Source organism: Cynocephalus volans, chromosome 5, assembly GCF_027409185.1.
Source record: "Cynocephalus volans isolate mCynVol1 chromosome 5, mCynVol1.pri, whole genome shotgun sequence".
NCBI classification, from domain to species: Eukaryota; Metazoa; Chordata; class Mammalia; order Dermoptera; family Cynocephalidae; genus Cynocephalus; species Cynocephalus volans.
In genome coordinates, this window is record NC_084464.1 from 138808560 (window position 1) to 138930455 (window position 121896).

At 38.3% G+C, this 121896-nt stretch overlaps 2 protein-coding genes and 1 pseudogene across 4 annotated transcripts; 2 read left to right on the top strand and 1 right to left on the bottom strand.

Annotated features, from left to right (window-relative positions):
- Positions 1 to 18153: 18153 nt before the first annotated feature.
- On the top strand, positions 18154 to 35343 carry CCDC28A (coiled-coil domain containing 28A). Of its 3 annotated transcripts, XM_063097212.1 has the most exons (6): positions 18157 to 18395; positions 20110 to 20309; positions 23864 to 24027; positions 29028 to 29182; positions 31403 to 31425; positions 34824 to 35343. In XM_063097212.1, the coding sequence occupies exons 1-6, from the start codon at positions 18165 to 18167 to the stop codon at positions 34876 to 34878; spliced, it is 828 nt and encodes a 275-aa protein (XP_062953282.1). In that variant the 5' UTR covers positions 18157 to 18164; the 3' UTR covers positions 34879 to 35343. The 3 variants fall into 3 exon arrangements, with proteins under 3 accessions (XP_062953283.1, XP_062953284.1, XP_062953282.1); XM_063097213.1 differs by lacking the exon at positions 29028 to 29182 and having other exon boundaries at positions 18154 to 18395; XM_063097214.1 differs by lacking the exons at positions 29028 to 29182; positions 31403 to 31425; positions 34824 to 35343 and adding an exon at positions 24568 to 24603 and having other exon boundaries at positions 18154 to 18395.
- Positions 35344 to 54017: 18674 nt separating this feature from the next.
- ECT2L (epithelial cell transforming 2 like) lies at positions 54018 to 121620 on the top strand. The gene is made up of 20 exons (XM_063097215.1): positions 54018 to 54089; positions 55233 to 55345; positions 76454 to 76616; positions 79985 to 80237; positions 81216 to 81384; positions 85222 to 85360; positions 87234 to 87402; positions 90118 to 90246; positions 97093 to 97185; positions 98772 to 98951; positions 100629 to 100732; positions 107060 to 107146; positions 111114 to 111328; positions 112434 to 112581; positions 114307 to 114380; positions 114476 to 114632; positions 115327 to 115392; positions 116747 to 116835; positions 119901 to 120073; positions 121493 to 121620. Exons 1-20 carry the CDS (start codon positions 54024 to 54026, stop codon positions 121618 to 121620), a joined length of 2715 nt encoding a protein of 904 aa, XP_062953285.1. The 5' UTR covers positions 54018 to 54023.
- LOC134378182 (small ubiquitin-related modifier 3-like) lies at positions 109477 to 109736 on the bottom strand (annotated as a pseudogene).
- Positions 121621 to 121896: the final 276 nt, after the last annotated feature.

Below are 121896 nucleotides of genomic sequence, written 5' to 3' on the forward strand. Positions count from 1 at the left end.
AGTGACATCATAAACGTGTGGCAGAAGAGGAATACATCACCACCACCATCAAATCAAAAGAAATTGTGAACTGAAAGAATTTCATCAATTTTGAAGCTCATGCCCAGATAACAGAGTATCCAAGATTCCATAGGAGGGGCTTAAAAGGAGGAGAATACAGAAGAGCTATCTTAACGCTTTTTTTTAATAGGGAAAGTGCTTGGGGGGCCTTCTTGAAAGGGCCTAAGTCTTAATTTGCCTTTTTTTTTGAGACTCAAGAGAAAGTTCAACTTGTGAACTTGCGTTATGAAATTGCCTAAACTCTTCACCAAGAAAATTTGCTGAGACCTGTACACCCTGCTGTGCTAGTGTTGGACAGATGGAAAGGTTAAGGAGGCTGGGGACAGGAGGTACTGTCCCACCTCATCTCCCCCAGATTCCAGGGGAGAAAGGTACCCAAATTCTAGATGACAACATTGGATGAGGCCCATAGGTGACCCAAGGTATAACCTGAGAGGTGGAAAAGACACGTGGCACTAGGTGGGACAGTCCTGAGAGAATAAATGCAAGAGGCAGCCCACCTAGTGACTAAGAGAGTCTGCTGCAGAGTCAGTCACCACAATTTACTGATCTGGAGTAACCCTCTCTGTGACTCAGTTTCCTCATCTATGAAATGGGGCTAACCTAGTGCCTCCTGAAGAAGACTAGGAGCATTAAATGACAAAATATGTGTAAAATGCTTAGAATGGTGCCTGGCATATTGTGAGTGCTCAATAAATGTTTGCCCCTGGACTAGAGCAGTCGTCTTCAAAGTGGACTCAGGCCTACCCAGCCCCAGGCACCTGACCCCTTGCTGCTTCTCGAACATGCCAGGAACCATCCTGCCTCAAGGTCTTTGCTAATGTAGCTCTCCATGCTTCCAATGCTCTTCTCCAGTTATCTGCATGACTGGCTCCCTTGCCATGCCAAGTCATGCTTGGATGTCCCTTTCTCAGGGGGATCTTTCCTCACCTCCCTGCCATCCTCATTCTCTGCTTGATTTTTCTTCATGTCACATGTCACTATCTCTTATACAACACATTTTCTTTAATTTTTAAAAAATTGTCTATTTCTTCTGCCCATCCCTCACTCCCCCACTTGCCCCCCTCATTCATGTAAGCTCTGTGAAGGTACTGATATACAAGTGTACATTGAAAAGTTCATAGAAAGATTTGTATTATCTTCCAACTCTATTTTTCCATGAACTTTCTGAAGTACTTTCATATCTCCAATACCCAGAACAACACTGGCATATGGCAGGTGCTCAATAAATATTTGTGGAATCCATTAATCACTTTTTCATAATATATTCATTCTCCTATTTAGGCACATTTAGACATGTATGGTGTTTTCAACTTTCGTTGTTACAAACAATGGCACAATGAACATTTTTGTATCTATCTCCTTATGCACCTGTGGGTTCATCTAGAACTACTGGGTCACAAGTTAAGCACATCTTTAATTTACTAGATATTACCAATCAAATCTCCTAAGTGGTATTTATTTGTATTCCCACCTGCAAGTTATAAGAATCCTGTTTCACCTTCTTGACAGTAGTTGGTAGTCAGATTTTTAGTTTTCTGCCAATTTGAGTAAGACATGGTATTTCATTTTACTTTTAATGTACATTCACCCAGTTCCTAGTGAATTTGAACATCTTTTCATGTGTTCACTAATCATTTTGACTTTCTCCTCTGTGCATTACCTGTTCATATGTTTTGCCCACATCTTTTGTGTATTCTGGATACCAATCTTTTATGTGGAGCATTTATCTTCTCCAGTCTCTATTGTCTTATAACCTTTTAAAAGTGATTTTTTTTTTTTTTTTTTTGTCCATGTGGTCTTTCCTTTTTTTTTTTTTTTTTTATTTTGTCGATATACATTGTGGCTGATTATTGCTCCCCATCACCAAAACCTCCCTCCCTTCTCCCTCCCCCCCTAAAAGTGATTTTTTGATGCACAGATGTTGGTACTTCATTTCTTAAAGGCAAATCATACCATGTTAATTATTTCTTAAAAGTGTTTAGAATTTTTCTTACATATGTAAATTTGAAAATACATTTTAGAAAAAATACACAGGCATTTATTTTTCAGCAAGACCTATTACTATAGAACACCAGTCTTCTATGCACAAATTTAGGGAAATTCTTCTCTAAGAAACAGGGAAGGACAGGAGGCTTTTAAGCAAAGTAGAGACATTATGGAAATAGGGTATAAGAACAAAGAATACTTACTATTGTTCTCTTATTGTTTAACGTGGGAAATTTTGCCTTTGCCATCTTGAGTTTATATAGTTATTCAAAAACTCTTGACTGATTTATACAATGGCTGAATTTATCATTCAATTTGAAGGCCTTGTTTTATTTTGAGAAGGCTGAAATCATTCTGTATGCTACTCCACCAAGGAGCTTAATAGGACCTGGGAAACCCCTATTCTGAGATAAGTTATTGGGAACTCTGTATTCCTAATTTCATGTATGAAAGGTTTAATACAGCTGTAATATTCTGGTTATTCTAAAAGATTTACCATTCTGGAATGAAGTAGAGGGACCCAGTCAGATATGTTCATTTTAGTTTACCTAAATGCCTATCAATTGATTATTATATGCCTAAACTCTAGTGTGACAGAGGTGGCTGTGAGCCCAAAGTTCCTTTCCTCTGATTGTTAAGGAAACACTCTAGATTCCTTATCTTATTGATCCTTTAAAGATAGGAAAAATAAGAGGCTGCTACTTGAAACTCAGTTCCTATCCTCTTTCTTCCTTCTCAGTTACAGTCTCAGGTGGACAATGTTGATAATTTAAATGATGTTTAATTTCCTCATTGATTCTTACCTCCTATTTCTTTTGACCTCTATTCATCTTAACACAATTCTAGATCCTAGATTACTGGAGTTAATATCAAGATTGTCTAGGCATTGTTAGCTGAATAATAAATATAACTTAGAGCAACCAAAAAATGTGCAATGAGAACCTAAGCTAATCTAACTTCAATAGACACTATTACCTTTCAGGTATCAAAATTATTATTGATAATGTTTTAATGAAAGGAATTACTGAATAATTTCTAAGTAATTAAACTAAGATGATATGAGAAATTACTAAAGACAGGAGAAGAAACTAAAGGCATAATTTTCAAGCATTCAGTTTAAACACCTACAGCTCCAGATGTGTATAAAGGAAAAATAAATTTATGATACATTAGTTGATGAAGAATCAGGAGCACTGATTTGTTTCACTAAAAATACTTGTTGTAATATTTTATCACCATCCTGTAAACCCTCTCTTTTATGCAATAAAATAGCATCAATTATTTCCCTCTACTGATAAATCTGGCTATTAAGAGATTCATTACAGATCATAAAAAGATCCAAATTATAAAATTAATTTTCATACCGCATCACTTTTTACTCCAGAAACATGTCTGGCTCCTTGAATTTCTTTTCATCATGTCCTCGTGTATGTTATTATCTCTCTCTCTCTCTCTCTCTCTGTCTCTCTCTTTGGGGGCAGCTGGCCAGTACGGGGATCTGAACCTTTGACCTTGGTATTATCAGTACCAGACTTTATCCAAGTGAGCTAACTAGCAGCCCCTCTTTTTTTTTTTTTTTTTTAATCATATTGCCAACTTGTGAAAAAGGTTGTTTTACTTAGCAGAAAACAAATCCTATCTCCCAACTTGGGGCCTAGTTTTTGTCAGGCTATTCGAGAATAGTAAGGGCACTCCCACACTCCAGGGAGAGGTTAAATGATCACTGGCAGTGATGTGGAATCTCCGTGAAGCACATATGGAAATTCTTAGATGCAAGCATCACCTCTAAAAGATCTCCCACTGAAAATTGAGAAATTTAACAAATTTGGAAGTCTACTAAATTACCATCCAAGAACATTTTTCTTTTTTCAGATCCTACTAAGTGAGTCAACCTTGCAAAGCTCAAAAACAAAACTAAAAAATGTGATATGACAACACACATTACTTTTCTGTAGTGTTCTCTTCCAGCAATAATGTATTAGTCCATTTTTGTTGCTTATAACAAAATACATGGGACTGGATGATTTATAAAGAAAAACAAAATTTATTGCTTACAGTTTCTGAGGCTAAGTCCAAAGTCCATCTGGTGGTGGTGACAGTGACCCAGGGGTCTCACATTGCAGGACAGTGGAAGCAGAGAGAGCAGAGAGGGAGAGAGACAGATTCTCCTTTTAAAGCCCTCAGAACCACGTCCCTTGACCACCATTTTTAATCCATTCACTACTGCATGGTCCTACAATCCAATCACCTATTTAAGGTCCACCTTTCTATTACAATAATAGGATTTCCCACCCTCTTAAAAGTCACAGTGGGGGCTAAGATTCTAATACATAAAACCTGGGGGACACAATCCAAGCCTCAGGGAGTTTTGGGGGGATATAATTCAATATACTACAACATTGAAACAGTAACATTTATTATTGTGATTGTATGACACATTTATGAGTGACACCAAGATTTAGGAAGAGCAAAGTATGGGGAAGGGGAGAAAGCCAAGGTTTTATAAGAAAGGATGTAAAATAGCAAAGAAGTGTGCAGAAAAAAGAACAATCCAATTTTTGGCAGCTATGACTGATGATAAGCAAGGTCACAAATGTAAGATAGTTTGACTGAAAAAAAGATGTGAAAATCACAAACATTCCTAATTGTTTTTAAAAGCTGTGACTTGGGAATATATGAAGATGAATGGCATTAGAACTTTAAGGAAATATAAGGTGATCCTCCCTGTCGGAGTTGGTAAAATAAATCCCCAGCGATTGCTCTTGTTATTTGAGGAAAACAGCATGAACCTGTTTACCTTCTTTCATCTAGTGTAGATTTCTCTCCTACCCAGTTTGAAGCTCACACTAGTAGAGCCACACCTTCAGATTACATAATACATATGGGGCATTGGCCCAGAAGGATAGGATTGCACCCAGTGATGAGGAAAGCCACCTTCTCCTTAGCATGGATTATCTTGTCACCTCGCACAATCACTTTTGGATTCAGGCCCTCCCCTCACCCTCTCTCTGTTCTGCTGAGTGCCTGTTTCTTTCAGGCAGTAACTTAGACTCTGGGTTTCTGAAAATGAACAGGATACAGTCTTTTTCCTCTAGGAGCTCACTGCCCGGCAGAAGATACCGATAGGGAAACAAATACAATGCAATGTGACACATTTTTCTACTACAATTGGCAAAGGTTGTAAAGAAAGATAATATCCAGTATTAGCTACGACGTGAGGAAGCAGCATTGAAACACTATTGCTAGAAGCTCAAATTGGTAACAATTTCTCTGGAGGGCAATTTGGTATTAAGTACCAAAATTCCTTAAAAAAAAAAAAAAAAAAAAGCGAATGCAGTTTGCTTCAGCCACTCTATAGCTCAGGATTATCTAATAAAATAATGAGACAAATTTGCAAAGATGTTTGCACATACATATGTAGTAGCATTTGTTTTAATAGTGAAAACACTGCAGTGAATCCCCGTGTCCAATAATAAGTGATTGATTAAGCTAATTTTGTTACATCTATACAACGGAACATTACTATCACCATTAAGAAGGCTATAGATTTATATGCTTGGACTGGAAAATATGCTTTTGACACATTTTTGAGTTAAAAAGCAGATCACAAAATATGTAATGAAAATTGCACTTTACTTATGTGGTCTTCTTCCCCAAATCCTATTACCCCCATCTAACCATGAGAAAAACGCCAGACAAATTCCAATAGTGGGGCATCACCTGACCAGTCCTGCTCACAACTGTCAAGGTCATCAAAACAAAAAAGTCTGAGAAACTGTCACAACCAAGAGGAGACTGAGGAGATATGACAACTAAAACTAATGTGGTAATCTGGATGGAATTCTAGAACAAAGGATAAAAACTAAGGAATCTAAATAATCTATGGATTTTAGTTAAGAATGCATCCATATTGGCTCATTATTTGTGACGAATGTATCATACTAATGTAAGATGTTAATAATGCGAGGGGATAAACATGGGATATTTGAACAGTCTTTGTAATTTTTCTGTAAATCTAGGAATGCTCTAAAAATAAAGCATATTAGTAAAAAACAATATAGTATAAACTATTTTGGAAAACATATATTTCCTATATATGCATAGGAAAAAGAGTGGAAAGATACAAAGCAAAGTGTAATTTAATTTAATTAATTTTTAAGAGATATTTATTGAGGTATAATTTATATAGAGTAAAATGTATTATTTTTAGTATACAGTTCTATGAGTTTTGATAAATACATGCAAGAGTACTTCAAAAAGCTCATGGAAAAATAGAATTAAAAGATAATATGAATCTTTCCACAAACCTTCTGCAGAACCCTTGTACAGTCGTGTAACTACCACCACAATCAAGGTATAGGACATTTCCATTAGACCTCATGTCCTTTGTAGGCCAGCCCCTGGCAACCACAGTTTCTTTCCTTATATTTTTGCTTTTTCCAGAATATCATAGAGGATATACCTTACTGATTAAAAATGTTTTTCCATAGAAAGTGAGATTGTGGATAGTAATTTTCTTATTCTTGTTATCTTGATTACCTATATTAGTAATTTTCTATAATAAGCATTACTTTTGCAATTTAGAAAAAGCCAAAAGGAATTGTGATGGGTATCACAACAAATGGAGATAAAACTAGTAGAATACATACCAGAAAATTTTTTATTTAGGATATATAAGTTGCAGAATTACTTCACTTAGGAGTTAATTTTGAGAGACACCAGAAGTTAAGAAGCGGGCTCTAGGATTAGCCAAAGCTAGGTAAAAATCTGAGCTGTGCTAGTGACCAGGTGCGTGACTTTGGGAAGGCTATTTAGTATTGTTTACCCTCAATAACCTCGTCTTCAAAATAGGGTTAAAAACAGTACCTGTCTCCTGAGGTTGTTAAAAGGCTTAGATGAGACTGTGCCCGTAAACCACTGGTATTTAGTAAGTCTAAGCTGCTAAAACTATTTGCATTGTTTATTTGGCTATTCTCATTCTCCTGATGATATCACTGTTACTTCTGAGTTCTTGAAGAGGTGTTCAAATGTGGATGGCATTCTGGGTTAGGAAACAGAGTCATAGAAGTGCCTCCAAGGACAGAGAATGGCGAGTTGGATCAGAGGAAAGGGGTGTGGAAATCACAGAGCCCAGGCATGAAGGACCTGGTCACCCAGTTTGGACCTCATCCCTATGCTGGTGGACAGAAACTGTTTTGTTTGGACAAATATATATACCTTTTCAATTATCTTTCTTTCAGCTTCCCCTTTTATGCCAATGTAGTCTCCCTTTCCCTGCCTTCCCCCGCCCAGTGCTACCAAAGCATTTTATTCCTAACTGTTACAGCACTTAACACATGGCTTGTAGTCACTTGTTTACAAACCTGTTTCTCCCATTAGACCATGAGTTCCTATAGACTATGTCCCCTACCTCACAGCAAGCCTCTGAGTAAGGTCTTGTTATGACTCCCACTTCATAGGAAAGAAATGAAGCACTGAGAGGTCAAGTTATGTGCCCAAAATTACACAGCTAGAGCTAGGCTTTGAGCCCAGGCAGCCCATCTCTGAACCTGAGCTCCTGGTTAATACTAACTAACATATTATAGTACACAAAGTAGATGGTAAGTAAACATCTAGGTCCTTTGTTTGGTCAAGAATCACTGGTGGTGAATTAGAGAGACCTGTGTCATGGCCATAGATGAGTATCGGTCACAGGATGAAGGATCACCCCTGCCTCCCCAGCCGTGCTTTGCATCCAGTGTTCCTGAATATAGCTTAATCCTTACAACAGTATCAAGAAGGGAATAAAATCATCCCGTTTTTACAGTTTAGGAAACAAAAGCTCAGAGACTTTAACCTAAAGGAATAGGGGCCTTTGGGAAATTCAATGCTGCTATGCAGTGCACGAGCCACCTCGGGTTACCACAAATCTAGGCTAGTTAGAATTAACAATGGTATGGGGCATGTCCCGCCCACTTCCCCTTTCCTTTTCATGTAGGTAATTATACAAAGTCCAATTTCTTCTCCCTTTTATTTTTCTTTTCAGCGCAGTTATTTCCACCCCAGAAATCTCTTTCTCATACCCCTGTAAGATGTACTCTTTAATCCTCTCCCACCATTTATTAACCATTATCCAGTTACCTTAAGTAAATCTTTCTTCCTCTGACATCCTTTGTTCCACTTATAAACTCCAAAACAGCTCCATTCTGGTTGACAATCAAAATAGAAGTATTCATAATTCACCTAAATTAGGGAAAAGAAAAGCTATTCACTTTGAACAGTTCTAGGCTTAGAGAATAATACCATGTACTACCCTAGATGGTGAATACATGTCCTCCTTCAGAATCTTCTCAGATGGTTTACTAACTTCTTTAAGCTAATGAAGCTGTGGAGTATAGTGGTTAATGTAGTTGTGGGCTAGTTCAAATCCCAGTTCCAGGTGGCGGGGTGGGGGAAGAAGACACAACAATCACAACAATTCCTTGAACTTTTAAAGACAAGTGAACAGATATGATGTAGCGGGGGAGGGGAGAGATGAAGAAGGGAAGAGAAACAGATAAATGGTCATGAAAATCGACTACAATATATATTGAGAAGTTAAAATAAATAAATAAATAAAACAAACCAAATCCCAGTTTGTTACAACAGCTGCCCAAATCCCAAAGCTAATAAGTAAAACTACTTATTAGCTTTGTGACTTTGGGCAGCTGTTTAACCTTTGCCCCATTTCCTCATCTGTAAAGGGGGATCATAATGAAAATTTCCTCCTAGAGTTCTTAGAGAGATTAAAAGAGTGAATTCATATAAAACTTAGAATGGCTTCTGCCACAGGGCAAGAGCAAAATAAACATGGGTTAATATTTCCTCAAATATGAATATGCAATATTCAAAAACTTTTAACTTCTTACTCTTTAAAATACTATTATTATAAGCTTTTTTAAAAAAATTAATAAAAAACACCGGGCTGGGCCGTGGCTCACTTGGGAGAGAGTGGTGCTAATAACACCAAGGCCACGGGTTCGGATCCCTATATAGGGATGGTAGGTTAGCTCACTTGGGAGAGCGTGGTGCTGACAACACCAAGTCAAGGGTCAAGATCCCCTTACTGGTCATCTTTTAAAAATAAAAAACACCCTATTTTTAACTGCAAATACAGTGTTTCAGCCACATAATCAATTAAATATATACTCTTACTAGGTAACCAGAAGATCTGACCACCAATCATACTATTGTTTTTATGGAAAATTTATTTTGAATTCAGAAATTTATTTACAAATAAAAATTTGAAGCACAGTTTACCTGGAAGTTAGGATTTATATTAAAAATGCAAACATATATGAATCTATCCTATTTCATTTAATTTACCAGAAAATTCTTAATTTTTTTGAAATAGAATTTATTTCATAAGCAATTCAACTATTTCTGTTGTCAAAGCTGCTATGGATCAGGTACTCCTTAAAAGTATAAATCAGAGGTGAAGGGGTCTAGGATCTCCATGATTATTCACAGGGTTTGGTTTTTCCACACAGACTCACAAATGCAATAAAACACTATGTTTATGTAATACAACTACTTTAGGTGTTACCATCTGCACTTGCTAGAGGGCTCAGTTTCCTGAAGATCAGTTACTTAGCTGAGGACCTCTAGTCTGCATGAATAGAGTACAAAGAGCAATAAAGTCAGACTTAGAACAAGGAAGTTGACACTGCCATTTACTTCCCTTTCATCTCTCCAAGTAAGGAAGCACCATTTTGCCTTGCTGACTTGGTGAAGTTCTCTTTATTTTGAAATTAACAACAATAAAATACTTGCAGATAAGATGGCAAGATTTAGCAAAGAAAAATACAAGTCTCCCAGGTAAATCTGAATTTCAGATAAATAAGGAACACTTTTTTAGTATAAGTATGTCCCATGTATTGTATGGGACATACTTATATGAATAAAGTGTTCTTTGTTTATCTGAAATTCAATTTTAGCTAGCCATTCTGTATTTAATCTGGTCACCATATTTGCTGGGAGATGATTTCTAGACATATTACTGTCTTCTCTCTTTCTCTCTCACACACACATGCAGAGATTTTCATACTTTGTTTTCTTTGGCGGCTGGCCAGTTCAGGAATCAAACCCTGGACCCTGGTGTTATCAGGACCATGCTCAAACCAACTGAAAATACCGGCCAGCCCAGACTTTCATGCTTTGAAGGAATACATGTGCTTTGTAAATGAAGTACAACAATTTGTATTTACCTTCAAGGTTTTGGAAGCTGCTTGAATTCAAGAACTGCCAGTAATTCTCATTTGTGCTGAAATTCAGAAAGAAATACATAATAGCATGTCATTATTTTTATATCTTATTTGGCTCTGTACAATTACATTAATAAGCTACAGAATTGACTTTTAAAATTTTAATTTATTTTAATTGTACATATTTGTAGGATACAGTGTGTTGTTTCGATACATGCATATATTGTACAATGATTCACTTGGGGTAAATAGCATATTAATCACCTAAATACTTACGAATTTTTATTTTAATGCATTTATGTTCTCTTTTCTCAAAAGATAAATAGAATCTGCTGTCTCAGAACAATTTAATATGAGAAAATACTGCCACCTGGAGATCAGAGGCAGTTATAACTAAGATCAGTCTGATTTCTAATTCGGGAATAAGAAATCTGAGTTATGCAGGTACTTGATTTAATAATGCCATTCTGCCACTTGCCATCCTATGAGTCTAATTTTTCCTCATTAATTCATTTAATGAACATTTGCTAAGTTTCTATCATATGCCAGACACTATGCTAGACTTTGAGAATACAAAGATATGTAAGACCTCGTTCCCGCCTCTAAGTAGCTAACAGAGTAGTGGGAAAGATGTCATCCCAGGTACCTTTACTCTTAAAGATTAAAATACAATTAAATCTAACCCCACCTTTATATGGTGGAAAACCTATTATCTCTCCCTCTTTCTTTAAAAAAAAATTTTTTTTCGGGCAGCCCCTAGAACCAGAGTAGGTTCAGAGCAACTCCTCTCCCTTTCTAAGATTGTAGAGTAGAAGCTGACTTGTAATTTTCCCATTCACCTTGAACTCCAAGCTCCTGCTTCATCTGACAGTGTATGGACTACCTTGTCGTTACACACATTTTATCCTGTTCTCCACCAAATCTCCCAAAGACGTGGAACACAACCCTTTCCCTTTGATTTCCATACTGATTCATTCATGTTAAGCTTTGAGCTTAAAGAGGATTTATCCTGATGTTTGGAAGCATGGAGGATGTGTGTGTGTGTGCGTGTGTGCATGCATTTATAGCAACAATAACAATTACAAATAGAATAATAGACTTCATTGCTCTTTTTAAAGTCTTTGTCCTTCCCACTATTCTGGCTGACCTTTTTCCCTCTGCCACCTCCCCCTTTTTTGGGCTGTACTTGGTGATAATCGCCACCCCGACAAGCTGCTCCAGTGAACAATTCTTCCCACTTTATTATACAGAGCAATTCAACTTTCTCAACCTCATATTCTCAAAGTCAGCCTCCTGCCCACCTGTGCATATCCAACTGTTTACTATGACAACACAATGGGTCATCTGCCTATAGCCTCATCCCTTTTCTTGCTCCTAGTTATGAGGGTACTTCAAAAAGTACATGGAAAGATTCAGATTACCTTTTAATTCTATTTTCCATGAACTTTTTGAAGTACCCTCATATTTATTTCCCCATTCACAGAAAATGTCACTCCTTAAAAGACAGAGTGAGGGCAGTTTGCATTTTAAATAACATTTTATTTATTTATTTGGTTGCTTGCCAGTACAGGGATCCAAACTCTTGACTCTGGTGTTATCAGCACCACGTTCTAACCAAGGGAGCAAACCAGCCAGCCTGTCTTAGTCCATTTCTGTGCTGCTAGAACAGAATACCTGAGATGGTAATTTATAAAGAATGGAGGTTTATTTGGCTTACGATTCTGGGACAGCTGCACCTGGCACAGACCTCAGGCTGCTTCTACTCATGGCAGAGAGTGGCAGGCAGCAGGCAGGTACAAGCAGATCACATGGCGAGAGGAAGCAAGAAAGAGGGAGGGGAGGTGCCGGGGTCTTTTAAACAATCAGCTCTCGCAGGAACTAATTACAGAATTCACTCACTACCTACCCCACCCAGGGAGAGCATTAATCCATTCTTGCGGGATCTGCCCCCATGACCCAAACGGCTCCCAACACTGCCACACTGGGGATCAGATTTCCACATGAGTTTTGGGGGACAATAACATTCAAACTCTATCAAAGCCCTTAAATAAAATTTTTAAATTTTCTTGTTACATAAATACACAAAGTGTTATAGGAGCCTTCCTTTGCTTCCCTTCCTCCTTCCTCTTCCTTCTTTCCTTGTCTCTTTCTACTTTCTCTGCCACACTGTAAGTCATCCCTGTAGGTATTTCTTAGCAGTCTTGTGGTACTCCACGGTAATACTGCTAACTCGGTCTATTCAAGAAAAGGAGAGAAAACTGAAAAAAGAGTTGTAGTATGGCCAACCTGCATGATATGCTTTGTTTTCTGTGATATATAATATAGAGGCCTATAATACAAGCCTTCTTCTAAAGCTGGAGTGTTCCTATGGTAAGAACCGGGAGAAAGGACATTCAAAGAATGAATCATCCTCACATGTTGCTGAAAACCATTCCCTAATCATGTTAGCTACAATTGACCTTAAAAAAGAAGTGTGAATGCAAAATTGTATTAAAACATGAATTTTGTAGAATCATAAACTGAAACTACCCTAAATACTAAGTTTTTAAAGAATCTGTCAGTCAACAATTTCCCTAATGTTTAGAATTAGTTCCTTCATCAGGCTCCTTGGCAGAAAGGCTGGTGTAGCAAAACACGAATTGCTCTGCTAAGACAGCACTTGCCTGGTCATTAGTGATGCCATCTCATTGTCATTATGACTGGGCTGACAAATTCAGACTTTTGGGTTTAAAGAGAGATTGCTTGAATCACTTTACTTTCAGAAATAAAATCAGGGAATTTTGTTCATAACATACATTTATTGAGCATCTACTTTATACCATGTTCTATGTAATGTGCTTAAGATACAAAATCAAATAAAACATATTTGCTCTCAAGAAACTTGTAGCCTAATGATGAAAGTGAGTTTATCAAAGACCCTGTATGTTAGAATGTTGTAAATGTCTAAGTCTTTATAACTTTTCAATCTGTTATTTATCCCTTGTTTGATTTCCCAAAGCAATTAGTAAATGAAATACTTAAAAAGATAAGGGCCTCTGTGTTCATCTTTGAACCCTTCCCTAATGCTTAAGATGTACATCTTAGGGTAGACAAGAAATAGGGTCTGGTGTTCTTTCCACGACACTATACCATGCTCTTTTAGAAATGATGGCTCATGGCTGCTTCACCCAGTGGTCCCTTCTTTCAATATTAGCAGTTCATAAGAGTTTTCAAAAGTCTCACCTCTTTAACAATGGTAGAGCTCTCTGGAGGTCCTCAGTGCTGGACATTTCAGGTTTAATCTCTCAGCACGATTTTTAGAGGGTGCCTCAAAGAAGGGATCTTACTAAGCTTTATAATGGCAGCCATAGTACAACATGGCTTTTGAAATAACTTACTCTTTCAAGTCTTGGCTGTGAAGCAAGCCTATATGACACCACACTGGGGCCTATTCCTCCTAAGTGAAATCCCTGTTTCCATTCTTCTACAGAATAATCTTTTAAAAGTGTATCTCTGACCATGTCATACCTTAAAACCCTCCAATGCTTACTGTTGCATTTAGAAAAAAATACAAATTTCTCGCCTTAATTTAAAAAGCCGTTCCTGATCTGATCCCCTGCTGACCTTGGGGACTTCATCTCATACAACCTTTCCTTGCTGCCTGCACCCCAGATCACTACGCTAGCATTCTTTCGGTTCCATGAACATGTCAAGCTCATTTCTGCTTTAGGGCTTTTTAAACTAGCTATTTCCTGAGCCAGGCATGCAAAGAAGAATTGAGCAGTGACTGATCTTGGCCTAGGCATTCTGGTATAGGAGGAAAAGGAGGTGGAGGCACACTTAGCAAATGATGAACAGGCTTCCAAGTAAAAACTAATATACAAACAAAAACAAAACACCAACCCACAAACAAAAAACTCTCCTCCCTGTAAGAATCACAAGGGACAAGAAAGGGATGACTGTTTTTCAGGGACCAAGGAACAGTATCCATTTGCTTTGGGTTAAGATACCTGCCTTCCCCTTTAAAACATAACCTTCTCAAGGGGAAGGACAATGCATGTTTGTAGTTCAACAAACGAAGATGTACGATATTGGCTTCCAAACCCATTTATCTCCTGAGGACCTGAGAAAACTTCCTGATTCAAATAAAATGTGAAAAAAGTCATGACATTTATGATGCTAATGGAAACTTAAACACTGACTAGGTATTTAATGATATTAAGCAATTATTGCTGTTTCAGGAATAATAAAGGTGTTGTGATGAAGTTTTAAAAGTTTTTATCTTTAAGAGATCCATACTGAAATATTATGGATCAAATGATGTCTGGGATCTGCTTCAGTATAATAGTGGAGAGGGGAAAATGTCAAAGGAGGGGTTTACAGGTTTCATCTGAATACATATTAGACAAATATGAGAGGTTACCACATCATCTAACTACATACGCACTGCAAGACTAGAAATGAGTTTTCTGACCATTTTATAATATGAAATGATCGCATCGTACATATGATATACAGGATGATTATGGTTTCTGTGGGAAACACTTCAGGCTGAACTCATGGGTGCGTTTATCTGTGTATGTGTGAATCACCTGCAATCATAAAATAAAAAATTATATAAAGTATGAACTTGGTTGAAATTTTCTTCTGAAATCCCCAGTTATTTTCATTATTTCCATAGCATCCTAAAAATACACAGGTGGCAGGACTAGTACACTGAAGTTATATGTTACATGTAGGTAAAATAAAAAACAAAAATTTTTTTCCACACAGGGTCAGAGTCAATATCATTGACATCAAGTGTAACTGACATCATTGGCCATGAGTCAATAGCTGGATGAGAGCACATGGGGGTTCACTATACTCTCTGTCTTCTTTGGTATATGTTTGAAATTTTCCACAAGAAAAATACTTTTAAAAAATTGAGACTCCTGGGTCCCAAGAAGATTTTGGCTCAGTGGGCATAGAGCCTGTGAATCTGTATGTTTGCGTCACCGACACTACTAGGAGATTCGCCAACAGTCCCTGCCTACCTGTTATAGAATATATTAGTGCTTGGAGGTGGGGGGAGGGTCTTGTTAGCAAAAGCTTCCATCCTTTAAATATCATCCTTAGGAAGAAAGTATCTGATTAGAGTAATTCACACAAGGTGTGCATTTAACAGTTAATCCAATAGAGGGATGTTTGCAGTTTAAAGGAAACATCTAGAAAATATGACAGGACAAAATTTCTTTCAGGGAGGAACTCTAGATTTCAGATTAAAGAAATCACACTTGAAATTGTACCTCTGCAACCGTATCTCACATCACTCTGTCCCTAGGTCAGTACAATCCAGTCTTGCTTCCTCAAACATGCAAAACTTATTTGCACCTAAAGACCTGCATTTTGGCAGTATGTTTCGTTCAAGGATGCTCTGCTCCCAGATCATTCCATAGCTGGCTCATGCACTTCATTCATATCTCAACCTCAAACTTGCCTTTTCAGGAGGGCTTTCCGTGACATTCCTCCTTCAGTACTCGCTCCCCTTACAGTAACTCCCTATGACCTTAAGCTGTTATTTCAGTCTCCTTTATCAAGAATTTAAGATCTCTGACTATAGGGTTCTTGTCCATTTTGTTCATGGAATCGTCTTGACCTCCTACCACAGTATCTGGCCAAAATAGGGACTCAAAACAGGTATTCAAAACTCTGAATGCCTGAAATATGTACATTTAGAAGGCTACTTTCCTGTCTTATTAAGTTATATTGCAGGTTGCAAACTCAAATGCCACAGGGCTTAGATGGGTACTAAAGGCAAAGACAAAATAAAAAAACCCTAGATGGTATCACTTGAACTGAATTAAACAAGGTAGCAGCACTTCAGCTTGAACCATTGTTCCCAGGCTACAAATCAGACCTAATGTAGTCAGATCTTCCCATTTATTTATGGGATGCCAAAGATTCGTTTTTTTCTTATTTCAATTTTAACTGTTAGCAACCAATCTGAAAAAAGAAATTAAAATAGCATGTGAAAAAAGAAATTAAAAGAGCTTGTTAACACAAGTTTGCAAGCTCTGCTCATACAAATAAGACAATTAGACATTAGTTAAGAGGAGACACTGAGAAAAAGTATTAAGATTGTACCGTATAGCAGTGTTTGTAATGGTGAAAAATGGGAAACAACAAATATCCATCACTATGGGAATTCCCAAATAATTTATGACAAATTTATTTCACAGAATATTATATAATTAAACGAAGTCTAGCCATATGTATCAATGTGGATAGATTTCAACAAACAGAACTGGGTGAAAAAAATCAAGTTGCAGATCAATACACAAGACATAATAGCATTCATGTAAAACTTCAAAAGCCCATAGCCATTCTATATACTGTTTATAAGTACATAGTGATAGTTTAAATACAGAAACCTAGACTAGCAAGATACATTTCAAATTCTTGATCGTGATTCCCTCTTTTAAGGGAATACAGTGGGACTGGCAATAGGGAGCATCCGCCTTATCTGCAATGTTCTACTTCTTTTTTACAAAATACGAAACGACAAAACGTAACATCTGTTCATTATGGACAGTGGGTACATGAGTGTTTGCTCTGGGCTTTTCTTTTTCTTTTTGGGCGGCTGGCAGGTACGGGGACCCGAATGCTTGACCCTGGCGTTGTAACACCGCGCTCTATCCAGCCGAGCTAACCACCAGCTTCTTTCTGTTCCTTTCTTTCTAAAACTTTTCAGAATTTTTTTTTTTAAAGATGACCAGTAAGGGGACCTTAACCCTTGACGTGGTGTTGTCCGCACCACGCTCTCCCAAGTGGGCTAACAGGTCATCCCTATATAGGGATCCGAACCCGTGGCCTTGGTGTCAGCACCACGATAGGTGGTAGAATAACGTGTCGTATTAGAAGCCAGGACACTTGGGTTCGCCTGCTCTGCCTCTGTGGCGTTGACATAACCTCTAGACACGGTTTCGTCGTTAGCAAATGCGGAAGAAGCAGGTGGTGTTCCTCCAGAGTCCCTTCAGTCTAACATCCCATGTACGGAAATCCTTCCCACCCACTCCCAACCCCCACACCGGGAAGGCTACCCAGACCAGGGAATGGAACGTGGATTTCTTTCCTCCTTTAGGATAGATCCATCTCCCTCAACCCGCAATTCCTTCTCCAGACTGTAAGTTCAGTGGAAGGAGAAAGGTCTTTGGCGACACACACACCTGGACTGATTAGCCGCTCTGAGTCTCAAGATTCCTCATTTCTAAAACGAGGATCATGGGCCGGCCAGTGGCTCACTCGGGAGAGTGCGGTGCTGAGAACACCAAGGCCTCGGGTTCGGATCCCATATACGGATGGCCGGTTCGCTCACTGGCTGAGCGTGGTGCTCACAACACCAAGTCAAGGGTTAAGATCCCCTTACCGGTCATCTTTTAAAAAAAAAAAAAAAAAAACGAGGATTATAACACCTCCCAGAATTTTACTGAGCTTTAGAGATAACGGATGTCTAGTGCCTCGACAGTGTAGCTGCTAATAGCAGCAGTAATAGAATCTCGTTTAGGGGCTCTGCGTCAGGGTCGCTGAACCCGAGTGGCTCAATCTCGCTTTTCACTCTGCCTTTCAAGCCGAAGTCGGTTTAGCCTTGAGATGCCGGCGCAACGAATCGGAAACAATCGAGGAACAGTTGCTATGGCGACACCCTGGTTCCGCCTCCGGGTTTGCGCGAATAGCATGCTGAGAATTGCAGTCCTGAGCACTGAGGCGCGGCGGGGCAGCTTCCGGAAGGGGGGCTACGTTTCACGTCCCGACTTCCTCCACCACCCCTTATTCCTCTCTGATCCTGAGTCATAGAGCCTAAAACGAAACGTCCAGCCATGAGTCCTCCTTTTTGCGCCCGCCGGAGTTACAGCTGAAGGCAGAACAGGGGAGGCAATGCGGTGCCGAGGGCGGAGGCTGGAGCGACGCTGGTGGAGCAGGAAGAGGCAGGGCTCCAGCCCGGGGCACGGAGGCTCCGCCTCCTCACATCACTTCCGTAAACAAAGAGAGCTGCGGAGGCGCGGCACCCAGGATGTGACCCCGGCTGTAGCTGCAGCGGCGGAGGGTTGGGAGGCTCCCGGCTATTTGCGGGCTGAGGAAGGGGCCCTCGATCGCTTTCTTCCTCAGGTAAGTAGTGGAAGCGAGGGAGCCCCCGTAACCTCTTCCTTCCGGCACTTCCCACCACCCACACTGGTCACAGCTGGTTTCTGGGCGGTGAAACGTCATTGCTTCGGCAGACTGGGTGGGGGCAATAGGGTGAGGTCAACAGGCACCCCCAGTGTTCCTGTTTGGAGGCAGGACCTGGCACTCTAAACCAATACGTGAGTAAATATGATCAGTTTGCTTACGCCTTCTCTGAAAAGGATACCGATGCTCTTGTGACAGATGTTACCGTCCCCAGATGGATAAATCTAGAGCCGTGCTCCTCAGATCATCTTAGTTTAGACACCCACTGGTTTATTTACATTGTCTTACTTCCTAAATTTTTTTTTCTTGTATCACCAAATGTGTATTAGCATCTATAAATTCGAAGACCAGTGTTTATGTGTATCATGCATTTATACAGATCCTTTCCTTTTTGGAGAGCTGATATCCCATCGTCTATTCAGTCGTCTTTCAAAGTCCCCAAGTGACTGTTTTGTTACTAAACATGCTTCTTAAAGAAAAAAATTGTTAGACAAGGTTAACATTGATTTACAGTTGGTATCTAGGGTTAGAGACTGGGTATTAGAGCCTTTCCTGGAAAGCCTTTTCCAGTTATTGTCTAGAGTCATTCCGGACCAATGTGAGCTCAGTGGGTTAAATTCCAGTGCTAGTGGCACTGAGTCCAGACAATAGCAAAAAAATCTATTTTCATTAAAATTCTCAAATAATTATTTTAGGAGCGACATCAGTAGGTTTGAGTCTTTTTGAATGGTCATAGCATGATTAAATTTAACACAATATGCAAAACAAGGCTTAACGTTCCTTCGGCAATTTACAATCTGATGATATATATACATATAAATTTCTCATTTTCAATGACATGAAACAATGGAATTAAGAAAAATATAACACTATGCACAAAGAAGAAATGTAGAAGGATATTTTAGATAGATGGGTGTTAGAAAATAAAGCCGATTAATATTCCCATGGAATATGTTGCTTCATATGTTAGGTTTTTTTTATATGGGCAAAACCCAAACATGTATCATAAGGATTCATGTTTTCTTAAAAATAGGTAAAGAAAGTATATTCAAAATAGACAAGGAACAAGTTTAATTTTATAGAACGTCACTCGATCATAGAACTAGAATCAGTGTTAGTCCTAGGCAGAAACTGAGTTTTTGCTTAATAGTTGAAATAAGACTTCTAGTTGCTATTTAGAATGCTGAGGCCCTTGACAGTTGTACATCTATTTGAATTTAGTTGGTTATTCCTAAAAATATATTTTGGAAAGGAGACGTAAAGGCCACTTAAAGCTTGAGTCAGGCTGGGAATATTCTATTAATGATTTGTTTATTGTTAATATATTGTTTGCCGTGTATGATTAGGCTTCTTGAGAACAGGGATTTGGTCTTGTTCAGTGCTGACTGTCTTCTGGCTTGTGGAAGACAGTCAGTAAATATTTGTAGGATGAGTGAGTAAAGAAAATGTGGACAAAAATTGCCTACCAGACAGTTTTGCTAAGGGCTTCTGTGTACATAGTAAAGTAGATTAAATTTAAGGGATACTTATTCTGACTTTCTCTAATGACCTCTGAAATTATTGCTCCTCTTTCAGCCTGTGAAATGGGTCTTTGAATCTCTTCAGTTTTGCATATTATAGCATACATGTGTAATTGCTATATTTCCTTATTTAGATCTTAAGAAGCTGGCCTTGGTGCAGTAAGAAACTTAAAGCAATGGAAGAGCGAAAAGTGAAGAGGAGGAGTCCTAAGTCTTATAGTGCCCACTGTACTCAGGTTGTTAATGCCAAAAAAAATGCCATTCCAGTTAGTAAAAGCACAGGGTTTTCAAATCCTGCATCACAGTCAACTTCACAGCGACCAAAGTTAAAAAGGTGAATTCTTTTCTTCACATCTTCACAGTAAAATGCTATTAAAGTAAATACTGAATCAGTTATTTCATATAACGTTTTTTTCTCTTAGCTTGACTTTTAAAACAGTTGAGGCACATATTATATGTGATTTGGAAAAAAATTTATGAAAGTTACAGTGTATAGAGATTAGAAAATGCAAAATGAATTATTGGCTTGAAGGCCCTTACTTTGTCACATATTAAGATATACAGAGTGAGGAAATTTGTAGACAAAGTTGATGAGCTAGCCAGAAATGGGAAAAATATATAAAGTCAGAGAGGTTTTTTTTAGTGAAGATGTTTTTGCATAGAGCAATGTCATTGTTTTTCTAGAAATGGTTTGTATTTGTGGGAAAAATTCAAACAGGAAAAGTTCAAAGAAATTCAAAACGCTAAAATCCCAACCACCTAGAAATAATTATTATTAATATTTGGTGAACATCATCTGTCTCCAGGATATTTAAAGGAAACAGGAGCAACAAATTTAAATGTGTTACGTATTACAAATTTAGAATTAGAGACTAATATTTTTTAGTATCAGGTGTTTGGAAGGCAACATTACAATACATTTAATATTTTTTAGTATTAGATATTTGGAAGGCAATGTTACAATTCTAGAGAAAAAGTATTGTATAATCTCGGATGTATTGTATAGTCTTCTTTCTAATCATTGAATAAACTTACTCTCCCATGCAAGCTAACTGAGGAGAGTCAGTTAAGGAAATACTTGTAGTTTTCTGTAGCCATTGGGTTTACACAAAAGAAAAGACTGATGATAATCTCTCCGTGCGGAAACGGAAGAGCCATAGCCAAAGACATGAGAACACTTGGAAAAAGTATCCAGTAAGTACCAAATGATAAACAACAAGAGTTGTGAGGATTTCCCTTGAATAAATTATCAGCATAAAAAGGGGTTTTCCTCTAGAGGAGTTTAATTTAGAGTCAGATTTTGAATAAATTTATGTTTGGTGGGAAAGAAATCCAAGAGATTTTAGAGGTAATCACTTCTTTCTCTAAATTCTTAATGACATTTTTTCTGTATCATAGTCATTTTTTACCTGGTAATTTTATTTCTATACCCTCCTCTAGAATGTAGGCTTCCTGAGGGCTGGGACTGTATTGATCATCATTTTGTGTCTGACAGTACTTACAGTGGGGCTTTGCACATAGTATAATTTCATCGTATGATTTTTTTGTTGAATTATTTTAACAAAGTGAGATGATGTGACATAGTCAAAAACATTGAAGTAGAAATAAACCATTTTTGCTTTATCTTTTGTACTTTTTTTTCTTTTTTGAGAAAATGATGAAATGTTATGAAACCCTTCCTTGGATAAAACTTCCAAATTTGAAAGGAAGAAAAAATTTTGGCTGTACTGAAACCTTACAATCTATAGTAGCTTATCTTAGATTTTAATGTGAATATGGATCTCTTGGGGGTCTTTTTAAAATGCAGATTTTGAATCAATTAGTAAATTCAAAATCAATGTAGATTTTGAATCAATCGGGGTGGACCTTTGGATGAGCTCACAGGTGAGGTTGTGGACAGCACTTTGAGTAGCAAGGTACTAGATCCTGTGATTTACTAGGCCACCTACATGAAATGCAGACCTTGCTTTGAGAAGAAGTTAGTGAGTGTCAACAGCATATGTGTTCTAAATTTCTTTCTTGTTAAAAGTATTAGTTTCCTTCTTGTGTTCCCCCTTCCCCGTGCGTGCGTGCGTGCGTGTGTGTGTGTGTGTGTGTGTGTGTGTGTGTGTGTATCTCCTATCCTTATTGTCGTGAGTACAGTTGTGGGGAAGATGTCTTCATTCGACATGTAAAAATTAATTGAGTACTGAATATATGCGAATGTCAGGATCTGTAGTATGCCCTGGGTTATAAAGATAGTATACAACCCCTCCCTTTTTGACTGTTTAACCCCTGCTTCACATATCACCTTTAAGCCTTCACTCACATATCACCTTTAGGAAGCCTCTTCTGGCTGGCCACAGGCCGAGTGAACTGCTCGTTCTCTCTATTCCTATATCATAGTGTGCTTAGCACCAGCACTCTGAGAACCTGGTATATGCCAGACGTTTAATAAAAACTAATTTAGTCTAGGGATTCCAAAAAGACCTTCCTGAGGAAATAGCATTTAAATTGAGGCTTGAAGGATGTGTGGGAAGTAGCCTGGCAAAGATGACAGTAAATGTAAGTATGCTAATGTAGGCAGAGCATTAGCATGTAAGAAGATAAGAGAATGAATTTCTAGGAAGTTAGAGATTCAGAATGGCTAGAGCAAGGGAGAACAAGGGAGAACAGGGTTTTGTAAGTATATTGGACTTTATCCAGCAGGCAGTGCATGTTAGGTTCAGTGAGATGGAGAAAAGGGAGGGAGAGAGAGAGACTCGAGCCAGGCGCTTTTTCAGCCAATAGCTTTTATTCCACTAACGTGGAGGGGAGACTGAGCGAGATCAGTTCCCCCAAACTAAAGAAAGAAAGGGGTTTATAATAGACTTTTAGGGAGGGTTCAGAGTAACGGGCAATTTTGAAATCAGTGGTATGCAAGGTGACGCAGTCCTAGTGGTTCGATAACATCTGGTCGGTTAAGTCACAGGCTCCAGATTAGCCACTATCTCAGTACAAAGCATTCTGGCCCAAAGCCTGCTAGACACAACCCACGAGACGTTCCCATAATGATAACAATAATGTTTATCCCTTCCCAGGAGAGAAATCTCAGTTCCCAGAGAAGAAAGGAAAATGGGCAGGGGGGAAGGCTCAACATGGCTGGGCTGAAGCTAAACCAGCCATGAGACCCAATAGTGCAAAGCTGCTGAAAGGTTTGAATTAAGTAAATGATATGATCTGATTTTACTTTTTAGAAATGGACTTGGCTGCCCTGTGAGGAGGGAAGGCAGATCAGAGACCACACAAAGAGGCAGGAAAACCAGTTGGGAAGCTGTTGGAATTGTTTGGTCAAGAGATAAGATAGTGGCAATGAAGAAGGAGAGAACTAGACAGATTAGATATTTCATGGGTATAATCAATAGATTTCATAACTGCCTGTTGGGGGCCTTGGGAAGTTGGAAGCAAGGATGATAATAGGTTTTTAACACCACATTGTATGGTGTCTTCCTTTCTCCTTAGACTGGGCACTCCTGGCATAATGTCAGCTGCAGAGTAGGGACCCCATAACCACTTGTTCAGCTCCTGATAGTTCAAGGAGCACATAGGATAAAGTTTAGAAGGGAAAGGCGTAATGTGTTTTACTGAGAAATGAAATATGAAACATAGCATAGTAAAATGACTTGTCAATTCTCTTCAGTTTTTTGCAGTCCAAAGAATTAGTGTATTGTATAAATGTATTTCTGTTCTTTTTTTTTTTTTTCTTTTGGTTTCTGGCTTGAAGTTATTGGTTTTATTTAGTATTGACTTTATTCTGATTTCTTATTTTTTTAAGGCAAATTTCATTTAACTTACTAAAAGATTAAGCAAAAGCTTAATCTAAAATGGCCTGAAAAGATATAATTAAAGTTAATTGCATCATCTTCACAGAGTAATGAAAGAAAAGACCAGACCTCAGGGTGGAGAAGGAAAAGGTGCTCAGTCTACTCCGATTCAGCATTCCTTCCTCACTGATGTCTCTGATGTTCAGGAGATGGAAAGAGGACTGCTAAGTCTTTTGAATGATTTCCACTCTGGAAAACTTCAAGCATTTGGTAAGCAATAGATGTTTCTCTACTGTATTTTTTTCTTTAAGGTGTTTGCTTCCTATTTTTTGTGTGTATTTTGTATTTATTAAGAAAAAAACAAACAAACAAAGAGCCCATAGGAAAAAAATGCAATCATCCTAGAACTTCTGGGGAAAAGTTTTTTGAAAAGGGAGGGTTAGTTGAAATGGTCACGTAGATTGCTGTTATAGAATATGTGTCTTGAAAGTTTAACAAGTAAAAGAGTCAGTCTTCTAAAATATTTTAGACTTAGTGTCTTAGTTTTGAAAATCCTCAAGATCATTTCCCTTTACCCTTTTGAGCTTAAACTTGTTTTTTGGCTAGGATTCTTGCTTTCTGATGTTAAAAGAATCTGGTTTCCTTGTTCCTTCATGAAGATATAGGAATAGTTAAGCGATTACCTCCATAAAAACTCTGAGTAGGTGTTTTCGTTATTCACAGAGTTCACAGACTATATGGTCGGATTTTTCATGTGCAATTTGTAACTTAACTTAATAAGCTTTTTCTTTTCTTTTTTTTTTTTTAAAGATGACTGGTAAGGGGATCTCGACCCTTGACTTGGTGTTGTCAGCACCACGCTCTCCCAAGTGAGCTAACTGGCCATCCCCATATAGAGATCCGAACCCGAGGCCTTGGTGTTATCAGCACCACACTCTCCCAAGTGAGCCACAGGCCGGCCCTTATAAGCTTTTTCTAATGATGAAATTATTTTCCAGTATTTTTTCAAGCCATTTTGAAATTATTGAATATACACATACAGAATCTTATACAAATGCGTAAATGTCAGCATGCATGTTGATTTTTGTGTGTGCTGTCTTTCCTTTCCCACATCTGTGTTGTTTGATTTCCCTGTTCCCTCCGTTACCTCCTCTGCTGCTTCTGCCTCCCCTAACCCCGGCCAGGTAGCCATGTTAACAGTCAGGTGTATATCTTTTCATGTATTTTCTCCAGGTTATAATATAAATATATGTATAAACAGACACACGGATTTTTGTTTTCATTGTTTTACACAAATGGTATCTTATATATGTTTTTCTGTATCTTGCTTTCCTCCACCAAACAATATCTGAGGGAGACATCTCCAAGTCACCTAGTATAGCTGTAATTTATTCTTTTTTAATGGCTACATAATATTCCAAGTTGTGAATATTCTCTAGTTTATTCAGCCATTTCCCTTTTGAAGGGCGTTACTTCATTTCTAGTTTTGAGCCATTAAACACAATGGTATAGTGAACATCTTTTTATATATATATCCTTATGCTGGTGCTTTTATTTTTGGGGGATGGATTCCCATGAGTGAGATTGGTGGGTCAAAGCATATGTGTAATTTTAATTTTAATAGAAATATTCAGATTTCTTTCAAAAAAAAAAAAAAAACTACTGCACTTCTAGTTTCCATCAGAAATTTCTGAAAGAAAACTTTTCCCTGAATTCCCACCAGCAGTAGGTATTATCAGTCTTTTAATTTTTGCCAGTCTGTTGGTATAAACTGAGGTTTCTTTTTATCACTATTGAGTTTGAATATCCATGTGTGATTGGTAAGCAGTTGGGATTGCCCTTTTCAGGATCTTTATCCAGTTTTCTATTTGGTTATTTATCCTTTTGTTGTTGTTATCAATTGCTAAGAGCTTTTTGTGTTTTAGATACTAACTCTCTGACTTCTGTTATTTGTTTGTTTGTTTGTTTTTACCAAATTTATTGGATCTGTGGACTTTGCTTATGGTGTATTTAACCTTGTAAAAGTTTTTAATTTTTTGATTGCTCATATAATGTCTTCATTTTATCATTTCTGGGTTTCCAGTCTCGGTTATACTACGATTTGAAAAGAAGACATTAAAAGCACATTATTTATTTCACAAAAATGTTTTGTTATACCTCTGCCTCCTTGCTTTATCCCTTCTTGGTAAAGTAGTATTTCAGAATACTTTCGCTTCTCCTCTCTTTTCTTCTCTCCCACCCTTGAGATGTAATCCTTGGACCACTTTTACTTCTTCACTATCTCCCAGCACCCCTCCTGCCCCTACTCTTAAGTAACTTTGTATTTTCAGATTGAAGTCCTTTCTTGTCTGTGTCACTGATTGCTATCTGTAAGTGTTGCAGATGAGAATTTCATTGCCAGTTGGATTCTTTCTTACTAGGTAATTTATTTTTTTCTGTCTTGGTGCTTAAAAGGTTTTTTCTTTATCTTCCAAGTTTAGGCACTTATCAGGATATGCTTAGGACTGTCTCTTTTCTCATCACTTCCTCCTGGGAATCAGTGAGCCCTTCTTATCTGCTGACACATCTTTCATCTTGTAGAACATTTTTTCTGTTGTTTATTATTTCTCCTCCATCTATTTCTTTTTATCCTTCTTGAGCTTCTATTGTTCTCAAGTTAGGTTACCTAGATCCATCCTCTGACTCTCTTACCTTTTCCTTTGTGATTTCTGCCTCTTTATTAATCTGTTTCTATTGCTTATAACAAAATACTTGGAACTGGGTAATTTGGAAGGAAAACAAAGTTTATTGCTTACAGTTCCTGAGGCTGGGAAGTCCAAAGTCCAGGGAAAACATCTGAAGGCCTTCCCTGGTGGTGGCTTCAGTGACACAGGGTATCATGTTGCAAGATGGTGGAAGCAGAAAGAGAGAGAACGACTCTCATTCTCCTTTTCAAGCCCTCAGAGTCGTGCCCATGACCACCATTATTAATCCATCCACTACAGCATGGTCCTACAGTCCAATCAGCTCTTCAAGGCCCTACCTTTTAATTACCATAATAAGATTTCCCACCCTCTATGCTGTAATAATGGGGACCAAGTTTCCAATACCTGTAACTTTGGAAGTCACAATTTAAGCTTCAATGAATTTGGGGGGGGACATTCAATCCACAGCATTCTACCCTGGCCTCCCAAAACTCATGTCCTTTTCCCATACAAATTCATTCATTTCATCTCCAACATCTTAACTTGTTTCAACTCAAAAGTCCAAAGTCTCAAGGTTCCATCTGTGAAATAAAAACAAGTTATCTACTACCAATATACATTGGTGGGACAAACATAGGGCACATATTCCTGTTCATAGGCCAAAAGAAAAGTGTAACAGGTCCCAAACAAGTCCAGCAGGGTAGGCATTAAATCTCAAAGCTGGTGAATCATGTACCTTGACTACATGTTTGACATCCTCTGCACACTGGTGTGGGGGTTGGGTCCCCAAGTCCTCAGGCAGCTCCGCTCTGATGACTTTCCTGGTCTTAGGCCAGACCTCAGCCCTTGCAGGCTGGCATTGCATGCTGGCAGCTCCACAATTCCTGGGTGTCCATGGTGGTCCCATTCTTGGGGCTCTACTAGGCATGGCGCTGTTGGGGTTTCTCTGCTGCAACTCCGACTCCATGTTTCCGCTTGACATTGCTCTAGCGAAAGTTCTGTGCTGTGACTCTGCCCATGACAGATCTCTTCCTGGGTCCCCAGGCTTTTCTGTAAATCCTTTGAAGTTGGGGTGGAGGCATCTCCTTATATTTTTATTGTATATATGTCTTTCTCTCTCTCCCTCTTCCACACCCCTCAAGGTATTTCTCCCACTTGACCTTCTGTATTAGTCCATTTTCTGTTACTTGTAACAGAATACCTAAAACTGGGTATTTATAAAGAAATGAAATTTATTTCTTATAGTTTGGGAGGCTGGAATGTCCATGATCCAGGAGCGCATCTGGTGAGGGCCTTGTTCTGGGTGGGAATTGTCTGCAGGGTCCTGTGGTGATTCAGGCAATCACATGGCAGGGATGTCAAGAGCTCTTTAACGAGCTCACTTGCTCTTCCTTATAAAGCCAAAAGTGCCATTCCCATGACAAGCTGCTAAATCGTTAACCCATTACTCCACGAATGGGTTAATTCATTCACAAGGGCATAGTCCTCACAATCCAATCTCCTCTTAAAGGTTGGCCCCACCCTTCAACATCATCTGATTCCCCACCCTCTTAACACTGTTACAATGAGGAATCAAGCTTCAGTGAGTTTCAGTCCACAGCACCTTCCAACTAATTGTTGAAAAACATAATCAAAATAGAAGAAATATGGTATATTTTACTGTGAAGAAAATGATTTTAGGAGAGCTGTGACTAGCTTCAATATAAGTAGTCCTTAACATGATATAGTATAGTTACATTTATGAAGATGTCACAAAGCTGGCTAGAGGAACGTACAGTATAATTTACAATAATTCTTATTGATTCAAGATGTGTGCTTCAACTTTAGCTGAGCTATAGTATACCTTTGTAAAACCTTTAGGAAAACAAAGTATTTTTGGAAAAAAATAATATAGTTTCAAGAGGTTATAGAAGCTGTACTTAAATGTATGAGAAGCATAATGTGTCATATGTATATAAATTAGTTGCACTGGGCAGATAATGTCACTTCAGAGGACTCTAGCCAATAAATAATGTAAGACTATCTTTTAGCAATTAAGTTGTTTTTGTACTACTGTGTATACAATTGAAAATATTACATTATGCTGCTCATGCTTCATAACTTCTTCATGTGTCATAAATATATTTCTCAAAGGAAGAATACATAACTGGTTAGCAAAATGCTTCATGGTTAAAGTTCTTATAGGACTCTTAATTTTACTTAGATTGTTATAAAATGTTGGATCACTCAGTTCGAATGGCAATTGTCAAATTGGACATGACTTGATGATGCTATTGCTTCGATATATGACATTGCTATTGAAGAAAATATATTTTCTCTACTTAAGAGATGATTTGCTTTTTCAAAAAAATCTTTTCTATAATAATATTTTTTTAGTGCCCAAGGTTATTTCTTAGGTTGTCATTGTTTTTCTGTGCAGAAATTTTATTTGTAATAATACACAGAAAATATATAATCATTAACAATCTAATTTTCAATAGAAAGAAAACCAATTTCTTTTGGAGAACCTAGAGTTTAAAAATTTTTCCTCAGGGCTGTTAGTTTGAACTGTCCTGATCTTTATTAATGTTCTGGAATGTTCCCCAGGAAATGAATGTTCCATTGAACAGATGGAACATGTTCGGGGAATGCAGGAGAAATTAGCTCGCTTGAATTTGGAGCTCTATGGGGAGTTAGAGGAACTTCCTGAGGATAAGAGAAAAACAGCTAGTGACTCCAATCTGGATAGGCTCCTGTCCGATGTGAGTATAGTTCTTTCCCTTTGTTCTTTTATTGCAATAAAATTTACATAACAAAACAGGGTTTTTTAACCATTTTAAATTATAAAATTCAGTGGTTTTTAAGTGTATTCACAGTGTTGTGCAAATATCACCACTATATAATTCCAGAACATTTTTTCACACCAAAGAGAAACCCTGTACCTCTCAATTCCTCTCTCTCCTCATCCCCTAAAAACCCCTAGTCTACTTTATGCCTTTAGGTATTTGCCTATTCTGGACACTTCATATAAATGGGATCATACAACATGTGGCCTAAGTGGATTCTTTCAGTTAGTGTGGTGTTTTCAAGTTTCATCCATGTTGAACTTTTTTTTTAAAAGAAATATATTACAAGGAAAGTATCACAATTAAATCTTAATGTTTATCTCAAAATGCCAGCAAATTTAAAAGCAAAATACTTGCTTCTATTACATATATAATATAATCTTAAGATATAGAAAATAGTAGTCAAAAGAACTTTTCCTGGCATAGTTAATAGATTCTGTGTTATTTACTATGGTGGTGGTTACTTATTTTTAAATACAGAACTGCGTTTGATGTTTATGGTAATTTAGTACATTGCCATGTGTAGTAGTTTGCTGGGGCTGCTGTAACAAAGCACCAGACAGGGTAGCTTAAACAACAGAAATTCATTTTCTCACAATTCTGGAAGCTAAAGTTGAAGATCAAGGTGTTGGCAGGGTTGGCTTCTGTGGCCTCTTTCCTTGATTTGTAGGTGGCCGTCTTCGTGTTCACATGGCCTTCTCCCTCTATGGCTGCCTATCCAATTTCTTCTTATAAGGACACCACTCACATTAGATTAGGACCCACCCTAATGACCTCATTTTGACTTAATTACCTCTTTAAAGGACCCGTTTCCAAAAGCATTCACATTCTGAAATACTGGAGGTGAGGACCAAAACATGAATTTTGGTGGGTACACAATTCAGACCATAGTACCATGTACAATTGTTATACTGAGAAGTGTTAATTAAATTTGCCTCTTTAAGTCCTTTTTGGAATAAAAATAAATAAAAATTGAATTCAACACACTTTAGTTTTGGATTCCATTCACGAATGACGAAAAGGGTTAATTTCTGTTGCTTTTCTTGATCTTTTGAGTCAGTAAATGTGAGGGAAATTGTATGCTCATACTTTCAGATTTTCAAGCCTATTCCGTTTGTATTTCAAGTCTATTATGTTTAATCTTACAAGTATTTCCTTTTACTAGTTCATGTCTTATGTTTTATTCTTCTTGACAAATAATAAGCTTAATTTGCTACACATTTAGAGTAACTGTGGTATGGTGAAAAGAAGACTAAATTTGAAATCAAAAAGCCTTTGGCCTTTGTATAGTCTGGGGTTTGCATTTAAGCTACAGCTGTGTAACATTTAGCAATTTAGTTAACATTTCTGTAATTCAGATTTTTCCTTCCGTAAAATGGCGGAGCTTTTGTCTATATGTTTGTACTCCCAGAAATTGTATGTTGAAATTGTAACTCTGAAGGTGATGGTAGTAGGAGATGGGGCCTTTTGGAGGTGATTAAGTCAAGAATGGGATAGTGCATTTATAAAAGAGACCTGAGACCCCTTACCCCTTCCACCATGTGAGGACACAGAGAGAAGGTGCCATCTATGAATCAGAAAGCAGGCCATCACCAGACACTGAATCTGCTGATGTCTTAATCTTGTACTTCCTGGCCTCCAGAACTGTGAGAAATAAATTTCTGTTGTCTGTAAGCCACCAGTTTATGGTAGTTTGCTGTAGCAGCCCAAACAGTTTGACAAGGGGTGATAAATTCTACCTCATACTAAAAACCAAATGACATGTGAAATCCTTTTGTAAACCATAAGGTTTTAAAGATTTTGATCACTTAAATGACAATATTTTTCTTTTAAAAACTGTTGTTAGATATGATTGTAATTATGCACGGTTTTAGGAATACTTACAAAACCCCAGTTTTTATCATCTGGTTTCATTCTCTCATGTTCCTGTTTATACATGCTAATGCTACTTTATCATTAGCTTGCAAAAAGGAATTTCCCAGCCTGGAAATATTTTGAAAGTTTTTTCTTTAATATTTTGCTTTTTCATTTAAAGAAAGCTTAAATGAAAAATTATTTAAAAACATATAGTTAACAATTATCTACTTATATTTATATTGTAAAAATTAAAATTAAATTTGTTTCTTTGTATTACAGTTAGAAGAATTGAATTCATCCATGTATCCTTTGCCTACTATCAATAGTGAAAAGTTTACAACTTATAATTTCTGATTAATAGTCCAAGTCAAGTTTTTAAAAGATGTGTTATTTACATATAGTGAACAAAGACACACAGTATTATTTACTGGGGCCCTCTCTTTTTTTCCCTTTGGTTTCCAAATGGAATTTTTTCATTGTTTCGTATGCTGAAATTTTGTTTGTTTTTGGTTTGTTTTGTTTTGCTTTGTATTGTTTTTGAATTTTTGAAACAAATTTAATTATTTTTTAATCCTGAGAATTGAGGTTTAGGCTAGTTGCTGCATAAATAATTTGAATCTTATATTCTGAGGCTAAGTGGCAGTCAGATATCCAGAGATAATATACTATGCTTAATTTTATATCATTATATAGAATATTTTGGATACATAGAATTAAAAACTAAACATCATTAAAATGCAACCTCCAGAGGATGTTTACGTAACTTGTGAAATGACATTTCCATAACTAAATGTACAGACTGTATTATGGATAGTGGGAAATCACCAAGGCACATGTTGAATATTCAGGTTTTGACATCTTGGTTTAGAACAATTATTTCAGGAACTTTTCAAAATGTATTTTTGAACTTAATGATTGGCACAATGGTCAGATACATAAGAACAATAAGAAATGATCCTGCGTATAAAATTATTTAATTTGAGAGGTATGACATCCCCTTTGAACCAGATAATGAGATGGAAAGGATACGGGTTGTAGAGTCTAGAGATTTGATTTTTGAAATTTGATTCTACATTCTGATAATGTAGACTTGGGCAAATTGTTTGATATTTCAGAGTAGACTCTGTATTATAGGGTAATTGCTACATAAAATGATGTGTATGTGAAAATTTCCAAACTATATATAATATATATATAAATTACTATTATTGTTATAATATTATATACTGATATTAATTGCTGAATTATTGTGCCATAACAATTAAGAAATAGGGAGGTATATACAAATCCAGTAATAGCAGTTGACATCTAATCTTTATGAGTATTTACTGTTTGCCAAGTATTGTATAAAGAGTTACATGCATTGTCTCATTTGGTCCTACCCTTGGAAGTAGGTGGTGTTATTCTCCCCATTCTGCAGAGGAAGAAAATGGGTGTTTTTTTTTTTTTTTTTTTTTAAAGATGACCGGTAAGGGGATCTCAACCCTTGGTTTGGTGTTGTCAGCACCACGCTCAGCCAGTGAGCAAACCGGCCATCCCTATACAGGATCCGAACCCGTGGCCTTGGTGTTATCAGCACCTCACTCTACCGAGTGAGCCACGGGCCGGCCCAAGAAAATGGGGTTTTGAGAAGCCACATAAACTGTGGGGAGAGATTAATGTAAGAGATTTGTGTTAAGAAAGACTTAGAGAAAGGGGTAAGATTTGAGTTAATTAAGGGGCTTTTCTTAGAAGTAGTTCCTGTTTCTTCTTTTCATTAAATTCCTTCTATGCTTTATATTCTTTCTATGCTTATGACACTTAAGTATCTCCTATCCTCTTACCTAAGTTTTTGTTAAACATTTAGGCTTATTTGTTTCATCACTTATCTCAGTTCAACCTGTGGTGGAATTTTTCCACCACAAACAAGGCAACATTGTATAAAGCAAGAGTTTAGGATTTGGAATGCTTGGTTTTAAATCTTAGTAAGCAGCTGTGTAACCTTGAGCCAAATTTGGCAACCCTGGTTTCCTCATCTGTGATAAGTGTTCTCTCTGTTCTTAAACTTTCCCCTCCTAATTTCCCTCTGTCATCATTGCCTTTGTTATTTCAGTCTCCTGGAATATTTTTAAATCTCTTCTATGACTATGGCAGACATTTCTAATTAATCCTGGTGCTTTCTGCCATTGAGACTGGACATGGACATGAAATCTATTTGCCATCTTTTAATTACCATTGTCAGGCATCATCAGTTCTGCTTTCATTCTTCATTCTGTATGTGATCATCCAGGTCCTGACTCCATAACTTTTCAATTTTCTGTGCCAACTCTAGAGCTGCATTGTTCAGTATGGTAGCCACTAGCCACATGGCTGTTGAGCACATGAAATGCGGCTATTCTGAATTGAAATGTGACACCTGATTTCAAAGACTTAGTATGAAAAAAAATGTAAAATATCTTAAGTTTTAGAATGATTACATGTTGAAGTGATTTTTAAAATATATTAGACTAAATATATATATTATTAAAATTAGTTTTATCTCTTTCCTTTTTAATGTGGCCACCTGAAATTTAAAAATTATGTTAGTGGCTTGCATTATATTTCTCTTGGACAGTGTTGCTCTAGACTTTAGACATTGCTACTAAATTAATCTTCCTAAAAATTACTTTCTTCTTGCTATTCCTGTTTCTTACTAATTTTTTTTTTTAACCATGTCAAACCTTTTAAAGTCTCTCAATAATTTGGTTGTGACCAAATTAGGTTTGACATGTTAGATTTTTCATTCCCATACAGCTGGTTTTCAGGATGCTGGAGAGCACATCGTGTTCAGACTTGCTTTAATGCCTTTGATCAGGTTGGACTTCCTACCTGGGGTCGCTCTGGCTCCCCGCTTCTCTTTACCAAATTATACCCAAGCTTACCACTTCCATAAAGCATTTTGTTTGTACCTCAGGCTAGCATTCTGCCTTATTTTATAATCTATTGATTTTTACATGTGTTAGAACTCAGCCTTCCAAATGGACTAGAATGTCTTTGATGGCTTTGCTCATGTCTGTACATTTTTACAATCTCTGCCATACATGTTTTGCTAGCATTTAGTTGCCCTCAATGTATGCATATCATTGTTTGAATTGGATTTTGAAAAATATGTAACAGGTGGATAAATACAGGTGAAAGAAGACAGTGAAAGGCAATGGAAGAGAATAATACATGCAGGAATTCTATACTATTTCTAATCCTCTTGAGGAATAATTAAGAGTATTATAGAAAAGATTTGAAAGCTGTGATAGTTGTGTTTTATCATTGAATTTTTACAAAGTAATTATTTTCCCACACATGATAAAGCAGCTTCTTCTCAAATGATTTTTTTTAATCCAGTAAGTCTTTTCACATCTGCCTCTAGTCAGCTCCTTACCATGAAAATGATTCTTGATGCATTAAAAATAATTCTGTGCTATGTTGGAACCTGGAGTAGTCTTAATTCAATGCTTTAAAAAAAGTCTTCACATTTCTAGACATAGAATAATTCACTACATTTAATACTTGTCTTACCACATCCAAGTGTCTCAATAGCAACACGGGAGCTGTATCCCTTTCAGTATATTTCTTTCTTTCTTTTTTTTTTTTTTTAATACCTCTGTCTCTTAGCTCCTGAGTGTAATTTCCAGAAATTTAAAAGTACTCGTTGTAGAATGAAAATCTTCTTAACTGATGAATTCAGACAAAAACTCCATTTGGCAGATGCACAGGATGTTCCAAATACCTCTACCAGCTAAAATGAAATGCAGTTTGCTTTCTTGTGATTTGAAGAGAAGCAGCGTTCTTTACTTTTCCAGCTGAATCCAGTAGCAGAATCATCTTCCACAATAAGAAATTAAAGCAATTAAAATACAAGTGCAATGATTGTTTTCACATACTTGCTTTTAGTAAATTTCACTCACTGTAATTCACCATAACTGGAGGCCTAGGCCTTGTTGAAGGCTTAATCAGGAAGTGTGATGCAGAGGTTGTGCTGCTATGCTTTATTTATATTGTTGCCTTATGGAGTTATACTTGAAATGTGTTGTGCTAAATGTTCTTGATAGGGCTGAAGGATTTAGCCTTCCTGAGCTCACCAAACTTATTCCAGTGTTGATCATGAGTTGATGATGCACAGGCTTCTTGTGGCAGCCCAGCTTCAGTTTACATTAGACAATCAGTACACACGCTGGTGTGTTTTCCAGTGGCGAGTGACAACAAAATGTTACATAAGTCTTCGTGAGATTTGCTATTTTTAATAAAGTGATTGTTTTAAATTGGTCTCTGTCATCTGTTTTGAAGAAACACATATAGTCTTCAATTGGGGGCTATGAGTACAAGGGTTCAATCCTCAAAAGTAAACTGTATAAAATTTAAGGTTCTGTAACTTTCTTGCAAATTCTGTACCTCGTGCACATTTAAATACTGATGTAATGAAAGAGCATGGGCTTTAAAGTTACCTGGACCATGTTTTGAACCCCCATTCTGCCCCTTAGCTTTGTGTTCTGGTTCGTTTACTCAGGTTGAGTTTAGTTTTTGTTTTTAATCTAGAAAGTAACTAGGTTGTGTGAGGTGTATGTAAGGTGCTTAGCCTAATAGCAGACACCAGTAGCGCTCAGCAAGCTTGAGCTTCATCACTGTTTAAAACCAGCTTTATTGAAAAAATAATGCACGTGTTATAAATTTACCCTTTTAAAGCGTACAATTCAGTGGTTTTTAGTAGATTCGTAGAGTTGTGTAGCCATCAACATGATCTAATTCTAGAACATTTTCTTCACCCCAAAAAGGATCCCATTAGCAGTTACTCCTCATCTCCCAAATCCCCCAGCCCTTGACAACCACTAATCTTTCCTTATCTATGGATTTTCTATTCTAGACATTTTATATAAATGGTGTTATACAATATAGGGTCTTTTGTGACTGGCTTCTTTTACTTAGCATAATGATTTCAAGGTTTCAAGGTTCATCCATGCTGTAGCATGTATTAGCACTTCATTTTATGGCTGAATCCCATTCCACTGTATGAATATACCACATTTTGTTTATCTATACATAGCTCAATTACCTACCTTACAGAAGAAGCCCATGCTTTTGCCTCATTGTTTACAGACCATGGAAATACATAAGCACTTAATTGGGGTTGGGGAGGGTGTGGATCCATTGAATATTATCAAAATAATCTTGATTTTAGTAATTTTTGTCATTCTGAATTCAAAGAATTTTGGTCAGTTTATCTAATTGGCCTTTTTAACTCCCCTTTTAAAAATTAAAAAAGTCACCAGATCATTGTTTACAACATTTGAAACTTTTTGTTTGGATTGAGGGAATAGGGATTTGATGGGGGAAAATAGCGTTCTAGGGTCTGCCAGGGCAAAAAGGAAACTTTGTTCTTGCTGGATTGGTCCTGAGATGGAGTAGAGTAAAAGATGCTTCCTGCGGGTTAGTGACAAGACAGAGCCACAGATTGACCTTATATGTTAACTTGGTTCATTTGCCCTTTGTGTCAAAGGACCCCAGGTGAGTTCCAGGTAACCAAATTTTAGCTTATCTGATTTGTATCCTTTAACACTCCTTAAACATACCAGTACGTTAAAGGCGACAGGAAAAAATAATAAGGTGTCTGGATTAGAATAAAACTTGATTAGAATAAAATGTTTATTTATATAGATGTTGCATATCCATTGTAGAAAATTTTGAATTACAGATAATTCTTTAAAATCCTTCTACTAGAGCAAATCGTTAAAGCTATTTATGTGTGTACTTCCAGACTTCTTAAATATATTTATTTACAAAAAACAAAAAAAAACCCAACATAGTATTCATATGGTTTTCTAAAGCTTTTCCTACCTAGTATATGGTGTCTTTCCATGGCAGCAGTAACTATTAAATACAAAAGAAAAATATCTTTCCATGGCAGTAACTATTACATACTAAAGAAACTAAAAGGCTTCTCAATATATACCTAAAGGTATTTTGACCAGATTTTTGACCAGTTACGGACGGTTTTTGTTTTGTTTTTGTGTTTTGTTTCCGTACTTCCTGTATAACGCTAAACTTGGCAATAATAAGTATTAAAATTTTATGAGGATTTGCTGAAATGACCATGATAGAGAATAGGAAACTCCAGCGTTCCCATCACCTGGCCTTCAAGTCGCTGGCGTTCCTTGAGACCAGGCAAACGTCAGCTTCCGTGTCCCGTGTCCGAGTCTCTCCCTGGGGTCCCGCAGCCTTGCGTCTGGCACCTCTGCCCGCCGGGCGCCTTACGGGGCCTCGGGACGTGCTGTGACCCACCAGGGCCCACGGCAGCCTTCTCCCGCCGCAGGCAGGAACGCCGCAGGGGTCGAGCCTGGCGGGACGCACGCTGCGGCCACGGGGACAGCGGGGGACGCGCGGCGTGGGCGGCCGCCGAGCCCGGCTTCTGGGCGCCGCAGCCGGGGAAGGCCAAGGTCGGCAGCGGGGCGGGCGGCAGGGCCGTGTTGTCCTGTCCCTATGGAGATGGGGCTGTCCCTGCCACACCCCTCGCCCCGGGCTGCGGGCTGGAGAGCTGGCGACAGCTCTTCGCTGCGGTCCCGAGAGGAGACGGCCGCCACCGTGCCGGGCCTCTTGGCCACTTCCCGGAGGTAAAGCGCTTGGCGTCTTGGGCGCGCATCCTTTGCTTGGGGCACCCAGGACACGTCTCCTGGGCCAGCTTAGGTCCCCCGGCAGCCTCGGCAGCCAAGACCCTAAGCAGCGCTGAGGCAGGGCGCTGGGCCCTTCTCCGTGACCTTGGAGTCCCTTAGCAGCCTCGGGGGAGAAACAAAAACGATCCATGCACAGCGTCAGGTTTGAGTTGGGTTGTGGCAAGTAAACGACCTCCTGCAGAGCATTCCTGCGGGATAGAAACGAAGTTCCTGAGCTCTTTGGAAAACTCTGGTTTTCACAGGACTCCAACTGGCTCAAGTCCCCCCTCCTGTCAGTTCTCAGTCTCCTAATGTAGGGTCCAAAAATTTGGGGGAGGGGGGATGGGAGAGAAAGAGAAATACAGAGAATCTACTGTGAATACAGTTCGTGGTTATAACCGTAGCTGTTAAGAGTAAATATGCTAAGATGTGGTGAATAGGACGTGTAATTAAGACAGTGGTGCTTCTAAATATTTATCTTTTTAAAAGTACTGATGCTGTGCTTATTAATAAACCTTGCCATAGTTATCAGAACAGAGTATCCTGACATCATCTGTATTAAAGTTTAGTGCAGCCCATGTGTTGTATTCAAGCCCATAACACTCTGTTCCGCAAGAACTTGACGTTTGTGCTCCTGGAGAACGTCAAAATCATCTAATAAAAACAGTGATTTCAGTGGGAGAAAGTAGGGGTAGGGGACGTGAAAGTTTTACAGCAGCAATAACACTGCTTTTCCTGAATGAATGTAAATAGTGCAGTTGCTTCTTGTTTGTTATAGCTTTAATTTTTTGTTATGGCTTTAATTTTATAGCTTTGAACATAAATCAGTGAGTACGTCCAGCATTTGAAAATACCAGAAGTGTGGTATTTCTGTCACCACCTGTGCTATCAGTAGCATAGATTTCCTCAAAACATGCTATTACTTTCATTATCCATAGCTTATTTGTATATTTAATAAAAATTACATACCAACTTATGTCCAAAATGAATCATGTTTTACATGCCCTGCATGTAGGACATTTAACTTAACTGAAATTGTCTTTCATTTCTGTTTTTTTCACCAATCACCCTTTTATTTTACTCTAGTTCTTTTCTGCAATCTTAGAACCAGACAACCTCTTGGGAGACATATTTAAGGAATTAAATTTTAGATAATAAAATACACAACATGCAAAATTGCAGAATTGCAGAAGTACTTAAATGTAGGTACCTCTGTGTCAAGGAAGAATGTTTTGTTTTTAATTTTCTAAGCCACCTTGTTTACAAGAGCAGAGCAGGACCAGACTAATTCGCTTTCTCCAGCTGTACTGCACATCACCTGTGGGAACATAGTTAAGTGACAACATGCTATTCAATTTTCCCAGTGATAGGGCTGGCCCGTGGCTTACTTGGGAGAACATGGTGCTGACAACACCAAGTCAAGGGTTAAGATCCCCTTACTGATAATCTTAAAAAAAAAAAAAAAAAAAAAAAAATTTCCCAGTGATGATTTAGCTCTCTGTATGGACTGCCAGTTGCCCAGCCATCTCATCACTTTGGTTGTTCCTAGGGAAAAACTGGGGTGGGGTGGGTGTTGGTTTTTTCTCTCTATACAAACTCACTGAACACAACACTTCACTTCTGGTTGCCAAATGTGTGAGAATTTCCCCCAAACAACTACTCCAGTGGTCACCAACTCAGTATCTTATAATTTAACTCATTTCTGATCATTTCTATCAGGAGTTAGTGTCAGATCTCACAGGTTAAGGTCTCAGTCTCACAAGACTGCCCCCTGCTGCCCACTTCAGATGCCAATCTCACCCCTGGCTGTTTTTCCTGTGCTTTTGACTGACTATAAATGCAGTTCCTACAACCCTCTGCATGGGTTTGATTAATTTGCTAGAGTGGCTGACAGAACTCAGAGAAATGCTTCACTTACATTTACCCATTTATTATAAAGGAAATTACAAAGGACACAGATGAATAGCCAGAGGGAAGAGATGCATATGGAAAGTTATGGTGGAAAGGGGCACAGAGCTTCCATGCCCTCTCCAGGTGCACCGCACTCCAGGCATCCTCACATGTTCAGCTATCTGAAAGCCTCCAAACCCTGTGCTTTTGGGTTTTATGGAGGCTTCATTACGAAGGCATGATTGATTACATCATTGGCCACTGGTGATCAACTCAACCTTCATCCCTTCTCCCCTCCCTGGAGGTCAGTTCTGAACCTGAAAGTTCCAACCCTTTAATCACATGGTTGGTTTTCCTGGCAACCAACTCCTATCCTGAGGCTATCCAGGAGTCCACCAAGAGTCACCTCATTGGAACAAAAAATGATCCTATCATCCAGGAAATTCCAAGGGATTTTGGAACTGTGTGTCTGGAACTGGGGTCAGAGACCAAATATTAGAACAAAAGATTTTCATGGCATTCCTATCTACGAGGGTTTTAGGAGCTCTATGTCAGGAAAAGGGGACAGAGACATACATACATATGTATATGTATATATATTTCTTATTATTTCACAATATCACAGGTTGTCACACAATAGCGCCCCTCCCTTTTTTCTTTTCTACGTATAGAAGTGCTAGTGTTAATTGCCAAGTTCCTCATCAGTTGTAAAGAATAGCCACAAAATAGAAATGGTATTTCCAAATAAATCTGCAGCAGTCTTAAATACAACTCAAGTTATGCTCACACTTTTGGAAAAACGCAGTATATATTTATACCTGATAGCCAATTACTACCTATGTGACCTTGGATGATCTTCTTCTCCTCTGTAATCTAACTCCCAGGGTGAATTCGAGGATTCACTGAGCTAGTGTATGGGGAAGAGATTTACCAGCACAGAGCCAGTCAGAGTAGCCACTTAAAAATTAAGATGTTGAATACAGCATTTATTACACATCCCCTCCCCATTTTGATTTTGTCACTTAGTATGTTTGTTGGATCCAGTTACAAATGAGAAGAGCCACTGATGGGGGTCTCCTATTTTATTCCCTTCTTGCAACAAACTTTAGAAATATTTAGAGCTCTTGTTTTACAGAGTAAGATAACCAAGAGGCCTCCAGGCTGCATCATCCACACGGGAATTTCAGTTCAAAGTTGAGAACTGGGTTGTAGGTGTGACAGACAGCTAGGACCTTTACTTTTTTAGTAGTGACATGATAATTTGTAGAAAAACAAGATAATTTCTAAATGATCAAGGAAGAACTTCATAATACAGTATTTTGGCTTTTGGAGAAAGGCCACATAGAAAAGATGAAAAATGGATGAGAATTTGGTTTTATACACTTAGGTTTTCAATCGGTCTTGGTATTAGAAGATATTGGTGACTGTCATATTGTAACCATAATTCCCAGTACGTATTCTTGCCCCACAGTGAATTCTCATCTCAAATGAGTAGCTAAAATACCCTCTTTTTCTAATTTGAGGATATCACGAAAAAATAATCTGTCAGATCTACATAGTAATCCCATTCTAAGCTTATTTTTCCATATAATTTATTTAACAGAATGATGGAAATTACTAATAAGAGGATCACACAAACTGATAAATTGTCACAGTTGTGACACAGTTGTCAAATTTTAATAATCAGTGAAGGATTTGGCTTTTCTTACTAGTAACTTACTTTTCAGCTTTTGAATTTGGAATATTGGTAGATGTGAACAATTATTCATTTACTTATTCAGCAAATACTTACCAAGGGCCTACTCGATGGCAAGCACTATGTGGTGGGCAGCTTCTAAAACGGCTCCCAATGACCCTGGCCTCCTGGTACTCATGCCCTTGTGAATCTGCTCCCCTCAAATATGGGCTGAACTTGCTTCTAATGTGGGGGTTGGCAAACTTTGTAAAGGTCCAGATAGTAAATATTTTTGGCTTTGTGCGCCATATGGTCTTTCTCCCCATTACTCAATTTTGTTGTTGTAGTAAAAAAGCAACCATAGACAATACATAAATAAACGGGATTGGCTGTGTTCCATTAGAACTTAATTTATGAAAACAGGTGGTGGACCAGATGTGGCCTGCTGACCATGTTTGCTGACCCCTGTTCTGACTAATCAAAAAGTGATAATATGTTACCTGGGACAGTATGCTATGCAATGCTTGCTTGCTCCCTTGGTGGAAGTGAACTGCCATGTTAGGACCTATGCTGTGGAGAGGCCCACATGGAAGGGGAACCTCCGACCAACAACAAGCAAGGAACCGAGGCCCTGGTTCCAACAGTCTGGGCGAACTGGACCCTACCAACAACCACATAGGTGAGCTTGGAAGTGAATCCTTCCCCAGTCCAGCACTGGGATGAGTACAGCCCCAGCTGACACTTGGATTGTGAGTGGCCCTGAGCTGGAAGACCCATCTAAGCTGTGCCTAGACTCCTGACTCACAGAAACTGTGAGATAACAAATGTTTGTTATAAACAGTATTAGATAAACACCACGATAACCACATTAGACAACAATACGCACTATGACAGGCTCCTTGTGACAATGAACAAGGGAAGGTGTTGCATGCTGTTTACTCCTCCTGGAGATTCACTGTGAGCACTAACATACTAACACTGCCAAAGCATCCTGCAAAATGGAAATGTGTTTATTTCTGTCAGTCATTTCCCCAATCACATTTAATCACAGGTTCCATTTTCTGGGGAAATACATATTAGTATCCTATGGAACTACTATTTGGAGAAATATAAAATGCTGGAATAAGAGAGAAAGCCATTTCATTAAAGAAGTATAATTTATTGCCAGCCTGCCATTTCTCCCTGGGTTCAATAGCTAGTCAGCAAAATTATCTTTTTTTTTTTTTTGGTGGCTGGTTAGTGAGAGGATCCAAACCCTTGACCTTGGTGTTATCAGCACCATGTTCTACCGAGTGAGCTAACAGGCCAGGCAAAATTATCTTAGATAATGAAAATAATCTAATTTATATATACATGTATATTACTATGTGCACACACATATAATGTACTATGCTCACATATTTAAGTCTGCCAGCAGAGACAGCAATTCTTTTTGTAACGTTGAGCTCATTATGTAACTCAGTAATCCTTTAACACAGAGGAAAATAACAATTTTGAGAACTTGCTAAATAACAATCCTGTATGTTGGCTCTTGGAGGGATTTCACATAACAACAGCTGGGCATCTTATGAAACTAAGGATTTGTTCCGATTTAATGTTGATTCAGAAGGAGGTATTTAACTTCCCACATTGCCATGAGGTTTTTATCTGAACAACACATTATTATACTATAGTTTGCCAAGACACATCACTGCCTTGCTTTCTGCATGAGGAAACTGAGGCTCAGATCCTAAATTCCTTGTAAAGCTTCAATTTTGGGGAGTTAGAGCAGGGATCCAAATCTGGTGCTATGTCATGCTGCCCTTCTGCAACATTTCTAAAATTGTTCCTAGTATGGTACATGCCTCTCCAATATATTCACTTTTAAAATGTGCTTCTATGTCATTAAAGTGTAATAAGAGTATAGAGGCACTGCAAATGTTTGTCTTATTCTGAAATTCTTCTCTTTAATAAAGTTTCTTCAGCTACTCTAAGCCGCATTATACTCTCTCTTCTTGGAATTTATAGCAACAGAGGGTTGCTTAGAAACTCAAATGTTTCTGATGCTTGAATCCCAGCTAGAATATCACTGAGAAGTGGTTGTCCAACTTGAGTTTTACCATCTCAAGTAATGGACATAATCTCCTGAGACAGCTAGAGCTGCTGCAGTAATTTTTTTCCCACTTAAATTGAGCCAAAATCTTCCTCTCTGATGTCATCCATTGTTCTTAATTTTGTCTTCTGGGTATTCACAAACCATGTGTAATTGATTATGTATATATATGAAAAGCCTAGATTGTGTGTGTGTGTGTGTGTGTGTGTGTATAGTGTGAGAAAGTTTTCTCTTTAAAAAAAAATCTGTTTTCCATAAATGGAAAAAATTCATCTTTTCCCCTTTGACTTGTCATCTGACAAGTGCCCATGTACACCTGGGTCTATTTTGGAGTTTCTCTTCTGTTCCACTGGTTTAGTTGTCTGTCCCCAAAGTAATACCACATCTTATTACTACAACTTTATAGTAAGACTTGATGTCTAGAAACATGTCTTCCTCCCATGTTCTTCCAGACTTCTGTGGGTTAAATGTGTCCCACGAAAGTTCATGTATTGGAAACTTGATGCCAAATGGGAAATCTGATTATGGTATTTGAAAGCTGGGGCCTTTAAGAGGTGCTTAGATAGTGAGGACTGGACCATTGTGAATGGATTGACCAGTTTGTTGAGTAACGGGCATGGTTCTGATGGCTTTAAAAGGAGAGCAAGTGAGGAGGTGAGCTCTCTTGCTCAGCCCATTCCTCTCACCATGTGACACCCTGAGTTGTGGTCGACAGCCCCCACCAGGAATAAGGCCTTTGCCAGATGTGTTCCCTGGACCTTGGACTTCCCAGACTCCAAAACTAAGAAATAAATTTCATTTCTTTACAAATTACCCAATTTCAGGTATTCTATTATAAGCAACAGAAATGGACTAATACAGACTGCCTTGATTGTTTTGGGCCCTTTAAACTTTCATAAGTTTTTAGGTTACACACACCCACACTCCACAATATCTTTTGAAATTTTTAATTAAGATTGAAACTGTAGATCAATTTGAGAGAACCCATGAAGAAGACATACCTCTCCATTTATTTGGGTCCTTAAAAATGTTTTTTTTTTTTTGTGACCGGTAAGGGGATCGCAACCCTTGGCTTGGTGTCTCCCGCACTGCACTCAGCCAGTGAGTGCACCGGCCATCCCTATATAGGATCCGAACCCGCAGCGGGAGCGCTGCTGCGCTTCTAGCACCACACTCTCCTGAGTGCGCCACGGGTCCGGCCCTTAAAAATGTTTTTAAATAAAGTTTTATAATTTTTCTCATAAAGTTTGTACTCTTATTTTTTCCTAGGTGCTTAATAGTGTTTGATGTTATCATAAATAAAGGTTTACAAACTTCTTGATCAAAATAGAGGGTATATAAAAATAGACAAATTATGAATGTAGAAGCTCCATTAATTATGAAGTGGACTCACATGGGCTTCCACCTCCAAATCAGTACCAACACTCACAATCACCTCTTGTGGCCCCATCCTCTTTCCTCCTCAAAAGTAACCTCTATCTTGACTCTTATCAGTGTAGAACTTTGTATACATGAAACCATATAAACTGTATTATTTTGTTTCCAGCTTTTTTACTGTGTTTTGTCTGTGATTCATCCATATTGTTGTGTGTAATAATATAATATTAATTTCATGATGTATAGCATTCTAGCATATGAATACCTGACAGTGTATTTATCTCTTCAACTGTTGATGGATCCTTGGGTTGTTTCCAGTTCGAAGCTATGCAATGCAGCTGTGAATGTTCCTGTTGATATATTTTAGTCCACAAGTATATTTTTTTCTGTTGTTTTGAGTGTATGCATATGTTCAACTTCAGGAAATAATGCCAAACAGTTTTTTCAAAATACGTATACCAATTTACACTTTCACCAATTTACACTTTCACCAGCTGTATGTGAGAGCTCTGGATGCTCACAACATGTGGCCTTGTCAGTCTGTTCTGGATAACAAACAATCCCAACAGTTAGCAGCTTGATATAGGAATCATTTATTATTTTTCACAGTTCTATGGCTGGTCTTGGCTGGGCAGTTCTTCTGCTTTGCATGTTGTAGGCTGGGGTGATTCATGTGGTTTTGTTCACTTGGGAGCTTGGTTGGAACTGCCATATACAAGATGACTTCATTCATACATCTGGTGCTTTGGCTGGGGTGGCTGAAACAGCTGGGAACTGGCCCAACCTCTATCTGTCCACATGGTCTCTCAGTTTTCTATCCCAAGCTTATGTACATAGCAGCTGGATCCCAAGAGGGCAAACATAGAAGCCACAAGTCTTATATTCCCAGAAGTCACACATCATTACTTTCACAACATCCTACTGGTTAAAACAAGTCAGTGCTAGTGCAGATTCAAGGGGAGAGAGAATAGACTTCACCTCTTGATGGGAGAACTGGTATACATGTACAGGGATTGGAGCAATTGTTGCTGGCCATACGTACCAACAATATACCACATTCCTCCCTCTGGCCACAGTATTCACATGCCTTTAGCATGCAGTATACATTTACTTCACCCTGAGACTCCCAAAGTCCCATCCAATTATGGTATCAGGCTTGAAGTCCAGTCTCCTGAGTCTACGTCATGTCTAGCTGCAAATGAAGTTCCTTGTTTGTATCTCCTCTTGATCTGGAGACCTGTGAACTTAAAAGGCAAATTGTCTGTCTCTCTAGACACCAAACTACAGTGGTAAAACACGAAAAGAATAACTACTTTTCTGTTCATGAAACAGAAGGCACGTGGCAACTGCTGGTACATAGCAATTCTGAAATTCAACCAGTTCAGTTTCTCTCACTCTGGGGGCAGGAAATAGTCCTCAGTTATTGTCCAGTTCTGTTCCTTGGGAGTGGTCCTCAAATTCATTGTCCTCAGCTTCTCTTGGCTCTGCCCTCCTGACTCTTGGCTCTTTCCTCAGAGTCACCCATCCTTTCCCATAAGAAATGATCAGTGTTTGCAGTTGCCTAACTTTTCCAGTCTGCTGCCTTCCCATAAAAAAATTGGAAGCTCGGTGACTTTTTATTTCAAACTTTCTTGGTCTCTTTTATTTTAATCTGTGTATTAGTCTGTTCTGTGTTATAACAGAAATATCTGAAACTGGGTAATTTGTAAAAAAACAATATTTATTACTTACAGTTTTGGAGGATGGGGAGTCCAAAGTCCAGGGAGTACATTTGGTGAGGGCCTTGGCAGTGGTTCTCCAGTGATGCAGGGCATCACCTGGTGAGAATGACAGAAGCAAGAGAGAGAGACTAACCTCAGTTGCTCTCCTTTTAAAGCTGTCAGAACCAGGCAGATTACTCCACGATTGGATCAATCCATTCACAAGAGTACAGTCCTCACAATTTAATTACTTCTTAAAACCCCCACCTTTCAATTACCATAATAGTATCTCCCACCCTCTTAACACTGACATGGTGGGGATTCGGTTTCCAACGTGAGCTTTGAGGGGACAAACGTATCCAAACTATATCAAGCTGGTCATGCTTTCACCAGAATAACCCTCTTGACAATTTTGTGGGCTTTATATACATATAGAATTGTAATCCATTCCATTAGACAAAAGCTATATCCACAAATCTTTTTGAGATAGTCCCTTCTCTACCTTAGGCTGTAAATCAAGGACAAAGACTTTAAGATTCTTAAAACTCCTCTATTTTCTAAATGAGAGGGTCCATGAAACATCACCTTAAATTTTTCAGTGACCTTGCCAAAAAGCCTTTCAGGCACATCCTTGATTTGATCTTTGCCCTGAGGCCATTCATTGCTTTGAGACTCATTTGCCTGCTGGAGGTACTGTACTAGTATTCTTTATTTTTGCTAATTTTTTCCCCAAACTAAACAGACCTTTCAGGTTAGTTCATGTCTCTATTTCTAGACTTTATCATGTGCCCTAAAGAAGCCAATCAGCACTTTCTGTATCCTGCTTTAGAATCATTTTACTCAGGTCTGTTTATTCATCAGTACATTTTCTGTCATCTGCAGTAATGCAGGCAATGGTGTTACTAAATTTTCTGCTATTGCATAATACAGCACACCTTTCTTCTAGCCTTTCACGGCAACTTAACTACTCTTTTAGACTACACTAAACAGTCTTATCACCACCCTTTCAGTTTCCACTTGCTGCTCAGTCCTGATGTCAATGCCATATATTTTAAGCCATGTTATGGTAATAATCTACTTCCAGGAACCAATTTTTTTGTTACCACTGAATAACAAACCCCCAAATTTAGTGGCTTAAAACAATAGTCATTTGTTATTTCTCAAGATTCTGAGGGTCATCTGGGCTCAAACGGTCAGTTGTTCTACTCCACGTATTGCTGACTGGAGTCATCCTTTTCTCACTGCTCTGCAGGGCCACACTGGTCCTAAATCAAGTGTCCTTATATATGTGGGTCTGTTTTTGGACTCATTGATCTGTTCCATTGGTTTATCAGTCTGTTTTTTGCCAGTATCTCATGCTCTTGTTCACACACTTATACTTTATAATAAGTCCTGATATTAAGTAGTATGAGTCCTATCACTTGGTTCTTTTTGAGGTTGTCTTTGCTATCCGTGACCTTTTGCATTTTTATAGACATTTTATGATTAGTTTGTCAAACACACACACATACACACATACCTGCTGGGTTTTGATTGAAATTGTATTGAGTAATAGATTAATTTGGAACCAACATCTACACTGATGTATACTCTTATTTAGATCTTTTAAAATTTCTCTTGAAAAAATTTTTAGTATTCTGGGTGAAATACTGTCCCTCTTTGATTTAAATTGGATTTTTAAATGGTATTATAAATGATATATTGTTGTTTAATAAATTTTTGTTGTTAGTATGCAGAAATACAATTGATTTTTGTATGTTAACATGTGTGCAGCAAACTTGATAAGCTTATTCATTAAATCTAGCCATTTATCTATAGATTTAAAAATATTTTCTGCATACAATTATGCCATTAATAAATAATGACAATTTTATTTTTTCCTTTTAAATTATTATACATTTTGTTTTATTTCATTGGTTTCTCACAATGGAAAGAACCTCCAGAGCCATGTTAAATAAAGGTGGTAGTAGTGATCACAGGGAAAGTTTCAACATTTCACCATTAAGTTTTATGTTTGCTATAGGTTTCTTGTATATGCCCTTATTTGGATTAGGAAGTTCCCTTTTAGTTCTAGTTTGCAAAGATTTTTTTGTCATGAATTGGTATTGAAGCTTATCAAATGCATTTTTTGTTATCTACTGAAATTGTCATATAATTTTTCTCCTTTGTTTTGTTAATGATGAAAAGTACATTGATTTTGTAATATCAAACTAAATTTACTTTTTAAGAATAAATTCAACTTGGTGGTGATATATTATTTTTTTGTATATTTATTGCTGGGTTTGGTGTTCTAATAGTTTGGTAGAATTTTTGCATCTATATTCATTGTATCAAACCTGTAATATTCCTTTCCTGTAAGGTCCTTGTTGTGTTTTGGTGTCAAGGTTATATTGACTTCATAAAAGGACCTGGGAATCATTTCTACTTTTTCTGTTCTGGGGAAGATTTTATGTAAGTTTAGTGCTATTTCTTCCTTAAACGTTTGGTAGATACAGAAATTAGTTCCAGGAGTAAGATGCTGCTGCAACAACAGCAACACATTCCAAATTATGTGGCATCAGCAAAGAGTCTGGCAGCATGAAATTGTTATTGAAAACCTGAAAAGATGGCAGTCCATGTTATGCAGTGGAAAAACTTCATAAAACTGTAGTCTGGAATAGATTAAAGGGCATATTAATGAGCTCGTATTTTATGCAAAGAGGTAGAAAATGAATGTTATTAGAATGAGTTCATTACTACTGGCTGCAAGGTACTATTACAAGAAATAGAGGAGCCCAGAAAATATTTGGCTGGTTTGCAAGCAGGAATGAAAAAGAATTTAGAAAGAGCCCCCAAACTCAGGGACTTGTAAGATTGGAGGGAGAAACTGATTCACATCTTCAACTTAAAGAAAAAACTGAGAAGTCTTTTGAGCAACAAATGCTGCTTAAGACTCTGGCTAGTGGCAAGGACCATGTCAAATGTGGCTGTCACACCATTGTTAGGATCTCTGAATGGAACAAGGTGGCACCCAACAAATACTTTCATCGGAAAAATGTCTCAGGGAAGGCAGACTTAGGGTTTGACTCTTCCTAAGGAATCCTGATAGGCTCAAAATACTTCTAATTACATTTAGAGAGAGAGAAGAAATATCTCTAACAACTGTGGCATATAGCACTGCTTAGAATCAAATAAATAACTTGAGATATATGTGAGAATGTGGTATTGTCAAAAGAATCACTTGCCTGGTTTAATAGAGAATGTGATTGAGACTGAAAGTAATAATTGGGCCCCAGCCATCTATAGCAGGATTTCAGAATTTCTATGAACCTTTTTATATGTCATCATTATTCTTTAAAAATGGTAATACTGGAGGCAGGGCAAGTTGGTGGACTAGAGGTGGTCAAGGCATGTTCCCCTCACAAAAAAGGACCAGAACAACCAATAGACAGCTAGATATCAATGGGAGCATCTGTGGGAGAGCACAGGAGTGCAACAGGAGACAGTTGAGGTCCCCGTGGAGCATGAAAACCCACGATGACAGCACAGAGAGGAGTGAAAGGCACATGGCCTCAGCCACCATGTCTCTGCTATTGGTTTTGGCACAGGAGAGACTTTTCCTTGCAGGGGGAAAAGGTAGGCAGAGGGGTCACACCAACCCCTGTCCTTACCACAGAGGCCTGCAGTTCCTACTGGAATAGGATTCCACAGCCCTTGCAAGCCCGGAGCCAAGTATGGAGAATTACCTAGAATATATGCATTGCATCCCTCTAGAATAGGAGCACATGCTGGGCACTCCCCACCCCCCATCCTCATGACCCAAGCCAATTCAGTATGGTGCCAACTTGAAACAACAGCCATTGTGGGAGTGTGCCTCACCCCAGGGCCAGTAGCCATGGTGCTTCCCCAGCCTTAAGGATTCCCAGTCATCCCAGCACACTCACAGGAGAGGCTACAGTGCCCTGATCCTGGTGGCTTGCGGCCTGGACCCAGGGGCAGCAGTGACCCCAGCCCTGCCCATCCAGGAAGCCAATCCTAGGCTGCTGAACTGACACATTTCCACATTCCCAGAAATCAGATAGGCAGACTGCCCCTCCCCCCAAAGTGGTCTGAGTCTGTGTGCCCAAGCTCCAAACCTGGAAAAACAGCTCACAGGTCCCTACCCTAATGGACACACCCCAAGGCCAGTGGAAGAAAAGCGCACCCTCAACCTCATGGAGAAGCAGCTTGGAGAAGCAGCCTTATAAGAAATGCTTAGTGGAGTCCTACAACTAGAAGAGAAGGAATGATAACAACCATCATGAAAGCACCCCAAAATATAAAACTTACTGGTAAAACAGACAAATTAGAAAGAGAAAGGAACCAAACCTCATCAATACAGAAAACCACCAAACTGCAAGGATGAACTATAAGAGAGAAAGAAAGGAACAAAGGATACACAAAACAATCAAAAAGTAACAAAAAAAAAAAAAAAAAAGACAGTAGTAAGACCTCATATATCAATAATAACCTTGAATGTAAATGGATTAAATGCCTCAATTAAAAAACATAAACTGGCTGACTGGATAAAAAAATCACAATCATCCATATGCTGCCTACAAGAAACCTACCTTACCTACAAAGACACACACAGCTGAAAGTGAAGGAATGAAAAAGATATTCCACCAAAATGGAAGACAAAAATGAACAGGATGAGCTATGCTTACATCAGATAGAGCAGACTTTAAATCAAAATCTGTACTAAGAGATGAGGAAGGGCATTATATAATGATAAAGGAATCAATACAACAAGAGGATGTAACAATTATAAATATATATGCACCCAACACTAGAGCAACCAAATATTACTGGATTTAAAGGGAGATGCTAACACAATAATAGTTGGGGACTTTAACACTTCCCTCTTAGCATTGGACAGATCATCAAAACAGAAAATCAACAAAGAAATATCAGATTTAAATGGCTCCATAGACCAGATGGACCTAACAGACATTTACAGAACGTTTCATCCAATGGCTACAGAATGCATATTCTTTTCATCAGCATGTGGAACATTCTCCAGGACTGACCATATGCTGAGCCACAAAACTAGTATCAAACAAGTTCAAAAAACTGAAATCATATCAAGGACCTTTTCTGACCATAATAGAATAAAACTAGAAATCAATAACAAGAAGAACTTTCAAAACTATACAAGTACGTGGAAATTAAACAATATGCTCCTGAATGATCAATGAGTCAAAGAAGAGATTTAGAAGGAAAACAAAAATTTATTGAAATGAATGAGGACAGACATACCACACCCCAAAACCTATGGGATACAGCCAAGGCTGTATAAACAGGAAAGTTTATAGCAATAAATATCTACATCAGAAACACAGAAAGATTTCAAATAAACAACCTACCAATGCACCTCAAGGAGCTAAAAAAGCAAGAACAAACCAAACCCAAAATAGGTAGAAGAAAAGAAATAATAAAAATCAGAGTGGAAATAAATGAAATTGAGACTAAAAATGCAATACGAAAGATCAAATGAAAAGTTGTTTTCTTGAAAAGATAAACAAAATCAACAAACGATTAGCCAGACCAACCAAGAAAAAAAATGGAAAAGACCCAAATAAATAAAATTAGAAATGCGAAAGGAGACATTACAACTGATACCACCAAAATACAAAGGATCATCAGCGTTTTTTATGAACAACTATACACCAATAAATATAGAAGAAATGGATAAATTCCTAGACACATATGCCCTTCTGATACCAAACCAAGAAGAAATAAAAATGGCAGTATTTTTGCAGTTATCCCTTCCCTGTTCTACCATTATATATATTGTACATAGACACAAGGACCAGATAACTTATCTTTTTAGTTCAAAGGACTCTGAATCAAGAGGAGCTATATCTGGATCTGTAGAAACAATTGCAGATCATTCATGGCTCCTGGGCTCTCAGCTAAAAATATTGATGAGATGGAACTTCTGGGTTGTCTTCCTTAAAAAGTGGACGAGTGTGTTCTGCATAAGGGAAAGGAAGGGAATTGACCCAAAGGGTGAACTGTGATCCCTTGTAGTACTGCTTATGCTCTTATATAATTCTCCTCCCTTGAGTGTGGGCTGGACCTGGTGACTTGCTTTTAACAACAGAATACAGCAAAAGTGATGGGGCTTCTTCTGGAGTTAGGTTACAGAGACTATGGCTCCCCTCTTGCATGCCCTTTCTTTCCTTCTTGTTTGCTCACTCTGATGATAGCTGGCTGCCATGCGTGCTGCCCCTTGGAGAGGCCCACATGGCAGGGAAGACAAAGGAGGCCTCCAGCCAGACACCTAGTGAGAGCTGTGGCCTTCAGCCCAACAGCTCGTGAGGAACCGAATCCTGTCGACAACCACATGAAGAGCTTCAAAGCCTTCAGCGAGACTGTAGTCCTGGCCAGCCCCTTGGCTGCAGCCTCATAAGAGACTTGATGAAGGGAGGATTACAATGCATCCCCCAACCCCCCACCATTCACATGTTTAAGCCCTAACCCCCAATGTGATTATATTAGCAGACAGGGCCCATAAGGAAGTACTGAAGGTTAAATGAGGTTATAAATGTTGGGACTGAATGCAGTAGAACTGGTGTCTTCATAAGAAGAGAAAGACACTGGAAATCTCTCGCTGCGCATGCACAGAAGAAAGACCATGCAAGGACACAGTGAGAAGGCAGCTGTCAACTAGCCAGGAAGAGAGGCCTTGTCAGAAACCAACTCTGCTGGCACCTTGATCTTGGACTTCCAGCCTTCAGAACTGTGAGGGAAAAAATTATGTTGTTTAAGCCACCTGCTCAGTGACACATTTTATGGCAGCCCTAGTAGACTAATACAGTACGCCACTAAGAGGTCCCTGGGTTCTCAACCCACAGAAACTTTGAGATTATAAGTGTTTATTGTTTTGAGCTGTTAAATTTTGGGGTAGTTCGTTATGCAGTGATTGATAATTAATACATTAGCTTACTTTTTTCTCTATATCCTCTTTGATTTTTGTCCTCAAACAATGAACAAATGGAGTACCTGCTTCAAATTCTTGCTTTCCCAGAAAAGCAGAAGTCAGTCTTACTGGCTGATAAAGAATCATGCCAATTTCTAGTCACTAATAATACTTCCTGAAACATTTTTATTTCCCAGCAGAGTAAAAAACAACTCTTGTTTAGATTCAGATTTGGGTGCAGATAGATAAGGACAGAATAATTGCAGTGATTTGGAGTTCATGGACTCTTGTGTATATTTGTATGGCTCATCATATATACAGTACACACACACACACACACACACACACACACACACACACACATTGTTGTAATTCTTTATATGTCCATATATTATACATATATATTAATGAATTACTGCAATTCTGTAATTCCTTTAAGGACAACATTAACATGTTTCTAGGTGATCTTAATTATACATCCATTGAGATGAACCTGTATTTCCTAGAAGTGGAAGAAAATAATTTGCTGAGATGTCAGCTGGAGATTCTTCCCGGAAAACCCTGGAAATGGAGAGCTTCCACACAAGGTTCAGTGCCTGGACACCTTTTAGCAACAAGTCATTAAATAGGCAGGTGAGTTACATACTCTAGAATAAAACAAGTTTAATTGTAAGGTTAATTTTACTGTGATAGATTCAGTCTTATGTTGCCATGTTGTAAAAGAAAAATCCTCTAAAGAATTTAGTTTTTCTGTCAGTTTAAACAAAAATAAACCTAGCTTTGTCTGTTCCAAAGATAGTCTCTTCTCACCCCAGTCTCTATTTCCAATATTATAGTAGTGACAGATCTGTTTTCCCTTCACTCTGTACCTCCAGGGACAAAAAAAGAGACCTCCAGGACATACACAGATTGCTCTTTGAGGGGAGGAAAGAGAGGAAGGTTCATATATGCTTCTGTGTGTGTTTCTTTAATTCTCTTTTCCCAAGTGTATGGTTTCATGTGTCCTGGGGTTGCCCACTTCCTTTTAAAGCATTGCAGGAAGTAGTCATTGAATGGCTTAGGACAGCTCTGCTGTTCCTTAATGGAGAAGGCAAATTGGGTCCTCAGACCTCTCATGGGTTCAGCCTTGTTCACAAGGGAAGGACAGGGCTGGTACTTGAGTGTTAAAGACAGGGCTAAAGACAGTAAATCTCTATATGTCTATCTGAGCAACACTGGATCTAAACCCAGGTTTTGGAGATGCTGGTCCTTGGTGTGTGTCTTCCCTGGAAACACAACTAACAATGACTATTTAGCAATATTTATTAACTTTCTGTTTGGTGGGTGGTCGTGAAGATCCAGGGCTGTGGGTGAGTAAAATCATACCTACTTCAAATGGTTCTGTTTTCACAATTAAATGAGTGTAACCTATATGTGTTTTCAAGATGAAGTGTATGGAATCTGTGTCCCTCAGCCACATTAGCCTAAGTAGAAACAAGAACCAGGAATCATTACATCTTTGTTTTCCAAAGGCCTTCCTTGGGCTCCTCTGTAATTATATCTCTGCCAGCCTTTCCCACCAGCCCACCCAACAAGCCTAGGCTGGTCTGCATCCCTGGATAAAAACAGTTTAAGCTGAAAGCAGAGACCTTGTACTACATATATGAAAGCACTTTTGTGAATTATAATGTGCTATGCAAATATTAGCTGTGTGGTTGCTGGTAGATTGTCTGAGGATTGCTTAGCAACTAAGAACATATTGAATTGTACAGCAAAATGTCATTTTTCCCCTTATAGCTCTTTCAGGAAAGAGTTGCTCTTATAAGTCATTGGTTTGACCTGTGGACTAACAAGCAACGTCAAGAATTTTTATTCACGATTTTTTCACGATGCACTAAATCACAATTAAGGTAAATGTAGCCTAGTGATATAATTATTATTGGTTCTTAAAGAAAATAAAATATAGTAAAATATCTATATAATCTTTAAGGATTTCTTTTTCTTCCCCCCCCCCCCCGGAAAAAAAGTAAAGTAATTGATATTTTAGAGTTTATAACAGAGTTTGTAAAGCAATTTTAATTTCAGGGTTTTCTAGGCCTGTTTTCTCCTACAGGCTGAAATGGAGTCTTGGGAAGCATTAACACCTTCATACCATTGTGGGACTTTTGTTTTTGCAAAAACTTGTCAATGGCTTCAGCCAGTGAGTTTTTAACATTCTCCTAATATGTTAAATTCTCCTTGGAACTATCAGACAGACAATATATTCCAAATGGATATCTGTTGCAGAGGTAGTCACTCCACAAATAATTGTTAAATGAATAGATGGATCTGAACAATACATGAGAAATGATAACAGTAGCAGGATTTAGGAATTTGGGCAAGACTTGTATAGCAGTGGTCAATGACTGCCAATAGGTCTGTGTTCTTATTTTTCCCTTTCCCTCCTGTTCTGTCTGTAATTTACTTTAAAATACTTCCGCATAGACAGAATGACATTTGTTAGTTGAAATTACACCCAGGGGCAGCTACTGTTCTGATAAGGACCCTAGGGGTGGTCAGCTAGCTCTACATTGCAAAGGTCACAATACCTCAGTTATTATCAGATACTTTGATAGTTAACATAGCAAATATCAGACATTATATATTATCAGAGCAACCAGTGGCTTGTCAGCTAGCTGGGTGAATGTTAGAAACAGACTCTGGTGAAATTAAAGGTATTCAAGATGTGTGGACTGACCAAAATCTTCCAGAGAACCCTCCAGCATGCCTGATTGAAGAATCCAGCCAGGCAGGCAGCAGGTGCCTGTATCGGTGGTTACCCATGCTTCCATCCCAAATTAACGGCCTTGTGTCAGTCAGAGAGATTTCTGGTAGCCTGAGGCCAAAAACAAGTGTAATAATAAACTGCTATTTCTGCAATATTGTCCTATCTCAATTGAATGAACCTCGCACCCAGAGGACAGAGAGCTGGGACTTCATCAGACTTAAAGAGGAAATGGTATTAAGTATTAAGTAGTTTGGACTTATTGACTAATGTTTATTTAGTGAAACTCTAGGTATGGCAGCATTTGGTGTTGGTCACCTTTGCTATGCCCTAGTGGCAAGGTTGTGGGAGAGCCTAACCTTCAGATTTTTTACGTAGCTACCAAAAAGTATCTGAAAGTTGTGTGTGACTAAATTGGCATATGTTAGCTTGCAATAACTGCCTCCCACTCTTGCTTACATTTTTTTCTGCCCATCTCTTTTGTTCAGCCATTTCTTCTCTCCTGCACTGGCCGTTGATTTCTGCTTCCATGGGCCCAAAGCAAATTATTAACTGACTCTGAGGGAGTCACTGGCAGGAGAGAGAGACCTCTTCCTGACTCTATTAAAACAGGCTGCAAAGACAGGCCACAGAAAAATAGGCTCTTCTGTCAATGTTTAAAAATCAGGGGAAAGGGACATTTTATGGCAGTCGTTGGCCATGTTTCCTTACTCCAACTCTGCAGCTTTCACAACAAGAAAACAATAGACCAAATCCCATATCCATAATTGCTCTGTGGTGCAGCATAGTCTCGTCTCCCGTATCATAAACCAAGCAATTTTAGTTGTAACCACTGGAGGTCATTAGAGATCTTGTATATTTTGAAACAGATTAACATTAGGCCTGATACTTTGTCACTGAAAACTGCTTCCTTTGTCTGGTACTTTAATTCTTCTTTCCTTTCTTTTGGTCCGTTTGTTTGTTTGTTTCTTTTTTTGGTGGATAGCTGGTACAGGGATTGAACCCTGGACCTTGGTGTTATGAGCACCAATGCTCTAAACAACTGAGCTAACCAGCCAGCTAATTCTTCTTTCTATTAGACAAGAATGTGGAACTAAACTGTTTAGTGAAACTACTTCACTTTGTTTGATAGCAGCTGCATTTCTGCAGAAAGCAGTATGTATTTCATAGTTCCATGAAGCTGTTATTACATGTTCTGGGCTGCTGATTTCAGGTGACATTCTATGTGAGTTTCTGGTTACGAGAGTTGGTCTCCTGAACCATCTATAGTTTGTAGTGGTAGTTTCTGTTGTTGAACATCATTCATTCCCCAAAGTCTGCATTAAGTCTTTCTCACACTTCTTCCTTCTCAGTTTGAGTTAAGCTCAATTTTCATTAAATCTAAAAGCCCAGCTCATTTTTTAAAAGATTAAAGTTCATGGGCCGGCCCTGTGTCTCACTCAGGAGAGTGCAGTGCTGGTAGCGCTGAGGCTGCAGGTTCAGGTCCTATATGGGGATGGCCAGTGCACTCACTGGCTGAGTGTGGTGCTGACCACACCGTGCTGAGGGTTGTGATCCCCTTACCAAAAAAAAAAAAAGATTAAAGTTCATGCAACCAACTTTCATTTACACATGTTTATTGAGATATAATTCATATACTGTAAATTTCACCCATTTCAGGTACAATTCAATGGGTTTAATACATTCATAGAGTTGTGTGACCATCACTACAGTCTAAGTTTAGAACACTGCCATCACCCCAGAAAGAAACCCCTTACCCATTAGCAGTCACTCCCCATCTCCAGCCCCCCCTAGATCTGGGCAAACAGTCATCTACTTTCTGTCTGAATAAATGTGCCAATTCTGTACTTTTCCTATAAATGGAATCATGCAATAGGTGATCCTTTGAAACTGGCTTCTTTCATATCTTATAATGTTCTCAAGGTTCATTCATTTTATAGCATGGGTCAGTACTTCTTTACTTTTTATTGCAAACAATATTCCATTATATGGCTGTGCCATATTTTATTTATTCATTCATCGGTCAATGGCCATGTGGGCTGTTTCTACATTTTGGCTGTTGTAAATAATACTGCTATAAACATCTGTGTCCAGTTCTTTGTATGTGGATGTTTTCATTTCTCTTAGATATATATCAAGGAGTGGAATTGCTGAGTTTTGAATTATATTTGTTCTTGTAGTCTCTCTTCCCCCATAACTGTGAATAGGCTTGTTAATAAATGAGAGAAATGAGTATTATTTGAATCCCAAAATCTTTATATGTAAGTTAGGCTATATTTGTGTAATACCTTTTTTTTTGTCAAGGCAGAGAGGCCATTGTTTTAGATGTTTTATTTTATAATTTCTGAATAATTTTGTTTTAGTTCAGATAGTTACAGTTATAAACAGGGTAATATTGGTGGGAAATATGTCATCACAATTTTCTTTAAATATTTCTTCTTAATTTCTATGACATATTTCAATATATAGGATTTTTTTCTGTCTTAATAAATATTCCATTTTATTGAGTTTTAAGATGATTTCTTAAATGGAATTTTATGATATTTAAAACATTTTCCAAAGGTTCAGCTTCTTAAACCATCCTTCTGGCAAATTCTCCTCACCTCAACTTGAATGTTACCTCTCCTGAGAAGCCATTACTGCTCCTCTTTCATGCCTAGCAATTTTTACATATGTCTATCATGGCATTACCCCCAATATGTTATTCTTATATGCCAACATGTCTAATGGTTTCCAGTAGTGTTTTCTCACTTGACTAGGTTGACCTTTCCTGTGACTCCTTAAAGGAAACTGGGCTATTTGTGTCTGTCACACTTGGAGAGACCTAGGAGGAGTTTGAATCAGTCTCCCTGCCACACCGGTGGGACCGGTTTTAAACTGCTTCTGCTGAGCTGCTGGGTAATGCCTTGTACAAAGGACTTTCATCTAGGGCTGGAGCTGCTCAAACTTGTGTTTTCCTGGGTGGGTGCAGCAACATTCATGCAACTGCAATCTTAAGAGAAGAATAGATTGTCCGTGGTGTGTGTGTGTGTGTGTGTGTGTGTGTGTGTGCAACTGCGATCTTAAGAGAAGAATAGATTGTCCGTGGTGTGTGTGTGTGTGTGTGTGTGTGTGTGTGTGTGTGTGTGTGTGTGTTGGGGGAGAGGGAGATCATGAAGAGCCCATGAGGGATTAGCTCTTGTTACTTGCCTTCATCAGAGCAGACTAGAAATGGGGTGGGAGGGCAGAAACATGTACCAACCAATGTATATTTAACAGAGAACACCCCCCACTCCCATTTCAGTACACTCACCTACTCTTAAGCAGTCCCTGGGAGGGCTCAGATGAGGACATCTGTCTCAGTTGTGATCTGTGAGGAAATCTGGTGTGTAGTTTTTCAGAGAACATACTTCTAGGTTAATTTTGAATAAAGAACATGTCCATTCAGAAGAAATCATTCAATGATACTAGTTAAAGCATGGTAAGGAAGACTTTACTTAGGACCATCACCATAGGTATAGGGACCACTGCAATGGGATTTGCAGTGGGGGAGAGAAATTGGGCTCACCTCTGAATACTGCATGGGCAAGTGAGAACTGGTAGCCAAGGAGCTGGGTGGGGGTCAGTGATTCCACTGAAAATTACTAAGGAAATATCAGTAGTAAAGGACATTCTAGCAACACCAACCTAAGCAGGATTCTTGCTGGAGATAGGCTGGGGTGATCAGGCCTCACTTGGGGGGTGACAGAGGATGAGGAATCTGATTAGATATCGAGAGTCAGATAGCGAGGGTGGGGTTTCTTGCTAAACTGGCTTAGCAGGTTCTTTGTTAAAACTGGATTTTACAAAGAAGTGCACATATGGGCCTATAAGAAGGTTCTGGAGCCTGACTAAAGTTTGGTGAAGCAGAGAACCTTTGTCAGAGATGAGAAAGGAGTATTCAAAGATAAACTTTATCCTTGTATCTAAAATTACTATTTTCTAAATATCCAAAGCAAATCTGGAAATTTGGGTCATTCTGACTCTTCCTCTCCCTCAGCTCAGCATTCTGGACATGTACTAATCCTTCCAGATGGGCTGATTGGTTATGGGCACCATATTAAATAGTCACATTTGTTTTGGGATGGTGTTTAGGGATGAATGAAGCTAAAAAAGAAAATTCTTAAGTTTAAAATGAAAGGAGAAACCAAAAAACCCAAAGCTGTTTGATTGTATGGGGGGTGGACAGTGACAGAGGAAGGTCACTGGCCTGCATTAGGCAAAGTCCATGCACTTGAAGTTCTCACTTCCCATTTTGTGAGTTAGTGGTGCTCCTACCCCTTTATAATGTTTAACTTCTCTTTATTGCTCTTATCACCACATGACATTATGTTATACGCAGTACCTACAGCATTAGAATGTAAGCTCCACGAGGACGAGGACTTTAATGCCTCTTTCTGTCTCTAGCACTTAGAGAGCAACACCAGGCACAATAGCCACTCAATAAATGCTTGTTGAATGAGTGAAGCTATCTAAAACATTTCCAATTACAACAATAACAAAAGGATAATCAGAAAAGAAAATTTCATTTGGTAGTTCTCTAAGAGGAAGAAATTTTTCAAGCTATTATGAGTTTTAGAATATATGATTGCTAATACTTTCCTTCATTCAAGACTTTTTAATTATTTAATTAATTCAAGGCCTCTGTAAAGCAATTCCAAAATTATGCATAGTAATAATACCCAAGTGTGTCATGTCGCACAACTCCAGGGGGTGCTATTTCACATTGTGACACATGTAAATGGCACCTCTTAAAGTCTTTTATTGCACAATTTCCCAAATGCAGCATCCCTGATAATGCTCCTGCCCATTTACGAAGTATATGATATTAGCTTCCAGATCTACAAGTGTTGTTTTGCTCTTTGAGTAGGAAGTGTCCGATTCACAGATAATTTATTAGAAAATAGAGACAAAGTTTTAAGAGACCATTTGCTTTTATTCTGTATAAAGACTCTCTTTAAGAAATGTCCAGGAGAGTTATAGCAGAATAAGAGTGGAAGTGGTTGCCCATGAGACCCAAGTGGGCTCAGCAAGTCTTAGAAGCAGAAGTAGCACACACTTCGTGCACAATAAGCATTCAATGAATGTGTGTCCTCTTTCTTCCTACCCTCTCTAAGTTTCCTTTCGATGTCATGGTTAGAATGCTTTCAAGTGCAAATAACAGAAATGGAACTCAAACCAGCTTAAGAAGAAATGGGAATTCATTGGCTTAAGATTTGTCTTGCTTCAGGCCAGGCTAGAGCCTTAAATTTAACCAATGTCACCAGGGCTCTGTCTTTCTCTTTTTTCCACTATGCTTCTCTATGAGTGTTGCATAAAACTAAAAAAGATAATTGCAAGACCCATATGAAGAAAATCATAATTTGTTTTAAAGAATAGTAAAGAAAACAACAGCAAACAAAACTGAATAAATAGATATAGATAGACATACCATGTTTAAGGATATGAATTCTCTCCAGATTAATCTTTAAGTACAATTCAGTCCTGGAACAAATCCCCAAATAAGATTTTCTTATGGACCTTGCAAAACTGATTCTAAAGCTAATCTGGAAAAGAAAATGGATGATAATGGCTAAGAAAATGCTAAATATAAAGAAAAAATGAGTACAAGTTTCACTACAAGATATTAAAACCACTTTTATCCATTTAAGAAATACCCCAAGTGGTATCTCAAGTGTAACAGGGAGTAAGGGCTGAGATCAACAAGGGCTCTAAAAGAAAGGGGCAGGGAAAAAGGCCGATAGATCAGAGGCTTAGGAGGCAGGATAGATCTTTCCTTTTGCTTTTTTTCAGTTCCTGCTTGGGGGTTAGACACTGTTGATTACCTGCCCGCCCAAGCCATTCTGTATTATTCTCCTTCCTGGCAGAAGTTCTGTTTTCCCTCCAATGTATTACATGCTTCAGGGGTCACTGGTCACCTCTCCCTCAAGAGATGAGTCAGGGTTGGACTGAATTAATCATGATCACTGCATTCGCTCTGATGGCATCTGGCTTAGGAAAGGGCATGAAGATATTAATTCTGCCCCAAAAGACACAAGAGAGTGGCTGCTGGAAAGCTTTTGGTAGAATTTTCTTCACTCTTAAAGGAACTTAAAAAGGGACTTGAGGAAGGAACATGGCCTCTTCTGGCCTTCTTGTTTGTGGTCTCTGTTATGTGAGAATTGTTGCTTCAAGCAGTTAGTCATTTGGGAGCCATCTCAGGAGACAAGCCTGGGGACCAAAGCAAACTGTTGAGGGTGGCAGAGTCAAACTATGGAATAGCCTTGGCCCTTGATGACATCACTGAGTTCTTGAATTCACTAACCCTGAAGCTGCCCTGATATTTCTTCTTGTTTAAGAAAAGCAAAGGGAAGATAAATGGTTTTTAAATGGTCCACAATAGTCCATTTATCTAGTAGTCACTTCTCAGGTCATCTCAACTCTCCAAAATCTAGCTGAGAACCAGAAAGGAAAAAAAATTGTTTAGCAGTGAAGTAGATGCCCTTTACATATAGGAGAGAGCCCTTCAGACCCTTGTGCATAGTCTAAGTATTTAATTAATTTGGGTCTTCTATAGAGTGATTCAAAAAGGAGCTATACATACCCCTAAGACCGTCATGCATATATTGAGTGCTTTGTACTTGATTTCAGCAGCAGCATCAGGATCTGTTATGCTGTCTCTTCTACCAATGTGAAGTCAAGTTCACAGATGTTGAGAAGGGATGGCCCATCAGAATCACCCGGAGCTTGTAAAACAGATGACGAGCCCCACCCATTGAGATCTTGGCTCAACACAATGGGATGGGTGGAGGAAGCTGTTTCCACCAGGCTCCCCGAGTGATTTGGTATACAGCCCAGTGTAAGAACAGGTGTGAGTGACTTGAAGGCCTCAAGGCTTCTTCCACCTCTTGATTCCACTCCTCCTGGGAGGCAGGAACACAGACTATGTGAGCTGTTGCGTCCCTTCTATTCTCAATGCAGTAAAACAAAATGGGTTTGTTCAGCTTCTGTAGGTGCCTTTTTCATCTTACACTTGTGATGCTACTTAGTGGTTTTAGGAGGTGTTTCATTGTAGGTAGCTGTAAACTTGACACCAGTAATAAAGGAAATAGTTTACTCTCACATAATTGAAAAACCCAGGGGTCAGCCTGGCTGCAGTTGAAGCTTGTTCCAGTGGTTCAGTAATAAAACCAAGGACTTGCTTCTCTCTGTCCCTCTGATCTGCCTTCTGTACTCATGGCTTCATTCTTACTTTTCCTCAGTTTTTGTCCAGAAGAAAAAGGAGTTTTTTTGTTTGGTTTTCTTTCTGATTGAACTAGTTTAGATCCATACCTGCTTCTGACTAATTGCTGTGGCCAGGAGACTGACCCACATGAATTGACTTAGCCTTTTTAGAGTCAGGGATCGAGTTTGCTTCTTTACAACCACGTGGACCACCAAGTAGAAATTCAGGTTATTTTACTTGAAGAAGAGTAAGTAAATGAGGAATGGCAAGAGCTAAAGTTTATTCAGTTATCATTCAACAAATATTGACTGAGCACCTATCACGGGCCAAGCACAGTTCTGGGTGCATGGGATTCCACAGGGAACGGAGTGTAAAAATTCCTGCCCATTGTAGTTTATGTTCCAGTAGGATAAAACTTGTCCTAAAATAGAAAAAGGGGAATGTCCATGCCTTTCACTGGATATGCAACAGTACAAAATAGTGCCATGGTAGATATTTTGGGGTATTTCCCATGTCTCAGAGGTGAGAGCAGTGTGAGAGGCTGAATAATGGCCCCCAAATATGTTCATACTGAAATCCCTGGAACTGGCGAATGTTGCCTTCTGTGGCAAAGGGACTTTGCAGATGTAACTAAGTTAAAGATCTTGAGATAGAGAAATTATCCTAAATTATGTATGTAGGCTCAATGTAATCACAATGGTCCTTATAAGAGAGATGCTGGAGGAGTCTGAGTCAGAAGAAAAGGTGGGGCTGGTCAGTTAGCTCAGTAGGTTAGAGCATGGTGTTGTAACACCAAGGTCAAGGGTTCGGATTCCCATTCCAGCCAGATGGCAAAAAGAGAGAGTTGAGAAGAAAAACTGATGTGATGATGGAAGTGGTGCAGGGAATGGGAAATGTGAAGATTCTCTGCTGCTGGGGGCTTTGAAGATGCACGACCCAAGGAAGGCAGGCAGCCAGTAGAAGCAGGAAAAGGCAAGGGACTGGTCATGCCAACACCTTTACTGCAGTCCAGTGAAACTGACTCAAGACTTCTGACCTCCAGAATTGTAAGAAAATAATTTGTGTTGCTTTAAACTACTGGGTTTGTACTAATTTGTTACAGCAGCAAGAGGAAACTAATACAAGCAGAGATTTTCTTTTCTATTTTTTAATTTTTATCATTTTTCCATTTTTTATTTTAGTTTACACACATTTATTTAGCCCCAGCCAAGCCACAAGTACTATGCCAGCTGCTGGGGACAGAGCCACGAACAAGACAGCGGTGGAGACAGACATTAAATAGTGAAGAAGTCCGAAAAAGGACTGCATTTGATGGTCAACAGGAATGAAAACACAAAAACAGTGCTTAGATTGCACTGTAGTACACATCAAGTGCAAAGGATACAGGTTGCAGCAAAGGATGTGAGATGGCAGGCAGTAAGCAGGAATGAGTGACAGTCCGTGAGTGGCCGTCAGCCTCCCACAGGGGTGTGTTTGGGCGGCAGGAATGGTCAGCCTGTTGCGGGCGGTGGGGATATTCTGTCTGTACCCCAGACATAGCACCCCAAAACTCAACTATCATCACCTTATATAGCTGTCTGTATGGATGCCAAAATAGCCACAGGACCTGGACCTATCAAACTGGTTCCAGCTGTAATTTCTTGCTCCACCCCCAGCACCACATTGTCTCATGGCCAGAGGTTATTATTAAGTATAACACACAGCAGGTGAAACTGCAATTATATAACAATGACAAGTCTGCACGCATGCATTATCCTTTATTTCTCACAATCCAAGGCAGGCCTGGCCAGCCTGATAGATATCAAACAAATAGCTATGATGGTGCTAAGTGACAAAGGAAAAGTAGTGGGGACGTCACCTCGTCCAGAGGATCAGGGAAGCCTTCCCTGAGGATGTGACATTTATGCTAGAGTCTGAGGGATCAGTAGCAGTTAGACAAGTAAAGACTTGGAGGATGACTGCCTCATCTGGAGGGGATGACATTTGTGAAAGCCTTGGGCCTCCTTTGCCTAGACAACAGAAAATGTGGATAAGCAAAAAGAGGAAAATACCAATCACCAATAATCCCACTGCCCATATACAGCCTTCTAATTTATTATGCTTATGTGCATTTGTAGAATGGATCATATTACAAAATTATTTAAAAATCTTTTCTTTTTAATGGCTCAATAACCCTCCTTATTGCTTTACCCACAACCAGATTTGTTTTCTCATTCTCTGAAGACTTTTGCACATGGTTCTTCATTTCCTTTATATCTCAAACCCAGTCATTATTCTATGCAACACGTGGAAAATGCCTCACATCCCAGATGCTCACTTGATCTTCTGACCCATAATGAACTTTTTCTCCACCTGCCTTAGCCAGCGACTCCCACAGTAATTGCGTTTTATCCAAAGTCACTCAGTGAAGCATTTCCTCTCCTTCCAGTTCACCTGTTCAGTTCTCCCCACCTTGACCAGTCTTTGACTCCCTAGTTCTTCCAGTCCACTGGCTCCTCTGCTTTCTATCAATGAGCCCTTTCCTTCATGTTTGTCTGATAACTCCATGTAGGGGCCATGGCCCGCCAGTTCAGTAATTCACATTCTAATTCTCTCAACTTCCTTCCTCAAGCTTTTCAGCATATTCATCTTCCAAAACCTCAGTCTTTGATCAACTCAACTTCTGCTTTTCTCTCCTATGCACACCAGCCACTGAGAGTTACTGGAGAAAGCCACCAGGAGAGTAGATTGTTTACTATGAATTATTTTTTCTTTAACTTTATTTTGGGAAATTTCAAGTTTTTTTTGGTCTTTTTCATGACCGGCACTCAGCCAGTGAGTGCACCGGCCATTCCCATATAGGATCCGAACCCGCGGCGGGAGCGTCCGCGCTCCCAGCGCCACACTCTCCCGAGTGCGCCACGGGCTCGGCCCGGAAAATTTCAAGTTTCATCAAAACTATACAAACAATGAAATGAACCCTGATATATTCAACACCCATTTTTAACAATGATCAGCTCATTGTTCATATTATTTCGTCAATTTTCCCAAAGTTCCACCCCGTTAGATACCCTGGATTATTTTGAAGGAAAATCCAGACATCATGTCATTTCATACATTAATATTCTCGTATATATCTTTTAAAAAGGACTGCTTTAAAAAATCTAATCATAATTCCATTATCAACCTAAAGAAAATAAAAATAATTCCTTACTATCATAAAATATCTAGTCAGTATTTCGTCACTGATCTCATAACTTCTTCCTTTAAAAGTACTCTGTTCAAATCAGGACCCAAATAAGATTCACTCATTGCAATTGGTTAATGTGACTCCTAAATTTCTTTTAATGTGTAGTTTCCCTTCCCTCATTCTAATTTCTTTTTTCTTCTTTTGTCCTATAGAGTTACCCACACAGTGCATTTTGCTGATTGTACCCTTCTGTCTCCTATGTTTCCTGAAAATTGATAGTTTGGGGCCCAATCAGATTCAGGTTTGATTTTTTGATAAGAATATTTCATAGGTGGAGTTGTGCTTTTTCTTCAGAAGCAGCCCATGATTTCTGGTTGTTTCTCTTTGTGCTTTTAGCTGCTGTATTAGTCAGTTTTTGTGTTGCTATAACAGAATACTGAGACTGGGTGATTTTTAAAGAAAAGGGGTTTATTTGGCTGATGATTCTGGTGGCTGGAAAGTCCATGTTTGGGCAACTGCATCTGGCCCAGGCTTCAGGCTGCTTACACTCATGGCAGAGATTGGAAGGGGAGCAGGTGTGTACAAAGAGATCACATGGCAAGAGAGAAGCTAGAGAGAGGGGGGCTTTTTTTTTTTTTTTTAACAACCAGCTCTCTAGGGAACTAATAGAGTGAGAACTCACTCACCCCTGAGGGAGGGTGTCACGGTATTCATGAGGGACCTGCCCCCATGACCCAAACACCTCCCAACACTACCACACTAGGGATCACATTTCAACATGAGTGTTGGAAGGGATAAGCATCCAAACTATAGCAGCTGCCAATGACAGTCTTTGTGTAGGTGCATCATTTCATTAGGAGTTGCAGAATGTTGACATAACATTCTGTCATTGCTTTTTCATCTACTAATTGGAGTACTTCTATAAAGAGAAATTTCTCCTAATTAAATAATTGCTTTCCCTGAGCATATAGGAAAGGCAAATGTTGATTTTTATTTACTAATTTCCTAGACAATAAATTGGTTTTCTATCTTTCTCCAAAATTCATCATTGAGTTCTTTGTAGTATTACGAACTCATGAATTTAAGTATTTTTGATATATTTCAATCCATTTTAGTTATTTTTTCTTATTGATGTTCAAGTCATCCTATCCTTGGCCAGTGGAACCTCTTCAAGATAAGCCTTGGGTCCTTTTGACATATCCTGATAATTTTTAATAGTTGCTTTTCTTTCTGGTGTGACAAGATATTCCAACCTCATCTTCTCCTTTCCCTGACTCAGATTTGGAACCAACATTTCTCCAAAGAGCCCTGGTTTCTTTTGGTGAGAAATGGTATTTGGTATTACATATTGCCATTAGTGTGCTTACATAACTATCTGGGTTGTTTATAGTTTCTAGGAATTTTTAGTAGACAGAACTAGAAAATAACTTTAAAAAAGAGTCACAACGCATCATGAGTTCAGATCCATGCTCTCAATTCAAATTCAAGTCAACAGAGTTTTTCTTGACCTTTTCTATATTGTGTCTATAGCTCCTGTTTCTCACATAGGAAATCTCGGTTTCCAGTGACACCAAAATAATTACTCATTTTCTTTGTTCTGTAGTAATATATGCACAATACTCCTAGAATAACAAAACCATTACTACCACTCACAACAGAACTACTGGAATCAGTTGAAAATATCTTTTACAGTTCTTTTTGTTAAGGTGTATTACATTTAAAAATGTACAGTCAAATTTCTGTATTTTAAAATGAAATTATTCCTATCCGTGTGCTTATGCAAATAACTCAATAACAATTGGGTTTGTTTAATTTTGCTTTTGAATGTTAGAGATTGCTTTTATCAGGTCCAGTTTCGTTTGATAATTATGTGAAAGACAGAAGTCAAGTCTAGAAAACAAGGTATATTGAGAAAAATGTAACTTCTACCCTTGCATTCCCTCCCTCCAAATCGCTCCATGCTAGGGGACAGTAAGTATTTTCTGTAAAGGGCCAGATAGTAAATATCTCTGTTGCAACTACTCAGCTCTACCAATGTGCAAAAGCAGCCACAGGCGATATGTAAGTGAATGGACATGGTTGTGTCCCAATAAAATTTTGCAAAAACAGGAGGCAGAAAAATATGCATGTAGTCCAAGGGCCATACCCCTGCTCTAGAGTCATCTGCACTGATGGTCCCCAGATCCTCAGTTCCAGCTCACTGCTCACACCATCCTAAACTGGTGCCCTCTCTCATTAGCCCATATGGCTGAAACCAAAGTACGTTTTTTGTTTTTAGTTCCTATGTTGCTTCATCTCTCTACAACATCCAGTAATATCAAGTACTTGCTTCTTGAAACATTACCTTCCTTTGGATTCCATGATGTAACATTCATCTGGCTCGCCTCCTACCTCTCGGTCTTCTCCTTTCTGTGTTCTTTGCAATTGAATCCTCCATTTGTCAACTGTTTTAACCCTGCTTCTCTTTTCACTCTATATTCTTTTTCTAGGCCGCTTAATCTATACTCATTATTTTATTTAACATTTCCTTATCAGTCATCAGACAATTTTCATCTCTGGCCCAGACATCTCCTTTGAGCTCCATATCATATATCTAGCTGCTTACTTGATATTTATTTTTGGTTGTCTTGAAGACACCTCAAAACCAACAAGTCTAAATATATACAATTGTTGCAAAACTTGACCATTTTCTCTATTGTATCTTTTTTTTTTTTTTTGTATTTTTTTCTTTTAAACTTATCTTTTATTTGTTTTCATTTTCTCTATTTTAGTAAATGGTACCACCAGGCACCTAGTTTCAAGGTTAGAAACCCAGGAGTCAACTAATCATCACTTATCGAGTTATCACCAATAACTCTCAAATTTGTTCAACTTTCTACCTCTCTATCAATACCGCCTTAGGCCGAGCCACCATTATTTCTGGCCTGGGCTACAGCCACAACAATCTAACTGGTCTCCTTGTCATTCTGGACTCCCTTTTCCATCACTGTGCAGTCAGCGTTGTTTTCTCAGATTGTACTGTGACTATGTCATCATGCCCCTGTTTAACATCTTTAACTGAAAACATTGCAGCCCTTAACATGGCATCCGAGGCCCTGCAGGGATGTGGCCCGAGCCCACCCGTCAGCTTTACCCATTACCACTTCTCCATAGCTCTTGTGCTTCCGCCACATCACCTTCCTCCAGGTCCTCAGGAGTGCAGGCTGCCTTTGCCCTTGAAGTTCCCTCTACCTAGAAGGCTCTCCTACCTCCACAGCCCTCTCCTCCTACTTGCCTCTAACCCACTCACTCAGCTTCTGCAGGGAAGCCTTCCTACACCTCTCTGGGCAGCTGGTTCTCTCAATTATATTTGCTCATAGCATCATAGGCGTCTTCGTAAGATTTACTGTAGTTGTAATTAGACATTTATTTGTTAGATTTTTTTTTTATTGATGCTATCTTCCTAACCAGACTATAGGCTCTGTAAAAGCAGGAATTGTGTCATTTTCTTTTCTTATTTTTTGTCTCATTATAATCTCAGAATATAAAAAGGGATCCAATAAATGTTGGTTTAATGAATGAGTCAATGAACTGTACAACCAGTGCAAACGTGAACATAACAATTTAGTTCCTAAGACATTTGGATCATATGTCTCTTTGAGAAAAGGTATACAAACTGTACTAAAAACTATGAATCTGTGCCCCAGAAAAAACACTCATACACATATGTACAAAATTTGCCTGAAATTTCAGGAAGTTCATATGCTCCGTGAAGCTCACATAATAGACAATAGTGCATGATACCAAGTTAAATGTCTTTAACTTTCATCATCATTTTTTATGACTTTATAATATCCCACAGTCCAGATCTTGCTTAAGATTCTCTACTGTTCTCTTCTGTTTCAAGTCTATTACTGAACTCATCGATTTAGTTTTCTCTTAATTTTATTTATTTATTTATTTTGGCAGCTGGCTGGTACAGGGATCCAAACCCTTGACCTTAGTGTTATAACACCATGCTTTAAGCAAAGTTTTCTCTTAATTTTAAAAACTATGTATTTTTCAGGCCGAGCCCGTGGCGCACTCGGTAGAGTGCCGCGCTGGGAGCGCGGCGACGCTCCCGCCGCGGGTTCGGATCCTATATAGGAATGACCAGTGCACTCACTGGCTGAGTGCCGGTCACGAAAAAACGACAAAAAAAAAAAAAAAAAAAAAACTATGTATTTTTCTACATTGTCTGTTTTTTCTTCTTTTTTCAAATGAACATTTAAAAAAGTTTACTCCTATCATTATCTTTTTTTCCTGAGTGTTTTAAACATGCTTGTGTTAAAGTTTCTTGCGATGTTTTAATACTTCCCATTCTTGAGGGGACGATCTCTTGTTTGCTTCATTTGCTGACCTTCGCTCATGGTGTTGTAGTTTGGGAGTTATTTTCCATGGGGAGGGTCTCTGCCCTGGGCTATGAGAACACACAGAGTGGTTTCTCATTTTCGTCTCTCTCCTGGAACCCGACGGGCTTCTCATTTTCTCACTGGCATTTATGTTTCTACGGTAGCTCGGGGACTGTAACCTGTAGGAAGATTTAATATGGACCTTGTGCCCATGTGGGGTGCAGACCTATTCTGATTTCCCCAGGTCTTCCTTTCTTCTGCAGCCCAGGGGAAGGCATGCTTCCTTGACCCTCCCTGCCCGAGGGTCTGAACTGTTTTGGTAGGAAAGCTCAGCCCGAGTCATTAAGACAGGGTGCAGCTCTTCTGTGAATATCTCAATTTCGTCTCCCACTCACTGCCCTAACTTGGGCTTGTTTTTTTTTAAATTTCTGTAACTAGCTGATTTCCTTTTTCATTACTTTTGAATAGATTATGCACTATAATATTGTTGTATTTCCCAGCTCTTCTAGGTATTTGAAAGTAGTGCATAGATTCCCTTTTCAGCTCAGTCTACTGATTTCTAGGGAGGCTTATTGGAACTATAGCTATATCATAACTTATCTCAGACACTTAGATTGTTTCCCCAGGCTTTTGCTATCATAACCAACGTTTAGATGAACATTCTTTAGCTAAATTCTTAGACATATCTTTAATCATTGTTTTAGGATAAATCCCCAGAAGAGGAGTTGCTGGATCCAAAGGCACGTTGGTACGGCCATTGGTACTTGTCAACTGCCAGCTTGCCCCCCTTTTCCATGCAGCTGAAGAGTTGCACAAATCCCTGTGGCTCCAATTGCACATGCTCCGCTTGTCCTTGTGTCATTTCCTTGAAGCCCCCTTATGACATGCACCAGGGACTGAAACGGAGGCATGAACAGCATTACAGACCCTCACCATGCCTTAAAGTGTGTATAAGAAGCCACCCGGCAAGATTAAGAGGTGCTGCCTCGGCAGCTAGAAAACAGGGACCTCTGCCAAATCCACTTGCCCCTCAACAAGCCTCTTCAAGCTGTTCTTCAGCCATTTTCGTCAGAATTTTGGCAGCTTCTTTCCACTTCTTATCAGAAATTTAAGAGCAGAGAATGAGATTCCAGTCCCGCATTACTGAGCTTTGTTATGTTTGCAAAGTACACGTTGTACATTCAGTAGCATGCTGCAAAGCACAACCATGAATTATTTAAATGAAATTATCCTTGTCACAGTAAATGAGCAAAGTACATTTTGTTCATGTCTCCGTACATGTTGTTATTTCTCTTCACGGATTTCTTACTTTGCAACATTAACTGAAATGGGATGAGCCACAATGTCATCACTGCAAACTACCCTAGTTCTGCTGCTCATGTATTGATGTTTTTTATGTGACTAAAGCATTTTTTTTCTTCTTGCTTAAGATTCATTAGATGTGAATGTGTCCTTATAGCAGTGTAGACTAGGAACAAATATAAAACACGTATAATTGAAGTTTACTTTTAAAAGGAACTCGTATTTAATTCTTCTCTTTCGCTCCACTGGTCTGCAACAGTATATGCTGTGGGGTGGGAAGGGGTGGAGATAAAAATTCTAGAGATACTGAGACCCTTTTTGGAAAAGGAGGCTGGAAACATTTCTATTTTGCTTCTTATTAATTTGTTTTATAATTCCAAAGTAAATGAGAGTAAATTTTATCTCAAAGGCTAACAAAATGACTCTGAAGCCTACTGCAGACAGTAAGGAATTAGGACAGTAATGCATGTGGATTAGCTGTTCTTGGGGTTGTCACAGTCTCACTCAATTTCAATGTTAACCTCTATTTAAGGAAATTACAGTTATTACATGTGCTTTGTCATCAATACTGAGAAGATTCCCAAGTGACCCTTGTGTCTGTGGATACTATATGCTGCCAGTACATGCACAAATCCATTGTTTGCCCGCTGCTTAAACACAGACACACAGACACACACTTTCCTCTGACTGGCACGCCAACAAGTTCATTTTAAGGCTCCCCCCCCCCTTTTTTTGGTCTCAGGATATGACAAGGCTACATGGACAGGAAACAAGAAAGAGCAGTGACTTAAAACAAGGCCAGAGGAGTAGGAACATTAAATTATAACAGCAATCATCAAACCTTGGAACAGAAGCAGGTAGTTTATCCATTTTTTTAAAAAATCTTTTTATTTTCCAATATTTTCTAACTTACAGATAAGTTGTATGAATAGTACAAATAATTTCTTTATACTTTTCGTCTGGATTCCTCCATTTAGTTAACATTTTAATAGTTAACAGTTTTAATTGTTGACTTTTTACCATTTTTCCCTTATCATTTTGAATCATTTGAGAGTAGGTGGCAAACATGATGCCCATTAACCCTAAGCATGTCAATGTGTGTTTCCTAAAAAACAAGGACACTCTGCTGAAAAAGTGAAGTATATTCACCAGTACCAGCCAGTCAGCATTGATACAGCACTGCCACCTATACAGCCTCCATTCAAATATTCCTCATTGCTCCACCAATGGCCTTTATAATCACCCTTTCTTTTTCAGTCCAGAATCCAATCCAAGGTCACTTATTTATTTAGTTTTCATATACCTAGATCCACCTTCTGTGTGGAACAATTCCTCAGTTTCCCCTGCAGGATGAACCAGACAATTGCACTGATGATGATTTCCACAAGAATGTAGGAGTCACCACTTTGCAATCATGAGTGACTTCTGAGGATAGAAGAGGGTAGCCATAGATCCATTCAAGGCAAAGTCAGGGTCCAAATTCATGTCTACTCAGGTGTCTTCAATCAAAACAATATGAACTGTCCATCCATCTGCTGAGGTCAAGTCAGGCATGAAGAAGAAAAGAGAGGAATATAATGTTCCTTTCAAATGAGTACTATTCAAGAAAAGAGGGAGAAATATGTTAGTCCTCCTCAAAATCTCTTCTTCACCATCCACTGATTCCTGAACACCAGAGTAGCTCAGCCATGGAGGAGGGAGTGATATGGCTGTCTGCAGCTTATCATAACCGAGGACACCTGAAGAGCTTGGAAGGGGTCTTTATCCAGAGTCTGGCATCGTTGACAAATTGTACAGGCTTTGTGGGTAACAATGACTTCTGCATGAATGAAAAGGATTTCTTGCCAGATATTCCAGTCCTTTATAGCAGTTCCACAAATTCTTTTGAGCATAAATCAAGCAGGCTTAAGTGGAAATGTTGGCTGAATATCCTTCATCAAATTTCTTAAGCCAGACACTTTCTTTAAGATGTGGTCACTTCATTTGAGCACGTAGACCAAACATAAAGATTGAGTTCACAGTTAAGGTATTGTATCTGGTTCATAAAGAGGCACCCCAATATTCCAGTCCTGCACGGTCCAATGGCATGACAGTTCAGTTAGAAGTTGACCAATTCGTGTGTTTAGGTAAATCTTAGTCTCAGGACAGTGCACTATCGCTCATGGTACCACTTTGAAGTTAGGACCATTGCACTGAACATCCAGTGCTGTGGGTTATCAGTTTTTCACCATTTTGATGAGTTGGGTTTGCCCCTCTTGGAGATGGACTGTTTCATCAGTGAGGCCTGCTCTTTTCAGGTTTTGAGATTTGTAGGTGAAGCTTCAGTTAAGCCAGAAGTTTGGGTAAAGTAGTAGTCAAGACTGTCTCTGGGTCTAATGGGTCTTCAGCAACCTGTTCATGAAGGTGACTAAGGTCTTTTTGTCCCTAATTAGAGGCACAATTTTCATTTTACATGAAACTTTCTGAGGCTTGACTTACTCTATGGGAATTTAGGACAGAGAGGACCTATTGCAGGATGAGATCTGTTCAGAGTCATGACTTCTCTTTCAGTGAGTTCATCTGTATCTGTTGGGTTCCAGTAACACCGGACAGTACTAGCCACTTAGCACTGAGGGAAAATTCTTTAGTTACAGTGAACTGAAGTGAATGAGTTCTGATTTGTTCTTATTGCCCAAGTTTCCAATCAGCTGTGAGATATCTGTAATTCCACTGAGTTTGGAGGAGATTAGGGGTTCCAGAGAAAAGTGTTGTTTATTGCTGCCTGGACTGCTTCCAAACCTTCTTACTCTAGCAATTCTTATTCAAATATGACCACATATCTGGTGGCTTGGAAAAGTAGAAAATGTTTTTTGCCAATATCTACAAAGGATAACCGGGTGTTAAGAACTTTTTTATATTTTTGGAAGTTGGTGACTGCAGGGCCAGCACTGCCTCTTTTATAGGTCATAAAATGCCTCTTTGGTCTAACATGTATATAGTCCCTAAGATGGTCACCAGTGGGGCCTTGGATTATGTACTCATTCAAGACCCGTCTGCGTTTAGGTAACATGCAATGCAATGCAAGGAATTTTCTTGATGCATGTCATCGTGAAAAAAGACATCACATTAAGGAGTTATTGTTGAATTTTTTTAGGTATGATGATAGTATTATATGCTTCTTTTAAATGTCCTTATTGTTTAGTGATAATCCTGAAATATTTATGGATGAAATAATATGACATCTGGGATTTGTTTTAAAGTGATGTGGGAATGAGGGAAGAAGAGGGTACAGCAGAAACCAGACTGGCTACAAATTGATGATTATTAAAATCACTTAATGGCGTCATAATGGTACCACAACATTAAAGTGAGATAAAGACATTAAAAAAGATAATAAAAGGAAATTATCAACAATTTAAGTACTCATTTTGAAGATTCTTTAGTTGTTTCTGATAGCCTATTCTACAAACATGTTACATGAATTGAGACAGTTTTACTTCTTTTCTAATATGCATGTCCCCCCACCCTCCGTGGTAAATTGAAGTAGAGAGAGTAGACATGCTTGCTTTGTTCCTGATGTTAGGGGGAAGGTATTTAATATTTCACCACTAAGTGTGATGTAGCTATAGGTTTCTATTCTAATTGCTTTGAGAAGTCATTGCAGAATTTTACTTGCATGAATGACATTATCTAATTTACTTTTTTAAAAAATCACTTGGGCTGCTGTGTGAAGAATGAACTCTAGGAAGACCAGAATCTAGAATCTTTGCGGGAAGACATCCAGAGACTGTTGGGATAGTGCAGGGAAAAGGTGTTGGTGCTTTGGGCCAGAGTGATAGCAGTGGAGATGGAGAGTAGTAGTTGAATTTGGGGGTAGAGCTGACAGGACTTTCTGGTTTGTCGAGTTTTGGGAAAAGGAAAAGAAAAAAAAAAAAAACAGGGCTTCTGACTTAAACAACTAGGTTTATTTCGGAATTGTTTTCCTGTGGATTTTAGATATTTTTGTTATTCATATTCCTCTTTAGAATGGATAATTGAAAGTGGATACAGTATTTTTAAAAATCTAGCCTTATGTTATTCAGGATTTATTTATTTATTTATTTTTTACAGGTAGAACATTGGAGAAAGAACAATGACCAATATTTATACCTGAGTTTTAGTCAATTTTAGATATTAATATTCTGAACTAATGTTCTATGTCTTTCTTTTTAGGTTTGTCCAAGACTGGTTTTCAGAAAGGATGGAAGTGGCCAAAGTGGATTTCTCTACAGTGTTACCACGCTTCATTTCTCTCTATATCTTCTCCTTTCTGAATCCGAAAGACTTGTGTGCAGCTGCCCAAGTCAGCTGGCCCTGGAAATTTTTAGCTGAACAGGTTTACCACATGTCACTTCCTAGTAATAGGGCACAAAGACAACTGTAAACTATAATGAGACAGTTGGGGTAGCCCCCTTCCCTAAAGATGATAGCTAAGGCTACCTGAACTATAATTACCCTTAAGAGAGAAAAATGGGGATAAATGAAATACAGTAAATTAAGGGGAGTATGTAAGTAAAGGGGATATACACCATTCCAATAATTCGTGTAATTTAAAAAATCTTTAAACATTCAATATTATTATTTAGAAAACATTTTTATCTTGGTTAAAGAAGTTCATTTTTCTTTGTAAAAAACAATTTAAGCTTTGGTTTTTATACTATATTCTCTTACCCATGATAACTCAACTCTAGAAAATTGCTACACAACCGCAGCTTCAACTGATCTGTCTTTGGCGAACATCTGTTGAAGGATATAAACCTAGATCTTTTAAGTGCAGTTAAAAGCAGTTAATAGCAGCAGCTGTTTGAAATCAACATCCTCTGTTATTAATTTTGTCTCTGGCATTTTTGTCTCTTCATTTTCTTTTAAAAGATTTAATAAAATGTAGTGGTAGACATACTTTAAATACAAATCAGTGATTTACTTCTTTCAATTATACAAAATTTCCAGGGTGGACTTGTTTTGAGATTCTGATCTCAGAGATTAGCTAGCTCTCTATGCAGGGGCCACAGACAAAGGCTTGCTGTGAGCCTGTATTTATAACACTTAGAAGGCTCCTCAGAACCAGGGTTAGTAATGATATACTGTGTCGTTTTCTTTTTACTTTTCATCTTTCTATGTCCTTATACTTAAGGTATGACTTGGAAATAGAATATGGTGGTAGTAATTGTTTACTGTTTTTTAAATCTGGCAATCTTTGACTTTTAACTGGGGTATTTAGTCTGTTGATATTTATGTAAATATTGATATATTTGAGGTTAAGTCCATCATTTTAATATTTTTTTTGTTTGTACCACATATTTTATGTTTTTTTCTATCCTGGTCTTCCTTTCAATTCATTATATTTTTTGATTGTTATTTATAAATTCTTTAACAGTTCTTCCATGGTTACCATAGAGATTACAACATGCATCCTTGTGATATTTTACCATTTCCAAGACAATGCAAGGAGTTAGAACCTTTTAACTCCATTTACCCTCTCTCAGTTTCTGTAGTTTTGTTGTCAAAAATTTTTATTTTTTATATATAATATAACATATAAATAATAAATTAGAAATTATAATATATATTAATATATAGCAATATACCTGAATTAAACACATAATGCAAAACACATATCTCAAACTTTATTACTCTTTTTTTATATAGTCAATATTTATTTATATGTAACCACATATTTATTTTTTCTGTTGCTCTTCAAAACTTTCTGCATCTCTGGGTTTCCATTTGGGATCATTTTCCTTCTGAATTCTCTTTAATATTTCTTTTAGAGCACATCTGCTGCTGACTTCTCTTAATTTTTGTTTTGTCTGAAATACCTTTATTTTACTTTCATATTTGAAGGGTATTTTCATTGGGAATGGGAATTCTGTGTTGGAAGTTTTTGTGGTTTTTTTTTTTAATAGAGCTTTGAAAATATTTCATTGTCTTTTGGCTCCCACGCCTTTTTTCATGAGAAGTCAGAAGTGTTACTGTTGTTTCTTTAAAGGTAGTATTTCTATTGTCTCCAGCTGCTTTTTGGACTTTCTGTTTTGTTTTGTTTTCAGCATTTTAGTATAATGTCCCTAGGTGTGTATGTGAGTGTATGTGGTGCTTCAAACAGTTGATAGAAAGATTGATGTTATATTTTAATTCTGTTTTTCCATGAATTTTTTGATGTACCTTCATATGTGTGTATATTCATCCTGTTTAGTGTTTTACAGTGATTTTTGAATCTGAGATATAATGTCTAACATCAGTTTCGAAAAGTTTTCAGATGTTACCTCTTCATATATTGCTTCTGTCCCATTCTCTCCCTTTTTCTCCTGAGATTCCAATATTTATATGTTAGACTGATTCATCATATTCCAAAAGTTTCACATTCTCTTATATACATTTTCTACCCTTTTGGCTTTCAGTGTTTTAGTCTGGATTTTCTTCTTACCTATCTTTCAGTTTATTGATTATTTCTTTAGCTGGATTCTAATCTGTCTTAAACCCATCTGTTGGGTTCTAAATTTAATTTATTATGTTTTTCAGTTCTAGAATGTCGATTTGATTCTTTTGCCAAAATTTTTCACTTAGTCACTTACTTTCTTAGACATATTAATTACAGGGTGTGTTATTTTTCAAAGCTCATGCCTGATAGTTAAAATGTCTGGATTTCCTGAGTGTCTCTCTATAGTTACTAAAAACCAACAGAAGAAACAAACAATTCTTGTCTATCTGTATGTTTTGGTCGTTTTTGATTGAGTACCAGATTCTGAGTATAAGACATTGATGGTCAGCTGCCAAAAAAAAAAAAAAAAAGAAAAAGAAAAAAAAATTGATGGGCTGATTGGAGTCTCTGGATGATGTTATCTTCCTTCAGAGGGAATTTACTTTTGCTTCTGGCATTTGGTTAGGATACAGACAGATCATGTAAATCCAAAAGGGATGAGATATTTCAAAGCTGGCTTCAGTTCTTGTGATAGTCTAATCATTATCATCCTTCCTGAAAAGGATCTTAATTGAAAGCCTGTGAGTACCAGACTCTTTTCCTTAGTGGGCCCTGAATTTCAATTTGTGTATTCTCTTCCCTACGAGAATGCCGAAAATTGTTTATGGTTTCTAAGCTTTCTAAGTTAATAAGCTTTTCTTTGAAACTAGCATATCCTTTGAAGTAAAAAGTGATGCCAAGTATCAGGCTTATCTCTCTGTTTTTTTCTTTTTTCTGGGGTTTGGGTTGCATAAATCTCTGTTGCATTGGTAGCTCTATATTATAGCCTTCAAATAATTTTTTTAGTAACATTTTGTCTAGATATTTGATTAGATTAAATCATATGTCAAAATGGTTGCATATCGGCGATATCATATGGTTCAATCAAAATTTTTCTCAGTGGGGTGGTTGGTCTGAAACACATTACTACACCGTTTCCAGAAGCTGAATTCTCAGAGTCTAGGGTTAAGTAACCAAATACTATTGGAACATTGGATAAATTTCATAAAGATGACTAGTACATATATTTATAGAATATATATTTATATATATATTCAAAGAATATTTTTACTCTGGAGTATGCTTCTTTCTTCTGAGTCAAGTGTGGATGGCAAGTCAATAGCACCAGTAACCTCAGTGTGATTAAAAGAAAATAAAAAGGTCTGTGAACCTGATAACAGTATTGCTAGAACACTGTCCTAAAAAAAAATTTGCAACTCATCTTTCTCTTGTTTCTTTTTCTGAAGGATTGCTTATGGATGCCCAAGTGCGTTAAGTTTGGATGGTTTCTGCCCTTTACTCCAGCAAATAATGAGTACGGTGCTTGGAAGCACCATTACATTGCTTGTGTGTCCACCTTGGACTGGCTAACACCTAGGGAAGCTGCTGATATTTATGGGACGCTGAATGAACCCAAAAGAGAAGATGAGGAGCTACAGGAGAGACAAAGAGAAAAGTGCCTAAGGAAAATAATTTGGGAGAAAATTGCACTGCGTAAGAGTGAGTAGCATTTTAAACTTGATGTTTTATCCAAGTATTGTAGAAACAAATGGATTTGTATACAAATTCCCACAGAGGAGGATAGTGCTGTCTTTCTGGAATAGCTCGAGGGTGGCAGTGTGTGTGTGTGTGTGTGTGTGTGTGTGTGTGTGTGTGTGTGTGTGTGTGTATGTGTGTGTGTGTGGCAGGTCACAGGGATCAAACCCTGGGCCTTGGTGTTATCAGCACCACACTAACCAACTGAGCTAACCAGCCAGCCCAATACTCATTAAAGTATGCTCAGGGCCAGCTCTTTTTTTCTTCATTGTATATTTCAAATTCATAAGAAAAACAAAAAGAGTTTAGATGAAGTATTTAAGGTCAAATAGCAGTGCCTCCACTGCTGTCCTAGTTCCTCTCGGGGACCTAAGACCACAAACATGGAGGAGAAAGAAGTATGACCACAGGCAAAAGCAAACACATAGGTTCAGGACAGAAGAACTGGGGTTGGTGAGAAAGGAGGAGAAATAGAAATGGGAATGGCAGCAGGAAGAATGGCATTGAAAGAAAAATTAAGAGTGGAAAGAGAGTGGAGACAGGACATGCTTTCAGCTAAGCCTTCCTATTTGCACAGTGGATAAAGGAAGCAATAAAACAGATTTGAGTTTTCCCACCTTTTTCTTTCACTGACTCACCCTCTGGTGAGATGGGAAGTTACCTGAAGCCCAGAAAAAGGGCAGAAATGGATGTGAAGCCTGTAAATCGATTAACTGTCTCCACAAGAAAAGAGTTGCTTGTTCTCTGCGCTTTGTTTCTTGAACTGAAATGACAGTGCTGAGAGGGTAAGAAATCCAAGTAGAGTATGTGAAAATGGCTGTGAATTATCACCATTTGGAATACTGCCGTGGTACAGCTTTATTTTTGATGCCTTTATCTATGTAGACTTGGCTGGGAGAAGCATGAAATAAAGAGCCAAGCCTGCTGCTGTTTGTTTTTCAGAAGAGTTATTCAAAGTTCGACCCCCTTGGGTGAGTGGAACATGCTGCTCTAGATTGTTGCAATCCCAGGGCCAACCACAGCTCTCCCAGAGTCTGAGGGATCAACTGGGTTTACATGAAGCTTTGGAGAAACAGCTTGTTTTGGCATCAGCAGAAGCCTTGCCCAAGCGGTAAGCAAACTTCCAGCTACTGCAGGCTCAAGATCATCCCCTGATACCAAGAATTAATTCTAGAATAATTTAGCTCACATGTAAGGATCTTGAATAATTATGCGGCTCATATCCTAAGACATACAAGTAAAAATAGTTATTTAATTTTGAATAACACGGTCATTAACATGCTTTCTGAAGAGGAAAATATAAAACATGTAAAACTTACATTTCAAATATTCTCTTTTAAAAAATATAACAGGGATATACATGTTTATTTGTTCAAATAACAAATACATAAACTGAATAACAGATGAATAACAAAATATTCTGTAGAAAGTAGGGCTTCTAATTTTCACAAAAACTGGAGATGTAAAACTTATTAAAACTTACATATTTCGTTTTATAATCTCTAGAATTATTTGAAATAGCTCTCTAAAGTCTTCCAAAAGCATGCAAATATCAAATTAATGTCAACAGAGAAAGATGGATAAACTTTTTAAAGGCAAATTAATTTCTAAGCAATCAATAAGTCCTCTTAATAAAAAGAAATCAAGAACAGAAATTAAATATCTAAGTTTAGCAATATAAACTGCATAAAAAAATCAATAAAACAGAATCTAAACACAAGGGCACTTCCAAAAGCTTGTGGAAAAAAAGAATTGAAAGACAATAGAAATCTTTCCATGAACTTTGTTTACATTTTTCTTTTCTTTTTTTTTTAAAGACTAAGATTATAGAAAATATGTTCCCTGACCACAATAATGGAAGGACATTTAGAAAACTCACAAATGTGTGGAAATTAAATAACACTGTCCTATATAAACAATGAGTAAGAAGAAAAATCACAGGGAAATTAGAGAGTACTTTGAGATAAAGATCAAAGCACAACATATCAAGATTTACAGGATGCAGGGCTCATGTGGTGCTTAGAGGAAAATTTATACTTGTAAACACCTATATTAAAAATAAGGAAAATCTCAAATCAGTAATGTAAACTTCTATCTTAAGAAAATAGAAAAAGTAGAGCAAATTAAACCAAAAGCAAATACAAGTAGGAAATAACAAGGATTAAAACAGAAATGTATGAAATAGGGAATTAAAAAACAATAGAAAAAAAAATCAACGAAACCAAAAGTTGATTCTTTAAAAAGATCAATCAAATTTGCAAACCCTTATCTAGACTGATCAGGAAAAAAGAGAGAAGAGTGAAATCACTAAAATCAGAAATAAAGTAGGGGCACTACTATATTATCACTACAGCTTTTTGTGGTGGTAAGATTTAGTTTTTTTCTCATTCTCATTTGCATTTTTGTTCTACCAGTGGGTTTTGTTCTTTCTTGTGGATTTGTGGTAGTGATTATCGTTTTTTGGATTCCAGATGTAGGACTCCCTTGAGGATTTCTTGCAGAGCTGGTCATGTGGTGGTGAACTCCTGCAGCTTTGGTTTGTCTGGAAAATATACTACTTTTCCCTCATTTCTGAAGGATAGCATTGCTGGATATCGTATTCTTGGTTTGCAGTTTTGGGGTTTTTTTAGTATCTTGAATATATCATCCCATTTTCTTCTGGCCCAAAGAGTTTCTGTTGAGAAGTCTGTGGTTGGTCTGATAGGGGTTCCCTTATAGGTGATAACACTTTTCTCTTGCTCCTTTTAAGATTCTCTGTCTTTGAGCTTTGCTAGTTTGACCATAATGTATCTTGGAGAGGATCTTTTTGTGTTGAATCTGCTTGGTGATCTTTGAGTCTTCTGGATTTGAAGGTCTGTGTCTCTCCCTGTACCTGGGAAGTTTTCTGTTATTATTTCAGTGAATAGGTTTTCCATGTCTTTCCTTTCTCCGCCCCTTCTAGGACACTCATGATTTGAATGTTTGTGTGCTTAAGATGTCTGATAGCTCTCTTAGATTTTCTTCATTTTAAAATTTCTTTTTTCTTTTTTTTTTGTCCCCCTTGGTTATTTCAAAAAGACTATCTTCAAGATCAGAAATTCTTCTGCTTGTTTTAGTTTGCTGCTTAAGCTATCTGTTGAGTTTTTTATTTCACTGAGTGAATCTTTCAGTTCCACGAGTTCTGCTACATTCTTTTTTAAGGTATTATTCTCTTTGTAAATTTCCTCCTTCACATCCTGAATTTTTTTTCTCACTTCATGATGTTGTCTAACTGAGTCTTCTCATATCTCAGTGTATCTCCTACTATATAATGAAATTACAACAACTTGTATCTCATACTGTATAATGAAATTACAGCAATCTTAAGATTGTTGCTTGGAACTCCTTTTCTGTCATTTCAAGGGCTTCTTGCTCTATAGGATCTGGTATTTGAGAGTTACTGTATTATTTTGGTTGTGTCATGTTTTCTTGGATTTTTTTATTTCTAGTATCTTTACATTGATGTCTGGTCATCTGGTAGAGCAGTTGCTTCTTCTATTACTCTGGAGTGGGCTTTGAGGAGAGAGACGTCCTCCCTTTTTCCAGTCTCTTGGTGATTCTCCTTGTGTCAATGTATCGAGTGTCCAGAGGGCTGCCTGAATGGTGGCTGTGGCTGCTGTGGAGTTGAGCTGCTTTTTCAACAGCTGTGGCTGTAGTGGGCCACCTGCATGAATGTGGTGTTTTTGGAGTGCTCTCTTGCCTGCTTTTGGATGGGGGGTGCTGCCCTCAACTCCTTGCCTAGGACCCCAGGTGTGCTATCTTACCTGCTTCCATGTGGAGGGGGCTGTGGCCCTCGGCTCCTTGCCTAGGACCCTGGGCATGCTGTCTTGCCTGCTTCTGGGTGGAAGGGGCTACAGCCCTTGGCTCCTTGCCTAGGAACCCAGGCGTGCTCTCTTGCCTGCTTCAGGGTGGATAGGGCTGTGGCCATTGGCTCCTTGTCTCTCAAATATTCTTAATGGTGCAGTGAGGCTATACTGTGGATGTAATACATTTTCTGTATAAAGTTATTGAGCAAAAATAACATTTTCCCACAGTTTTTATGGAGTTAGAGTATCCAAATAATATTGAAATATAATTTCCATTTATGTTTGTATGTCCAAATATAATTCTTTTATTACCCCAAATAGAGAAATGTTGACTGTATTCAGAGATCAAATTCATACTGTGTAATGAAATTACAAGAATTTCAATTCTTACTCTATTCATCCACTCTACCTGACATTCATAATTACCTCAATTTGTGCAGCTGCTTAGAAAATTTTTAAAAACATTTTGCTTTGAATTCTAGAGATCATGTATGATCTCTAGATGTTTCAAATGAGGTAACTGAGGTCTAGCAAGGTGATATAATATAACATGCCCAAATGTCGTAGAGTCAAACACTAGAACCTAAAATTCTCAAAATTCCAACACTCTTTTAACTTGACCATTGACGCTACGTGTGGATCTCTTATGTCTGGACATTTTCAGTGTGTGCATGTACATTCACTAACTCAAGACACATAGAGCCTTTTAAGAAGCATAGGGAAGCTCCTGTTGTGGGTAATGTGGGGGTTGATGTGGCTGTGGAGAGGATGGAGACATTGCTGAGAAACCTCTCAGGCCCAGAAGGAAATTTAAAATCTCTTGGCTACTTCTTTTTAAGTGTTGTTTTGAACCCCTACATATGCCATTACATTCATTTTAAGTGCCCCAAGGAGCAAAGTAAGTTCTAAGAGACCTTTCCAGCTTCCCACATGAAGAAAAGGAGGCTCAGAGGGCAGATCTGGGAGTCCCATTTGCTGTTGTCCCCCAAGCCACAGGAAGAGTCTACAGCAGTGAGGCCATGTGCCCTGTAGAGTACAACTGATGCCCAGAGTACAACTGCTGCTTACTCATTGAAAATCAAAAGAAAATGAAATCATCCCTTATTCCCCCTTTTTCCCTATAGAAGCAATGTTTCTGGAAGCCACTCCTACCCTTTATTATCAAAGAAAAATCAGCATGGAGTTTATAAAAATGATGACAGCTGTTCATATGCTTTCCTGCCACACTTCATATTAATATCATCTCGGATTCCTGCATATGAGGTACAGAGTGTGTTATGAGGCCAGCCCTTTCCTGAATCATTTTTTCATCTAGACTAGAGGGTGTATGGCAATCTTTCGGCGACCACGTGTGTGAAAATGATTCATCTCCTAAAAGGAAAATCGTCTGATCTAAGTGGAAATTTAAAGATCCCGAACAGTTTTAAAAATTGAAAGCAATAAAGATGGCCATAAATCAAAATTATTTTGTTTTTTTTTTAATTTTTTTTTTAATTTTATTTTGTCGATATACATTGTAGCTGATTAATGCTCCCCATCACCAAAACCTCCCTCCCTTCTCCCTCCCCCCCAAATCAAAATTATTTTGAAAATGCATTGAAGACCAAATTGCCTTGCACTTAGTAGGTGTCCAATAAATTCTTATTGTATTGAATTTCTTGCACTTAATCCAAAAAAAAAAGCACAGTGATTAAGAATTATTTTAAAATTTCTCTGTAATTCCAAAAGAATTTAATATTATTATGTAACCACCATCTCCAAAAGAAGAATGTCTGAAATCCTATTTTGTGATCTGTTTAATGAGGGCACCATTATACTGAAATATGCTCTTTCTATAATAAGGTTATATATTTTAATTTTAATATGAATAATAAGAAAAATAAAGAGAGCACAAAGAAGATAGGAAGACAAGTGTATTTTTATATATGTCTGAATGAATATGTATATATGTGTACATGTACTAGGGCACTTCAAAAAGTTTGTAGAAAATTTGCATTATCTTTGAGTTCTATTTTTCCATGAACTTTTGAAGTACTGTTATATATATTAATGCACACACAGGGACATATACTTAGCAAAGTTTTCAGAAAAGTTCCTATTTGTAACAAAATGGCTGTTTTCATATTATGAAATCCCTTCCCCTTCTATTGCATCTAGGAATTGGCTCTAATCATTGACAACTGGCAAGCTCAGTGGACCCACATGAAAGCAAGATCATAGCTTTGATCTCCATGTGGGACACAGATAGTTTCCCTAATGTCTAAAAATGCAAGCTGAGCACAGAGAATAATCAGTGACAGTGTGGGTGGATAAATAGGTTAAGTCTATTCCCGTTTGTCCTCTTTATAGAAGACTATGGCATAATTACTTATTTGATTATACATGCGGTAGGGGTTTAGGTAAAAAGCAGGACATAACCATGTGGTAGTTCTCTGTTCACTTGACCTGTGACCTCCAGGAAGTGGCATGAGGTTTTGGAAAAAAAATCAGCAACCTCAATGAATTTTCATCCTGTCTGCTGCTATGAATTAACTTTATCATAATAAAAAGTTTACTTGGTTGTTGAATTCAAAGAAAAGTGGTTTTAATATTTATTAAAATGGGAAATATTAATATTTGTCAAGCAATATTGGTAATTCAGAAATTGATAAGAAGAAAACTTTTAATCTATTTAAGAAGTTCATTGCAAAATTGTATGATCTCAATTTTATTATTTTTTAAAAGTTATCTGTATGTCTCTGTGCATGGTGTATACGAAGATAAAAAAGTTGGAAGAAGAGCACTGTGCTCTTTTTTTGGATTAAGTACAACAAATTCATTTCAGTGAGAATCTATTGGATACCTACTAAGTGCAAGGCAGTTTGGGCCTTTAATGCTTTTTCAAAATAATCTGAATCATTTGTAGTACTTATTCTGAGTGATGGAGTTATGAGTGTACTTAATTTTCTCCTCTTATAATTAGAAAAGAAATAAAATAATTTTTAAAGAAACCAATGAAGGGGAAACATATTCTTCCATAATTTCTGAAAATATATTTAGAAATCTCAGCATATTATATATCCATTATATTTCTTGCATTAATAAATATTGTAAAATAGTGGGCTTTGGTGTTGACAGCTTTGGTTTCATTTTCTAGATGGTGGTGGAGAGTGTGAAGTCCGGTGTCATTTCCGTGGTATATGAACACAGTGGCATGACCTTGGAGACTCTGTTTGATCGCATAGAAAAAGCTCTGGATGGGTGGAAGGCAAAGAGTATAGGAATATTTAGCGATGGAGATAGCAGAGAAATCAATTTACTCCAAGGTAGGACTGGGGATTCGCAAAGAACAACCAGACAACTTTGCGCTGATGCTGTGTTTGTCCCTACAAGTATATATGACCTTCAAAGTACTATTTAAGTTCCAATTTGTTAAGAAGTGTTAATTTTGACTTTATGAAGAAAGAAGAGCAATTTTTCTAATGATTGTTTTTTAAAGTTCTGATTAAAAATACACATAAAATAAAGTTGCATCTTAACCATTTTTAAATGTACAATTCAGTACTTTGAAGTATATTCATATGGTTGTGAAACAGATCTCCAGAACATTTAAATCTTGCAAAACCGAAACTCTGTATGCATTAAAAAAACAACTTTTCCCCTCCCTATTGCGCCTAACAACCACCATTCTGTTTCTACGAATCTGAGCACTTTAGATATCTCATATAAGTGGAATAACACAGTATTTGTCTTTTTGTGACTGGCTTATTTTACATAGCATAATGTCCTCAAGGTTCATTCATGTCATAGCACGTGACAGAATTTCCTTCCTTTTTAAAGGTGAATCATATTCTAATGCGTGTATAGACCACATGTTGTTTATCCATTCATCCACTGATGGACATTTAGTTACTTCCACCTTTTGGCTATTGTGAATAGTGCTGATACAAACATAGGTGTGCAACTATTTCCTTGAGATTGTACTTTCAATCCTTTTGGATATACACCCAGAAGCAGGATTGCTGGATCATATGGTAGTTCTATTTTTAATTTTCTGAGAAACTTACATACTGTTTTCCATAGCATTTGTACCATTTTATAATTTCATCAACAATGCACAAGCGTTCCAATTTCTCCACATCCTTGTCAACACTTGTTACTTTCTGTTTTGTTTTGTTTTTATAGTATCTGTCCTAATGGATGGGAGGTGATGTCTCATTAGAGTTTTCATTTGAATTTCCGTGATGATGAGTGGTGTTGAGGGTCAATGCATGTTGGCATGTATATCTTCTATAAAATGTCTGTTCAAGTCCTTCGCCCATTTTTAAAGTTGAGTTGTCTGACTTTTTCGTGGGTTGAGTTGTAGAAGTTCTTCATATATTCTGGATATTAACCCGTTATCAGATATATGATTTGCAAATATTTTCTTCCATTCTGTAGGTTTCCTTTTCACTGTTGATTGTGTCCTTTGAGGCACAAAAGCTTTAAGTCTGATGGAAGTGATGCAATTTTAATAGCAGCAAATACCAAGATTTATAAATTGCTGTGTACTGACAACATTCGTTATACTCCCACTTGGCTTATACCACAAAGGAAAGGAATGGCTGACATCATGAACTTGTTACATGGCGGCTTTCAAAAATCTCAGTGGTTATTCTTTTCTGGAGGAAGGAGATGATGAATGTTTTAGAAGTAAACGTCTAGTTTCTGTTCTTCTTTATATAACTTGCATCCTTCCTTGTTTATACTAAAAGTAGAATTGTTTTAAATTTTACCAACATAAAATCTTTTATCCTTGTGGGTGAGGGAAGAGAGGGGAAAAATGGTTAAGAATCCAGCTGGCAGAGAACTTACAAAAGGGCAGAGTGAGTCCCTGAGTCACCCATCCAACTGCCATCTCTGGGGCTGGAACTCAGCATACTTGGAACAGTTTCAGTGAATTTTATTATTGGCAAAAACTAACTGCTTTTTGTTTAGCTTTACCTTATTTTTGACTTTCCTATTTGGTTTACCTGTGCCTGGAGCAAGTTGTGTTCCATATTCAATTTTGTATATCCCCCCAAAGTAAAGCTCAGGTGCTATTTGTTTGGGGTTTAAATTTATGATGAATGACATGGTAACTCTTCTGTAGATGGTGGAGAGGTATCGCCTGAAAGTTTATATCATGGCAGTAAGTTCACCTCATATGGAGTAGCTTATTAGAGTTTCCTGATCTCAGCTTTTTCTTCTTCAGATGAGAAAGGTTTCCAAACTCTGCCTTTTCCTTATTATTTTTTTTAAAGCAATAGTAACAATAACAAAATACCTCAAGGAACTAGTTTTCTTCTATATAATTGTGGTGTCTTCCCAAAAGCTTTTGCTTTAAAAATGACACCAACGCAAAATCTCTTATCGCATCAGTCAAAGAGGTCCTTGCATCACACATCTGAGCCTCTCACTGGGAAGGAGTGAAACATCAGGATTCTGGTGCCTGACCTTGTTTTCATTTTATTATTGGGGCCTGGGGATGCAGAGTATCTATGAGTCCTTTAGATATAGGTCCAGACACATGCAGCGTAGCAGAATCGTCGCACAGAATTCCTAGGAAGTGAGCAAAAAGGAGAGTTTCAGGTGGTGTTTACCATTTCAAGGAGCCTTACCTCTGCTCTGAACTACTTATTTCTTGATTAATAATTGTGGAAAGCATTTCTACTTTCGAACTTGGTTGCAAAATCCCAGGACTTTACTGACAATCCACCCTAAACCCTGCATGAGCCTGGTAACTCACACTGCTGCACAGTGAAGACAGAAACACAGTGTACGCCTACCTGCACAGTGTCTGACTCATCCAGAATGAGAAGTAGACTATGGCCATGGTGGTGTCCAGTGGCACCTTTTGTAGCCCTAACATGGTGCAGCATGAAGCAGAGGTGCCCTAGAGATCTTGGTCTGACAGGGGGTTGTTGGCTTTTTGAATGTGGGGTTACATTTTCACAAACTGCTAAGAGTTTCTGTTCATGATAACATTACAAACTAATATGACATTTTGATTTTTTCCTCAGGATATAAAATTGGTATTAAAAATTTATTGAAGCCTGAAGTGAGAGACTTCTGGGAGAAATTAGGAAGCTATGTGGCCACTGAAGAAGAAGGGGGCCACGTGGACTTCTTTGTGCCACTTGGAGCGTCAGGTCAGCTTTGAACACACTATAGAAAGATGGTGGTCATGCTGACTTTATGATGATATCTTGTGAATTTGTGAAATGCCCTCAGGTCAGATAATTCCATCACATTTCACTCTTTATCTTTTTCTCTGTTATACTTCATATACCCAGGTATTTGGAGGAAGTAGGGATTAGGGATAGTAACCTGTCTCTGCAGAAATAAAGTCATTAATGGCAAGACCCAGAAGCATTATTTATATTTATTCTGGAAAACACAATAATATCAGCCTCCATAATATACGGAAGGTGCCTGACTAGCATAGGAAACAAAATCAATCAATCTGAGAGAACATCCTCTGCTGTATACTGAATCTTGTGTGAGCATGAACTTGGTGACCGAGAACTTGAACTTGAGTCCTGCTCATACCACTTTTTAGCTGTGTAGCCTGTGGCAAGTTTGTGGACCTCCATTTGAAAGTTACGATAATAGTACCTTACTTTACCTTAAGGACTTGTGAATACCAAAATAATAAAAATATTTAAATAATAAAAATAAATAATAATGTAAATACTTAATATTAGCAACAGTGAAGAGCTTTTTAAAGATGAGGGTGGCAGGTGATCACTGAGGTTGCTGATATATGGGGGTACTTCAACAAATTCATGGAAAAATAGTGCTGAAAGATATGACTCTTTCCGTGACCTTTTTGAAATCTCCTTGTAATTTTAAATGCCTGTCTGTCTAGAGTCAGCCAGCATGATTCAAAGTTGATTTCAATGCTTGAAGAGAAATTTCAGATATATTAAGTCAAATTCACTCTTTGAATATTTGCTAAAGTCTCTGCATTCACTAGCTATGTTGTTTTACAAAGCAGAGGAAGGAAGAGGAAATGTGAAGTTAAATTTTCTCAAACTGTTTCTTATTATCCATTCCTTAGGGAACTGTGAGTTTTAAAATTCTTCCTAATCCTCAGATTTCACAGGACTATTCAGTATGTGCAAAGCATGCCCTTGGCAGGCTTCAACCAAACGGAAGGAAAAAACAAAAAGGATGGGAAGGGGTTTAAAAGAAAACACAATACTGTGAAACATTTTGTAAATAATTTTACAAGCTTAGTGCAATATATATATGAAATCTCAGCTATGTAGAAAATGTGCCTAGAAAAATCTAGGAGAAAATATACCAAAATATTGACAGCATCTATTTCTAGATGTGTTTTATAGTTTTTCTACTTTTGAAATCAGTTTTAAAAGACTAGGTTACAAAGAGTATGAATGGTGTAATCCCAGTGTTTAAAACATGTGTATGGGTAGGTTGGGAGTGTGGTGGTGGTACGTGTACGTATAGAAAAGGGTTTTATAGGATGTATACCAAGGTGCTAACATTAGTTGGATAGGATGATAAGTGCTTTTTCCTTTTTTCCTCCTTTTAAAAAATGCCTTTGTCTGCCTCTATTTTCTGTAATAAACTAAAATTACTTTTATAATAAGAGCGAAGCAAAATTTTCAACTGGCGTAGAAGGAAAAGGATATGGGAAAGTAAGAGAGTAAGGGAAAGGGAGAAAAGAATAGTGGATTTGGTGACATAAAATTTGTCTCAAGTGAAACTTAATAGCATCCAAAAAACAGATCCCTCACTACCATTCTCAGCCCTAACACAACCACTGAAATTCTCATCAAATGTAATATCCATCTGGATGAACCATCAAAGACTCTTGACTTAGTCCAAAAATCCCTTTTCCACCACCTCAGGCACCACTCTTGAGTTTGTCATCCCCAGTAGCTGTCTCACCTCTGAAACCTTGATGTCAGGCATTCGTCCCTGAGTACCACTTCCAAATCTTGTACTCCAGTGTGCCCACCTCAGCAGTTCTTTGCCTGAAGACCTCCAGTCTACGTGCTCCTGCTTTTTCACTCTCTAGCACCAGGCCTTAATCCTTGCTTCCTTCCTTGTTAAACTTGGATTTAATGGCCCAACGTTATCATCACTCCCTCACAAAGAATATGAACTTCCTTGTCTCCCTCTTTCCTGGCTAAATCCCACTCATTTGGCTAAATCCTGAAGCTAGTTAGAACACAGCTATCTGCATACACCGTGCACAGCACCACGCGCTTTGGTGCACAGCCTGCCTGCACCAAAGCAGCTGAAGACTGCTGGAAAAAGTAATACAGCTGTTCCAGGTGGTTTAGCTTTCCTTTGAGGATGTAAATATCAAAGGAAATTGCAACACTACAGAGCAATCCTACTACATTTCCTTGGTAAATTCATTTTCCCACTCTTTGAGATGGCAGTTTCATCCCTTCTCCTCTTTAGTCCATCTTTCAATAACCCCATCTCTCAGCTTTTGGCCTCCACCTTTTACTTCCCTGAGAAAACAGAATCATATGGGAAGTCCCTAATGTCCCTCTCACCACCAAATCCCCCACCTGCCCGGCGCCTTACTTTTCATTCCGTCTTCCCTTCTGTTAACGATGGAAGCAGCGCCCCTGCTCAAGAGCAACTTCCAGTCGGACTCTGTATCCCATTGCCTTTCGTCTTCCCAAGACTTCACTCCTACACGCAAATCTTCTTCAATAGCCTCATTTCTCTTTATTGGATTCTTCCTATCAAATCAGAAGCATCTGTAGTATATCCTGTTTTTTAAGAAAAAGATAATAAACTTTAACTCACCGCTTTTTAAATTGACTGGACTAGTGATTCTCAAACTTCGGCGTGTACTCGCACCACCTGAAGGCCTCGTTAAGCTGCACATTCCTGGGCCCTGCCTAGTGTTTTGGGTTCAGTTAGGTCTGGGGTGGGGCCGGAGAATTTTCATTTCTAGCAAGTTCCCAGCTGAGGCTGCTGGTGCCAAGCCACAGCCATCGGTCCACACTGATTGCCTCTGCCTTCCTCACCTCCCATTCTCTCCTCAAGTTCCTCCTCCAAGGGCTCTCTTTAGCTCTACTGAAACTGCTCTTGGAAGACTATAAGTGACTTCCATGTGCTCAACTCCATGGTGCTGGAGACCAGCTCCAGTCGAGTTGGGGGTGTTTGAAAGAGGGATGGAAAGGCGGTGAAAACAAAACACACAGGTAGAGACCTCGGTTCCTTTGAAGCACGTTCTCACCCTGCGGGCTGTCAGCGCTGTCACAGCCAAAGCAGCTAAAGCAGCTGAAGCAGCCTTTAGACTGAAAACAGCATTTTTATTTGTTACACAACATGGGGAGGGGGGTTAATGTGGGCATTTTAACTACATAAACCTTTAAAATTATTAAGCCAATAGTTAAACGGAAACTTTTCTTAAAATTACATCAGTTCTCATAAAATTAATAATCCACAAGGTTAAATAAAACTCGGTGGTCAGCCAATCCTTTCTGGTGATTGTATCTGTTGTGGTTGATTAGTCCGTGACTCGCTGTTCTTGACGTTTCTCACCATTGTGTTTCTTTTTTTCTTGTCCTCGTATTAACCTAAAACTTATTACTGCCAGCAAGCATAAATTATATGTCTGACTCAAAATTGAGACGGCAGCGATTGCGGTTTCAAAGCGTTAAACAAACCTTATATATATTTTTAACTTTGATTTAATGAGTCTCATATTTCTATAGGCGTGAACCTATTGTTCATTTGGAAAAGGAATAAAGGATATTTGAACAGCTTTACCATGCATGTACTTAATATAGCGGCCGTGTGGCCCCATGTAAAGTGTCAAAGTGCACAGCACCATCCCTCACAGAACCAGGTGCATTCTAAATTCCATCTATAATCTTTATTTTTAGGAGGGAAAGTTGTGCATCATATGTTTTTGTCCCAATATCTTACTAAGATGTTTTTATTTAACTTAGGACACCAATGAATAACAGGGTTTCTACGCATACTTTCTCATAAACTTAATTCTTCCTATAATATCTTTTTCCATTAATTCCAACCATTCTCTTACCAATTAATATAATCCCCTGTAAATGACATTTGCCAACTTAAGTCATATTTAGGACGTCCCCTAGGAAGGTACCAAATTTTTTCTTACCCCATTTTATAATCCATATAACCATTTACCCAGATGGTGGGAAGAGGATGGGGATTTCTATTGTTTGTTAATTTCTTTGGTAAAAGCAATTGCTCATGGCTATTCATAAGGTGTTTTTAAAACATCCATTGGTGCAATAAATTGACTCAAAAGGGACAATTTGGAATTGTTCAATCTTCTCGGATCTTTTGTGGGATAATCTAATTTTATGACAACAACTGTTTGTGTGCCATTTTTTGCATCTTTTGGAAACTCAGGAAACTGCCACGCTGACCAAAACATCAAAAGAGAAAGCGAAAGCCGCACCACTATGCCAAGGCAGAGATCTTTACAGTGAAAGCAAGTCCTGGTAGCTGTGGCCCTGCCAGCAGCTCTCCCTCCGGGGCCTTGCCAACTCGGAAAGGGCAGCCCAAGCTATCCTTTTCAAGACCCCGCCATGGCGTGGACCGCGCCACCATGGTCCCTTCTCCATCCTCTCCTTGCTTTGGCTTCTTCCTTGGAAGCATTTGATGCAGATGAACCCCCTCCCCCCGAAATACTCTTCTTCTCTTGGTCCCCTAATACCACACTCTCCTTGTTTCCCCCCCTCAGTGGCCCTCTTTCTCTGCAGAACCCTAAAATATGCCCCAAGGCTTGATCCTAGGCTCTCCCTTTTTCCATACATTCACTCTTACCCTAGGTGGTCTCATTTATTCTGATGTCTCTAAATTCAGTCTAGATGCTGAAGACTCCCAAATTTATGTCTCCAGCTCTGAAATCTCTGTGCTGCAGACTCATATATAACTTGTTATCTTCATATGAAAGTTTAATTTGCATGTCTAATAGATATCTCAACATTAATACACTTAGAACAAACTCTTATTGCCTCCCCAGCACCAAACCTCCCCCTGCCCTAGGACTCCTCAGTAAAAATATCATTCACTCAGTTACTGCATAAGCCAAAAATCTGTCATTTTTGGATATCATTTGAAACATTTTTAGACAGCTTTATTGAGGTGTAATTGATACAATAAACCATACATATTTAAAGAGTGCAATTGGATAAATTTTGACATGTATACACACCCTGTGAAACCATAAAACAATCAAGGAAGTGAACATATTTATCTCCCTCAAAAGTTTCCTCACGCCCCTCTGTAGTTTCTTTCTCCTGCTTTTTCCCACCCCCAACCCGAGACCTACTTTCTCTCACTATATATTACTTTGCATCTTCTAGAATTTTCTGTATATGAAATCATACAGTATATTTTCTTTTTTGTCAGACTTCCTTCAGTCAGGGTAATTATTTTAGATCGTCCATTTGACACATGTATCAATGGCTCATTTCTTTTACTGCTGGGAATTACTACCTTGTATGGATATACCACGATTTGTTTATCCATTCATCTGTGGGTAGGTATATGAGTTCTTTCCAGTTTCTGGCTTTTACAAATAAAGCTGCTGTGAACATATGCCTTCACTTCTCTGGGATAAATAAGAGTGGAATGCCTGGATCATCTGATAGGTGTATGTTTAACTTTTTAAAAACCAGCTAAACTGTTTACTAAAGTGTTTGTACCATTTTACATTTCCACTAGGAGTATATGTGAATTCCCATTGCCCAACACTCCACCGCTTGGTGTGGTTACTCTTCTTAATTTTAGCCACATAAGTGAATGTATAGTGGTATATAATTGTGGTTTTAATTTGCATTTTTGTAAAGACTGAATTCTGAGAATCTTTTCATGTACATATTTGCTATTCATATGTCTTCCTTGGTGAAGTGTCTGTTCAAATCTTTTGCCTATTTTTAAAGCTAGGTTATCTTCTCCCAGTCTATGACATGTTTTCCTTCTGAACAGTTTCTTCTAAAGAGCAGAAGTTCTTAATTTTGATGAACTTGGATTTATCAAGGTTTTCTTTTTATAGATCATGCGTTTGGTATCACATCTAAAAATGCTTTACCTAACCAAAGGTCACACAGATTTTCTCCTATGTTTTCATCTAAATAATTTATAGTTGTAAGTTTGACATTTAGCTTTGTGATCCATTTGATTTATTTATTTATTTTTTTAATAGAAACTGAGCTATGGATTGAGGTTTATTTTTTCTTTTCACAAATGGATATCTAATTTTTCCATGACCATTCGTTGTAAAAACTATCTTTTTCCCAGTGAATTTTATTTGCGCCTTTATTGAAATCAGTTGACTGTATATGTGTAGGTTCACTTTTGGACTCTCTACTTGATTTTATTGATTTCTTTATCAATGAAAACATTAGGCACTAGTAAGTTAGAGACATCCCAACCTTTCAGCTCCTACCATCTTGTTCCAATCAGTAATTGAAGCATTCTGGAGTAATTATTTATTCTTGGACCCCAAAGAATTAAAATACATTGGTTTCATTCTAAGTAATTCAATCTGTATGCTGAATTGAAGAATTCAATCTATATGCTATGTCATTGAAGAAGGAGTAAAATTAATGCCAAGGTAAATTTGGACCATTATATTCCATCCAGTGTTTAACTGTTTTAAATCTGTCCTCTTACAATGAGACTTCTCCTTTGAGTTAGACTATTTTAGAAAATATATGAGGATTTTTCTGTCTTTGGGCTGAGTAATCCAAGTCTGAAAATAAGCACCAGGTCAAACTCTATGTCCTCTTTCTCCACTCTGTTGCTTAGTCCTCAGAAATTAAGTGTTTGAGCTTTGGTGTTTGAGTATGAAATATAAAGTGCTTAGGGACTGTTCCATGGAAGCATTTGAATTGAAGATGACAACTGCTAGTGGCCTTTCTTGGCCAGCTCTTTACTACTCCTGAGTAATATTTAATTGTTCCATGGTAAAACCTGTGACTAAACTAACACAAGTATTTTTGACTGTGCAGAGGCTGGAATAGAAGTTCTTTCTCAGCTGTCTCAACTAACTGGCACCTTCTTTACGGCCCCCACTGGGATTGCAACTGGCTCTTACCAACATAGTAAGTGTATATAGGAGCTGACAACCATGCCCAATAGCATACACCAACTCCAGGATCTCCAAAAGACAAAGTAGGGTTAATAGTACTGATGTGGCTGTTATCAATTCCTTCTGTGAGAGAATGCTATCACTTCCCAAACTAGGTAATCCCATAACACTCAGTCATTTCCTTAGAAGGGGATTATTTATTGCAAATATTTTGCTTCAAATCATCACTTGCAAAAACTCTATTGAAAAAGTTATCTTTAGGAGTTAAGCAAAGATGTATACTTGCTGATCTAGAGAAATAATAAGTACAAAGAATAACTTTTCTTATCAAGATGGTTTTGTTTGGAAAAATGAATTGCAGGTACAAAGAAATGGCAAAGAGGCTCACTTAGGCAACTTAGATAATGCAACTTAGATAATGTTGCATTTCAGTAACGTTATCTGAGAGGAAAAACAGTCAAAGATAAAATACACCTGAAAGCAAATTTTCATTTAGATACTAAAGCTGCATATTTGGATCAAAATGTAACGTTGGCTGACCAACAAGAGAACCAAATTGCTTTGCTACAGGAACTAATCATTTTCTCCTTTAAAACTTTCTCAGTTCCTATCAAGGAGGGATTGGTGTGATATAGAAACTGTATAAAACATTGCTCCTCTACTCCCAAATGCCTAGGGCCTTTCCGGACTGAGGAAAGCTGGCATGATTGTGAAACGTGTAAGGGAAAAGGTTCCATGTGGATATAACAAAAAGCATGTTCACTTGATACAGTTTCGAAGCAGAAATCACTCATTAATTTTAATTAATATAGCAACATCACCAAATGATAACATATTTGGCCCGGTGGCGAGAGAAATTGGCCTAGCAGAGCATAGGGTGAGGACAGGTTGTTTGCAATACAGAACCAGTTTTCTTTCCCTCCTCTGCCCCCCTTCCTCCTGCTCAGCTTCCTTTCCCCTCTCTTCTTCTTCTCTTTATAAAAGAACTTGTTATTAAGCTTTTCACATTTGTCAAGAAGAGTAGGGGAAATAAAGCAAATAAGGCTATCTATGCATTCAGGACAGAAAATCAAATTTAATGTATCACTGTATCATTCAGTAATTGCTTTTTAAAGAGACAAACTTTCTTAAACACTTGCTTCAGTCATGGAGATATATTTGCAGATAGAAGTTTGACATAATTTAAGAAAGATACAGGGTTGGCTATGACAGGGTTGGCTTTGAATGGCATGAGGGGGAAACCAGGCAGAGTGAGATTTTCTTGTATTTTCACTCAGGATAAAAAGATAAAGCAGCATATTTTTACTTAGTTGACTACTCTGCTTCTATTCTATTCTACTATTCTATTTTTGATTTCAAATAGAATATGTCACCCTGGCAATTAAAGAGTAGATAGTCATTTGAAATGATTCATTGTGTCCTTTTTGAGTTTCTAATCTTACTGTTGAAAGCAGACTATGGGTGTTTATTTTAGCCTTCTAATGAGAAAGGATAATAAACCCGATATTACTATAACTGAGTTTTTGTTGTACTTTAAACAAGTAGAATTCTTTCATCTGAGCTCAAGTCTGCAATAATAAAAGGAGAAAATAATGTCAGTTCTTAGTGATTGGCTGGGACCACTTGAAAGGACCCCCCCTTGCATCTACTTCAGCGAGTTAAAGCTGCAGACGTGGTGCAACTTCACGGACTTCCTGGAAGACTCCTTGAGATCAGTAAGGAAACTGTTACGACCTTTCTTCAGGGAGTTGCAGAAGAGCATCAGTGGCAGGATGATAGGTAAGAACTCTCACTTCTGCTGCTGCAGGTTAACTGCGAAGTTTGTTTCCTCTCCAGTGCGAACACAGATTTAGGAATGGCACAAGTAAAATTTCACTCTTGCGCATCTTCAGTAGAACTTTATCCCTTACGTCTTTCATATTTCCTTTTAAGTATAATGAAGACCCACCAAGAATAAATATATTTATGTTCAAAATGCAGAAGCTAGTTCTTGTTTTAAAATTTTACCATTTTATTAATTCCTGACAATTATTTACCTAGACAAAATTTAGTGTTTGTTAAGCCAGAGTTTCCCGCTACAATTTGCTCTAAAAGTGAAGCACCAACATCCCAGTAAAATACCTCTTACACTGCAGCACGTATTACATAAACTGTTCTACAATTTAAGTTCTATTTATTTTCTGTCTAAATTATATAATTTGGTGATGGGATCTACGGTCCTTTGCTGAGCCTATTGGACATCCCTGAATTTATTTTCCCATTCCCACTTCATTCCCATGATTGAATTGTCACAATAGAGCCTTTTGGAAACAATTTAGTGTCTCAATTTTGCATCATCACCTAAATTAGTCCATTCTTTAAAGCAAAGTATTTTTCACCATTGGGTAAATAGGGTTTTTTCCCCTCATCTGTAACTACCTAATTCAATTTTTTCCCCTAACACTCCCACCGCACTAAAACACCATTACAATCACTATGCATCTATTTCTTTCTTCCCTTCCCTTCCCCTGCTCCTTATTTAATGTCTATTTACATAGTTACTGTCTACAGGAGAGCTATAATACATAAGTGTTCATGCAGATAATTTATCTGTCAATATATGTCGTATATCTCTTTCCATAAATGCTTCCTAAACAGGAAATCATCTTGGGCCAAGCCTGTGGCGCACTCGGGAGAGTGTGGCGCTAGGAGCGTGGCGACGCTCCCGCTGCGGGTTCGGATCCTATATAGGACTGGCCGGTGCACTTACTGGCTGAGTGCCGGTCACGAAAAAGACAAAAACAAACAAACAAACAAAAAAAACCAGGAAATCATCTTGTTTTTTTATCCACTCTACCACATTTAGGTTTTCAAACAATATTTAGCAATAACTATGAAGCGATGTAAACAGGAGGAAATTATTTCTCCTGGTTCTTTTGTGAATATTAAGGACTAGAGAGAAAAGTGGAAAGGTAAACTTTTTAAAGGTAGAAGTATTTTTTTGATGATAGAAAAAGCATGTTTTCAAATAAATGCATATTGTTTAAAATAATATAAAAAGATGTCAGTGTATGTATGTTTGTATGTTATTTCTTATGGACTTTAAAAAGTATTTATGTGTTTGAGCACAAAGATAGAGGGGAGTGTGGAGGAATTTTTGCTAGGATTGAGAATGTATCAGTTAAACTTATATGGTTCCTTTTCACGTGTTCTGCCCTTATCGTCCAATTTATAGATTTCACTCAATATCAGCTTTGCCAGGGTGTGCACTTTTTATATGCTGTCCATTTAAATTGCTTTGGCCCATTTTATATTTTATTATAGTAGAAACAATAGAATTTCATGACATAATAGAATTTTTACTCCTCTTTTTTACATTTTTATCCATTAAAAAGCACCTGTGAGGACTGAGTTGTTTTCTTTTTTATCCATCTCTTACATGAATTAATTACAGGGCGCATGGCCTTATATTAACAGGGCAGTTTATGTTCGACACCATGAGTGTGGCCAGCATTCTAAATAACCAGGAAGTCGCACGAGCTCTGGCAGATGGACTGACAGAACTGTCCAAAGAAGATTCTGTAAGTGTTTCTTTGGAGAAAGCAAACTATAAAAACCCCAACATTTAAATAAATTCTTAGTTTACATTTATCATTTTTTATCAGTTTATCCCTTCAGGGGCACAGTTCCGCAGAAGAACTTCATCAGTTTATAAAAATAGCCACTGAGAGATTCTGGGCCCAAGATGTACACGTGTTAGGTATGGGGAACACTGAGGTAGGAAAATCTTCTAGGTTATTTACAGTTTATTCCATTGTGCACTGTCTTCCGTCTTGTGCGCTTGATTTCAATCAGACGTGATTTCTTAAACATGTTAGTGGCTTTATAATGCACATAAACATTATAAAACAGTGAGAACAATTACCACCACGAGGTAAAAATTGAGAAAGTGTGAAACCAGATATAAAAAGATAAAGAGCAGAGGGGGCTAGTTGAGCGAGAAAGGGAAAGAGAACACAAAAGAACAGAAATAAATCAGTAATTTGGTCGGGGACAAATACAGGGGAAGCCTGAAGAAATATTTTCATCAGAAGCAAATCTTAGATGCTCCCCCAGAAAAGTCAGTTCACATTTCAGAAGGCGGTGAAGTGAGGAGAGGCCGGTCTACAAACCCCCAAAGGTGACAGCCAGGCTGTCGGACATGAGATGTGCCACTCTCAGTGTTGGAGAATTCGGGGATAGGATGGGAGTAGGGACGACGTTACCACACTCAGTGCTGTACGAGGTCTTTAGTTTTCTATGGAAAGATTCTCAGATCCTTCTCTTTCACTGAAGTCCTTCTACTTTGTGGGTGAATTTAACACTGTCGCTGTGCACATTCTCTCTCTCCTCATTCTTGTGTATCTGCTCTGGTTTCACCTCGGCTTCCTGGGCCTGCACGGGCCCTCTCCAGGCTGGCTGCAGGCTGCACTGTTGGAGCCTGAGGGGTCGCAGTGAGCCACGACCTGCCTCCTCTGAGGACTCAGCTCTGCAGCGTTCTAGCCAGAGCTCGGCAGCTTGATGAGCTAGGACACTGGCGAGCTTTGCTGATTGAGCAAGCAGGGACCTTCACAGCGATGACTCTGCCCTGCTCTCGAGACACCAAAGAATTACTAACCATGTCTGGTGTAGGTTCAGTATACTTATTCCCACCTAATTATCTGAAAATAACCATTTATGATATAATTTTGATGGCGTTCACCCTATAGCCTAAGAGAGCCTCAAATTTGGGCGCCTCAGGTGTTTTCCCAGCAGTTCTGCTGTGCTAGCCTCTCTCCCAGGACTTCTTTCCCCTGAAACATGACAGTAAGATCCCTCTGTCTACTTTCCTCATTTGGCCAAGAGCTGGGTGTGGGCCACTTTGGTTCTGAAGATCTTGAGAGACCCTCTGCAAGACTTTGGCATTCCAACTGGATTGTGACAAAAAGTTGAGAACCAAGAGTATATATAGTATCTAGCATATGAAATTAACTAGAAAGTTCCATTTATGGGCTATTGAGTAATAGCTACTTTGTCTTCTGGACTTGTAAATTAATTAGGTAGAAAGCTGAAAAGTCTACTAAAAATATCTTCTCTTTTCTGCTGCACTTTTGATGACCTGCATTTCAGATGAATGTTTTAAATACTGATTTTGGGGGGGGGCGGGGGGGTGTTTTTCAGGACAAACCTCTGGAATTATTGTCATATTTTCTGCTGAAGAAATGTAGTACAAAGAACGAAGATTTTGAAGGAAATGTTATTCTGACAAAATGTGACCCAAAGGCAACATCCAATTTACGCATGAAGGTGAAGTTGCTGCTGCACTTTTGTGTCATTGCTTCACCGTAGAGTTAGGCACATGTGGTGAAGAAATTCAGAAACAATAGTGCTAGTTATACCTGGAAAGCTTTAACCTGTCATTTCTCCTAAGAACTTCATTTTCATGGACTATTATAAAAAAGGCTGTTTTGCGTTTTCATGAAATGAGTAACATTTAAGCCACTTAAATGCATAAACTGCACCGTGTTGACGTCAGTAACACTATTTGGTTGTGGGAGAAAAGTCGGAAATTCTCATTTTGCTTTGCTCCCTATTCAGTTGAGTCCTGAGGTAAAGAGAATTTTTTATTTTTTCATTTGCAGCCTAGGACACTTTTTTTTTTTTTTTTAAATGAAACTAAGGATGGTTCTTTTTTTTTCTTAGTTGAGATTCAAAATCATAAAAGAAAAAACTGGGTTTGAAGCTAATTCTTCAGGCAAAGAAGAATAATTTTGCCAGTTCATATTCAGAATTTGTATATTCTTGGTTAAGTGAAATAATCAGGATTCAGGAAACACTGAGGATTGCATTGTCATTCAGAGAGCCAATTTCTATCTAGGGAAAATGTCATTTTAGAACCATTTTATACTCATAGAAAAGTCACGTATCTTTGATACTCGAAGGCTTGAGATACCACCCCCTAATACAGATTCACCGTGGAGACTGTTGTAGGAATAGCCTTGTGAGTTCCCCTGGCAGGCAAATCACCTGTTGCCCTATTAACCTGATATTCTGCAAGTATTTGTTAATGCTTCTCTAGAGGATAGCATAGTACAGGGCCGGGGCAGGCATGGACAGCTGGTGGCAATGTCCCCTCTGCCAAGCTGCCCCAAACTAGCCCAGCAAATCAAAAGGCCTGCAATTATTCAGACCCACCCATCTGAGGTTTAATCCCCTCCCCTCCCACCAAGTGGCTTATTCTTCCCAACCACAGGCATCACCCTGAGAAGAGACTTAAACACATTTCTGGGGGCATCAAACCCTTTATAGGGTGGAGCCCTGCTTGCTGGGTGCCTGACCCCTAAATCTGTCTTTTTAGGAAACTCTCATGGACCACTTCTTGGGCAGAGATCAATCCCTCATCTTTTCAGTTCAGTTCCCTAAATATTTCTGGGAGCTAACCATGTGCTGGGCGCCGTGTTAGACAGACTCTGGGAATAGACAGCTAAATAAGACACAGCCCCTGCCTTCAGGGTGGATGGGACCTGCACACAAGTAGTGTATAGACCTACACACAGAATACATAGGCTGGGGTGGGAACTTTAGGACGGGCATTTAGATTCCCTTTCTGCAGCCACAATATCTTTGAGATTCTTGGGGATTATTCTCCCTAGAGGATGGATATAGTTTCCATTCATCCTTCAGCCTGGGAAAGCCTTTGAAAAATAGCACCCAGGCCTCTAATACCACTCATTACCCTTGGTTCACTAAAGAGAATGATCAACATGTAGCCCACATTATACAGGTTTCAAATTCTTCCAAAGCCCTCACAATATGTGGGTGAATCCTGACTCCCTGAAAACTTTGTTGGAGTTCTTTCATCCATCTTTATTCTTAAGGGTAAAGCTATCACTCCAAACCTTGGGCACAGAGACCTTAGAAATGCCCCTCTTTGGAGCAAGAAAACTTTAAGAAAGCAATAAGGACAAAACTATAGGTGCTTCCTCTTCTGAAGTGTTACTTTTACATTTGAAAGATCTAACTACTGGTGAGAACCATTTCTGGAATCTCTGACACCTAAGGGAATGGTCACTTGTAGCATTTCCTCTCAAAGACACTTTCATTCTTGAATTTTCTTGGATTTCTTTTGCAAAATAAAATGCACAATGAATTAAGACTTCTCAACCTGTTGTAGACCTAAACATATAATCATGTTACTAAACTAAAGCATGAAATTTGGGCTTAAAATTGCCTCATTGCTGGAAATCACCGGGCTGTAATAAAATTATAGAAATGTAAAACTCCTTAATGCCTAGGAATTTCTTTGATGTCTTTCTTTTTTAAAATCAAATTAGAAAAAATATGTGTTGGATTCACATTTGGTTTTTAATATTTAACATTAAAGAGCTTGTACACAAGCCTGCAATACAAATTTGGAGACCCTTAGGAGGAAGAACCACAGCTTAAACATAAGGGCTGAATTAGAATAAAATGGAAAAGCTTTTTTTTCTCTTCACACTAGGGTTTATTTTTAAAACTGTAGATATTCATTCAGAAGCCTTAGGAGCCAAAGGAGAGGAAAGTAAAAGTTTCTCTGAGGCAACTGTTTTAAAGATCCTTCCATAGGGGCTTGCATAACAGGGGTTGACTGTCAAACCCAGGCCTGTGTGTCTGTCTGTCTGTCTGTTATCTATTATCTATCTCTCTCTCTCTCTGTCATTTTGCTGCCCAATCATCAGTTACTCCTTGTTTTCATCTGCCTGTATTGTTTACACTGATACCATGCAACCACGGTGATAGGTCGCAGCTAGAATCAGAGTTGTTCCTGAGCTCTACCTGTCATTTTCACAACTATTTCTGGCCCCTAATCCTGGCAGCTGACTGTTTTCTGGCAGAAGCATCAGCAGTGACTAGGAGGTCTCTGGAAAATGCAGAGCCTGCCTGTGTTCCATCCTAGAGGAAAATTCCTAGCATGTGATCAAAGGCTGGTTCTGTGAGCTTATTTCCTATGGTCTCCCTTGTATGTCCTGGAGAGAGCCAAGGCAAATGCCTGCTAACCCAAAATGGGCAGTTTGTTGCCCCAGTTACATCTTCTGAATTCATACCTAAAAACTAAGTAAGAGATGGCGTCTTAATCTAAAAATAGGCTCTAAAAATCCTAACAATTAGTGTATAGTATAAAGAGAGAGAAGTTGCCATTTTTAGATTCAAACAAAATTACTATGCCAAATCAATTTCCTATCCCTAAAGAAAAATGTATATTTATTTATTTTATTATTTTTTTTAAAAAAGATGACTGGTAAGGGGATGTCAACCCTTGACTTGGTGTTGTCAGCACCACACTCTCCCAAGTGAGCTAACTGGCCATCCCTGTATAGGGATCCGAACCCGTGGCCTTGGTGTTATCAGCACCATACTCTCCCGAGTGAGCCATGGGCCGGCCCTAGAAAAATTTATATTTAAAAAAACTAGCTGCTGCTGAGCCAGAGGTGAGACAAAGTCACATTGTGAGTGTGAAGGTTCTAAATAACCAAGGTGGTCGAGGGCCATGTGGAACACCTGAACTTTAATGCATAAGCACTCGTGTGAGCCTGTACAGTAGGGTGCTATCCCAGATAAAAGTGGGCCCCTTATCTATGAGACCTGCAGTACAATTCTGTACTGTTTGGATTATCCTAATCTTGGCCCGAACAGTGAGCCTGATTTTCATTTTATGTCTGCAGACACTTTCTACCTACATAACTACTGGCATTGCCATTGACTCAAAGTTATTTCACCACTATAAATAATCAGCACAATTATTTACTTAAAAAGAGAGCATTCTACTCAGGGAGAAGTAGTTCTGAATTATTTGTCAAAATTCAAAGTAGATCTCCCCCCAGCCATAAGTATATATACATGCCAGGCTAGTTTGGGACAGTCACAGGTGGGGACCACGAAAGAAAGGGTTGAAGACTCTGGAGCAGATGTGAAGTGCTCAGGCTCAGGCCAGGCGGGGCCTCAGCAGTCCAGGAATAGAACAGGCTGGATGCAGCCCCAGGGCACAAGGCTTTACACAGAGACTTCAGGCCACTGTATAAGAATGTCACCAGGTACAAAATAAAAATTCGTTTTTGCTGAAGTAGAGCAAGGCAAAAGGAGTCTTGGTTACAAATTGATGGTTTTCTTCCAGCCTCACCCATCAAGGAGTTACCACTGGTAGTTTTATCTTCAGAAAGGGCAGCAGAAATGTCTGTGAATCATCATTATCTCTTTACATAAACATGAGACTATTGTTCCATTGCTAGAGTGGACCCTGGGATGCTGCAGCAAGTTGGAGCCAGCTATTTTTTTTTCTTCTTCTAATGTGCTAATCTAAAACGACAAGAACAATTAACAAGGTTAAGTGAAGAAAGAATAAGCCATATTTAAATGTGCATGTCTGGAAAGGGTATGTGAATTTTTATAACACATTTTCATTAGGTGAAAAAAGATGGGAATTTTATAAAGTGTTGTGAACTTTTCCTTCTGGCATATTAAAAATAAGATAACCTATTTGCCCTCAACTGAGAAGGGACAGAGCAGAGCTGAGGAAGAAGCCTGTTACCTGAGAATGTAACTTTTTAAGCCTGGGAGAAACCCCTGAATAGCAGTGTCACTCCCCTGCCTCTCAGGGAAAAGGGAGCTTCAGTGAATTAGTTTCTCAAGTATAATATAGTCCAAAGGAAGCTAAAGGCTATTTTTTTAAAACATAAAATTTAATTTTAAGAGAGACATCACATTTATCAAGCACGTAATTCATTGTGTTTAGGGAACATTGTGGTCGGGGCTGAAGACAGCTTCAGAGGGTCTCTTGTGGGCACAGTCTCGACTGGGCTTTCAGAGATACCAAGGTTTACCTCCAAATAATCAAGTCTCTATTTAATCTTCAGGAAAGAAATGTTATAGAAGACAATTCTCAGAACACAAAGTCAAGTCTCAGCAAAAACGATCTAAATTTTGAGGTGCTGGTTAAGCTGGTAAGCCAACTATTACGTAATACAAATTTACGATTTGTTTCACTCCTGACAGGGAAGGTTTAGACTTTATTACAGTTTGTTCTTCATTTGCCTTGGAATTTTCCCTTAAGGGGAAAAGACAAATATAATTTGGGTGGGGGGAGGGAATCTAGCTGGTAGATTTTTTTTTTTTTACATAAGCCTCAACTGAAAAGAAGTTGAGCCAAAAGGGCGAAGGTGTAACATCTTGGGAGCAAACCCAGTCTATATGTTACTCCGTGATTTTCCAGTATGATACTTGGATGTCATTTAAAGAGATGGCACATGGATAAGGTCTACAGTTTCTCATCAACCCACCAATTTATGGTCTGACTTCAACAGTTGAGTCTAATCAACCTAACATTTAGGGCTCTGTCTGTCTGTAAGAAGGCTGGTGAGTGCAGGAAGCTGCAGCACAAGCAGAGGTTGTCCTGTCCTACTTGTAATACACAGCCTGCGCCTGTTACTTTGTATTCTTCATTATCACATTTCATTCTCAGAATCCTGAAAAGTAGATGTTAATAACCACATTTGATAGATGAAGAACTAGAGTTAGAAAAGTTAAATGGCTCCCATAAGGTCAGACAACTGGGGAAGGAAAAAAACTTCAATCCTACAGCCCTGAGCCCAGACCCAAGGCTCTTTCTAGCTCCTCAACACCCTGGTGTATCCGCTCGCTGCGACAGTGCAGGCTGTAGCCTTCCAGGGTGTGGGTGTTCACTCACCCCCAAATCCATCACCAGGAATCACCAAGGAAGGATGTATTTACATAGTGCAGCGAATCAGATAGCATCTCATCTGACCATTTGCAATAATATCTGATAATAATTTTTGTATTTATGAGTTTTGTTTTGTTTTGTAGCTGGCTAGTACAGGGATCAGAACCCCTGACCTTGGTATTGTAACACCATACTCTAATCAACTGAGCTAACCAGCCAGCTTCTGACAACAGTTTTAAAACAACAACAAAAGGTTTGACAACTGAAACCTTAAGTCAAAATGATTATAAATGTTGGGTAATTCAAATATTTAAAATTATATACATACATAAATACATAAAATATAATATAGACTGCAAGCCAATTGCCAAGTAAGACGCTGATGTATTTTTAAGATATGTCTAAATAGGTTAATTATATACAGTCTATGTTTTTGAGAGATAAAATTTAAATAACCAAGAACATTATGTTTTTAGTATTTCAGAGTGAGTTTTCTCATTCTCTTAAATTACTTTTTACATTTTAATTTTAGTTCATGAAATTATGGTTGACTCATCTTGGTGAAAATTACATAGTGCTACACTTAGTATTGTCATTTTTTTTTTTTTCATTTTAAACAAGATATTTATTTAAACATGATGTTTGACTTGAAGGGAAAACTATCTAGGATTTATTTTTTAAAGGAATAATCTATCCCTACTTAAAGACAGATTGCCCTATATGTCAGAGCTATGTACAAGAAAGTTATAAAATTGTTCTTTGTTTTAAAATGATAAATAAAAAACATTAAACAACATACACAAGGATTTTTATTTTTTATTTTTGTTAAAATAGTGAGAGCAAAATAACTTGCTGGGATATAAAGATAAGAACTGAACAAGCATGACACTAAGGGAGAAAGGGGGTCTGTATTGGTCTATTTTCTGTTGCTGATAGGAGAATACCTGAAACTGAGTAATCAATAAAGAAAAGAGGTTTATTTCTTACAGTTTTGGAGGCTGGGAAGTCCAAGGTTGAGGGAGTGCATCTGGTGAGGACCTTCTTCTTGGTGGAGACTCTCTACAGAGTCCTGTGGCAGTGCAGGTATCACATGGCAAGGGCTGAGCAAGAGCGCTTCTGTGTGCTTTCTTCCTCTTCTTATAAAGTTCCCAGTCTACTGCCTGGTGACCCATTAAACCATTAATCCATTAATCCATGAATGGATTCATGAGAGCATAGTCCTCATGATCCAATCACCTCTTTTCAAATACCATATTCAGGATTAAATACCACATGAGCTTTGGAGGGGACAGACATTCAGACCATAGAAGGGTCTTTTCACAAAACCAATATTTTTCCCCATTGCATCTCAATTTGATGTCCACCCGCACATACCATTGTCCATTTAGTAAAAAAGTAAAAAAAAAAAAGTGTGTGCACCTATACCAGTTACTTTATGTACAGTAAAGGAATAGGGAAGGGGAAAACGAAAGAACAGAGGAAACTATACTGAAGTAGTCAGGATGTGGTGGAAGCAAATCATGGCTTTCTAACTGAGAATGTACTCTTCATCTGTAAGAACAGCCTTCTGAGGCAAAGCAGCAGGTTCCCTTTTTAGCAGACACCTCCTGTCTGCTGCTGGAACACACCAATTATATCTTCAGCCTCCACTTCCAGCTGTGCAGGTATGTCTGTTTCATTGACTGGAATGTGATCTGCCTCATCGACAAACCCTGTCATTTACAATAGGCTTTCATTAGTTCACTGAGTGGCGTTTGCCTCTTAACCAAGTGCCCTACAGAACCGTCCTGCCCTGCCACCTTCAAATTAATATGATCAGTCTCCACTCCTTCATTGGGCTTTTTGTCGGCCATGATGAGGGCTGGCAGAAGCAGTATTTCCAGATTTCATTTGGGATAGTATGGGATATACTTAGGGCTGAAGAGAAAAGAGGAGATTGTGTTCTAAGAGTATTACTAGTTCTGTTCTCAAATATAAGGCCATTTAATTTAAAAATTTAAATATTGTAACTGTTTTCTCTTATAAAGATGTTCATTTTTTACAACTTTTGAAAAATACAGATTAAAGAAAAAGAATTTTCTATTTCCAGCAATGAAAATCAATTTCTCCATATATGTAAATAGAGCACATAACCTATTTGGGTATGGAGTTTCTTTAAATTTGTTTATGATTTTTCCCTCTGTCTTAAAAAATAAAACAAGACTTTGAAATTTAGAAAACATAGCACATCTGGCAACCTAGCTAGCCAGGAGAGATGGGCTCACAGCTCCCAAGTTGGATACTTTTTCCTAAATACTGAAAGAAGAACTTAGGTTTCAATCTTACATAAAATGCCAGGAGGAAGCATATTACTTAATAATGAGAGGGTGTCTTAATTCGTTTGTGCTGCTATAACAGAATATCTGAGACTGGTTAATTTATAAAGAACAGAAAATTTTTCTCACAGTTCTGGATGCTAGGAAGTTCAAGATCAAGGTGTTGGCATCTGTTGAGGGCCCTTTTGCTGCATCCTCACATGGTGGAAGGCTGAAGGGCAAGAAAGGACCAACTCCCTCCGTCAAGACCCTTTGTAAGGGCTCCTAATCCCATTTATGAGGAAAGAGCCCTCATGGCCATAATCACCTCTTAAAGGACCCACCTCTTAATATTATCACATTGGCAACACCTAAATTTTGGAGGGGACCTATTCCAACCATAGCAGAGGGCTACATCACTTCAGTTCTTCTGTCTGCAAGATAATAAAACACCACCGGGAAAAAAGAAATAGGAAAACAAACAAGAGTGGTCAACCCAAAGGCTTCATTACGAGACTGTAACTTCCATGAAGGTGGGACTCTGTCTCTTTCTCATCATTACATAGCCAACACCTAGCACGAGACACCTGATATGGAATTGGATGGATAGATGGATAAAAGTAAACTTTCAATCTGCTCTCCTTGAGATCCATTATTAAAAGTCTCCTCGCTACTATGGCATCAGGCTGGCCTGATGTGAGGGGTTGTTTGGTGATACTGGGGCTGAGTGATGGCCAGTGAGGTCCTCCATAGTGGGGTCCTAACATGGTTCCTTTCAACCCTGCATATCACAAACCAGAAAGGGGGATCTCCACATTATTGCTGACTGCCCAATGCTTCCACTGCTCTATCACCCTTGACTTCCAGCTTCTTGAGGCTGTAAGCCTGGAAACAGTCGTGATGATCTTCCTATGAGTTCTTACTGCCTTTCTACAGGAGAGAAAGCTCCAGATGGACTCAGCAGAAAAGCGAACTAGAGTTGTTAAGGAACTCTTACAGAGTGAGAGAAAATATGTGCAGACACTGGAAATTGTGAGAGATGTTTATGTAACGCCACTGAAAGCAGCATTGTCATCAAACAGAGCAATTCTGAGTGCTGCAAATATCCAGATCATTTTTTCTGATATTCTGCAGATTTTAAGTCTCAACAGGTAAACCCCGAATAGATATTTTTTAAAGATATTTATTGTGTGGTGGGAGAAGCCCACACTTTATTGCTTCAAAAGCTATGTGGAGGCTCAGTCATTCCCTACCCCTCTCAGAGACCCCAATCATCTCACAAAGGGGAGTGGCTCCTCACCACATCACTCACTGGGCTGCCACCAGAGTGGTGATGCCCAGAGGCTGCCCCTTCCCCAGTTCACAGCAATGGAGTGAAGAATGGAGTTCAGGGACTGGACGTTCTGTAACCAATAGACTGTTCCCACAAAAGACAATGAGAAGGAGAGCCGTATGGCGCTGTGCTGAATCACAAGGTTTAGGTGAGCAATGGGAAAGAAACAGAGGATCTAACAGGATTAAGCCACTGGAACCCTTTGCTTAGAGAGCCCAGGCTAGGGGTCAGTTTAGTTTTGTATTTATTTATTTTTCCTTTGGCAGCTGGCCGGCATAGGGATCCATGGGGGTCAGTTTAATAACAGCATAGGTTTCCAGTGTACAACATGGGAGAGAAAAGTGATCATTTCTATCTGTGGTAAACACAAACCAAGCATGTGCTTCTGACAGTAACTCTAGGTAAATGGGAACAAGTCTCTCATTCTCAGTGGGCCCCAACTCCTGACAAATGAAGAGTGGGGACTAGGCCTCTTCCAGTTCCCGAGGCCTGTGATGGCTGAATGAGGGATTCCCTGAGATCAGCAGGGAGGTGGGCCAAGTGCGGGTTATGGCATTCAGCTGTGCAAGCAACCGGGGCCACTCTCCTCTGAGGACTGTTGAGAAACTTCACCTGCTTGCCTGTCTAGTGACATGGGAATGGGACATTCAGGGGAAGCCCTGTTGAGGCCAGTGTGGGGTTCTGACTCAAGGAATTAAGGTGAGGAGGTAGGATTCCACCATGGACGACCTGTTCCCTTGCGGTGAGCTCCCCTTCCCTGTCAAATCTGCATTGCTCTGTGTTTCGGACAAAAGTATTTGACCGAAACCCTGCTGTAAAGGACTAGGCTGAAAACACCTGCAGTAATGACAATGAATTAATTGTTCAAGTTAATAGGTCACCGTGGGCTGCTACTTCATGGTTATGCTTTCCTCATATTGCAGGCAGTTTCTAGACAACCTGAGAGACAGACTACAGGAATGGGGCCCAGCTCACTGTGTGGGGGAAATAGTCATAAAGTTTGGAAGCCAGCTGAACACGTATACTAATTTCTTCAACAATTATCCCATTGTTCTGAAAACTATTGAGAAGGTAAGTGATTGAGTTACCATCCTGTCATTTTATTAGACCCTCTGAGCTTGAAAGGAAGTTTTGTGTGCAATCCAAAGGACTGGAGCTAATAAGAAAGGCTTCTTCTCTGCTCTTAGCTTCCAGATCTCCTTCTGTATACTGTGAGCTCTTTGAGGTCAGGGGCCCTGACTTAGGGGCCGGTACAACGCGTGACACACAGCAGTGCCCGGAAGGTGGTTGTTGAACTGAACTCATCCTCACACAAATTGCCAGACTTTCATCTGCCCCAAATACCCTGTGGCTCACTTACAGGAAAATGTGGAAATGTTTGGCAAATAGGTAGAAGCCACACTGTGAGCTCTGACTCTGCTGCTATAATCCTGTGTGGCCTGTCTTATGTAGAAAGTGAATTAATAATTCATGTATTTCTTGAAATAAGAACATTCAATTTATGAACTCTGTGAAATAAGAAATTTCTTGTTCTTAGATTTCCTAGAGAGTTAATTATAAACAATTTTCCCTGTTGTGACATGCCATTACTTAGTCTGAACAAGAATATCCAATTCCCTTCTATACCATCTGCTCTTGTTGGGATCTCCTCTGATGGGAATAAGATTCCTTTCTTTCCTCCTCAGTTTGTATCAAAAGTATAGCAGAAGAGGATTTCTTGCAACATATAGCACACTTCTGCCAGTGCCCACTTGTCTTCACTGAAGCTCTAAAGGGAAGTCTTGGAGGCTGGGAGGCTTCTGGGTGATTCCTGACCTTGGATGTCTTCCTTTGCAGTATTCCTCCCACCCCACTCAGGGAGTTTAGTCACTGCTGGACAACTAGATTATGCAAAAGTTGCATGAATAAGGCGATTTCATAGAATTGACCTTGAGGACAAGAATTGGAGCAAAGTGTCACATTTTATCAGAAACAAATTGATGCCAAAATTTTTATAGCTATGGGTAATAATAATACCTATTTCACTAGCATAGCATGTATATATAAGTACTCAATAAATGTTAGTTTTTAGTATTATTGAAATCAGTGAATATTTGATTTCTAGAAATTAGCATTACTGACATCTATTGGGCATGTGAAAAGAGATAACTTTCACAGGTGCTCTAATGGTGATGAATGAATACATTTAAATTAGCGTTACTGACATCTTTTGGGCATGTAAAAGGAGATAACTTCACGGTTGCTCTAATGGTGATTAATGAATACATTTTAAAACAGTTAATTAGTACAGTGGAGCATCTTTATAATATTATTATGGAAAATATGATTAACATCAGTATTAAAAGTGAATACCATTAATAGTCATGATCGTACTATAATGAAATAACATTTACTGCATGGCAGGCACTTTAATAGGATTGCTTTTCCCTCACCACAAGAATTAGGAATGATATCCATTTTGCAGATGAGAAAGCTGAGGCTTAGAGAAGTTAAGTAACTTGACAAATTCACATATTTAATTTATCTTAATTATAATCCAGGCTCACTTGGTTGCAATGTCCACTTTTATTGTCTGTAATGATTAAGTTCAATGAATAGGGTTAGGTTTATGGTACAATAAGACACTATACTTAATATATTGGGAAGACATCAATAGCACTAATAGTACTTTGACTGATTAGATGTAGATGTCCTTTTACTTTGTGCATTCTGTAGATTATGCTCGCTTAATGGAACAGAGGGCTTTACGACAGTCTCATAGAGCAAAGTTTTGACAATATAATTCTCACCTTTTAGTGCAGAGAAATGGTACCAGCATTCCGAGCTTTCCTGAAGAGGCATGATAAGACCATTGTTACCAAAATGCTGAGGTGAGTTCTGAGAGAGCACACAGCTGCCCCCGCAAGACAGGGCATTCCTTGACCTTCAGATAGAGACCACAGTTCCTTCTCTGTGCCTCGTACAGCCTGCCGGAGCTGCTCTTGTACCCATCCCGAAGATTTGAAGAATATATCAATCTTCTCTATGCTCTGAGGCTTCATACTCCTGCAGAACATGTTGACCGTGGGGACTTGACCACTGCAATTGACCAAATCAAAAAATATAAAAGTTATATAGATCAGGTTGGTTGCTGATAAGAATCTATGTCCTTTAAAAATGTTACAGTGCTTCTGTGGTGCTCTCACTCAGAGATCCTGAGATTCCTTATCTTCTTGTGGTGTTCTTTAGTTCAAGCAAAGACTTTCATCCTGTTAATGCTAAATCAATAGTTGTGTTCAGCGATTTTGAACACTAAGGACATCTATTCTAAGCCAAACAACATGAGACAATGTTTTCAGATATCTGTACAAATACAATAAAACCTTTATTAATATAAAAGTTCGAAGAATGGGGTATTTGGATTAATTTTTCAGGAGTACTAAATGAAAAAAATTGTAAAATCCTTTGTTCCTAAAAAGAAATTTTTAATGTATTAATTTTCCTGCCTCAGTAACTATAGCGATCGTAATTACTGCTAATTATGAAAGAAATCAGCATCTTGGAGTACAGTACTATCATTCTGAAAATATTATCATTATGTTGTGAATGCTGTACAGGTGTCTGGGCTGAATGCTGGGCTAAACACATTATGCCTTGAAGATGCTTTTTGAATAATCTTGTCACTTGCCTTCAAAGATTGGGTACAGAAAATTGAAATTATTATAGTGTATGAAAATATCAAGTTCTGTATCAGTTGCCATAAAATATTTTAATCTATTTCTTTTATAAATAAAAATGTCACAATTTTAGTTTGCCTAAAATCACTTTGTTTTCTAGATGAAGCAAAACGTCAGTATGAAAGATCAGCTGTCAGATATACAGAGAATGATCGGGGGGTGCCCTGTACGTATTCTGATGCACTTGCTCTATCTCATGCTCATGAGTATAACCTGAAGTCATTGGCAAAAGGAGGCATGCAGATCCCGAAGCTGCTAATGTTTGTGGAATGCCTGCTGCGTGTCAGGCACTGCAAGGTCTCACATTTCACAGCCTTGTTATCTGTAAGGATGCTCCACAAGACGAGGCACATGTGGGCTTGATCCTATTCTGTAACGTGTCTGAGGTCATATTACCTTGCTTGGTATTACTGTGATCATTACCCCCTTTGGGGAAAAGGGTCATGTGTTCTACGTGTTTTCTAACTCCCTGCACATAGAACCTGATGCAGGATTTGCACATAGGACACTTGAAAAATTTTTAGAAGTCCTCTGTTAGCAATCTGTTACCTATAGAATATCATCTGCCCACCTACCCTCTTACAGCTTCCCCTACCACCTTGTGATCACACCGCACACATCTACTCACAGTCCTCTAGTATTAGCCTCTCTTCACTTCTCTGAAATTGCCTTCCTTTCCTACACCACTGGATAAACTTCTATACATCCTTAAAAATCTAGTTCAATCATCATCTTCTTTGCAAAGTTTTCCCCAACATCTTCAGCTGTGGGTTGCTCCTTCCGAGGTGCTTCGCAGCATGCTGAACATCCTTGTTGCATTTTTATTGCAAACCTTTATTCACAAGACTGGGAGCTCTGTCATGTATGAACTATGATTTACTTGTCTTCTAGTGTTTAGCACTAGGAATTTGATATATGAATTATGTTGAATTAAACTATCATCAGTTGATTGGAGATGTTATTTTTATTTGGTTAAATTGGAGAAGCATGATGAAGTTGTTTTGTCATAATTTTTGACCTGCACATTTTAGTAGGGGAAGAGAAGTGGAGTTGATTAGATTGCAAAAGTCCAAAGTCTCGGAACTCACAGAATCTACAGAACTTTATCTCTGGATCACTGTTAACACCAAGAGATCATTTCTACAGCTAGATCAGTACAAGGGCCTGACTTCTTAATCTGTACCTATCTGACTTCTTAATCTGCTTCCTTTTCTTGATAGCTCCCTTCTTACCTTCCTCCCCCACCCCAACTTTTGTTTTTGATACAAGGAAAGCATTTACAAATAAAACAATAATTCCAGTAGTCTTAAAAATTTGACAGCATCTTCAAATACAGTTTTCATTGTTAATTCTGTGGCTTTTCTAAAGAAATCCTGTTTTATAAACAATGAAAACATTCACTTTTTCATAATTGAATAGTCAACACTTGCACGGTCTGGGATATAAAACGGTTCTGCGGTAGTAGGATTTTTTGTTTTTAAAAGACAAATATGCTTCTAATTTTGTTTTTTATTTTATAGACTCTATCAGAAGTAAACAGATATCTGATTAAAGTCCAAGATGTAGCCCAACTTCACTGCTGTGAGGAGGAAATAAGTTTCTCTTTAAGGTAAACAACAGTTAACTATCCTAAGGCTGGGAACTCCTTAAGAGCACGTTACTGTCTTACTCATCTTGTATCCCTGACATTCAGTACAATGTCTGACATATTGTAGGTTTACAATAAATCTTTGAGTTGAATTGAAAAGTTGCACACACAGCCCTCAGAGATGGTGTAAGGTACTTTATCACCTTGCTTGCATTCCAGGCAGCTACTGGGTAGAATGAGAGAAAATAAATTGTCTCTGCTAGGACCACAAACTCCACGGAAGCTGGAATTCTGAAAGTTGGTCACTTTCCTACTTAGGATCCAAGTGTTGTGGAATTTCACACCAATGATCTGCTCAACTATGAGAAAAAAAGAACCAGTTTATTATCCTCAGACAGTTATTGAGGTCAGTATTAAAAGTGACCTCACCATATCTAGTTTGTACAGTGCATTCAGAGTAATGTAAGAACAAAAGATGGAGGGATGCCAACTTCAATAAGTTAGTATCCCCTGTCCTTAGAACAAGGATGGACAAACTTCTCTGGAAAGGTTGTGGTAGTAAATATTTCAGGTTTTGCTGGCCATATAATCTTTGTGGCAACTACCTAACTTCGCTGCTGCAGCACGAAAGCAGCTACACAAATGATAATGACACATAACAAATAATACACTGTTCATAAACAATACATGAATGAACAAGCATGGCTGTGTTCCAGAAAAACTGTGTTCCAGGAAAACAAAAACAGGTGGTGGTGGGCCATAGTTTGCTGATCTCTGCTTTAGAAAACTGTTTTGTCAAAATATGTTTTCAGTATTAATGACAAAATAATGACTCAACAAATAGCAATCAAATGAAGATGAATTAACTCCTTTAATTTTTCAAGTCCAATAAAGTAATAAATATTGATTTATTTTAATCAATATTTCAGCAAATGTTCCCTAAAGGCACAGGGCAGCAGGGTAGATGAAAGAAATCAGTCCTTTCACCTCCCTCCTCACCTAGATCTTAAATAAATCAAATCACATAACTGTGTCACTTTTGTCATTGTCATGGCATTTTGCTGTTTTTGGTTGGTAGCATTGGAAAAGAGCTACAGTAATAGAAAGAAACTATGTACCAAACCAGCAATTCTGAATACACTGGTGTGGTAGAAGACATGCTAAAGCTTGTTCCAGTTTTTTATTATGAGATTATCTAACCTTCATGTATTCCTTCTTGAACACTCTTCCCTTCTTTATGTAAGTCCAAGATTCTATTATCATTTTTCTTCTCTCTGCAGAACTTCTTTTAACATTTCTTGCAAAGCAGGACAACTGGCAATAAACAACCCTCAATTTTTGAGAAATTCTTTATTTCTCCTTCATATTTGAAAAAAGTTTTTTGCTGGATACAGAATTCTAGGTTTTTTTCTTTCAACGCTTTATTTTACTCCACTCTATTCTTAGTATTATGGTTTCTGAAGACAAGTCTAATGTAATTCCTATCTTTGCTCCTCTATAGGTAAAGTATTTTTTGTTCTCTGGGTTCTTTCAGGATTTTCTTTGTCTTTGATTTTCTACAGGTTGAATATATTAAGCCTAAGTGTAGATTTTTTGGTACTTATCCTGCTTAGTGTTCTCTGAGCTCCCTGGACCTGTGCTTTGCTGTTAATATTATTTTGGAAAATTTTCAGCCATTCTTACTCCCAGTATTTCTTCTGTGACTTCTTTCTTCATCTGGTATTCCTATTAGCATGTTATGCCTTTTAAAATTGCTTTTGTTTGGATATTCTGTCCCTAACCCCCTCAACCCCCACCCCCTGGCTTTCTTCTTTGTTTTTCAGTTTGGGAAGTTTCTATTGACATATCTTCAAGCTAACTGATTCTTTCCTCGGACGTCTACTGATCAGCCTGCCAAAGGCACTCTTCACTGTATTACGATAGTTTTTCCTTACAATTCTTTTTTTGAGTCCCATCTCTCTGCTTACGTTACCCAACCATTCTTGAATGTTGTCCACTTTTTCCATTACAGCTCTAACATATTAATTATAGTTATTTTAAATCCCTGGTCTGATAATTCCAAAATCTCTACCATAGCAGAGTTTGGTTCTGTTGCTTGCCCTGTCTCTTCAGTCTGTTTTTTGCCCCTAACATGCCTTGTAATTTTTATCAAAAGCCAGACATGATGTACCAGGTAAAAGGAAATGAGCTAAATAGGCCTTTAGTATGAGGTTTTATACTCATCTGGCTGTTAGGCTATGTCTGCTGTTTGTTTTAGTTGGTGTCAGAGGCTACAATTTTCTCTGGAGTCCTTGTTTTCACCTCCCCTCCTGTCTTTGGGTATCCCTAGAGTCCCTTCTGTAACAGGGTCTGAGCCTTGCTGCTCTTTCAGCTGTAATCCTGTTATACAGGAGTTCTACTGGTGTGGAAGTAAGACACGAGGGGAGGGGAGCATTCTATAGTTCTATGATTAATATCAGTCTTTTAATAAGCCTGTTGGCCCTTGGCTGTAACCTTCATTAAGTGCTTCTCAGCATTTTTTTTCCCCACCTTTAAGATGAGACAAGAAGCGTAGAGGGAACTGCAGTTGGCTATTTCCCTTCTCCCAGCTTGGTTAGGTTCTGGTGAAAGCTTTCTTTGAGGGTAGGCCTTTGGTAAGGAGAACTCTTGGGGCATATTTCAAAATGGTACTTTTCTCCTCCCCCTGGGGAAGAATGAGATTTTTCTCAGCTCTTCACAGTGAGAACCTGGTGGATCCCTGAGGTATAACACACCAGCATGGGAACCCTGGAGCTTTTAAATGCTCAAGCTAGTAGTCCACATTTAACCTCCAGCAATTAGTCAATTACCCTTTAAGTATTTCTATTCCTACTTGTTCAATGGACAAGCTCGAACTACTCCATCAGGAACACTGATGACCCACAGTATGGTCTGAGAGAGAGAGAAGGAACTAATCACATGAAGAAAATTATAATTTCAGTGAGCCACTCAAAAGGTTTCTAGTGGGGTAAAAACCTAACTATTTGTTTATCAATTTAAAGATAGTCAATTGTGTAATAGAGCACATGTTTGTATGTATTAAAACTGTCTCCTTCATTTCCACACAGGCTCTATGAACATATACATGATCTCAGCCTTTTCCTCTTCAATGATGCACTGCTTGTGTCTAGTCGGGGCACATCGCATACTCCATTTGAAAGGACTACAAAAACTATCTACCAGTTCGTTGCATCAGTGGCCCTTCACAGGTTACTTGTAGAAGATATTCCAGATTCCAAGTGTATGTATTCTTTTCCTTCCAAGAGAGAATACCTTTACAAAACTATGTTAAGTAAAGCTCATTAACAAAACAGAAAAGTAGGAAAATGACTGGAATCATAATTTACGAGTTTGTAAATAATTCCCCAAATATTAGAATTAAACAATATAAACAACATAAACTTCCATCTACCTCTAAATGAGCAAAAGACTGGACTGCTGGCATTGTCAGATATGTACCTTAGACACCACTTTCAAAAACACAGAGGGAAGACCCTACACCATCACGAATCTTTGAAGCAGTCTGACATGAGAGGTGGCACTCTTAACCACTGTTCTATACTGTCTGAAAATGTTAGTCTTGAACCACTGTTTTAGATTTTTATCTATAACTTTTCTGTTCATTCTACTAGTATTGATTATTTCAGATTTGACTGTACCTTTTCTTCCTTAAGTTAGCATTTAAAATGGGAGTTTTTCTATAAAGGAATCAACAAATTTTCAAAAGATGCAGAGTCACTTAAACATTTCATCATAATAATTCCAATAGAAATATCATTTATCACAAAAGGAAATCCTACTTAAAACTACTGTGCCAATTTTCAGTTATTATCCAACACTCTTACTTCCCAAGTTCAAAAGGATCCATATCCTTTCCAATATTTCTGTTAGGCCAATTTGAATCTAACATCTCTCATTCCAATATTTTTCACTGCATGTAAAGACAGGATCTAAGGTTAAAGCTGGAACCAAGATCTTAGAGAAGGAACTAACCTAAATAAAAGGGCTGCTTCCCAATAGCTTCAGCTCCATTCTAAATCTGAGAGCCTGACAAAAAGTGAGTATCAAGTGGGGGAACAAGTATTTCCTAGAAGACAAACTCAGGTAAAAAGGGTTAGTTACCTATAACCACTGGGTAGGGTTATGGTTAAAGAGTGTGTGAAAGGCGTCTCCTTTCAGTTCCCCTCCCATCATGATAATCAGCTATGTCCTATGTCAGAACACTGTTACGTAATCTGATAATAAGCATTCAGCTGAGCAGTTACTTTAATTCTGTCACTGGCCCTCATACCAAGGTTGTCTAGGTCTAGCTCTCGGTATCTCTATCTACAATAACTATTAGTAAAGAACTTTACTAATAAGTACTCCTGGAGTGGTTGAGAGAAGGAATTAAAGAACATTACATCCTCTATCATTTAGTCTTTAAAATAATTGCTAATTACAATTAATTATAATGTCAAGATTTTAGGTTATATTTAAATTATTCAGTAATTTTAGAAAGTTATATTCTAAAGTGTATTTGTATTTGTTTTGAATCCCTGTTTTTATGTTTCAAAAAACTCTTCAAGATGACTTGGTCAATTCTTGAATTTTAAACATTTTCTCCATCTTTTGATTGTTACCTGCAAAGATTAATTAGGGTACCTCAATGCTTTTACAGATGTCAAGAATGCATTTATTCTTCAAGGTCCTAAACATGAATGGATTTGTGCTACAGAGGTAGAGGATGATAAATTCCTATGGTTATCAGTGCTCCAAAATGCAATCAAAAGTAGTATGGAGAAGTGAGATTGGACCTGAAGAAAACATCAGGGTGCTAATTCTTCCTGGCAAAGACAGACAACATGTTATTTTCTGTTCCAGAATATCCAATAAGAACAGAATGATTATTAGTCACAAATGATGAGAGGAATGAACTAGGATGATCCATAAATTTGCTTTCAACATTTAAACTTTATCATTTATGCTCACTTATGTGGAATGTACAATCAGAACAATCTGAGTCCAAAATTTTAAAACACTTTTTTTGGTAATTATTTTTTATGGACAATATTATTTAATTTG

Excerpts from the sequence above, each read along its gene's own strand:
- CCDC28A (XM_063097212.1), top strand. The coding sequence starts at position 18,165 with ATGCGGTGCCGAGGGCGGAGGCTGGAGCGACGCTGGTGGAGCAGGAAG. Across the intron at positions 20,310-23,863 it reads CAGCGACCAAAGTTAAAAAG|AGTAATGAAAGAAAAGACCA; the intron begins GTGAATTCTTTT and ends TCATCTTCACAG. Across the intron at positions 29,183-31,402 it reads TGGATAGGCTCCTGTCCGAT|TTAGAAGAATTGAATTCATC; the intron begins GTGAGTATAGTT and ends TTTGTATTACAG.
- ECT2L (XM_063097215.1), top strand. The coding sequence starts at position 54,024 with ATGGAGAGCTTCCACACAAGGTTCAGTGCCTGGACACCTTTTAGCAAC. Across the intron at positions 100,733-107,059 it reads AACTGTCCAAAGAAGATTCT|GAAAGAAATGTTATAGAAGA; the intron begins GTAAGTGTTTCT and ends TTTAATCTTCAG. Across the intron at positions 115,393-116,746 it reads GAATGATCGGGGGGTGCCCT|ACTCTATCAGAAGTAAACAG; the intron begins GTACGTATTCTG and ends TTTATTTTATAG.